Below are 144,179 nucleotides of genomic sequence, written 5' to 3'. Positions count from 1 at the left end.
GTTTTAATGCAGAGTCCACACCTCTATTTATACTGTTTTCTGGCTCTGACATTTTTTTTCTGAAGCATGCTGATTTATGCTCTTACTTCTTATAATTAAATCCGCATCTCTTTGTGTTTGCATTAACAAAACATTTAGTATCACTAAACTAAATAGCACAAATGACAGTCTACTTAGGTTACATCTGAAAACGTTCTTGCCCTACATAGTTATAGAAATTTACATATGAAAAAGAACAAAAAGATTCTTATAAATATATTCTATTTTGATAATGCCCTGACATAAGGAAGCTGACTCTATAGTTTACTGCAGAATGGTGTGCTAAAGCCAAGTGAGAGGCATAAAAGGTGTAAAAGTCAAGTCTAGGAGGATCAGACAGCTTTGCTGACATTACAGAAGAAAAAAACACAACACAAGGCACAGGACACCCCCAGTCTTGCTCATGGTGTCAAGTTAACAGCTTGATCTGGACTGGAAGGGGAAGACAAGGTGTGAAGGAAGGGGAAGAAGGCAAGCAAAGGGTGTGAGAGGAGGAAAGACAGTTGACTCAGGATCAGAGGATTTAGTCATAATACTACATGGGGGGTTTATAGATCTGCTGTGCAGGCTGTAAGAAGATGATGACTACAAGGGATGTAACAACAGTGTCACTTAACACACTTAGACCAGATCGCTCTTGAACCGCACTTCTGTTTGGTTAATTGAGAACACAAAGTTTGGCAGATGCATTTCAGGAGACCAAATGTGTCTTAGGAGTGAAAGAAATGCTTGTTTAAAAGTTAAAGAGCAATTAAAAGTCATCAGTACATGGAAGGCAATTAGCAAAGAATAATAATAAAAAAAAAAAGATAGCGAGAGGAAAAGAGGGAGGAATCAACTGGTTCTGCGTCAGAAGTGAAAACCGAGCTGCTCTGTGTTAATGGTGGAGGAATAATGCATGGGCACCTAATGCATCTCAAAGTTCAAACATCCACCTCATTCATAATGCAGCTCTCATGTTCAGCTGGTCTATAATAGACTTCAGACATGAAAAGAAAATGCAAGACTAAGCATCCTAATGTTTCATGATGTCGCAGCATTTAATCAATCACCAAGCACATTAAAAATTTCTTCAGATGTAGTCTGCTTTTTAATGGTTTCAGCTGTGTTGAATTTACTCAAGTGAGTTAATTTCACACGAGAAATCCTGCAATAGGAATGAACATTATGTTTATTATTGGCAGATCCCATAAATTGATTCTACTTGCAATTCTCATAAATACTGATTTTAACATGAGAACTGACAAAAAAAAAGGGTTTACAGATGATATCGCAACAGGTTTCCACAGTTTTCACAGTTTACCGTAAGGCAAAAACAACAGCAGAACTGAATAAGAATTCATTTCAGCTGGTTTGAATTGTAAACCTTATGTAAATTAATATTTTTTTGCAATTATAAGTTATTTGCATTTTGTTTTGATAAACACATTTAAAAGTTGGGATAAATATTACTAAATGGCACAGCATGCCTTGAGCATTTCAGATACCAACATCATCTTTAGAGATTATGTGAAGGCAAACACCAAAAACATAAATCTCTCGCAATGGGTGTCAAATAACAAATACAGTATGCAGCATATACCAAAATCACCATTATCAGAAAGCAATAATAATAATAATAATAATAATAATAATAATAATAATAATAATTATTATTATTATTATTATTATTTTTTTTTATTATATTACATAATTACATATTATTATTTTTATTATAACAACAATATAATTTGTGGATTCTTTTACGTACAGTATCAGAGGGTGAGAGAAGAAGAAGAGGAAGTAGTAAAGGGAAAAAGAAAAATGGACATGGATGGCGTTTTATACCACACCAACCCCCTCAGAAACTCATCTGTAGCTGAATTGCCTTTACATTGTATGTAACTGCACTGAAACCCAAACTACATGACCACTTCCAACAACTTCACTAATGAATGTGTAACTAATGAATGACAAAACATTAGTACTAAAATTATGCAAAATACCACTGAAAATTGTTACAAGAAAGATTTACAGGTCAGAAAACCGAGGCCTAACATTTTGTAAAAGATCAGGTTCATATAATAATACTCCCACATGCCATGTATAAAGATCAGTAGGAAGTATGATGGGCTGTAATTACAAAAATGCTACTAACAAAAATGGGATTAATGCGACCAGATGTCTCATACATGCTCGCAAACAGCTCATATTAACCAGCTAATATTAACATGTTTGAGAGCAATACAGCTGACAAAGAAATCCATACACTCAAATAGAAATAAACATGGTTTCAATGTATAATTAGTGCTCAGGGATGTATTTATGGGACAGGATGGTCAATTGTGAATGAAATGTTCTTTTACTGTGCAGAACAAAAATACCAAATGCACAAAAAAGGCAAGTAGCAAAGCAAACACATGCTCACCCAGAATATCTGCATTCTGTGGTACATCCTCCACAGATGTTTACAGATGGCCAGTGTAAGAATGGCGCAATGCCCAGTCTCTCTCTTTCTCTCTGTCTGTCTGTCTGTCTGTCTGTCTGTCTGACACACACACACACACACACACACACACACACACACACACACACACACACACACACACACACACAGATGATTAAAACATGTTTGTAAGTCGCTATTGATAAGGGTATCTGCCAAATGTCATAAATGAAAATGTAAACAAGACCACACATGTATGGCAGTGGATATGCCTTCAGTTTCACTTCAGCTCGGTCTGAATTAGTGGTTCATGGAACACCCACAGGTATGCTAAGATATATCATATATAAAAAATAAAGAGTCACCAATGTAATAATAGTTAATGTATTTGAAGACTTGTATTTCAAGACTTGACTTGACATATAGATAAAATAACTTGTGTCTTGTGTTGTCTTACACCAGGCTGCACACATGCACTTTATGTGGCAAAGATTGTTCTACTAGTTTTTGGCCCTGTGTTTTTCTGTTTCTGTGACTGTTGTTTTATGTTGTTTTATGTAGCACCTGGGTCCTGGAGGAACGTTGTTTCATTTCACTTTGTACTGCATCAGCTATATATGGTTAAAATGACAATAAAAGCTTCTTGTCTTGACTTGACTTGACTTGACTTGACTTGACTTGACTATATTGGAAATGGCAGATACACCAAGAAAGAGAGCACCATTTCAATTTTTAAAGTTTTAAAAATCATGTACTTTCAGGGCATGTATGAAAAGCTGCTCATTTCAATAATGTTATCATTAAGTGCAGCTACTTAGCCCCAACTTGCATTTGCAAAACCTGTTTTCCTAAATTCCCCCCACCACCCGACACCCAGCCCCCATTTTGTCAGTTAAACCTGTGCATGATTGAATCACATGTGCACCACCCAAACTGTAGAGACTACATCGACAATGGCATGTAGGCTTTGTCTTTAGGCTTTGGAGCGTTACTTAACAGTTTTTCAACAGCATGGACCATAGATAGCAAACTATTCTTTAAGTGAAACAGATGTATCGCATCATCAGATGGTCTAGTTTTGTAAGTTATAAGCACTTTGCCCTTGTTTTCTATACAAATAACCCATTAATCTTTTAAAGCTATTTGATGGATGAAATAGAGACACTATTTGCTGTTGTTTAATTCAATTAACATCTTTTACCTGGTTAGTATCCAACTGCACAATTGTTATGCACAATTCTAAAGTGTAGGATGCAGTGAAAATAAATGTAATTTCTCTGTGAAATTCTATTCTATTCTATTTTGTTAAGCTTATATTACAAGACTGATATTAAGTTGCCTGTGTAAACTTCGAACAGAGATGAAAGTAGTTTAGTGCACACAATGCACTTGTACCAGGTCAAAAAAAAAAAAAGAAATAAGAAATGCTAAATAAATGGCTTCTGTGACAGTGTATCTTGAAAGGAAATCCCTATTATTGTAAAACGTCTTTGAGCGAGACAGAGGGAGATTTGTATTATATTAAAACTGTATTTTAATCCAATGTCTAACTTAATCAAATGGTTTAGAATTCACCAATGGTTACATTTATTACATTGCTTTTTTGTTTCAAGTTATTAATTTCTCTCATTATACAGCACACCAGCATGCTTGGCAAAGTTAGAATGCCTTTTGACTAAATACATAAACGTTGAGTGTAATAGGGAAGAAACAATCAAGAAAAAGAAATGGACAAGACAAACATAAAAGTTTTGACAACAGGTCTGGCAGGTAATGTCTTAGCTAGTCTAACAAAAGCTACTGATTTGAGACTTTTATTTTTAGTCCTACATTTAGCTTGAATTAAAGGTTTATTCTGGTCATGGTTGCACTGGATCTATAGCTTTATACAGAGACATTGGACATTGGGCAGGAGGTGGGAAAACTCAAGCCATCATACACGCATTTACATACTCATTCACACAGATGTTTTTATGAAATACGAGTGCAGGTGTATGCAAATTAATATAATTTATTTGGAAAGGCAGTGTGAGTAAGACTATGCTGTAATGTTTGCACAAAGACCTTTTTGTGACAAAGTTCCACCACTGACTGTACATTCTTAGTGGACTTCACAATAAGATGAGTCACTCAGGTAGGCAGCACCCTGCTAGGTAAAGAAATGGCCATTCTGCTAGGATGATTTGGAAAATTACACCCACGGTCCTCTTCCTCTCACTCCAGGAACGCAAAGCTTGAAAAAAGGTTCATCTACAGAGCACAGCAAGAAAAACATTGTGAGTGGGGTCTGAAATACAGGTGTCCTTTTAATAATATGTGTCAGTAATGCAGTCTAACTAGAGAGAGAGAGAGAGAGAGAGAGAGAGAGAGAGAGAGAGAGAGAGAGAGAAAGAGAAGCTCTCCACTCTTCGCAGTGGAATGTATTTTGATAAAGCCTTTTCCTATGGATTGGAAAAGTTTATGCAACCCTTAAACCCTAAGCATGAGCTCTGTCTTTCTCCTGAACATAAACTCAAGGCATACAGCTCTCTGGCCTGTTAGGCAGTAATGATGTCAAAGTCTCCATGGCAACTATTCATACAGATGCTTCGCCTTGCTCATTTTTTCCTTTCATTGTATAGGTGACATTCAAGCACAGTTTCCTTTCATAGCAATGCACTGGGGCTGGCAGCTTCATGTGCTAATCATGCGTAAGGAGAGTAACCTGACCTCCACTGGCAAAACACTGAGCAGGGCAAGAGGTTATTATTAAGACAGGCAGATGCAAAATCCAGGGGAAGGCATGTCCACTAGTAGAAAGGCATAGAGGCAACATCATCGCATGCTCATATCATTCATCAATTATTAAATGGGCTTTTCTTCTGGTCATGTGAATTTGTCATTGCACTTGGAGCTGCTTATTGAAGGCTCAAGGTCATGCAGGTAATGGCCAGGAATACAGCAGACACTTACAAATTCAGCACTTTTTTCCTGCTAATTTAAAGCTTAGTGATGGATGAGCTCAATCTCCATGGCAATGAGTGGTCAAAACAATATGTAAAGCAACCAGTAATTTTTTCCTATGTACAATAGTATCATGACAGCCATTTGTTTGTGGCCTGAGCACTTGTGGTAGTGCGAGATGAGTTTTAGATGTGATCACTGTTATAAAGAGGTTCACTTAGTCTTCACTAATCAGTGCCATGTTATCTTGTTGTTAATGTTATGGTGGTGAGATTAGGGGTGCAATTTGATTTTTAAGCATTATAAAAAAATACAATAATTGTAATATATTTGCAATATGACTAAACTGTTTCACTTCCATAATATTCCTTTTCTACAACAATTCTTGGTACATAATTACATCATTTTGAAAAATGTCAACTTGCCTTTTTTCCTCACAAAAGCAAGACATTTACTGTTCTGCATTATTGGCCTGAACATAACATATTTTGCTCTTTCTGTGAAACTCCAAAGCTCAATTGCTTGGAGAATACACACTTATATGCCATGGACATGCATATTGAATAATATGACAGCTATTAATAGTACGTGGACTCCATTATGAAGTTAAACACTCCCACACCCTGATACTAAATCTGTTGTTGCTGAGGATAAAACCAATAGAGCAGGGCACTTTTACTTTTAATCCATGTTTTGTTGGTGCTGTTTACTCAGCAAAACACCAGGCAGAAGGTGAATGGTTGATTGGAGAAATGTTGTATAAAAGCTTTTACAAGCAATATATTTTTCTATATGGCAAAATCATTTGCAATTATACAAATCGCTTTCGCAAGACTTTATTGGCAGATGGTTACTTGTAAGACAAAATCATAAAAATAATTTTACAGTTTGGATGCATTGATTAGCAGATGCCTTACACTATGGGTTCTGAACTGCCCTTATCCATTTGCTGATATGATTACCATTACAAACTTTTTGTACAGTGTTACATTAAAAAAAATTATCATGCAAGAATAATTCAAACATTCCAAAATATTTTGACTTTCTTTTCTTACAGCAAGCTTCTGTTGTTTCCTGAAACACACTTAGCAAGAAATGTCATGTGTAGGTCAGCAATTTCTAAACAATCCTGAGTTCTAGATCATTTCTATTAATGTCAGACATTTTAAACATTCAGAAGATTTAGGAATTTCCTGTTTCGTGTGTGAGTAAACACTAAGCCATTTTTGGACAGCTAATGTAGACGGAAAACAACCCAAGCTTCAATTGCTCTCATATGCTTTTGAGCCATAAACAGTTTTATGAATGGGAGGACTGCTGGCAGAGGAACCACAAGTGAAGAATGAGGGATAAGGAGAATAAAAGGAAGGAAGGTGAAACTGAGAGTGTGGGGATATTGGAAAATGTAAGCATGTCAGCCAAGGGTCAGATTGAAAGAACTCCTCTGGGACACATCTGTACACTAAATGCAAAGTGCTGCTCATACAAGGCAAGGTATGGCTCTGGAATGTCCTGCGGAACAGATGATGTCATAAAGCCAGAGAATGAAAAAGTTTAGGAAAACCTTACAGTTGTACAATATGTCATTTCAGTACAGTTAATACCTTAATGAAATAATAGATTGTCAGAAACAAAAGATTGACTATTTCATTATCAAATGATCAGTGTAACACTTCAAATAAAGATTAAAATATATATTTGACTAAGTTTAAATTACCATAATGACTTTTGCTAGATCTTAGTGCTGCATTTGACACTATAGATCATGATCTTCTACTAGATCGCTTACAAAATTACATCGGCATTCAGGTACAGGCATTAGGCTGGTTAAAATCCTGCCTGTCCGATGGTTACCATTTTGTAGACTTAAATGGAGAGCTGTCTAGGTTAATGCAAGTAAATTATGGGGTGCCACAAGGTTTAGTTCTAGGACCTGCTTTTCACAATATACATGCTTCCCTTGGGAAATATTATTAGGACTGGTCCAGACTGGACTACTGTAATGCATTACTAGGTGGTTGTCCTGCATCATTAATAACAAGCTACAGTTAGTTCAGAATGCAGCAGCCAGAGTTTTCACAAGGTCGAGAAAATATGACTATAACCCCAATCTTATCGTCCCTACACTGGCTACTAAAGCTGCTTTGAGACAAATTCTGTTGTGAAAAATGCTATAGTAATAAACTTGACTTGACTTGACTTGACTTGACTTGACTCTCATACAAGGTTTTTTTGCCATGGCATTTGTGGTGGTATCAGTATAGCAATCGCAAATGTAAGAATTGTACAAAATTATGCATATTATTATGCAAAATATTTTTATGCTTTTAAGTTTGATTAACAAAAGTCAAATCACTGCCAATCAAGCTCAATAAATTATTACAAATTCAAGAACTTTGCAACTATGGATGATGGCTTTCAGGTTTTTAGTACAAAATCAGTCAGAAGAAGGGATTATAAAGAGCCATTACAGCAGCCATCAAACCTTTGAAAGCTTTTCAACTGCAATCTGGTCCATTAATTTGCCATAGCCTAGCCTTTTGGTGTTTGTAATTACACTATGAGGACAGTGTCAAACCTGGTTTTAGCTTTAACAGGAGCTTTAATGGGAGTCTTGTTCGAAGCCATGACCGTGGAAAAGAGCCAGAGTAGAAGTGAAGTCCCTCATGCTTTGTGTGTGTTTAATGAAAAGCTAGGGAAGTAGCGAATGCTAAGAGTTGAGACAAAAAAAAACTCTTAGAACCTTGACTGGAGTAAGAGCAAAGAGAACCACAAAAAAGGGCATGGTAATCAGAGAAAAAATAAGAAATAAAAATGATTTTAAGGAGTGGAAGTAGTGAGCGAAAATGTTAAGCAGGATAGGAAATGAATACATAATTAGGATGGGGATCAGGGGCATTGATAGTTAAGAGTTGGTATGGTCAGTTATGAAGTAATGAGGCCTGCACTAGAGACTTTGAAGAAGAAACACCCACATAAGCAATTTGTAGTCTATTTTATAGTCATATAAAACATCTACTTTAAAAAGGCCATTATTAAAAAAAGCCCAACTGATAAAGATCTGCTGGCATGAGTTTTGTATAATGGTCTAAGGTGCATGCATGCATGTATAAATGTGTGTAAATTTAAAGTATCAAACATATAAACTATGTAGTTTCAATTAAATTGAATTAAATTCATGTAATTAAATTAAATTAATAATTTATGCAAGTAATTGGGACTGAAGAATATGTCAGCCAAATGTGATGCTCTGGAGTTTGAATTTGCTGGTGATGTGTCATCTATTAATATACCAAAATCCTCAATATGAAGAGTAAACCCATTTACTTCAGCACAACTGAAGATACTGTTGTCTTGTAAATCTTCCTAATTGAGGAAAAGTCATAATTTTCTTTACATATTTTAACTCTCTATCTCTTTCTTTTGTTCATTTCACACACAGCTAATTCACACATCAAATTCACCAACCAATAATTCTTGCCTGAAATAAACAAGTTCAATAACCTTTTGTCTATATTATTAAATGATGTGATGTAAAACCTGGCAATCATCTCTCAAATGCAAATAACAGTTTTTGCTACACTCTCTGCCATTCTTCTTGGAATGTGGAACACACACCGTGGTAGCTTACTAGGATGAAAAACTGAAAAGTATTTTGCAGAATCAACATCACAAGAAAGAAAACTGGGGAGGCCAAGACTTTCATTTCTGCCTTGCTGCAGTCTTAACAAGAGGGAATTGTACACTGGCTCTGAGTAGAAGGGAGGGAGACAGTCTGAAGAAAGGAATGAAGCACTAAATAATACAACATCTCAAGGACAGTGAGCCAGGGACTGCTGCCAAGCTGTTTCCCTGATAAGAAAGCAGATGCAATCGATACATTAGCCGCACCTAAAAATATTATGGAAGCAAGCACCCAAGTGAAATATAAGGTTTAGCATGAAAAAGGAACAGGGAGATAAAAGGAGGAAAAAAGAAAACAGAAGGAGAAGAGAATCCATATATATGACCTGACAAGAAAATCTCATGTTACAGAGTTAATGTTTATTGGTATAGGGCAGACACCTTTATGTAAAAACTGGTGGAATCAATGTAAATTAGATGCTATACCCCACCCACCAGTGCTTCAATAATGTCTTAGAAATTTCACCATATTGCACCTACATTTCCATATGCACATTAAAACATGCCATTAACAGTCAGTTGATAGCACTTGTTTTGACAGTTACTTAATAAATCGTTGTCCTTTGGCTTTGGACAGTAAGAGATTAGAGCCCCTTCTGACAAAGCAAGTGTTATGTGCTTGTGCTTCTTACGTGCCTCACCTGCCCGGTCTTGCGCTCGCTCCCTGGCTTTGGAAGCATGAATGTTTTCGGCGGTTTCTTCACCCAGCAGGAGCAGCGCCACACTTCTTCTTTCCTCGTAGAAGGAGGTGGAAATTATGGAGATCATCAAGCCCACAGACTCCTCTCAGCCTGTGCTGTATAAGGAGTAGGTCAGGCTGCAAGTTGCCTTCACACTATGGCAGTGTTGCAGGCATACCAGGCTGACCTGCTGCGGGAGATGAATGAGGGATTTGGCTCTGTGGCTGACGATGTGAATGTGAAGGAGCTACGTCATATCAATTTCAAGATGCTTACCCTCAAGCAGATTGTGTCTCAGATCAGGTCCTTCCAGCTCACAGGAGGTTCCTGAGGTTTGCTTTTGGGGGTGAAGCTTACCAATATCGGGTCCTCCTGTTCGGAATCTCAGTGGGGTCAAAGCCGCATCCATGCAATTCATGAAGGTGTGGGGTGAAAGTGCATGGATGCGGCTTTGACCCCGTTGAGATTCCGGGGCATCCCCATTCTAAACTATATCAATGACTGGTTGATATTAGCTCGATCAGAGCTTCTGGCAGTCCAGCATCGGGATGTAGATCTCACCTGTATGAAGGAGCTGGGGTTAAGACTAAAGAAGAGTGTGCTTTCTCTAGTACAGAGAACCATCTTCTTAGGCGTAATGTGGGACTCGACTATCATGCCGGCGCAGCTGTCTCTCATTTAGATCGAGTCTATCCTAACGGCAGTCAAGAGAATGAGAAAAGGCCAGTTTCTCTCCCAGGCAGGAGGCACCTTCATTCTCCCCCACCTGAAGTTATAGAGGCTGTGGCTGTGGCCCCTGAGGGGCACAGTTACTAGCAGCTGGTCTCTTTGCCGAGGTAGTGGAGACCATCCTCCAATCCGGAGCTCCCTCAACGAGGAGGTTGTATGCCGTTAAATGGTGCCTGTTCTCTACGTGGTGCGAGCACCACTAATTGAAGCCAGTTAACTGCCTGGTCAGTTCAGTACTGGAGTTTCTCCAGGAGCAGTTTGCCTCAGGGAAGTCTCTATCTACCCTGAAAGGTTATGTGTCCGCTATCGTGGCTTATTGTGCTCCGCTTGCTGAGCAGTGGCTGGGTAAACACCCACTGGTGACACGTTTCCTGTGTGGCACCCAGAGGCTGAGGCTGGGACACAACCCAGAATGCCTGTGTGGGACTTGGCCGTCATGCTGGAGGCTCTCTTAAAGCCCCCCTTTGACCCATTGGCCAAGGAGGCCCTTAGGTATTTGGCAGTTAAGACTGCTTTTCTTCTGGCTATATCCTCCCTGAAGCGGTTCGAGGACCTACAGGCTCTCTCTGTGGCCATGGTCCTCTGGAGTCCCACTCCAGGACATTTGCAATGCTTCGGACTGGTCCACCTACTGACCTCCTTCAGGTTCTATAACTTTGACGATAGAGCCAATACCGGCTCCTCTGTCCCACACTCTGGGTGTGCTCATACACACTAGGCAGGGACTGGTCAGTATTGCATGATTAAACTCTCATTTCCAAAGCATTGCGACCCAGCTCAAGTTCCTGAAAGGGAACATCTCTTGGTTACGTATGTAATCCTAGTTCCCTGAGGGAACAAGATGCTGCGTCTTCAAGCCACACTACCTGCATCCTTGCCGTGCTTCCTTCTCTGCCGTGCTTCCTTCCCCTTCTCCTTCTTGGTTGTGATGTCACCCTGCTGGTGACGTCGCATCTCCTACACGAGATTACAAGCGTTCCCAAAGCGTTGTGATGCAGCATCTCGTACCGTCAGGGAACTAAGGTTTTATACGTAACCTAGAGAAAATCTTCATAGAAATTTGATGCCAAAGTTCCTGGAAAAATGGTGATGCTTTACTTTGTTGTTTCAAACAAAGTAATTTTGGTGAGTAATTCTATTAATCCCTTCTATTACATTTAATTTGAGCACCATCAATGATGACTAGCATTGATCAGCTGTCAGCAGCAACATACACAAACAATGGCTTGAACCATACAACTCCTTTTTCCAGAGGAAAATGCCACCGTTATGGAATGAAACAGGTGTGTTGGTGTTCAATGAAAAGCATACAGACAGATTGCTTGTTTTATACCTTCATAATGTACACAGAGAAGGAACGGGTTTTCAGGGTAAAACATGGAAACCTGCTGTGCAAACACAGTATAATCTGATGCCTAAGCCAAAAATAAAAGTGCTGTTTTGAAAGCACAGAAAGCCTGCTAGATAAGTGTGGAGTCCAGAGTTTCACGTACACATCTGCCCTTTTCCAAAGAAATGTTCCATGAGCAAGGTTAAGCTTTACTACAATCTGGCCAACAAAAATAATCAAGGATTGTATAATTTAGCTCTGTCATCAAGATAAACAGTGCACAAAACTGATCATTTTGTACACAGATCCATCCAATGTAATTTGGTAATTTGGTGAAATCTTGCCAAGACACGACTTCTAGCTCTGGTTTGTTTAACCACATCTAATCATACTCATATTCATGAGTAATTTATTATCTCTACTCTAGGCAGCATAGTGAATCAAAGAGTCATCTGACAGACAGGAGGCTACTATAGTCTGTCTGTAACTTATTTACAAAGTTCAGGACCTTAATGTATGGCTCAAAGGGTTAATGTTTCAGTCAGTAAGATCTATTATTTAATCAAAGCCCACATGCCCTGCCTGTAGTTTAGTCTCTGTGTGGCTCTCTCTCTCTCTCTCTCTCTCTCTCTCTCTCTCTCTCTCTCTCTCTTCTTTTTGTGCCTTTTACTGATTAAATGGAGAAGACTCTAGTGCCATATACACTAAACTGTATGTCTCTGTGTGTGTTTCAGTTTAGATGTGTAAATCAATTACCAGAATGGGGTGAAAATGCAATTTAAGTGACCTTGAACATGGTGCTATAGTTGGTGCAAGACTGGCTTAAGTATTTCAGTAACCAGTGATCTTCCTGGGTTTTTATACACAACATTGTCTAAAGTTTACACAGGATTGTGTGAAGAACAACAAAAAGACATCTGACGAGGCTATGGCTATGGTGGGCAGAAACATATTTTTTATGAGAGAGGTCAAAGGAGAATGGCCAGATTGATATGAGCTGATAGGAAGGCTATGGTATCCCAAACAACTTTATCGAAGGCAGATGCACCTCTTAGAAATGCATAATACCTTGAGGTGGATGGGCTACAACAGCAGAAAACAACATTGGGTTCCGCTCCCATAAACCATGAAAAGGAATGAGGATCCATTGGACACAAAATCAGCTAAACTACACAGCTGAAAACTTGAACATTTTCAACTTGACTGACAGTTTTACCTATGGGTATTTTCCTTCGATTTCAGGTGAACAGTTTAAGTTTGCCCTGCTATATGGTATGGTCAGATATACAAAACAAAATACAAAAGGTCAAGAAATGCATTTGATTCTTCCTAGTCAATTATAAACTATATATTCAGGCAATACTGTTTCCGCTTGGATTAACACATTTTTACGTCCGATTCAGGCTTCACTCAAAACAGATAGATAATTTTGCATTGTTTACAAAAGGCCATCTACCTGGTGAGTGGGAATAAGGAGTAAATGTATCCCAAAATTTTGCCAAAGTGGAACTTTTGAAAGAAAATGCTTAAGAAATCTTTACAAACAATGGAAAGAGATAATCGTGCTGTTTGAGCTTGAGGCAAAATTCAAATAACATTCTGATTTGAATAAGAAGCGAGCTGCCTCTGAAAAGCCTTTGATTTCCATTCTCAGTGACACACTGTATTGTTGGAGTCAAATCTAAACTGTTGTAAAAAAAAAAAAAAAAAAGAATTTTTGCAATTTGTTTATTTAAGTATTCGGTTTTAGGTTGCGGTATCTTTTTTATTTAGTGTCATTACTTGCTTTAGTGCCATGGTTTATACTGTTATGAATTTAATCTTAAACAAAATAAAATTGGCTTCTCTGGTCAAAATGGTGCTGGGTGGAGAGTAAAAGGGTCTGGCTGGCCTGAGAATCAATGTGCCTGAGAACCTGCCTTTCTTCAGGTGTGCCTTAGAACAGTGGTTCCCAACCCCTGGGCTGTGGAACAGAACCGGTCTGTGGATCGGTTGGTACCGGGCCGCACAGAAAGAATACATAACTTTTTTATATATTATCTGATTCTGAACGATGTTTTATTTTGGAAAATTACCGGATTCTTTCTGCCAAATCTGTCTATGACTCACATTTGTTGCATTTCATGAAAATATTGTCTGACATTAAGCCGGTCCGTGGCGCAAAAACGTTTGGGGACCGCTGCCTTAGAACATGTGCGTCCTCAAGTGTATGTGAGATTTCGTTGCATGGATTGCATGACCAATACGGCAACAAACCAATTCACACATTTAGTGTGAATATTAAACACATATGAGCAACAAATAGCACCCCGATATATGTCCCAAAATAAAAAAACAAAATGTGAAAGATGTCCTTCAGTACAAAATGGCAGTTTAAAAAAATCAGCCTTAGCTTTCAGACAGTGCACACATAGCCACTTCCTCTTAGGTGAAAGGCCAATGAATGGAGTACTGGTAGAGCCCATGTTTGCATAAGCAGTAGGGCCAGGCCCACATACCAAATATCAATAAGGGCTGTTTAGCACTCATTCATTCACTTGTGCTTAGACTGCATCCATATAAGGCTTCAATTGTGTGTTGTTTACAGTCTAAACATGACAGGCAAGCTAGGCAGCACGGTGAGGCCATAGTCATTGTAAAACTGTAAGAAGCTCTTTCTAGTGGTCAGATTATATACTGAATACAAATGTAGGACCAACATCAATAAAAAAGCATGCACTCAACTACTGGTCTTTTTAAATAACTATCACGAGTTAGTTTTTACCACAGAGGAAGAGCCGCAAACAGCCTGTAGAGACATTCTAAAAAACAGAAATATATGTTCTTAACACAAAACTACGCACTGACTTATTGCCCACCAACTTGCCATTTAACCGTTTGTAAAGTAGCAGTTTGACAATCTTAAATCAAATTCACATTCATATTTATGTTAATTAGCATATCTATCTGATGTATTTTTCTTTCCATCTTTTTTAGTCAGGTACAACTGCTTCATGTTATATATTGAGTTAGAATTTCATCTTTTCCTGATTGTCTATCATTAAACAACTATTTGTAACACTGCATTAAAGCAATATTTGTCCTTATTCAATAAACCTTAATTCCCATCCTTTAATGGTGGACATGGTTACGTTTGTGGTCCTAGTCAGCATTCTTCAAATCTTCTCGTTTAAAGGCATTAATCATTTAATCTTAATTTTTTGTAATTAAAAGTGACTCAAATAACTTTAATTAGCACTTTCACGAAAAAATTTTACTAGATATATTTGACTGTTTGAAGTCCAATTCCTAAGTGTAACTCAGTATTCATAATGGCTGACCCAACTCATGAAATTACGTGATGAGTCATTGAGTGAAGGCGCAACAGTGTGCAGAGGCTCTGAAGGGCCAAACACATAGCCACCTGCACACTATAAACCAATAGAAGAGTAGAGTTCGCTGTTGCTGGGTAAGGGTTCCTCCGCCCCTCTTTCTTATTGGTTGTCACTGGCCTAAAACCCCCACCCCACTTTCAAAGCTGCTGGATCACTGACAGACAGGGGACACTCTGAGAATTGCCTGAAGCAGGAATAAAAAGTTAATCTGTTTGTGCAATCTTCTGTCTCTCTGTCATTCTTGGTACTATGAAAGGGGAGATTACAACATGTGCTAGAAACTGCTGAAGCTGTTACATGAAAACAATAAACGAGTACAGTAATGCTGACGCCACAGAGTAAAGGGAATCTCTTCCATGGTTTTCCACCCATGCTCTCTCTATGTAATTATTTAGTTTGTTTGGTCATCAGAAACACTGTGGATTTAGACAAGTCAATGATCATAAAGGTAAACTCCTCCCACCAGCTCTGGATTCATTTCCAGTCAGTTCCAAATGCAGACCCTTGCTAATGTGCTCCTGTATGTGCATATTAAATGGATTCAGCTGTATAATCTCTCTCACGCGTAATGCGTAGGTGCAGTGATTCATCCCCATAATCATATGACATCACAAATTGAAGCACTCCCAATTATCCAGTGTGCAATCTAAACTCTTTAAAAAAAAAAAGCTATTAGGGTGAACCCTAATTGTGTTTGCACTCCTTCATTAATTGCCCTGTGATTAGACAAAAAGGATTATTTGTAACCAAAGTAGGCAATGAGTCAACTTAACCATTAATGCATTAAACCTAACTTTCTTTACGAACTCACTCTATACAAAGTTTTAAAATATTAAAATACTGTTCAGTTCTTGTGATGTCAAAAGGAGGTATATAAATAGTGAGTGTGTGTGTGTATGTGTGTGTGCTCGGAATAACAAGTGCTAAACAGTGTGCTTTTTCTGATGTAACCTTTTGAGTTATTTAATACCGGCTGCAGACTTTTAAAGCATTGCTCCTCACTATGGACCAAAAGCCTATCCCAGGAACACTGGGTACACACATATGCGCAAACACACACATACACACACCTATCTGACTATGCATTGTCGTCAATCCATTTTAATGTACATTTTTTGACATTAGGATAGAACCGGAGAACTTGGAGCAGACCATTTTTCACTTGGAGAACTTGTGTGACTCTGTATAATATAATCATCATTTTTCTAAACATCTAGAAAATTAGAAAAGAACAGTAGGCGGGCAATACTAGTTCAAACAGTTTGAAAGGAAGCTTGTGCTGATGATAGGGTCAACAAAGCCAGCAGTTAGGGTTGTTCACCCATGGTTACCTAAGCTGGGTAGACAAAACAAATCATTGTCACAGAGAGAGAGAGAGAGAGAGAGAGAGAGAGAGAGAGAGAGAGAGAGAGAGAGAGAAAGATGAATTGATGCTCATCTGTAAGGGCTGTAAAGGAAAACAATAACAGAGATTGGGCTTCATCCACTCACTAGTGTCTCTTGGCTTGGTGTCACTCATATGTTTTTATACATATATTTTTTGCATATGACATAAACAATGATCATGTACTATATGTAAAACAAGAACAAGTCATTTTTCATATGAAAAAAGTGTATTAAAAAAAGCCACTATTTTGTCTTCTCGAATAAAATACACATGACTGGAAATGGAAAAACAGGGTTAGAGTACATTCAGTGAGCCAGCTCTATAGCCTCCTCAGGGTCAGAAGTCCATTATCAAACTATGCTTCTATTGGCTGACCCTGTACACTTAAGCACACTCCCACCTAGAACATGATAAACTAACCATGAGCATGACCTTCTGTGAAGTTTGCACTGTAGAACGAACTCAAATACTCTGTAAATTAATGCATCTGATAAGAAAAGCATCCTTTTGTCGAAGAGTAAATGTTTTTTGTCAAACCAGGAATGTCAAATGAAGTGTCAAAAAAGGTTAGGACAAATGAGTGTTGCAATTCCTAAAACAGACTTTACACAGGAGGAATAAATAAAGTATAATAATTTCAAAGATAATCTTAAGAGGACAGAAGGCAGAAACCGGCGTAAAGTCATGGTTTTGCACTGTCAACAATCTAGGTAGCATTAGCCATTGCCAACAGAGGGAGAAAAAAAGACAGATGGCACTCAAATAAAGGTCAGGTGGATGGAAAATTTGCCCATTTCATTTTTCCTCACCTTAACAATTTTGAAAGGTCACTGCCACCTTATCTCTGAGAGGATAACAAAACCTGCAGGAGCAGAAGGGTCAATTCACACCAGCTTGTGGAAACCCCGCATGCTCCTCCCTCACCTGTCCATGCTACTCCACCTCTTCTCTCCTTCATTTGCCTTCTTCCATCTGGCCCAACAACAGGGTGGTATGTGATAATTATGGAAAATCACAGGAGGAAAAATCTACAGTGGCTTGATAAGGCCTATCAGTTATTTGCATTGCTAAGACGGCTGGCATGGAATAGTGTGTTCCTGGTCTTTCAGACATCACGTCCCTGGCAATGATTAACCACAGTGAAATCAAACAGGATTTCACCATGATCTGGGAAGTTATACTCACAGACATTTCAAACCATGATAGTAGACAATACATTATTTGGGCATTTAAAAAAGATTTTATACAAACGTCTTGATTACAGGTTTTTAGAAATGTAGGTATTTGTTTTAAACCATTGGATGTATTTTATTATCATGTTAGATTCAACAATTTGGCAACTAATGAATTATTGGTAACTAGAACTTCAATTTCGATGAGCTGCTTGGTGGTTATTCATTTGTCTTTTTGGTAATCTAATAATGCACTAATCATCCAGTATTAGTAAAGATATAAAGTACAGGATTCCTGAGTAGTTTAGTATTTGATTCCATTTGTGATTCCTAAAACACTACCATTGCTTTTATTTTTTTTTGGAACTGTATCTGTTTCTTAAACAGAGGAATAGCACCTGTAGTAATGTAAGTATTAACGAAAGACTGAAACACGGCAGCAGTGTGACCTCAAGGCCATCGCTCTAGAAGCCATGTGGTGAATACTTTGAGACTAGCTGGCATCCTCTGATGTCAGCACAGAGTACAGCTAATGCTGACATTAGTATGCATAGCAGCGGGGTGGTGATGTTGACGTGGGAACATTGCGGAGGATCATTTTTCTCTTAGCAGCGCCTTTCCAGAGCCATGGACTACCAGGACAGATCAGCATACAATCATCCATTAACGAATTTAGTGTGTTTGTGCCAGAGCTGCCTATTTATGAGTGACTCATATCTTTGCTCATAGAGAAAAAAGGCAGAAATTGAACTCTAGTTTATTTTTTTATTTTTATTTATCATTTTTTTTAACATGTTTACAGTAATTAGCTCTATCTAGGGATTTAATTCTGTGGCAATATTAACAACACCTAATAGTAATAGCTTAGTTTACTAAGAAGCAAGCTACTGCTTTGATTAAATCATTTAAGTTATCAAATTTATATTAAGACAACTAACACGACTATATGACATGACTATAGCCAACATCATTAGATTTCAAACTCGGTTTGTAGGTTTGTGTTTTGTACTCAGTATGCCAGCTGACATATATTTTATTTTCCACCAAGAAATGTGGTAAAAAACTAGATATTAGTGTTAATATTACTAGTTATTGCTAATTAAGTTATTGACTCCTGCTATATCAAACAGTAGCTAAGTTTGCTACTTAGCTAGTTAGCCACAAGGAATTCTATTATTGTTTAATTAAGTTCTCTATAAAGTCAAGTGACTTGGCTTTTAAGAAAAATACACTACAAATTAATAAATTGTTTGTAAGATATTAGTCAACTCCAGAACTAGTTGTATAAACAGCAGTATAAATTCTTGACTTGTAATCTATCTACATACTTAGGCTAGTGTCAGTCTCACGTAGTTCTGCCCAGAATAGCCTAAGCAGTGGAGTGACTTTCAGTACCAACACATTTTCCAACACCAATTGGACTGACAGTGCCAAAAAGTGAACCCAGTACCTGAACTCAGTAATACATGCTATAAACTGATGCCCATGCATGTAGCAACCACCACACGGGATATAGCTGATTGGTCATAGTGTTACGTAATTACAAGTCATATGGCTGCTTTGCTGATAGTCTTAAGATTTGCAATAGGGGATTATCATGCTCTGGATGGAACCATTGATTTGCTAGATGCCTTATTGACCTTATATTGGGCTGAATCTTTCCCTAGTGCAGACTGTTTAAATATCAAAGAAAACAAATGACTTCACACTCAAAGATTTTTTTGTGAGCTTGTGTGTGCTGGTGTGTTACTAGGTCTACTGCTAGTCCCTTGTGGGTTATGGTTTGTCTCTGTTCAATCACAGATTTATGAGTCAATCTGTACTATGCAATGTACCAGGGAGAGAGAGACAGACAGAGAAAAAGAGAACTCCTATATAATTACCCAAAGAGTAGATGCCATTAAAAATAGTCTTTATTAAATATTAGGTGCTATATGTACATAGAACCGAGGTCATGAACCCAGTTATTACTAGACCAGTAGCTTTAGAAGCACAAGCAACTGGTTTAACTATTAAGCTCTTACAGACCTGGGATTCTAATAAAGACTGCACCTGTCAGTGGATAGGACAGTGATTTATTTAAAAGGTCTGACTAATCATGTAGGGAAGAGGTTCACTTTGCAGATACTTAAAAGGTATTGACTACAGGGTAGTGTTATAATCTCTAGTTCACAGAAGACATGTTTTTTTGTTTTCTGTTGATGGCACAACTACAGTAGTCCTGATTCCCACAGACTTACCACATTAAGATTCTCTCTCATGCTAATATCCTGATAAACACTAACTCATTATCTCTCAGAAAGTGACAACAGTATAATTTCCCTTTGTTTAAGTTAGTCATCATACATACTGAATGTAATGTAATGTAATGTATATATGTGTGTATATATGTATGTATGTATGTATGTATGTATGTATGTATGTATATAAGATATTCAAACTAGGTCTCATAAATCTATTTTTAATTACAGGGGAATCAAGAGTTTGCCCTGGTATGGCATTCAGTGTGCCCCTCAGCTGTCATCATTTCCTTGTTTATGCTGAAATCACTCATTGAAATGCATTCGGTATAATCTTAAATAAAGCTAGTCTAGCTGTTTCAACATTACTTACTGTTTTTGTTGTTGTTTTTGACAGACAGACAGACAGACAGACAGACAGACAGACAGACAGACAGATAGATAGATAGATAGATAGATAGATAGATAGATAGATAGATAGATAGATAGATAGCAAGGGAGAGATTTTGAAAAAAAAATTTTGAAGATAGGTAAAAATACATTTATTAAAATACAAGTATTTATACACTTATAATTTAGGAATGCTTTTTCAATTGTAGAATACAAATTAAGCTCTTTAAAAGATACCGTGCCCATACCTGTTTATTAATTTAACATCATTGTGTCTTTTTATCGTGTCTTTTATTTAAGTTACACTAGAGACAACAACCTTGACAGATTTTGGTGCATTTGGTTAGGGGAAATTCTGTTGTTATGTAATTACTCACCTTTTTTGCTTACATCTGGCCCTCTTTTAAGTGAATAAAGTGCTGTTATGTTTTAAACCTACACAAAAACAAGAGCATCTTTAGGGTATATTATCTAATCATATTTATGTATGTAACATTGGTGGTCTATATTATTTACATGCATGCATCTATGTAACAGTACCTCTGATTGATTTGACATTTTATAAGCTACACTTTAATGCTAGTCTGTAATGGATTTGCGATTGATGAGTGGATTAGCTGGCCACTGTTGCTCAGTTAGATCAAAGCAGTGTTAGCAATCTTTTAGGATGTATCCATACTGCAATCTGAATAAATAACATTTTATGCATTTTAGCAAACTACTTGAATATATTTGGTAGGTTGTATTTGGTATTCCAATGGTGCATTCTTTTTTTTCCTTTTTTTTTTTGGTATATGTGTAATAAAATGAGAGACAGACAGAAAGCAAAAAAAAGAGTGAATATGGGGGTTTTGTAATTATTATTATTATTATTATTATTTTTACAATGCAACTACTTTCTCTCAGGCTGATTATCTCGCCGCCCTGGTCACTAATCAGAATGCGCTTGCAGTTTAGTCAGCAGTTGATAGCCGAGCTGGAGCCTCCTACAAGTCTCCTACGAATGCTGACCCAGCTCTTTGATGGGTCAAGCTGCTAGCAAGAGACAGCCAATTACAAATACAAGGCAATAGAAGCACTAGCTGCAGTCAGTCTGAAAGGTAGGCTCCAAAAAGTTTGATTGTGGGCTAGGTATTGTAGTTATCCTTCAGGTTTGAGGCTGGTCGGTATGATTAATTAATTTTATAGAAGTGTAGTGCGTGGAAATGGAGGACACAGAGCAGAATGACTAATACAGACCTTTTGGCCTGAGATGAATAATATCAGACATGGTGTTCTCACTACTTTTGCTTTCTAAGTGACAAGAGAAAATGAAAGGAGGGGGCTGATATATAGACATATAAAGGGTGCATATTAACACACTTTCATTCCATATTGCTTTTGCCAGTACAGAGCTATCAATTTCGTTCCAGATGGGTCAATGTTCTCATTCTTTTATAAAACCAAGAAGAAGCCCCATGCATTTTTAGTGCCTGATTTCATGCTCTGGGTTTTGCCCTAGTCAATACAAGCTGAAACTTTTATAGACAACACCATAACAGCAAGCATAGAGGAAGAAAGATTTTATCAAGCATCAGTGGCTTTTTTCTTTTCCTTTATTGCACACAATTCATATAGTGGCATGTCAAACTGGTGCCTTGTAGGGAAAAAAAAACATATTGTGTTTTCACAATTTTTATTTCATCTAAAAAAAAATATGAAGCTTAGAAAGAATCTTGTCTGGAGATTTAATTTTCAAGTTTGGAAAGGATAAATAGTGAAACTGCTTCAATTGGATTTTAATAAATATTGTCCACATACGTTTTGAACCATGAGTTTTAAATCTATAAAACAATGTATGCAATATTTATCAAAGATACTGAAGCAAAAACTCATTGTTTTTTTATGTCTTGAAAAATAAAACAAAAACATGTATTAGTGCTGGATGGCTATTATTTGCTGTATGTTAGCAGGTTTAAGATGGCAAATAGTAAAACTAACCTTATCTCATCCTATTTTACTTCAGGAAGTATCGAAATGCCAAATCTATCTTTGGCTTCATAGTGATACAGAGGTGTTAATCTGGCTCTCTGATAATAACCTTCTTATAATGAACATAGAGCTTGTATTATACTTTGCATCCTGCACTCCCAATTATTTTTATGCATATATATAGATATAATTCCAGATGATTTCTTTTTACTGTAGGTCAAAATGTCCAGTTTCTTTCTCCTGAAGAACGTATTTGCCTATTCTTAGCACTCAGCCCTCTTCTGATTAGCCCTGCTATTTTTACAACACCAAATCTGCACACAGGCTCTTTTACCAGCCCACAAATCCACATTATCCTGTCCTGCTAACTGGCTAACCCCTGTGCCCTGGCTAGACAATGACAATAAAGGGTTGATCATATGTGTCTGTGTATGTGTTTGTGTGCATACGTGTGTGTGTGTGTGTGTGTGTGTGTGTGTGTGTGTGTGTGTGTGTGTGCACGTGCGTGCGTGTGCAGGTGCATCTGTGTTGGTGTGTGTGCATGTGTTGTGTGCTTAGGAGATTGAACCAAGTGAAGACTCAAGTATGGGACTACAAAAACCTGCTCCACATACTTATTTTTCCCCTCTAATAATGTCTTATGTCCCTGGTCTGCATTTTTGTATGCAATTCACCCTGCAAACACACAGTTATTTGGAATTCAGGCCAGCACATCTGTGAGAGAGCATCTCGGTCCTCGTGTTGAGATACATGCCATGTTCCCTTACCTGCACCAAAGTTGTAATAGCTTGTCTTACCAGGGGAATTAATTAGCTGAGTGCTAAAGCTCAGGCATTATAATGAGCAAGTCCACCATGGCAGAGACCACAGGAAGCAAACATGCCACAGGGAGCCTGCAAGCCAATGTGGAGGAGATGAAGCAAAGGAGTGAGGACGGGAGGGATGCGAGAGGTGTTTATCTGCATACTGTTTAGAACCTTGTGGTATCAGTGTTACCAAATGAATGAAACACAGCAAAATCGTTGCTTTCATTGTAGTATTGTTTCAGCTCCCACCACCCCCCACCCATTATTTTAAATGCAAAGAAACACATAATATTTACATTTATGGCATTTGACCCTTATCCAGAGCGGGGAGAGTTAGGGGCCTTGCTCAAGGGCCCAGCAGTGGCAGCCCGGTGGTATTTGAACCTGTGACATTCCGATCCAAAGTCCAATGCCGTAACCACTGAGCTACCACCTCCCCTACTATAATATTGTAAGTTTGCACATGATGTAGCTTTACTGGCTATTTTTACGAACACATACACAAATATCTTATCAGTCAATTATGGTGCAGCAACATATTTTATAAGATGCAGATGCAGATTTATAGCTTCAGTTATTGTTTATGTCAAACAACAGTAAGTGGAAAAATGTGACCTCTGTGACTTTGGAATGGTTGTTTGTACTAGATGGCTTGAGCATTTCAGAATCTGCTGATCTCCTGGGATCTTCATGCAGAACACTTTTTACAGAGTTTACACAGAATAATGTGATTAACAAACAAACAAAAACACCCACTGTGTGAACGTTATGAGGGTGAAAGTACTTTGTTGATGTGCAAGGTCAGAGGAACATTTGCCGGACTGATTTGAGCTGACAGGAAGTCTAAAGAAACTTCAATAACCTTTTGCAACTGTGTTAAGCAGAACACATCTCAGATTTTTCACTACATCACACTTTCAGGCAAATAGGCCACAATAGCAAAATGCTACATTACAATCTACTAGCCGAGAACATGAATTCCAAGCTAAATTGGTCATTGGCTCACCAACACTGAGCAGGGAAAGATTTGAAAAAATCTAGATGGCATTTTTCCAAACTTCAACTGTCCATCTTAGAAGAGCCTGTGACCACTTTGTACTGTGTACAATTTGGATAAATAATAATTAACAGGTGTACCTATGTCTTTAAAAAAAGTGGACAATGAGTGTAGAATAACTACCAAGAAAATATAGTTAAAAGCATGTAGGACAAAATAAATTGGCACTTGTAAAATGTTTCGGTTTAATCTGTGTTTGCTTCCTGCTGTGCAATCTTATTACTTTTTCCTCACTTTATGCTATGCTAAGATTTAGTAACAGTCCTTGCCCTTAATTCCAAAGCTGCTAGTGTTTGCTCCTTTTTTAAACAGCTTCCAGGAAATGTTTCTTGATTTTTGTCTTCCTTTTTTTGCGCAACTAACCTGTATATCATTTGCTCCTAAGCAATGCCAAAGGGGAGTATTCTCCAATAAAGTTTAGCCTTGCAATACAGCCAAACCAACCAACTCAGTGTCTGTGGTTGAAACCTTATGCATTTCTGTGCTTCATAACTTGGATCTCCAATTGCCTACATCGCTCCATCTCTACTGACTGTTTTTGAGTCTCTGAGGAAGTATTCTTTCAGATATGCAGGACCAGGTTGGCACCTGATAAAAAATGAAAAATGTGCCTCTGCCTAATGGGAAGGAAGAGGAGACATGTTGGTGCATGTCAATCTCTCTTACTATGCATTAATATGCTGAGGGTTGGAGGGGGGGGTGGTGCTGGGGGGTGCAGTAATGTGCAACAGATAATGACTGCTGGGGAAGATGTGGACAGAGTCAGAGAAGTTCATGTAAACGTTGCTATGGTAATGTATCTAAATGGTACTGTAAAATCAAAGCTGAGGAAATGAATAAAGTCCACACCATTTTAATTTAAATGCAGTGGGAAAGAAAACAAAAGGGTGAAAAACAGAGGTGCATTCATGTTTCATGTTGTTAGACCTCGAACATTTCTATAATGCATTTATTTTCTGCAACTGTGCTTAGTGGCAATGTCTGCTGTTAAAAGCACTATACAAATAAAAGTGAATCATATAAATACTGTTTGTGCATCAGCTAGAAGAACCAGACTGGGAAAGAAATATGGCAATAAAAATAAAGAAAATGTAACTGTAGAGAGATTTGATGTACAGTATACAGCACTTTTTCATAGCTGTCTCTTCTAAAAGGATTGAGTTTCTATTTTTCTGTCAACTTCACACCATTAACATGAGTATGCAACATTAAACTGCATTAGGCTCTGACATTTTGGCAGCTAGAACACATGATCATTGACATTTCTGTGCCTCTCCATGCTATGGTGTGCATCATGAGTCTTGTTAGGTACATATCTACTGAGAAACAATTAATCTAGCAAACAATCATGGCTCATGCATTACTAAATATGCTTGTTTTTCCTACTGAGGAATTTACCCAATTATTACCATTAATATAATGTAAGTGTAACGCTTTACTGTCTATGCACATTGTATTAATAACCGTTTTCTTGCTTTGTTCCTGTTTTTTACATAGCTGAAAATATGTTAAGGCATCACACCCTACTGTTTAACAGGCTGTATTAGTGTGATATACCCAGCAGGCTTATTCTAGTAATAGGGTTTATATCCTACATAAGCCCTTCAGGGTCAAGCTACATATTTTCCTGGCTAATCATTGATCATTTTTCTTGTAATTGGTTTTTCATTAGTTAAACTGGTTACAGCTCATTACCAAAGATTCAATGATCCAGGTAAAGGAGGCAGTTACTGCTGGGAATCTTACATACCAGCGGTATCATGCCACGGCAGCAAAAATCTCCCTCATTAATTTGTTGCAGAGCTCTCGAGAGCAAGTCTGATTCAGGTCATGTAGGTCAGGTGTCAGGAAGATAGACAGGGAGAGCAAGAAAGAGCGAGAGAGGAGGTTTCCATGAGGCTTCATATGTCAAATGTGTCGACCTCTACCTTGGAGGTGGCACTCAAATCTTTCCCTATTTATGTGACATGAGTTCATAGCCCTGAGGGAGCTTCATAAATTAGATCCCACCAGTGACTTTATTTCAATATCTGCCATTCCCGTCTTATCTGGTGTTGCTAATGTAGAATCAGGCAGCTCGTTACCAAAATGGCAATTAGCTGTAAGGTGAGCTTGAAGGAGTGCTTTGACCAAATCTTCAGTTAATGAGCTCATTATTAACTCACCATTGAGGTCCCTGGATATAGCATAAATAGGACTGCATAACTGAGAGATGGAAAAGGTGATGAGGAACACATTTGAAGCATGTGTGAAAATAACTAAATTGGCAATTTGGTCCAAATCCAAACACTATGTTAAATTCAATTAAACCAAAATGATCTAGACATAATTCATACATATGACTCAAGTCTGTATTATTTGCATAAAAGTAATAAATCCATAAGAAATGTGATTTGTGGTAAGAGCTGGAGTGGCAAGGCATATTTTAAGATATGGCTTTATTCATACCAGGTGGAAAATAATCATAGACCAGAAAAAGAGACAGAAGAATATTAAACAGTAGTAAATATATACAAACAATATATACACTAAATATAAATGTTGTGCAAAATAGAACAAGTGCCACCCCACACAGTCCACTAGTTAATTTCCTTGACAGTTACATTTAATTGTGAGATGATTCTGGTGTCTTAAACATTTAATAAGTAGTAGGAAACTGGTCATTAAAAAAAATTCAAAAAGCTATAATAGAATAATTATGTTACAGCAAGACGTTTTTAGTTAAAATAGATTGCTATTTTGCTATCTGTTAAATAGCTTAATAGCTTATCATATATAGTTATTTATAATAATTATTGCACTTTAGTAGGCTGGGAATTTCTGGGTTGAACTTTTATCTATGTTCATTCTCTCAAAGGACAAGTTTCTCAATGACCATTACTTGTCAAGTCGAAATTCTAATTATAGAAGACATCTATCAAACACAAGTGCCTTAGGGTATGTTGTAAGTCAATGACTCAGAATAAAGCCTAATAAGAATAAGGATAAGTCCAAACATGTTGTTTTGCTGAATGTGCATAGGCAGGTTGGGACAAGTCTATGTCTTTGTGTGAGAAAAACTTGATCAGATTTCAATTAATTTGAAACCAAAATGTATTCCAATTATTTAATAGAAGATCTCATTTTGAGACCGAGCTGGCTGAACTTGCTTCTTTTACAGAAATTGTTTTGAAAGTTTAGTTAATGTTTGGCTGCTAAAAATACATTATACAGGGACCACTCTTATTGTTGAAGGCTTTTAAATAATATACTGATTTTCTCTGGACACTTGCTTTTATTGGGATACACACAAACACACACAAACACTAAAACACACAAACGTGTACAAGGGCTGAGGAATTTTTAGATGTGAAGATGTGAAGAAAAATTCCCCAAAGGTGTAGAGTATGTGACTTGACAGATAATATGCATGCAACGCAATGCAAACACTTGTGCACATTCAAACCCACACACAGACACACACACCCAAACACAATTTACCTATTTGTTCTCCCATTATCAAACCAAGCTCTGTATGAATTTATGATGAAAACATCCATTTACGCCCTAAGCTATAGATGTATTATTATTATTATTATTATTATTATTATTATTATTATTATTATTATTATTATTATAGTGTTAAAGTTTTTGTCATGATGTTCTTATAGTAGCAGTATAACAAACCCTGCAAAATTCTGACAGAAACCTCATGCAAATATACTATTATGCTAATTATAACCGATTATTAACCTTATTTCTCACCCAACCTAGTTATTGCCAGTTTGCACCCGGTTCTCCCTACTCAGATTCTTGGAGGAAGGTTAAATCCATTTGGAGCATCTTTTGGAAGTACAGGATATCTGAATACACTAATTTGCATTCCTTGAAGATTGATAGAATATTGATTGAATAGAATGTTAATCTTATTGACAAGGCAGACAGGAATAAAAATACTCTCATACAGCAGGTTCAGTTAATGCTCTCAGGGACTACTGATTATGGATTACTATAAAATGCTTGATATATTAGTATTATATGATATTAGAGTCCAGCAAAGAACTTCTTTATTCCAAATCATCCATACTTAAACATATCTAAAAAAGTGAAAATTAATTAAAATCATGAAAGCACATGAAATTATAAAGCACTCGAACATGACACCAAACCAAAACTATCATATATTTCATGTCTGTGCCATTCTTCAACTAATATTTATGAAACATCTTTACAATTGTCTAAGGATATACTGTCTTCTGAGCACTTATTGGCTGGCTATTTTTAAAAAGTCATATATTTTTTGTTGTCACATAGTCATTAACTTCACTATTTAATTTTGTCTACAAAGCAATTTTCAAGTGTCAGCCTTCAAATAAAAATGTCTTTTAGATCATACGAAATGTCATTTTAATGTCAATATTTTTGACAGGCACTGCACAAGCTTTTTACCCAGCACACATGGGATGCAACGGGATTCACATACACACACACACACACACACACACACACATTTCACATAGACAGCAGACTCAGTGTCCGTGTTACATACTTCAGGATTCTCGATGCTGATGTCTTGTACTTAGTAAGTGAGTAGACCCTCTTTCACTGTCTGAATGAATAACAGTGTCTACGTTGTGTTCATACTTTCTATAGATTATGGGGGTAAAATGAAGAAGAGAAATTTTTCAAAACAGCAAGAGAGATAGAGGCAGTTTTTCTGATTATAATCCATTAGTGTCAGTGGTATCACAGACAACATGAGTCTTATATATTTCTGTCTTTAAAGTAAAGATAGACTTCAATTTGGGTTTCTGATTTGCACTTATTCTATCTATTTATCTCTGTCTCATCTTATTTTTTACTGTTTCTTTTTCTGTTGACACTGCTGGGTTTTAGGCAAAATAACTGAGGGAAGAATGTTTAAAGTGCATTACAACACCCACAAGCACACACACCCACACACCCACACACCCACACAGGACACAAATTAGTCTGCATGTCTGTTCCCCTCCATAGTTCATAGTCCATTTATATTTAAAATTTTTATTTATTTCAATTTACTTCTCTGCATTTCTTTCCCTTTTCGACCTTAAGTGGTTAAGTCTCTCAGGCATTGATCAGAATTTCGTGAGGTGAAGACCCAGGATTGCTAAGAGAACTGCAGAAGGCCCTTTGAGCTGCTTTGAGTGTATCCGCTGTCAGCTGTAAATCACTTTGAATAAATGCAGCTGCCAAATGAATAAATGCAAAACCAAGACAGGGTTTGTGGAATCTGTTTGTGTGTATGTGTAGCAGTACACGTACACAGCCATGACAGGACATGGATATGGTATCAGATGTATAATAGATTTTGCAAAAAGTCTTGCCGCTAAATCATCATCCATATTTGTCTGAGAAAAAAGTTGCCTCAGCTCTTTTGGAAACATTAGCATTGTGGAATAGATTCGATTACATTTTGATGTGATTCAAGCCTGGTTCTTTAAAAATAGACAAAGTCAGCAATGTACTACATTCCTGGCTATATAATATGAATATAGTAACTAAATATGAGCCAACGGTAACTAAAGCGTCAGAAATCTGAAAGAGCTGCTTCATGTTCTACTGGAGTTTCATAAACTGGTTGCACAAAATAAATTCTGGCCTGCATACATATCCGAGATTACACACACACACACACACACAGACACACACACTCAAATTCCATTCAAGGATTCAGCACATGTGGCCTTCTGTATGTGTTCCAAATGCTGCCTAGAGGCGAGAAACACTGGACGTGATATGCATGCAAGAGAGTGAACAGCAAGCGGAAAAAGCAAGAGGAGAAGAAGAAGTAGATTTATTGATTGAGACACAACTTTGCAACAACTTCTAAAAGCAGAGCATACATATAATCCTGTTATCATGCTCTGGTAGAGCTGTAGCTGTTGACAGGTTCGGGGGAACGGTTTGACACAAGGCATGATTTAAACTGACATCCCTGTTGGAACTACAGATAAGCTTATCTACAGAATGTTTGCATAGCCACCTAGCTTGCATGTCATGCAGTTCCCAGACAATGCTCAGTGTCATAAATGGAGTTCACATGTAGATTATTTTTTTCATCTGTGTAGTTTTTTCTTCACCAGAAATTCAACAGCTTGTAATTATGACTACTAATGTCATGGCACACTTTGCTTAAGACAAAATACTTTTTTGAGACTCTCTATTTCTCACTCTCACACACACACACACACACACACACACACACACACACACACACACACACACACACACACACACACTCTTCTGTATTATATAAGATGTTAAGATTTTAGAGTCCAAAAGAATTTGAAATGTAAAACTTTAATTAATCACTGAGGCTGTTTGAACTTCAGACATATAAAATGCTGTTTGCTCACAGTTCACTTTTTTTATTTAATTGGGTGATGATTTATATGTGGATGTTTCATAGATGTTCTATATAGCAACATGTATCATATAAATGCTTTGTATTATGGGTGTAACAGTATACAAAATTAAACTTTTAAACAACATGGTAGTGTTTGAATGAGATACTGTACATTTTTGAAGGACATAAATAAAAATTGCTTAAATATCTACCTGAAGTTTCCGTAGTCTGCTGATTAAAACATTCAACATTATAAAAGGACGACCTCAATATTATTATCATTAGCACTGGTGTATGATTCTCTTACATGGCACACTGTATTGTTATGATTTGCTGTAGCTTACCAGGAAGCCAAATTGCTCTCATACACCAGAGCAAAAATCTTGGTGAATTTTTCAGTTCCTGTTTGCTGTAGGAGTTATTCCTACATTTCTTGAGCTAAAATGTCAGTATGTAACGTTATATCATTAAACATTGGCTATTCTGATTATTAAACTATTGTTATGCTATGCAAGCATGTTACTTTTTTAAAAAGTGTTTTTAAAACACGCAACCTTTTTACTGGTTAAAGATGTAAAAAATAATATTGCTACCTGTGAGTGTGACCCACCAAAAACAGCCAACAAAGCACCCAAATTACTCATTAATCAAAGTTGTTTGTGTAACTCTGGCTGAAAACGTTAAATGAAATTTTTATTGTGGTTAAGGTGCTGGTTACTGATTGGAAGGTTAGGGTTTCAAGCCCCGTTATCACCAAGCTGCCACTGTTGGGCCCTAGAGCAAGGCCCTTAACCCTCTGTGCTCCAGGGGCACTGTATCATGGTTGACCCTACACTCAGACCCTAGCAATTTGGGATAAGCGAAGATTAGAATAATAATACGAATAATTTCACTGTGCTGTAATGTATATGTGACAAATAAAGTCTATTCTATTCTATTCTATTCTATTCTATTCTATTCTAAATACTCCGATAAATGGTCAGGTGATCAGCAAACAGGTGTAAACCTTTTTGGTTTAAAAAGTCTTTTGAACAAAAAGACTAACTCAGTAATCATTAAAAAGGTTTTTGGTGAAACACTAATCAGTAACAATTAAATTATTTAAAGGGAAACTGCGATTGTAAGCATCTGATGACCTAAGTATCAGTATCTAACACAGTATCACAGCATTTCGTGATATAGTCACACTATATTCATGATATATTCACACTTTAATCTATTGATTCATGTTCATGGACACAAATTTCCCTCTTGTTTTATGTCACTCAGCATGACTGACTCTGTCTGCCTCTGGCTCCATAGCTATGGAGGCAGAGGATCATGAATAATGCTGACAGAAATGCTAAAGCTAATTTAATAATTTTTATCAGCGAATATGGCAGAAAATATACAGTTACGGTTAGGGTAAGGGTTAGGTTTTTGGTTAGGTTACGTACCAAAACCACCAGCGATAAACGAAAACCCACGATAAATGGAAGCCACCCCAAAAATGCTTTTTGTTTATTGTTTAAGCCGTAAATCATCCTCTCTCACACTTTAAACACACACAGAAAACATTTGCAAGAATATAGAAAGATGAATTTTGTGTAAATTCATAAAATTTAGTAAACTGTATCACATTTATAGTAGTATAGTATAGTATAGTACATTATTAACATTTTACTTCATTTTATAATTAATAATTATATTTTTGTTAATAAATTTCATTATTTAAACATAAAACTCCATAAAAACAATTTTCGATAAGTTTTTTGGTCTATTGTGCTATCCGCGAGCATTTTACCGTCCTCTGATTGGTTGGTCAGAGGGAAACTGTTACAGCCAAGTTCAACTGGCAAAACATCTCTGTAGCGCTGTGCACACATTAATACATCTGAGTTGGATTTTTTTACACCCACAATGGCTGACGGAGGAAGATAAATTTATTTGTTCTAAGACATATTTAAAAGTAAATTTTCAAGAAAAGCTAGACATCGTGAGGAGGCCGGCCAACCCCAAAGCTAGTTAGCTTGTCTCAGCCCAGGAAAGGGTCTCTTCGCCACTTACAGACCTGTGAATAAGAGCGGTACCACTGGATTACAGCCTCTGTGGAGCGGTGCAAATTATGAGTCTGTATCTCTGGTGAGTAGGTTGTATTTTATTTCGATTTTAATGTTTTTGTCATGTTATTAGACAAATAAAAATATAAATATATATATATATATATATATATATATATATATATATATATATATATATATATATATATATATATATATATATATATATTTAGCGTTTATGTCCAGTTTCAAGAATTTCTCTTAAAGGAGAAAATCCTGACAATTCTGCAATTCAAGAGAGTGAATGAATGAAGGATGGAAGAAATGATGACATTTGTTAAAATATGCTGAAACATGGAGAACAGTAAAGTAGATTATATCTAATGAAATATTAAATGTAAATGTTAACACACACACACACACACACACACACACACACACACACACACACATAGAGTATTATCCAAATAGGGTCTAACAAATGTAAACTGTTAAAACTTTCCATTCATTTATTTTTATTTAATCCATTTAATTTGTGCCAATTTAATTGATTACTCAATCTAGTCAACATAATACAAAAGTGTATTGCATTAATTTGATTTATTCTATTTTATTTAATATATTATTTAACATTTTTTAATTACAATTGTTTTAAAAATGTAAATTGTTGATGTTCACAAATGTTAATAATAATAAACTGCATTAATGAAAAAAAACATTAATGAAAAAATTATATATAAATACAATTTTGTTATTATATAACTCATTTACTATCTATTTTCTATCTATTGCACTTATTCTAAATATTATCACAGGAAAGAATAAAACCAAGAGTATAAGGCAAGGACACACCCCTGATTACCAAAACGTTACAAGACACAATCACACACACTACAAACAATTTTATACAGCAGTCAGCTTTCAGAACATGTCTTTGGGGTGGAAGAGGGAACAGGAGTATCTGGAACAAACCCCAAAGCATGAGGAGGATGTGCAAACTCTGCCCAAACAGGGTGGAGGCAAGATTCATACCCCAATCCCTGGAGGGCTAAACATTAATCCACCCACCCCCCTCCAAACTGACAACTCTTTGTTTACTATTTCTTCCCATAATTACTAAGTTGGTATTGTATTGGGTATTAGATATCCGTGTCTGCACCATTACTGAAACTGCCATTTCAGTGGATGCTTTACTATTGAGGAAGGATCAAAGGCTTGTTTTGAAGGTTGTTCCATTTCCAGCCTGCCACTGAGATATGAAGGCATTACTTTGCTGGCATGTGTATCATAAATACTGCCTTTTACTATGACTTCCAGCTCTCTGCAGGGAAGCCATCCTTTTAAATCTGTGTGAAAACAATATACACAGCAGTTAGACAGTAAAGACGATATATTGTGGGGTCTTAAATTCTTGATATTGTGTTCGTTCGACTTTTTCATTGGTTGAAGCATATAAATGGGATCCAATGAGACTGATACATAATTTCTATATATTTAAACACACTATACTTTAAACCCTGGGCGATGTATAACGTTATGAAGTTATAGAGTAGATCTTCAGTAAAACTATAGTGAACACATTTATACCATAGTATTGAACAAACGAATGTCCTCTTAGGCAGTATACAGTACATGGTGGTGTTCCTTGTAGTATACTGTACATGACCTTCAGTCTCCAAGAGTGCATTTATTAAAACAGGATGTATCAGACTGTGTTTTTCCCCTAGTGCACCGAAGAGCTTAAGAAATGTACTTATGTGCTAGTGAACACACTTTAAACCTCATGCATTTAGAAAAAAGTGAAAAAGCTCTATCAGGCTTTAGTAGAAAAACAAAAACAATAAAACTTAAAATTTGTGGGAAAATGTGCATGCCTCATATATGAAACTTTATTTCACAGAGCCATGTGCAAGAAAAACAATGAGCTCTTTAATCGGTGGTTTATATTATTATGCAGTCTTTTTAATATGTGATTGTTTCTATACTTTACAAATTGCTATGTTTTTTTTATATATATATTTATATCCATATAATCTATAGCTAATAAAAAATATTTTAACCATGTGCTGTTGTTTAACTGAGACAAACTATTAAAATGTGAAAGTTTTCAGTAAGAACAAATGTAATATCCTGTACGTTTTCCACCACAGGAAAGTTTTCCGGACAGAGAACTTCCAGTTTGTAATTTCCAGTTTGTTGTTAGTGTAAAGGTTGCTGCTCCATTTAAGAAAATAATAGGTAGGTGAAGGAACATGTTATATATCAATAGAGGAAATAACCTGCTTTATGGAAATTCCACAATAAAGAATTTGTTATGTGGACACCCGACCACAACAAACATATAGGGGTTTTCCCCAAACTGCATTTTTTGGCTTGTTTTTTGAATGCTGCATATTACAATTCCCATTTATTGAAACTAAGAGGCTAAAGCCTGTTCCAGCATAACAGTGCTCCTGTACACAAAGCAAGGGCAATGAAAATATGGTTTGCCAAGGTTGGTGAGGAAGAGCTTGAGCGTTCTGCACAGTGCCATGATTTCAATATCACTGAACATGTTTATTTGCACCACATTTCGCGCCAGATATCAGCACCTGACCCCAGTAATGCTCTTGTGGCTAAATGTGCATAAATTCCCACAGCCAAACTCCCAATATAACCAGAAGAGTGAAGCCTTATAAAGGCAGCCAACCAAGCATGGCCATGATTTTAGAATGTGATGTTCAGTGGTCAGGTGTCCACATACCTTTGCCTGGAAATGGACACAAAGTTTGACATGATGTGGTTTAAGTAATACAAAATGTAATCATTGGCAAACTGATGACGTATAAATCTAATAAAATGTTTCTGGTCATGCTGTTGTTGAAACATTTATTTATTTTACCTGTGACTCTCCATAAATCTACGTCAAAAACATTCCTAACAGCATGTACACAGTGTGTGTTTTCACAGAAAATCCTGCGTTCACACTTTAAAAAACAACGTTTCACATGAAAATGCAAACATTTTTAATTCTATTCTAGAAACTGGTGTTTTGTTCTTACAAAACATTATATTTTTGGTTTAATATTATTTGATAGGATTATAAACTAATTTCAAAAAACTATAAAGTGAAATCAAGTAGTTAGTAGTTTTGTTTCTATAATACATGGGAAGATTTGGAGCACATGATTTCACCTACAACTTAAAACAAGTACTTTTTTCCATTAAACTATTTGGTTTATATTGTTATTTATTTTATAAGTACGTACTGTAGTTGTGATTGTGTAAGCATATTTTTAACTTGGACTATTCCTGTTAGTGAAATCTTGTTAAAAAATGTATTGTCTTCAGACATTTTTTATAGTTATTTATAGTCAGTTCATATACATTTTCCATTATATATTTTAATAATGTATATACTTTTGGATTGTTTTTCCAGTAGTAGTAGTAGCAGTAGTAACAGTAGTCATATAATTTATTATTAAAATGTTATTGATAAGATATATGTTTTTACAATATCTAGTTGTCTTTGTAACATGTGTCTCCTCAAGTTTCCTTCAGATTAAATAGTTTTCTCTATCCTTGAAGAAAAATGCCAATATGCGGTCTGACATCCCAGTAAAGGTCCTGCCTTAATACCAGAGGTCCAGGGTAGGCCCCAGACAAATCTGACCAGCATGAAGAAGTTACTAAATATGAATGAATAATGAGGATGTTATTCATAAAATGGCACTGAATTATGTTAATACAGTGCCATCGACTGGATTTTGTCAGGCCGTGACAGCACTCAAGGTAGTAGTGGGAGGTTTTGCTGAGATATTTGATGAGTGTAAAATTACAGAAAATTTGGTTAAGGGAGAAAATAGAAAACAAAAACACCACCTCCATAAATTCCCATTCTATTAATAAGCATCAAAATGACAGCAACTCAGCATGCATTTCCACATCTATTAGTCACCTAGCAGATCAAATCATAGACAAATATAATCAACATAAAAAATCCAACCACATAAGTTTACTAAGAAGTGCACACTTACAAACTGTCCTAATATAATCATGCATCCACCTGTGACTAAACACACACACACACACACATACACACACAAAAACACACACATACACATACGGCCAGCCAGAGAACACAGCTGATTTAACGGAAATGGTCAGTTTGTGTGTGTGTGTGTGTACGTGTGTGTGTGTGTGTGTGTGTGTGTGTGTGTGTGTGTGTGTGTGTGTGTGTATATATGTCACATAGTGACACTTATCTGTGTTTTTACGGCCACACCTACTGTTTCCCTCCCAACATTACACAGAGGGATGACTTACGCGTCAGGACCATATTATCTTGGGTGAAACATGAGAACTTGTTAGTTGTATAGACATGCCACTTCATTAGAGACTGAGAAGGAGAAAGATTGACAGAGAGAGAAAGAGAGAGAGAGAGAGAGAGAGAGAGAGAGAGAGAGAGAGAGAGAGCAATGTCCAGCCAGTCTGAACATCTCTGATTGGGGATGTCAAGATAACTGAGTGACTGCCTCAAGGATAATCAGTGTTTACTTAGTGCTGTTCAATGTGTGTGTGTGTGTGTGTGTGTGTGTGTGTGTGTGTGTGTGTGTGTGTGTGTGTGTGTGTGTGTGAAAACACAAGTTTGTTAGACGAAAGACGTGACAGGCTGAGAAAGGCCATGTTGGCTTAGTGGCAACTGAAATCTGTTCAAATAGATCAAAGACTGCAGTAATACCCAGCATGGAGAAACAGAGGGAGAGGGATGTGTGTGCGCACATATGTGTGTGTGTGTGTGTGTGTGTGTGTGTGTGTGTGTGTGTGTGTGTGTGTGTGTGTGTGTGTGTGTGTGTGTGTGTAAAAATAAGTTTAGTATCAGATACAGTACCTGGACAAAACCACTGATTCTGAATTTACCCCTAGATATACATGTTTCATAACATTTATATACTAATCCTATACCACTTTTTCTTTACAGTCAGTATATGATCTAAAATGCTTTAGATGCTCAGTTGCATGCATTAATTTAATTAAAACAGCTTGACTCTACCTAACTTGGCTCTTGAAAATAGTTAAACAGATCAGTGGTTATGATGTTGGATTTTGATCCAAATGTTGTAAGGTCTAATCCCAGCACCAATAAGCTGCATTAGTAGGCCCCTGGGCAAGGCCCTTGTTGAATTAATCACATGGTGGTGCTAAGCAGTAACCTTCATGTACTCCTCTTCAGAAAATTGATTACATGTTTCCCTGTAAAGTGTATTTTTATATAATTAAGTCCTACTACCTTTACTGTTTTCTTATTATAAAATATTCACATTTAAAATAAAATGTAAATAATGTCCAATCTTTGCTACATGAAGTTTTAGATCACAGCCAATAAAAGTGTGTGCAACATTTTAATAATAAACGTTTATGAACCAATCCAAATAAAGACATTTCTTGTTCTCTGAACAGAAGCAATGCCCGGAATAGTGGACACAAATGAGAATCCCTGGCCAAGTTTTCCAAGCATCTTTACTTTTGAATGCTAAACAGCATGATAACAATCTGCAAATTATGCACACCAAAACCTGGCTAGATATTGGCGTTTTCCTAGCTGGGCATCCACTCTGCAAAAATATCTATGGGTAATTTATTAGCTTTTACCACATGATTGCTAATGCTAAATGTTTAGTAGTGACTGCCTGTTGTTATAAATATAATGGCAAGCTACCGAATAAAACAATAGCATTCAGCTTAGTTAGATAGCAAGCAGGCATTACAATTTGCTATATGCACTTGTAATAATGGAGGCTTTGTTCATTATAATATAGCTCACTTTGGTAGTTAAAGGGGGTATCTAATGCTATTTTATAAATATTGAGTTATTTACACTGTTAAAAAGTTGGATTTTCATGCTAAACATAGCCAAAGTGTCAAAAAGAATTTAAACATGTGCATGTATTTTTGTGCCAAAAACACTGCTTCTGGGTATAAGTTTTGGAAAGTTTGGCTCTTCATGACATCATGAGGGACAGAATTCCTTGTATGGGCACTTCTCCCGGAAGAGTGCACACACATCAACCAGAGCGAGAGCAAGCCCATCAACGTGCTTCATTTGGTTACGGAACTCATCAGCAATGCTGCACAGGACTTTCTCATGAAGAACATTTCGATAGAAGTCTGTTTTTGGATGTGAGGGAAGTATAAGTTTGTTGATATTATGACTATAATGTTTTTGTTCCTGTTTTATTTATAGTGATGTCACAACTTGCAGACGATTGCTATGCAAAATCTGTGTATGCTCGCAACTCTTTAGCTCCACCCATGACATGCCTGAAGGAGCTTGGAGAAGCAGAAAGCTGTATCTTCTTTTATAAATCTGATCAAACTAAAGAGTCTTAAGAAATATGAAGAATAAGATACTACTTTATAAGTACCTATGATTCATATGAGATTGACTGAAACCCCTATGTATTATGTCCCTTTTATTTCTCAGATCCAAAACATTTACATTACAAAACAGATATACAATTGTACTGAAAATGTACTTGGTTTTGTCTCTTGTTTTCTTAAGTAAGTTCTTGCTACAGTTGCAGACCTCAATATGCTTTGTAGTCTCAGAAACATAATTAGATGAGCAAGCACAGAGCCCAATGAGGAGATAAGAAATATAACCATGAAATAGGAGGAGGATAAATAAAGGTCAGAGTGTGTTTCACTGCCCTGACAAGACACAACACCTGCCATACACGTGCCATTTCAATCCAGTCTTATGACCTCTTCATTTCCAGCAAATACATGCCCATGTGCTGAATTCAAAACAGTTGGACCAATTGGTTTTCCCTATAAAATCCACTCGCTATTATAGTTTACTCATTGTTTACTGTTTCCCTTCTTCTCTTTCTACCTTTGCCCTTTAATCCCTTACACATTTCTCTAGTCAGCTTTTACAAAATATCTTGGCCCTGTCCCAAAGTCCACAGGAGAGACTGGCACAATAGATGCAATGAGTGTGTGTGTGTGTGTGTGTGTGTGTGTGTGTGTGTGTGTGTGTGTGTGTGTGCGTGTGCGTGTGCGTGTGCGTGCGTCAAGGTGTTTTATAATGCAGTAAGCAGTAATGAAGTCAGCTGTAGCAGCACTGTGTGCACTGCTGAGTGTTTTGCTCAAGGGTTTGCATTTAGGAAAGCACATTATGTGACACCTACACACACGTCAGCAAGCTGATACAGTCGTATATTAGGAGAAAAAAAATCCTAAAATACTATCATCAAAACTAAACCTATTGCAGTTAAAGCCTACATCATACAAAGTTTTCATTTTGCTTTCATGTATAATTTTGCCTGGATTCTGTTGACTTATTGTACTGCTGCTGCAATCATATACACTGTCCTAAGTTTATTCAAATTAGAATATGTTCATACTAAAAAGCTGTCAACACAGAATTTTTATACTACATTTTACTTTATAGTATACAATACTGCTATACAAGCAATTGGTTCTGGGATTTCCTCCTCATGTCATGATTTCCTTGCTCTTGTTGTCTCTGGCTTGCTCATTAGGGATTTAAATCTACATCCCAAATAATGTAAAGCTGCTTTGGGATGTCTTTGGTTGACAAATAAAATTTAATTGAATGGCATAGTACTTGAAATTGTTGATGATGGCAACCCAGATGTGCACCACATTCCACCTGTCAAACATCGTACGATAGCAACCCTTCATATGGGAAGAATACTTCATCTGGTCCAGGCTTTTTTTTTCCACGTCTCAGTGAATTAATGTTCTTTTGATCTGTTAGTTTTCTTGGATGCCAGAAGTCCACTACACTACTCTATTTTGGCTGACTTCACTTACTAGAGTTCTCATCTCTCCATCTGAAGTGCCTCTCGGCTTGATCCTGAACCCACTTTAGTAAGAAGGACGTGTGCTTTGAGCAGATTGAAAAGGCCTGAGTCAGTATAGCCAGTACAAGTTTTAAACACAGAAGAAAAAAAACAGGTATGAAGCTCTTCAAGCATTACAGATGTTTCTTATTATATATACTACATAAATGCATTAATTAAATGTAGCATTAAATGCTAAATGTTTAAAAGTCTAGGCTTAAAAGAGCAGTTTGACATTTTTAGAGCCCTCTGTTGCCTTTTTGAGGAAGTGCAATTACAAGGAGAATGTTGACAAGCCTCCACAGTTCCCTGTTCACTGTCTCTTCTTGAACTAATCATGCATCTTGAGCTACTTATTAAATATGGGGGGGATCCAAACAGTCACTTTTTAGTGTTTTTTTTATTTCAGGGCCTGAAAATCCTTTAATCCTCAATGATCATGAAAAAGAACTGTCAGCTTTACTGAATTGCACTAAGAATGACAACAGTAACTAGATGGTGACTACAATTACATTTTAATGCTTAACAATTAATGCTTATTTTACAATTTGTTTTGGTTTGATGTTAAAGTGTTGACTACTGCCATGTACTTGGTTTGGCATTTATTCTACACTGATGTTATAATGTCTGCTACAGGATGTTTTCTTCTGGTACTAAGCCAATTGAAATACTTTTAATTTATTTATTTATTTATTTATTTATTTATTTATTTTTATCTGAACTGTGGCCTACAGATTAATAACCTCAGCTCTATAACACGTTTAAAATATCTTTGAAATATGATGATGGATCTTAAAGCCATTATAAATTACACATCCTGCCTTTAAAATGAATCACTGGTCTGAAGCCTGCTTGTGCATTCATTTTTCTGTTCAAATGTTTTTTAAGTACATATACCTATGCTATGTCTGATATGAGTAAGGCTAAGCAAGTCTGTGGGGGAGGAACGAAACAGTGGCTAAACAGGTGCAGGGTGCTGCTGCCAGAACTTGCAACGCGAACACACAAGTCAATCAGACAAACTTCACTAAATAACACAGACTAATGACCATCTGTACACTTGATAGAGAAGTAGTGGGATGTGTGACTGGAATGTAAAGATGTGAAGGGGGAGGATGAAAAAGTCAAATGATGAGAGACAATGTGAAGCAGGAGACATATGGAGAGAAAAGCAGTGACAGAAAGAGGAAGTGGGGAGCATGTAAGGGCACTCATAACTGGAACACTCAACACACCACAGCAATGAGTACAGCTGGGTCATTTGAGGTTATATATAGACAGAGAGAACCGAGAATGCCTCTTACACACACACACACACACACACACACACACACACATACACTGCAAAAAAGCATCCAACCACCTCAACCTTAAAGAGCACCACATCAACTATTCACATTGCTCTGTGGATCTCCCCTTGTAGAGATGCTATTGGTTGAATGGTTCTTGTCACTTCCTGATGCTCCACCAATCACACGTTCATGAGTGTTGGCAGCTTATTTCAAGCTATGAACTTAATACACAGTGAGGACAAGGGCACGGACAAGATTGCTGTCTGTGAAATTGACTGCCTGCACGATGCTAATCCATTAGCACAGAGGAGGGGGAACATAATTTATAGCGAGAAGTAGGGGCAGGTTTAACAGCTCCAGGTATGGGGAACAAAAGGGGTCAAAAGCCAGCCTATCATAATTAAAGACTAATAGCTTTCTCTTTTTTCCTATTCACTAAGACCATTTATAGTTAAACATAGGGCAGTGGTAGCTCAGTGAATTAGGTGTTAAGGCATTAGGGCAATGGTAGCTTAGTGATTAAGGCACGTTTCATAGATGGCAGCTTGAGCAAGCCCCATCACTCTCAATGACCACAATGTCTCAAATAAAAGTAAAAACTTTTTTATAAAATTTTTTGATTAAATACATATACGAAACAAGCAGAAGATATCAATATTGAAATCCCCATTTAGGTCTAACAAATAATTCTCAAACAAACTGACTAAGATTTGTATCTTTTCTGCTTTATTTCCTTTACCATGTATGTCCATTAGTATTGTATTGTGTTATGACACCATTGGTAGAAGGTTTTAACTCAAGGTGCCAAGCAGTTTTAAACATTTAGAACTCCATTTAATATGCAGTTTGGGAAATCCAGTACCCTGATGAGGCTTTTAATCTTTCTACTCATCTTATGAGGTGTCATTAGATTAGACACTTAAGATCAGCAGCCTAAGTGAAACAAGTGCCGAGTCTAATTTTTTAAAGTGGTGGGAAGAAGGAATAATAAATGAAGACACTGCATATTTATTTTGAGTTTTTAATCTGACTGAAATAGATGTTTGGTATGGTTTTGCTTGTTGCACAGTGGAGCACTGGATAGTTTTTGTCCAGAGATTTTGTACCTTATTCAATCATAAGCTCAGGTTAATGTCCATGTGGAGTTTTACATGTTCTCTCAATTTCCATGTGGGTTTGCTTTGGGTTCTCCGGTTTCTTTCCTAAATACAAAAAAACAAACAAAAAACTTGGCAATGAAATTTGCTAGAATACATTTTCTCTAGATGTGAACGAGCACACTCAAAGTTTCTAGGAGAAGCCCTGGATCTATTTCCTGGTCAGAAAAAGGTTTCTGATGCTGAAGGAATTACTGTATATTTTTGGAATTATATAGAATTCTACTGAACATTTATCTATTTTTTGATTGTTTTTTTCAGATGGTATTAATAGCATAAATCATTTAGTTTATGAAGAATAGAAGTAGCATTCTGCAGATATTTTGCTAATGGATTGTGTATGAATAGAAATGGTTTAATTTTGATAGCACCTGTGTATAAAATCACCCACCATATATTATTATGCGTGCTGTATCGTTTAAGGGATGCCTTATGATTCTCAGCATTAGGATTGCATGCGGGGGCTTGCAGATGTGTGATGTGTGATAATGTTGGTGCTGGAGGATGGTAGAAAATTGTGTGGGTGTGAAGAGTGACGCCATGTACGCATCAGATGCACAAATACATTAACAGCAGGAGCTCTCCAGTCTTCAGATCTCAGACTACTTGGAAAGAGTTTGCATAGTAGCAACAAAGGGAGAGTGATGCACTACCAGGGTCAATATTGACAGTGTGCAACACATGTCTCGAAGCCTTACCTAAAGATCAAGGTCTGATATCCACACACAGACTCTGATCCACACACACACACACACACACACACACACACACACACACACACACACACCGACCTTAATGCAATGTGCACACATAAAAACAAACATCCTTGAGAGAGAGTGGGTGAGAAAGCAAAAGGCTATCAGAAAGAGCACTGACAGTATGATTGCAAGGTCCTAAATGCTTCACAAAACACACACACACACACACACACACACACACACACACACACACACACACACATAATGAGTGGTTGTAAATCATGATATGAACTTATGATTACAGCAATATACAGAAAGCAGACAGAGATGCCTCTGAATCACAGTGTTTAGGGGCTTAAGTGTGAACACAAACATGCACAAGCACACGAGCACACACACACATCGAATACACACACCCAAGGGTCTCACTGACAGAGCAGCTGGCTGGCTTACGTAAGTGCTGCCTCCTGAGCCATGTAGGGAAGGTTGAGTGAGCAAACAAGGAAGCCTCCCTCCCTCCCTCCTTTTCTGTGTGCGTAGGCGGCCTGGGCTTCGCTTGCGTCTGTCTTCATGCTTCAGAAATCCACCAGCTAATTTTGCTATCACTTGTCACCACATAGGCCATTAGAATACACCCAATTTTCCAAAACAACATTGAACACGTCAATTAACACTGGCGAGAACACAGGCATTATGGGCTGATACAGTGCTACAGCGGCAGCATTTAGGGAGATGAGCATCCGCTTCTTTGTGCAAATTCATACACACACAAACACATGCACACACCGGGGGTAATAGATGTAGCTCTACTAAATATATGCATGTGTGTCTGTGTGAGAGACATCCATAGTGGAGACCCATCTGTACGTTGAAGTTACCTCATCAGAATGTTTAGTTGCCATGAGTGGTAGATAAATGGAAAGGGGGAGTTACAGAAAAATGGGAGGAGTCGTTGTGACGTAATTTTACTTAAGTTGCCCAGACTCAGACTCAGAATAAAACACAACTGCCATCTTGTGACGCATGAGCAAACTACATCTGGCTTTTGTGCTTTTATTCCATGTCCTTTATTCACGTTTCTTGTTTGAATACAAAGCAGCATTACTTTAAAGGATCCATTGTGTGAAATCAATCCAGACCTTCAAAATGAATTATAGAGTGCCATCAATTTTATTAGGAACATCTGTACACCTGCAAATTTATCTAATCAGCCAATTATGTGAAAGCAGCACAATGCATAAACTAAAGCAGATACAGATCAAGAATGTCCACATGTAACAAATTATTCTTCTTTTTTCAGCTTCTCCCATTAGGGGTCGCCAGAGCAGATCATCCGTCTCCATACCACCCTGTCCTCTACATCTGCCTTTTTCAACCCAACCACCTGCATGTCTTCCCTCACCACATCCATAAACCTCCTTCTTGATCTTCCTCTTTTCCTCCCTCCTGGTGGCTCCATCCTCAGCATTCTCCTACTGATATACCTTATGTCCCTCCTCTGAAAATGTCCAAACCATCTCAATCTCACCTCCCTCACCTTGTCTCCAAAATGTCCTACATGCCCTGTCCCTCTAGTAAACTGATTTCTAATCCTGTCCATCGTTATCACTCCCAACCAGGGGCGCCGTTAGGGGGGGTGCAGAGTATGCCAGGCATATGGGCCCAGGAGAACGCTAGGGGGCCCCACAATCATCAATTAAACTTTTTCCAATTAGTTTTTTTTTTTTTAATCGTACATGCACACATATATTTTAAATAATAACACTGTGGTGAAATAAAATAAATTCCCTGTAAATAAAATTAAGCCATATTAACTGTATTATTAATAATATAACATTGTATATATATATATATATATATATATATATATATATATATATATATATATATATATATATATATATATATATATATATATACAGTGAGGAAAATAAGTATTTGAACACCCGCTATTTTGCAAGTTCTCCCACTTAGAAATCATGGAGGGGTCTGAAATTGTCATCGTAGGTGCATGTCCACTGTGAGAGACATAAAAAACATCTAAAAGACATCTAAAAAAAAATCCAGAAATCACAATGTATGATTTTTTAACTATTTATTTGTATGATACAGCTGCAAATAAGTATTTGAACACCTGTGTATCAGCTAGAATTTTGACCCTCAAAGACCTGTTAGTCTGCCTTTAAAATGTCCACCTCCACTACATTTATTATCCTAAATTAGATGCACCTGTTTGAGGTCGTTAGCTGCATAAAGACACCTGTCCACCCCATACAATCAGTAAGAATCCAACTACTAATATGGCCAAGACCAAAGAGCTGTCCGAAGACACTAGGGACAAAATTGTACACCTACACAAGGCTGGAAAGGGCTACGGGGAAATTGCCAAGCAGCTTGGTGAAAAAAGGTCCACTGTTGGAGTAATCATTAGAAAATGGAAGAAGCTAAACATGACTGTCAATCTCCCTCGGACTGGGGCTCCATGCAAGATCTCACCTCGTGGGGTCTCAATGATCCTAAGGAAGGTGAGAAATCAGCCCCGAACTACACAGGAGAAGCTGGTCAATGACCTGAAAAGAGCTGGGACCACCGTTTCCAAGGTTACTGTTGGTAATACACTAAGACATCATGGTTTGAAATCATGCATGGCACGGAAGGTTCCCCTGCTTAAACCAGCACATGTCCAGGCATGTCTTAAGTTTGCCAATGACCATTTGGATGATCCAGAGGAGTCATGGGAGAAAGTCATGTGGTCAGATGAGACCAAAATAGAACTTTTGGGTCATAATTCCACTAAACGTGTTTGGAGGAAGAAGAATAATGAGTACCATCCCAAGAACACTATCCCTACTGTGAAGCATGGGGGTGGTAGCATCATGCTTTAGGGGTGTTTTTCTGCACATGGGACAGGGCGACTGCACTGTATTAAGGAGAGGATGACCGGGGCCATGTATTGCGAGATTTTGGGGAAAAACCTCCTTCCCTCAGTTAGAGCATTGAAGATGGGTCGAGGCTGGGTCTTCCAACATGACAATGACCCGAAGCACACAGCCAGGATAACCAAGGAGTGACTCTATAAGAAGCATATCAAGGTTCTGCCGTGGCCTAGTCAGTCTCCAGACCTAAACCCAATAGAGAATCTTTGGAGGGAGCTCAAACTCCGTGTTTCTCAGCAACAGGCCAGAAACCTGACTGATCTAGAGAAGATCTGTGGAGGAGTGGGCCAAAATCCCTCCTGCAGTGTGTGTAAACCTGGTGAAAAACTACAGGAAACGTTTGACCTCTGTAACTGCAAACAAAGGCTACTGTACCAAATATTAACATTGACTTTCTCAGGTGTTCAAATACTTATTTGCAGCTGTATCATACAAATAAATAGTTTAAAAATCATACATTGTGGTTTCTGGATTATTTTTTTTTAGATTATGTCTCTCACAGTGGACATGCACCTACGATGACAATTTCAGACCCCATCATGATTTCTAAGTGGGAGAACTTGCAAAATAGCAGGGTGTTCAAATACTTATTTTCCTCACTGTATATGGGGGCCCACAATTCTGTCTTGCATACCCCCCTTAAAACTGTTAATTGCGCCCCTGCTCCCAACGAAAACCTCAACATCTTCAGCTCTGCTACCTCCAGCTCCACCTCCTGTCTTTTACTCCACTGTCTCTAAACCATACAACATCGCAGGACTCACCACAGCCCTATAAACATTCCCTTTCACCCTTGCAAATACCCTTGTATCACAGATCACTCCTGCTATCACTCTTCTCCACCCACTCCACCCTGCCTGCACTCTTTTCTTCACTTCTCTAACACACTCTCCATTACTTTGCACTGTTGACCCCAGGTACCAGAGGTGCCTTGTTGATAAAAGAGGTCTGAGGAAAATGTGAGCAGAAAAGCTACTCAAAACACACAAAATATTTAATCTGGTGAATGAGCAGACCACATCAAGATCCACTACTGTCAGCCAAGAACAAGAATCTCAAACTGAGCAGGTAAAGACTAGAAAAAAACCAGTTTTTAATGATATATACAGTGGGGCAAAAAAGTATTTAGTCAACCACCAATTGTGCACGTTCTCCCACTTAAAAAGATAAGAAAGGCCTATCATTTTCATCATAGGTACCCTTCCACTATGAGAGACAAAATTAGAAAAAAAAATCCAGAAAATCACATTGTCTGATTTTTTAAGAATTTATTTGCAAATTATGGTGGAAAATAAGTATTTAGTCAATAACAAAAGTTCATCTCAATACTTTGTTATATACCCTTTGTTGGCAATGACAGAGATCAAACGTTTTCTGTAAGTCTCCACAAGGTTTTTACACACTGTTGCTGATAGTTTGGCCCATTTCTCCATGCAGATTTGTTTTTCTCCCAGAGCAGTGATGTTTTGGGGCTGTCGCTGGGCAACACAGATTTTCAACTCCCTCCAAAGATTTTCTATGGGGTTGAGATCTGGAGACTGGCTAGGCCACTCCAGGACTTTGCAATGCTTTTTACGAAGCCACTCCTTCGTTGCCCGGGCGGTGTGTTTGGGATCAATGTCATGCTGTAAGACCCAGCCACGTTTAATCTTCAATGCCCTTGCTGATGGAAGGAGGTTTTCACTCAAAATCTCATGATACATGGCCCCATTCATTCTTTGCTTTACACGGATCAGTCATCCTGGTCCCTTTGCAAAAAAACAGCCCTAAAGCATGATGTTTCCACCCCCATGCTTCACAGTAGGTATGGTGTTCTTTGGATGCAACTCAGCATTCTTTCTCCTCCAAACACGACAAGTTGAGTTTTTACCAAAAAGTTCTATTTTGGTTTCATCTGACAATATGACATTCTCCCAATCCTCTTCTGGATCATCCAAATGCTCTCTAGCAAACTTCAGATGGGCCCGGACATTTACTGGCTTAAGCAGGGGGACACGTCTGGCACTGCAGGATTGGAGTCCCTGGCTTAATAAATATGGTTCCATGCCTTTTCTCAATGTTCTTTGGTTTCCTAGTGTGTTTCTGATGGTAGCCTTTGTTACTTTGGTCCCAGCTTTTTGCAGGTCATTTACTAGGTCCCCCCGTGTGGTTCTTGGATTTTTGCTCACCGTTCTTGTGATCATTTTGACCCCACGTGGTGAGATCTTGCGTGGCGCCCCAGATCGAGGGAGATTATCAGTGGTCTTGTATGTCTTCCATTTTCTAATAATTGCTCCCACAGTTGATTTCTTCACACCAAGCTGCTTACCTATTGCAGATTCAGTCTTTCCAGCCTGGTGCAGGTCTACAATTTTGTTTCTGGTGTCCTTTGACAGCTCTTTGGTCTTGGCCATTGTAAATATATTTACATATTTATTACTTAATTTATTACTTAATTTTTTTCCCTGATTGACAATATTTTGATCATTGTACTTTTATGACACTTGTATTCACACCCCTTTATTGCTGCGTATAATTCAACAAGGTCTGGTTATAATGCATTAAACGTATTTATATACACTATAATGTTTATAAACTTTTTATTAATAGCAAAGGTGTGTCACAGAAAGAGGGGGCTGGTTCCATGCCTTTTCTCAATGTTCTTTGGTTTCCTTCAACCTCCCAGGGGTCAGAATGACTAATCAAAACTGTCCTTAGGTGTAAATGAGTGTGTGATCGTTACCTTTTGAGTATGGTTCTTCTCAGTTCTTCTCTCATTTTCCAAATATCGTCTGGTTTGCTAATTAGGAATAAACCTTTAGGAATTGTTATAAAGTTATAGGATTAATAGTTATTAGAGGTGATTTATAAAGTTAAAGGATTTACAGAGTTGATACAAAGTTCTTTAATCTACTGTGAAGCTGCTTTGTGACAACTTTGTGAAATCCATTGTTAAAAGTGGGATATAAATGAAAGTGAATTAATGTGACATTCTGTTGTGATCCCCCACTAAACCTGACTGTAATATATAAAAGCACTATATAATATAATATAATATAATAATATAATAAAGCACTTACTGGAGATAAATATAAGAAAACAATAATAATAACAATTTAAAAAAAGCAGGAAAAAACTTGATTCAGTTTGTATTGAGTGGCTCTTACTCGCTGTGTACTACTACTTTACAAAAATACTAATTAGCATATGAGTTTAGTTACAAAGCAGGATATTTTTTTAATAAGTTTGACAGCTGTCATCTTCACACTACCATATTAGCAGCCAGAATCTTCAGAATCTGTGAATCAGTGCAGCAACTCACACAAAAGCAATCATGGTTGGATTTCTTTCTTCATGCATCTGTTAATACAATGAACACCTTCAAATTGTTAGTGTCCACTGGGAGGTTTTTTTTTTTTTTTTTTTATGAGTGTAAAAAATCTGTCGCTCACCTGACTTTACGTTTTACCAGAAACTGGTAGCATTTTTAACACCTTGGTTCTTTTTAAGAATGACTAAAAAAGAACAGCAAATAGACCAGCAGCTGCGGTTAATTCCCATGAAACTGACTTTATTAGATTGTTAAAAATAAAGCTATGATGCTGTTGTAGCAAACATTGAACAGGAAAAAAAACACAGTAATGACAAGCTGTGACAACCACAGCACATCCTGTGTCGTTTAAGGGACCAAGTAATCGTACACACCCACACACACACACACACACACAAGTGGTTCGACATCAGTCATACACACACATACTAGTCCACCCAAAAAGGTGGCAATAATCAGGGATATGAACAAACACATTGCAGTGTCCTTTTAAAAAAAACATGCATAGCTTAGTACAATGAATGCTGAATTCCTTAAGATCCACAGAGTGTATTCTGTATATCCCACACATTCTAATCCATGATGTTACACTTATCAACCAGTCATAATGCAATTCCTTCACAAAGTCTGCAATAACACAACACGTAAACCCATTTTGAGTGCCTGATATTACACAAACTGTTAGAATGTGCATGTATAAAGTTACATTCGGAACCATAAAATTCATTATGAAAAAAATAAAATAAATACTGGAATGGCAAAACACCAATATGAATATTCCCTTAGTGGAATAATCAAAGAAAAACAGACTGCCTGTTAATTATTTCCTTCAAATACAAAAAAGGTAAGTTAAACACTGGCCTGCTGTGCTTTAATATGAACAGACCGCACTAAAGACAAATGTTTTTTTTAAATGACACAGAGATAAGAATAAAAACAAACTGGTTTCAGCATCGAAGACCAGACGTGTAAACACTCGTTGTTTTTTTTGTTTTTTTTAAATGAGACAAACGATGTAAGGTGCGATGAAAAGTGGTTCTGATAAAATCCCTGTCAAGAAATGAGACCTTAAAAAAGTTTGTTCTTAAATATGAACATTTTGTAGTGAAAGTCCAAAAAATAAAAAGCTTAAATGGAATGCAAATAATTAGAGGCTGTTATGTCTACAGTTTTTCCTTTGGTAACAGGCTAGCCCCTTTTTGGGAGAAAAAAAAAGTGTATTTAGAATAAGGATAGATCCAAGTTTAGATCTAATAATGTTGGTCACTATTTTAAAGTGCCAGCAAGCTCTAGCGTACTGTGCTACCACATGAGGCAGAATGTAGTGCTAGGGCTTTTACAACACACTTGACTACTTCATTCTTACTAACACATACACACACACATACATCACACACGACAAGACAGACCATGCCTTTACAGTTCTGAGACTGTTCTGCGAACAGAACGCATGCCAAACGGATAGCAAAAATAGCTTTCTGTTGCTCAAACGATTTTACTGCGACACCAGTTGTAGTGTCACAGTTGTAGCCTTTGTCTCTGTCTTTTTCCTATTGAGACAAACAAATAACTTGAACAGGGGGACTTATATATGTGCAATTATATGATTAGTCATGGTGTAAACTCAAAGCATGTGTTTTCTTTAACTGTTCTCTGTGCTTCAGTACTAAAGTCACTAAAACTGTACAGTCCTGGATGGATGAATTTACTTCTTCTCTTATCCCTTATTTTCTAGATTCCCTTTGACTTTATGCCTTGGCATGGATGAAAATAGAAAGTAATAAAACATCAAGAAAAAAAAATCACAAAAACAAAAGCATCACCTATGAACTCGGTTGCTGTACGTCTTCTAATAATAATCATGGGAATCACAATTCTAGTAATTTTTGTGATAAAAAAAATGTAACAGCAGGCCACAGGGTGGCTTTGAGAGGGCGGAGTTCTCTGTTGAACCTGAGGCAGTGATTGGCCGCTCACTCGTCATTGATGGCAACCTGCCAGACTATGATGTGGCTGCGATCGCTGGTGGTGGGAGCAGACTGCAGCTGCAGGGTGGGTTCTAGTGGTTCCTCGGCTACTACTTCTCTATCTTCGTCACCTGCCAAATACGCAGCCATAATATCAGGATGGCAGAATGTAGTAGTGCTCCTAAGTGAAAAGCTCACAAGTGTGTAGTTTTCTTACCCATCCTGAAGTCGATGTATCCCTCCCCCCCACTCATGACCAGCATGAATTTCGGAAGCTGCTGTCGTGAAGGACTGTCTGAGGAAGGAGAGTGTGAGTCTTCAGGTATGCTGTTAGGTGCTGCTGCTGCTGCTGGAGGAACACATTGACCTGAGGGTAAAACACACACAAAAACATCTTAGAATTTTGGAAAAGCTATTTTAGAAAAGCTTAAGAGTCATACAGACATTGATACTTAAAAAAGCAAACACGTCCATTTCCCCAAAATAGCATGGAAATGTTTTTATTTAGTCTACTTTAATTTGGCTGTCTGCCTGAAGAGATCATGTTGATTAAGAAGTCTGTTCAACAAACACAGCTGTGAATGCAGTTAGTCTACCTAAAGATGTCTAAAACATTACCAGCTAAGTTGCTTTTCACAAGATTTGATCATGCTTTTAGATTTTTTTTTTTTTTTTTTTTAAGTGTAAAAACCCTACTGTACATGCCATAAAGATATAGACTGAACTGAAGTTTTATTCAGAATTTCGTGTTTATTATTTGTTTTTATAAGTTAATGCAGTGGTGAATACACGTTATAGGGATCATAGTTCAGCGCAATTAACCTTTAAATGCAAATTAAGTTATTTTTCCAAACCATTTACATTAAAGATTGCCAAGTAATTATTTAAGGGGTTTTCCCAGGCTGCTACATATATGCAAACACATGTACATAGGTACACCTAATATATAAATACTTTTACAGGACACTTGACACTTGTAGATATATGGTTTGTGCTTATCTGTTGCTCTATTTGTCAGCCCCTCTAACTCTTAAAGTAAATATAAAATTGTGCCCAATAAATCTAGATTGAATTTTTTTTTATGTTACCTGGCACCGCAGCAAAGAACTTGACTGCATCTTTGTGACCATGGAAGCAAAGTTGAGCATGAGCCATAGAGCAGTAAGGAACATACGAGCCCACCGTCCCACCGTCCGCACTCTCATCCCCAAAGACACGTACTGCACCACCGGGCCGGCTCGCTATCGCACCAACACTCCTGTTAGCTGCAATCCAAAGCAAAAAAAATGCAAGTAAGTGAACTGTAAGTGTTTTTGCAAAATCACAATGCAACTGTTTTTTTCTGCATTAAGTGGTATTTTTTTTGAAAACTGTGCTTTTGTGCAAAAAAAGCAAGATGCGCAGACTGTCTATGTGTAAACAAAGCACCTATTACTGAGATTAGCTTAATGTTAACTATTAAAGCAGATTTGCTTAAGCTATTAAACAGATCATTGTCAGGCAAGTAAGGGCAAAAGAGAGACTGACAATAAAGGAGAAACAACAGAAAGGACTCGTATTGGCTTCAAAAGACACACTTGTACAGTAAATTAATACTAAAACTGAGAACTTGTTAGAACTTACACATAACTACAGATCAGATGCCAGCTAGTTAGCGGTCACTAGAGGCATCAGGCATGCCCCACAGAGCACACAGGATATTTTTATAACTCTTGGCTTTTTAAATAAGTGGGAATCCATGAGAGGGAATTGAGAAGCATGACTGGGGTTAGAAAAGTCTAAATACTTCCATTATCTACCATTGGTAGGATAGGCACTACTGAAAAACCAACCTTCTAGACAAGCGGAATCTAACAAGCTTCAATGACAGAATGGCATTTCTTTTGTTTGTTTTTTTGTCCTTGTTTTTTTTATTTTCCTCACCAGATGTCACCAGTGTGTCCATGTTCCTTATTAGTCACCCACTTTCTCTACTTGTGTGTCCTTAGCCATGTCTTGAGTTAAAAGTTCTTGTAGCTGTTTTCTTTTTCTTGCTGAGATTTTGTTTTATTAATATTATTTATTTTCTTTTTTTGTACCTGTTCTACCTGTTGATATGTTTTTGTGTATTTGGACCATGGGCTGCTTTGTTCCTTTCTCATCATCTCCCTTCAAAACATGGAACATTGTTAGAGAACTCAATTCTTACCCAGCCAACCCTGGGTGAAGCCCAAACCCCAGCCCTAAAAGTAAAGTCTTTATACCGAGAGAACAGATAACTTCTTTTCATTTGACTATAAGGCACTGATTCTAAATATGGCCCAAACTGAATAAAGTAAACCAAAACAGTATTTTAATAAAGAAAGTGATAGAGACCCTTGTTCATCATAGATGCATGTTTGTGCATCAAATCAGACCAGAAGCTAAGCAAATTCAAATTCCACAAACAGATTTCTTATCAATTTCAGCTTTGCACTTCAATCTGCATTCTTCTCTACGCAATGCTGAAGCCAAAATATCCAGTGAGAGAAACCCAGAGACGATAGTCAGACAACCATATGCAGAAGTAAGTGCAAGCTATTGTGTGACAGCAGTTAGGGGTCTATTAGGGCTCTTATTGCAGCCAGTTTGCTAGGCATGTGGAACATTTCCCACTCACCCCTTAGCCTGAGAACTCCATGCTGCAGACCCACAGCTATTGACAGAAATACCCAGGGGAGAGTCACAGATAGGATGGTAAAAGGCAGAGGGAACGACAGGAAATGTAAAGCTAAACAAGATCTTTGTATCTGGCTTCACTCCTCTTGTACATTACTCTTTTTTTGAAATCCTGCACCAAAATATTTGTGAACTCACATTCTGATAAAGGGATAGAAATGATGACACCGTTTCCTGTCCCGACCCAGAGCCGCTTACAGGATACCATGAGCGCTGTGATTCTCACAAAAGAGAAGCCCAGTTTACCTGTGCCTGTTAAGCAAGAGAGGAACTTTGAAAGGAAAATAAAATGCAACACACAAAGCTCATGATTCAACATAAACATTTAAAAGTCATTACACTGACGAAACTGCAAATTATCTCCAATTCTGATTATGCGGCTGATACAAAAACAAAACAAAACAGTACTTTGTAACTGGGACAATATTGTGCAAATCCAGTGACTGAACAGGCCCTAAAACTTGCTCTAAATAATTCTGTTTAAGCAATACAGAAATAATCTGAGTTCTTTAATGTTTTAAAATAAACCTAATGTTAGTAGTTCCTCCTCACCCAGCATCTTGCTGACATATGGCTCAATGTCCACGTCTTGGAGATGCTGGAAGGTGTGCGCATGGAATAGACGCAGGGTGGAGTCCAACCGGATGGAGACCCAGATCCCATCACCCACCCAGGCCAACTGACGCACCTGACTCTCTTTACGAGGATGAGCGTCAAATGACTTCTGCTCTCACACACACACACACACACACACACACACACACACACACACACACACACATTTTCAAGAGTAGATTGCATTACTAATATCAGAGAACAAATGATATTTGACCACAACAAATATATTAGTGGAAGAGAAAATGTGGTTCCAAACACTTTTGAAACACTGTCATTAACTCTGTGGCATTCTGTTAACACACCCAGTAAGTAATGCACAGCACATAGACCAATCGAAAGCAGCTCTTACAGTTCACATATCAATAATTTCCTATAAATTATTACATGGTAAATTTTAAATATATATGTTCTATGAAATTTTCTGCCCTGCCAAAAAATACTATATATGTTACAGGAAACTATAAATATGCTCTTCTGGTTTAGAGCTGCAATAAAGCATGTAGAACAGGCAAATGGGTGCAAACCTCAATCTTCATTGCTTTGGGATGGACAATATAGATCTTGTTCCTGTAGCCACACCACACTTTATCATGTACTACTGACATACAGCGGATGGAGTGGTGCGGCCGGCCCAGGTCCAACAGATGATAGTTGGTTAAGTCCCACTGGCTATCTATATGATTAAAAAAAATTGACTTTCTGTACAACTGCAAAAATCAGAAAGACTTTTAATGGATGATAATACATGGTCTTACCTAGGCCTCTGTGGAAGATGGCAAGAGTACCATCAGCAAGAGCTACAAGCACTCTTCCTTTAACATGGCTGCAAATTAAAAAATGTCATATAAATATCAGTCAGATACACTGCATGCATGCCTTTCCTGTGTATTTTCATAGCATGAAGTTATGTGACGGTCTGATTCAGTTAGATCATCCAGCATTCTTCTTTACTCACACAATATTAAGAATGGAGTCTTTCAGCTTTACTGCATGGAGACACTTTCTCCACCGGGCCACAGATGAGTGCACATACAGGCTGGAGGAAAGAAAGAAAAGTGACATTGCATGTAATTAAATATAAACATGACTGCATATGTTTGTTTCAGATTGTGCATTATGAAAAGGATAATAAAGGTGTGTCTGTGTATGAGAAAGAAAAAGAGAGAGAGAAAGAGGGAGAGATAAACACTCACCAGCCATTCTGAGCTCCCAGCCACATGGTAGGCAGGGTGCTACTCATCCTCTGAGTGTCTTGCATGATTTTGTCCTGCTCGTTGCCTGGAGAAGCTGCTCCATCATTCTCTTGACCTGACTCCCTAGCACACACATAACAAACAAAATTAACTTACAACATACATTCATACAGGCGTATCTAGAACAGTACCTGATTTTCTCATAATAACTCATAATAACTGAGTCCCGTAAATATACAGAATATTGTCTGAAAAGGGTTTGGTTTGAGGAACCAATTATTTTCCAGACATTCTGTCTAATTTAACAGTCACTAAAGCAGTCTAGAAAGAAAAAATGTATCAACCCCCATGCCACAGACCATTAGTTTCACAGAGCTGAACATGTTATGAATGAAAATAGATGTACAGACTGTGTCAAGAATGTGAAAAAAAACCCTTTCATTCTCTCTGTACCCACCGCACACTGTCTGTGGCTGTTGAGCTCTCAGTGGGCTGCGCTCCCAGTGGATCTGTGAATACATGCTCAGTGTAAATGCCAGGCTGGCTGGTGTCTGTACCCGATGCCTCCTCCTCTTCCTCAGTAGCCTCAGTGGCTTCCTCTGCTGTGGGAACGCCGTCTTCACTGGGACTGGGTTCCCTAGACAACTCCACTGCACACACAGTAAAGTTACTGTACCACTGACCATTACCACAAAAATCACACCAAACACTAATTTACTAAACATAACTGAGTAGGCGGCTTTGACTTCAGATTATTGGTAGCTAAGAAACAGTTTTACACATGCTTTGTTTCAGGTGATTAAACACCAGCTTGAATGCCTGTTGTAAAGCAGGTACATATATCTGCACATATTCTTTTATCACCTTGATTAAAACTGTAAATAATATCTGTGCCATACCAAACTATTAATAAATGACTTACTCTGGACATCATGTAGACTTGAGTTAATGGTGTACTCTAGTATCTTTCACTGTACTGCCTACTGTAGATTATACAGACACCTTATTCCTGCATAGATTTTAGGTTTTTTGTTTGGTATTGGAACTGAATTAATATTTGATGAAGCTGCAAAGGAAATAAATAAACAATTGTTTATTCACATATTAGTGTTCTGCCATGATAAATACAAAATGTTTTTTATTTGTGTCTACTTATCACCTGAGTTTTTTTTTTTTAATTCAATATATTTATTTCTGTGTTGAGAAACTACAACTGTGTGGCTAGACCTTATGTTTACAGTTTGTTTGTCAATTTTGGTGATTATTACAATTATTCCACTTTAGGGGTGTAACGGTATATGTATTCATACCGAAATTGCTCAGTACAAGGCTTTCGATGCCTTTTTTGTGCCGAACCTGCACCTCGCACCTCCACCTCACACTTTTATTTATTATTATCAAACTTGAAAACATACACAACAATGCTGGGGTATTATAAAAAAATAGAGTTAATGCAGTGTCACTGTGGCTACTCACTCTTTTCCGGAAATAAGATTTGTTTTGCGCATGCATGAAAACACTAAAGAAGCCATAGCGCTAGCGTTAATCGCTAACAAGAAATTGCTAAGGATTCTTTTGCGTTTTCTGTCCAGCTTCAAAAAATTTCTCCTAAAATAAGAAAATCCTGACAACTGCATAATGAGTGAATGAATAAAGAATGAAAGGAATGAAGACATTGTTTTCTGAAAATTTATATATAAAATGTAAACACACACAAAAGGACACACACACACACACACACACACACACACACACACATATTTGTATTATTCAAATGGGGTCTAAAATATTTAAACTATTTATTTAAAATGTTGCATTTATTTAATTGTATTCAATCTATTTAATTTGTGGCAGTGTAATTGATTACTCAATTTAACCGATATCATGTGTATTGCATTAATTTGACTTATTCAATTTTGTTTTTATAAAATATTATTTTATATATCATTTAACCAAGCAGGCATTTCATTTTAAATTGTTTCAGAAATTGTAAATGATTAACATTTTTTTCACAAATGTTAATAATAATAAACTGCATTAATAAATTACGACAAGCTATTTTATATTTTGCATTTCTTCCCTCTAACCGTACCAAAATTTAACTGAATCGTGAATTCTGTGTACCGTTACACCCCTATTACACTTACATTTTCAGTTCTATGTGCTCAGCTCTATTGAAATCGTCCTCTGATTAAACCTTTATTTATCCCAATTATGCCTGAATATCTCTTACCTCTACCTCTTACAGGACTGAGGTCTGCCGAAAGCTCATTGGTTCCTGAGCCACCTGTCTGAGCTCCAGACCCTGCCCCTTCTGCTGTACAGCCAACAGCTGAGATGCCACTTAGAGCTCCCTCACTGCCATGTGAGCTGTTACTGGCCAAACTACCTGTCAGTGAAGCTTCAAGTCTTGCCTCTGAATCCTGAGGAACTTCTTCTCCAGCAGGAAAGTCTGTCTCAAGTACACCTAAAGCAAAAATAGTAATAATAATTGTCCATCCTATACAAATGACTAATAAAAAAAAAAAATAAAAAAAACAACAAGATACACCTCGAACAAAGATCCATTCAAATGGTCAGATAAGCAATGCTTAGGGCTGTGTGCTATCTGACCTGGCACGCTGGAAATGCACAGCACATGGGAGTTGCAGACGTAGAAGCTATCCAGCAGTGCAGAGGGCTGCGTGGTGTCCAGGATGATAACCTTAGTGGAGGATTGTGCACTGGTGCAAATCCAAACACGGCTGGACATGTCCATCTGCGACACCTCTCGTTCCTGCTCCTGACACACATATACACACAAGCACATGGTTAGAGAATCAAATTGTAATACAATTTTACTAAACAAAGAACAATAAGAGGACCGAAATGCTCTGTGTAAGACTTACACAGAAATCCAATTAAAATGTCTAAATTCAGCTTCAGTGTTTTAATCCTGTTTTAAAATATTGGAATAATTAGTTTAAAACATTTTTTTTTTCGCAGAGATTATCTACAATTTGCAAAGCATGCCCATATTATAAAGAAAATTTGTATTAGAAATAGTTTTTCAGGTTGTATTGATAAAGCCTATCACCTTGTGGTGCTGCTCCTGTTGATCCAGGCTGCTTTGAGAGCCATTCCTTGGTCTGGAGGTCTCTCCATCAGCTCCAGAGTCATTAACACATACACCTGAGCCTGTCTCATGTGGCTTCCCACCTGCAAGGTTCACACCAGCTGCACACCACAGCTAGGGAAAGAACAAAATACACTTTCATTACAGATATATGTACAGTATTAGAGGTTGTTTAAAGATAAACCATAATGAATGTTGCTACATTTGAACACAACAAGTGGTTTTGTGAGTATAGCCAGGTAATAAACCACAGCGGGTTTTATACCAGGCAGGTGCACACCTTCATTGAAGAATCTTTCTGATCCAGCGGTCTCAAGTACACAGGCACCGGCAAGTTCATCTTATTTTCTGTTTGCCTTCCATTTGCTTCCTGTTCAGAAAAAATAGAAAAACTTTATTACCTAAGTGGTGGACTAATTTTAAATACATTAGCTAGCTTACTAGCTTCAATGTACTTGCCCAGTGCTGTGCTTGGGACAAACCTGCAATAAAAACCAGCAACTAATGTAATTTAACTAAAAAGTAGATCAAGCTAATTATATGAATGAATACTCACAATGGAAAAATAAGTGAGCACTTGAATCTCTCATGTGTGTGACTGCTTTGGTATACCGTAACATAGCAACAAGCTAATGATGGTCATGCATTTGAACATGAACTAAATTATTCAAATGCAGTGCAATTGTTTGTGGACTATAGTTTTTTGCTGCACTGTATACATATATGTTACAATTTGTCCATGTATATGTCTGGAGATATTGTCTAGCCTCCCAGTAACTTTATATGTGCAATAAAAACATAGCCGGACCACATCCTTTGCTGCAAATGTGTAGTGCAGTGAGCTTTGCATTACCAAAGTATAGTTGAAGCAGCTGGTGCTTAATAATAAAAATAATTAGTATTTTTCGGTACTCACTGGTACACTAGCTTGCAGTTTGTCTCCAAGTTTGCAAGACTTTGCTAGTCATGACAGTAAACTATAATTAATGCAATGGTCTTGTAAACTGAAGCTAATTATCTTGCTTAGAATTGCAAGAACAAAATAAAAGATTTTGCTTGTATTTTACATTTTAAGAATGTTTGTACATTTTATATTTGATGACAATATGACAATTATCTAGCATGCTAAATGTAAAACCAAATGAATTAAAGCAGGGGAGATAAAAGCAACCTACTTATCTTCAGCTTTCTTCTGCCATCAAATAAACTCCCTGATCTAGCAAAATTGTAAACTTTACTAGAGTTTGAAATCTTGCCTTGTATTTACTAGGCAGACTCCAGCCGTCAGCTGCCATCCGCCCATCCTCCTTCTGTACGTGAGCTTTGACCTGCCTGTACTGAGCCTTTTTCTGCTCTCTACGTGATGGAGAACTGCATAAGTCCACTCTGTAAGAGAGGAGACATACAAAAAATTCAAATGGAACACTTTGACCTGAAAAGTCCACAAGGCTTTAAGGCAAATATAGTGTGAGCATAAGTGGTCTGAAGATTTGGTAAAGCTAAAGCAATACTAAACAGGCCCTTACTCATCTTTGAGAAAGTCAAAGGCTTTGGAACGCTCAGTGGGGAACTGGGAAAAGGTGCTGCTCTTCCTCATGGCACTGGGTGGGTTGTACTTGACATTAGAAGGAGGAGGCTTTACTGCACTGCTGCTGGTGCTGCTGCTGCTGCTGCTGCTGGCGGACGAGGGACTGAACAGCCGGCTAAAGCTGGGACAGACACACACACACACACACACACACACGGAAAACATGCACGGATGTTAATGGGAACAGGACATACACAACCTTGTCACATGGACAAAGCAAAAGATTGCCATCTGACAGTACAGAAAAAATCCTGCCATGAGAACCATGAGAAAACCCTGTGCACAATCCTACACAATACTGACATTCAGGAATTTAAGAAACATATATGTATATGTGTGAAATTCTGCATAAAATAATATTTGTAAATCAATTTCCAGAGATATTTATCCACAGTCTCAATTCATTGTGTATTAAAATGAACAACAGTAATGTATATTTTGTTAAAGAATAATATATGCGCATATATATGCATAATATAAAGCAAGTTGTCACAAGATACCAATAAGAATATAATATTTATTGAGCAATTCTTCTTTTTTTGAGTCTTTTTCTGCCAACGTTTTTTTTTTTTTTTTTATCAATTTTTAAACTAAAAACAAGAGGACCACCAGGGGGAGACAATATATAAAGCCTAATTTGAAAATAATTTTAATATTGTGTATGAAATGATCCTACAGAGTTTTAAAAAATGATATGAATTGAGATATTACAGCTATAATCTAACAAATACAATTCTATTCAGAATTTTGTGCACAAAAGGTATCATTGTAGCCTGCCTTTTAATTTCAAACTGCCATTACAAATTAATCATCATCTTGTCCAATATATACCGTCAGAAAATATAAGCGATGACATATCCAACTTAGCTAATTGGTAAAAGCAATACATTGTGAACTGAGGAAAACTGAAGACACCACAAGCAGGAGCAGCCCAAGGAATAATTCACAGAAAAAAAATTAATATTGTTTTTTTACATCTTTGTGCTGAGGGCAAAAAAGAGGCAGTTAGTATATGATTGTTTACCCACATGCTGAAGACCATGAGCACATCAAGAGATACAAGAAAATAAATACATGTATAATTTGAAATATGAAAAAAAAAAAAAAAAAAAAAAGTAATAAACAGCTTGGGGAATAATAATGTAGAGACTAACAATTTTGTGTGTGATGGTTTTCATTTAACAACACACACACACAAAATCTAACTATTATTGTTGATGTAGAGAATAATTATGGTGAAAATGCTTACAATTGCCAGATGCTGGACTTCTTCTTTTCTGCAAGAGTAGGGTTTTCCCTGGAAGCACTAGAGGGGAAAGGGATATTCCATTATATATGGAATAAAGCACACTTTTGTATGTGATGATTTTAATTTAACAGCACACACACACACACACACACACACACACACACACACACACACACACACACACACACACACACACACACACACATAATTAAACTATTATACTTCAGCTTCTAACACTTTAACTGTACTGTAACATCCACTCAGTCATGTCACAGGATACATGTTTACTAATATATGACTCAATCTGCAATGTTCCATTGTACTGTACTATTTTGGATTACATTCATCCATTTTTTAACTTAATTTCCTTTTGAGTCAAAAATACAAGCATTTATTCTGATTCATTTTAAACCTATATTTAAATCACTATTAAAAGAACATAGGCTGTATTAATAATAATAATAAAAATAATAATAATAATAATACAGGTTTTGGAGTGGTCATGATCAGAAGGTCAAAGGTCTACTTGAATCTTCATCTTCTGTACATGTTTGGAGATATAAAGGCTTTCACACCTCTGACATTATATCATGCTTTCTATAAGAAAAACAACAATTCTGTACTATAAACCTAAAGCTGAAATGTGTTGGGGAGAAGAAAGTCATAAACAGTCGAATGAGTGTTTACCGGATCATTTCTGTCCACCTGACAGCCTCCTGGAGTTCCATCAACCTTTCTTTATACTGGTTCCTTTCCATCAGCACACGTGCCATCTCTACCCTGGTGAACCGACGCCTTTGAGCTGTGGGTACATCACTCTGCCAAAAGAAGTCACGCAATATGCTTTAATCGCCATTAGAACTGTAAATGCACTACAATCATGCACAATAATGCTATTTAACAAAGCCATGCTCAATGATATAAGCCAATATTGCACAGTATTTAGGCAAATTATTCTCACATCATCTTCCTCTTTGTTATTCAATTTGGCACTCTCCATTTCAGCCCGAACTCTATAGGTAAAAAAAATAAAATGTCAGATAGTACATTTATTCATTCATTCATTTATTCATTCATTCATCCTTCTGTTTATCCTGGTGGGAGTTGCAGTAGATCCTAATCTTTAATTAAAGAAATTCTCAGATAAAGAAATGGTAACACAAACTTCTTGAGCTCTTCCTCAAACTCTTTGTTCTTCTCCTCCAATTTGGCCTTCGTCTGCAGAAGTGTGTTGAGCTCTCCTTGAAGAACTTCCTTCTCAGATGTAAGCTCATCCACTTGGACGATCAGGTCATTCTTTACCACATTCAGTGCATTTCTGTGCAAACACACACACACACACACACACACACACACACACACACGCAGGGGCGCTTTCAGCAATTTGAATTATATTTTTGTTGCAGTAGTATATATTTTTTAAGCAGTCCTACTTCGTTTCCAGCAGCTGTGTGTTTTCCAAAATGAGATTCTCCACTTCTCGACCCATTCCTGCAAATAAATCAGACCAGTTAGAACTTTAAATCTCAAGGTTAGTTTGTCTCTCTTTTGGAATAAGGACCTGGTGTGACCCCTGATCTCAAAGAAAAAAAAGCACACACTGCGACATGTAAATGCAAAGAAAGGAAAAGAAATAAAGTAAAGAGTTGAAGAAGCGAGACAGGCAATCAAACATGAATAGTCGAGCAGATGGTATGTCTTACCAAGCAAACTCAGGTCTGAAAAAGCATGCAGTCCATGTTAGGCAGAGAGAAAAGGAAGGATGAGGATAGCCTTTAAGTAAACAAATCCAACAAGTAAACCAGAACAAATCATACACTGTGTTCTACCCCTTAGGTGCTCTTATTTGGCAAAAATATGAAATGTTAGTTCAATTTCTGTAGTATTATGAAAAACATGAATGAAAAAAGAATAAATGACTGCAACCATTGTCCATTCACAGAGAAACAGACACACAGACAGGAAAAAAAGACAGCCAGAAGGGATATATACACACCAGAGTACTCCACTGGGATAAGGCACAAAAACCAGAGAGCAGGAAGACACAGAATGGAGAGAAAGAGTGGTGTTAGCATTACAATATCTAGCAAACAGCAGGGACTGACTACACGACTACACAGAACCAGGAAAGAACAAAATACTAAGCTAAAAGATTTAAGCCTTTTAAGGATTAAGCTACATTTAAGGAAGCTTTTATTTTATTGCTAAAATTTCCTTATGTTCTTTAAGCACACATACAATCTACGAATGATGCTAATTAGTGTCATAAATATATTGTGTCATCAAAAACTGGCAATACACAACAGTATGCATAAACTAGCATGCATAATATGTATTTTTAACTTTCATTTGAAAGCATGCTGCCAGATGTTCACGGTCTACTTCTGCTATTTTAGCTCTTGCAAAAGTACTGGGAATTCAGATTTTTCACCTGAGCTACAATGAAGGCTTTTTTCTCTTATTTCATTTAAAAATCCAAGCTTTTTCATATCATAGAAAGATTTTGCAGGATTTTTTTTCTTTCTTCCTAGTATTCAGAGGATAAGAGGTGGTGATTAACAAGCTTTTTCTTGGTAAGGAAGAAAGGCACATACCCAGGAGATCAGCACCTTCATCCACATCCCCAATGAGACCAGAGCCTGCACTCGACAGCTCCTCAAATAGAGAGTCTGTGTTCCTGTTAAACGCCTTGTTCTCTATACCTTTAGTCGGGGTGCTGGAACACATCAGCAAAACGTTATCAACTCGAAAACATGACAAACACAAATAATGATTACATTTAACATTCCCAATGTTATTTGTTCATGCTGGACCACAAACTTAGGTGGGATGCCTGGACTGATTGCATGAGTAAGAAGCTCCAACAAAGAATGTATTTCTTAAAGAAATTGCTTTCCTTTAAAGTCCAGAGTAAAATGCTTTTGATGTTTTATGTGGCTTTCATTGAATGCATTATGAATTATTGTGTGATTTGTTGGTATGGAAATGCTTCTGAAGCTCAGTAGAGGTCACTAGAGAAGGTAGTAATTATAGCAAGGAAACTGTTAGAAATAAAGTGACAGAGTATAGAAAGTAAATATGAAGAGAAAGTATTGAATAAGGCTAACATCATTGTGCATGATGAGAGGCATCCTTTGTCTTACACCTTTGAATTGCTTCCATCAGGCCGACGCTCTTAGATGTTTGAAAAATAGGGGAAAATGATCTTTTGTTCCCCAAGCAATTACATTTTTAACTCTTCTACCTCTAGTGGTAAGTAATGTGTTATGTGTTTTATTTGTATGTATGTGTGTATGTATGTATGTATGTATGAGTGTCTCTCTCTCTCTCTCTCTCTCTCTCTCTCTCTCTCTCTCTCTCTCTCTCTCTCTATATATATATATATATATATATATATATATATATATATATATATATATATATATATATATATAGACACTCATACATACATACATATATACATATACATATATATATATATATATATATATATATATATATATATATATATATATATCAAATCAATCAATCAATCAATCAATCAATTAATCAATCAATCAATGGCTTAATTTTTGTCTTCAATTGGAGAAAACTGATTCTCGCTAATTGAATACCTGTCCTTTGACCCAAAACACCGCCTCCATTACTACATGATTTTTCCAGGCAGAAACGATAAAAAATTAATCTATCTGCACCAATGCCACCCTGTATTTTGCATAAACATCTGCTCCAAACTACACAACATGCACAACACATTCTTTTGAAAATAAAACACGCAATCTGCAGTAGACCCTTATAAAAGCTTGCACATTATTTGCATGTCATCAATTTTGTGAAAAAACATTTTTGTGGTAAAAATGTTAGTATATTTTAGGAAAAAAAAATTTATATCTATGTCAGTGCACATGGAAAGGACATAATTGACCTGAAATACTGTATATGCCTTTTAACAGAGTTATAAATATATATTTTCTACCTGGAGCCTTTGTAGCCACTGAGGTCCAGATGGAGCTCTGGGGTTGACTCGATAATAGCTTGCACATCAGACTTGTCCTCATTCTCTGCCAAACCTACATAAACCAGATGGCACTTTATATACACTGATACACTGATATGAAGAAAAAAAACATTAATAAAGGAAATAAATGTTTTCATGCAGTTCTGTGATTTTAAGATACGGAGCCATAACCTTTTAACTTTAGCTTTTGATGTAATATTTTTGTGTAAAACATCACGTGCTATATGCAGTGACAATTAAATACCATTTATGACATTGATTCATTTTTGAAACAAAACATCAAGTAGGTCATCGTGGTTCATATTCAGAAAACATGTTGAACTTTATTTTGCTCAGGCTGTGCCCGGAAAGAAACTCCAAATTTCTGTCAGGCATCATGCAGATTTCCAAATCTTGGCTCACCTGTTGAGATGGAACGAGTCCCTGGAGCAGCCTGCACCTCAGCACACCTGCTGGAACCATCACCATCTTCCCTCTGACAGTCCAGCCCTGGCTCTGAGGCTGTGGTGGACATAGGTGTGGCTGAATTGGAGCCTAACAGCTCATCCTGAAATCAGCAAGTACACCCTCTTATTTAAGAAAACAACACAGGTTAAAGGTCACAGCTCTGCAATTACTTGGTGAGAGAGGGGACAAGAGGAACAACCAGGAAATACAGAAAAGAGTATTCAATTCAATTCGCTTTTTTTTGTAGTAACAGAGCTTTATATTAACAAAAACGCTTTTTATAAAAAAATAAAAATAAAATAAAGCAAGGTACTCCTTAGTCATTACAAGAGCCACATTCCAAGAGAAGCTACAAGACATCACACAAAGGCTAATACTAAATACAGCAGATAAGTTAATAATAAAAAAAACACAAGAACGTAACATAATTAACATTCAGAGCTCACTTGTGCACATAAAGACCACAACATAAAAAAAAAATCAACCGGAAAAAAAAAAAAAAAAAAGCAAAATAAATGCGTTTAGCAATTTATTTTTACACAAACCATAGCACTCCTCTTTAGAATTAATTTCAAAACAAGTTAAGCACATTGTTCTCTAAAAAGAAGTACAAATTTTTAGATTACACTAATTATAGCCACTTGGCAGGACTATGACAATAATACATTAGCATTGACATTTTTTGATTGATTAGTGATACTAGTCTAGTTTGATGAATGATTTTTAAGGTGAAAATGAAGCGGATTTCGTGCAATGGTACAACTAAAATGACATGCGGTCAAACGGTAAATTAGCTGTATGCAACCACATATATTTGTTTATTCATCTTGAGCAAAAACATTTATATACCCTAAATGGGACACCAATTACTCTAGTGATCTTGTGATCATTTGCTACTGCAGAGGACAAATTGTCTAATCCTTATCCAATAGTTTTTTCCCCAATATCCAATCCAATTTTTTGCACTATACATACTCTTCACTTCAGTGGTTGCATACAGCATGAGAAGTGGATGCTGAGAAGCTGCACATGAACCTCAACATCTGTGCATGATGGTGAAATAGACTGCACACACTCGGCTGTTACAGAGCCAACTACCTTACAGTCGTCTGCCAGCATATTCCCCCAAGCCTCCTGTGCACTATTACATTCGCTTTTCTTTGGAGGATCCTCCGCCTCCAGCTGCTTAGGGAAAAGAATTTAAGTGAAGCATGATTCATGGCATGATAACTGTACAATCCAGTATCATGAGTTTGGAAATAATCATAGCAAACTCATGCTTGTAATTATTTAACAAGGAAAAAAGTAACCTCTTTTAAACTTTAATTAGTTTGGCAAAACAAAGAAATTTTATTACAGTATATCTGGGTTTTTTTGGGACAAGTACACAGTATCATACAAAAGTCTTGGGTTTATAATATGAATATTACATTTGATGCCTATTGTATGTCTTGTGCACTAGTGTCATAAAAAATTGGAAGGGGGTCTGAAAGTCTTATTATACAGATCTCCTTTTGGAAACCTTCAGCATGTTAACTATTAGTTGGTTTGCTGAAAATACCAACATCTTTTACTCTGTTTATGATTGAATTATTGTATCCAATACTAAAGTCCTTGTGATGAAGATGTTACTAATATAATAAATATTTTAAAAAGTGCATTCATATAAATCTGTGATTACAGCTGGCACTGTTTTAAGAGCCACACTGTTACAAAAAATAAAGCAACAAAAAAATCATACTGTTGATTTTACTGCACTGTTCGATTATCTCAAATTATTTTTTTATGTAAAGTTAGATTTTAATGATTAATGTATATGCTTGTGTATTTGTTTAATATAGTTGAAATGTTATATTTAACTGGTTATTATGCAGTATAATAAATATTGATATTCAGAATATAAATCGTTTCTACATCAGCCTATAACTTTTGCATGGTATGCAATTGTTGTCTGTTGCTCAGGAAGCAGGCACCATGTTTTTTGCATCATGCATCATTTCTCTTTTTTATATATAATTAATGCTAGAACTTTTTCCAACTTGCTCCCACAGTATCCATCACACCCACATATCTCTTTAAATGTGTTTGTGGTTATTCACATGCATATGAAAGCATTTTAAGCATCAGTAACCACCAGACAGAAGAACCTAGACTGAATCTTGCAGCTTGCACTGTCTCAAGTTAATCATTACACTTTTTTAAATAATATTTTTTTTTTCATTTGCCTGGGTCTTCTGTATGGTATATTTTGTCAGGCATAAATACAAGTCAGACATAGATACAGCTCAAAAGCCAGTGAGAGGGAGTGTGTCACATGGTTTGAGATACTTACCTTTAAGATATTGGATTATGCTTCATTCTCCTGAATCCTAGCAACTAGACTTGATTTATAAGGGATTTATACCAATGCTTTTATACCTTAAATCTTCCTTCGTTAATAGTGTTGTTTGAGAACTTAGATCCTCCAATTACATACACTACCATTTGCAGTACACAAACTGCACACAGCTAAATGTTTGTGCATGTGTGTGTCTTTGACAATACAAAAATACGAAATTTTTACAGCCCTAACAGGCATGTAAGTGTGTGAATAGATGGAAATGTACCGTGATTGCACAGGCTCTTCTATACATCAGACAGCAACCTCTTTCTTGCTCCCGCCTTCAACTTCAAAGCCACATCATTACAAATGCCAAGTGCTCTACTCTGATACACAACACCAGCTGGCAGTTTATTAGCACCAGCATGCTAACACAAACATTTCCTGGAGCTTATGACCAAATCGCATGTCTGGGTTTTTGTATTCTGATGTTATGATTATCGTACTCTTACTAAAGTGAGGTTTGTTGTATTATAGTATTGATATGTAAGGTGTATGATCCCATAGCATTCTTTAGAGCATTAAGTACCTTGAGACTGGTATTCGATCGATGCTGGCTGAGATCAGTGAACCTCCATCCCTCTGTCCCTGGAGTCTCCGCTCGACCTAGAAAATCAGGTATCTGCGAGTTGTTCCCACCACCACCAGACATGGGAAAGATGCCCAGAGAAAGAGGTCGCTCTTTTCTAGAATACAGAGGTAAATCCAGGGATGTAGAGAAGACAGACAGAAAAACAGACGTTAAATTCTGAGCCTCTATATTGTGCATGTATATCACATAACCCAGGAAAGGAAAAAAAGAAAAAAATCACAAGAGGACAACACCATCATTTCACATTTGACATTACAACAAAAATCCAGTTATTACAGGCAACATATAATATTTATATAATATATCTTAGTAAAAAGTGTGATTGCAATATGTTAATACATTCAATGTATTTTAGGGCACTTATTTAAACATTAATACATTATATGAAAATGGTAAGATATAAAGTATCCCATTAGGAATAAATGACCAGTTGATAAAGATGCATTTTTTGTTCAGTGAAAAAACAACAGCTGTTCGGGCTGCAATTATACTGGCCACTTATAGACCAGACAAACAAGCTACTATATGTCACTTCATGTGTCTCTAATGCAGTAGTCTCCAACCCCCGGGCCACGGACCGGCACCGGCCGGTGGGTCAATTGGTACCGCACAGAAAGAATACATAACTTACATTATTTCTATTTTATTTATTATCTAATTCTGAACTATGTTTTATTTAGAAAAATTACCGGATTCTCTCTGCCACATCTGTCTATGACTCACTCTTGATGCATGTCAAGATGCCTCGGTCACATGTCTTCTCTCCATCCGCTACCTTCTTAAAGAGGCTGCTCCGGCCGTTAACACATAATACATTACCGCTAAATTAAAACCCTCAAACTAGCAAAATGAACAAAAAAAACAACACAGTGGATTCACGCTTATTATTATATTTAGAAAATACCAGTTTTTATGCCGATCGTATCATTTTATATAGTCTGACAATAAACCGGTCCGTGGCGCAAAAAAGTTTGAGGACCGCTGCTCTAATGTATATGTGGATTTTCCTAACAAACCTTATTTTTCTCTAAATAAATGTTTCTATTAGTCATGTTCTCTCCCCTCTAAGCTGAACAATGCTAAGTACGTATCAAAATGTAGAAAATTGTTGCAACTATATCAGTTTTTTTATCTTATATTTTTTATAATTTTCAAGAGCATCATATAATGTATATTCACATCTGCATGCTTTTGTATTTCCATTATGAATTAATAATTTCCCTAATATCTACAGTCCAGTCTTACCTGACCCTGCCCAGAGTCCCAGTATCTGAGGCCTCTCCTCCGGTTATCTGCAGGATTTTAATGCGCTCTACATGTTCCATGTAGTTATGAATCATCTGCAGGAAACAAACATTGATGATGACTTGAAGCAGATATTTAGTATTATAAGCTCCGATGAATAGGTAAAAGTGATAATCACCTAATACTTTAATTCTTATTAAATTTACACATATGTCATGGGCAAGTCTTTTTAACTGAGGCATAAACAGCATGGACAATGCTGGTGTGTTACCTCTGTGTGTCTCTGATGAAGAGAATTGTACTCTTTTTTGAGTTCAGCCTCCCGCTCCTCCAAACGGCTTACTACGAGTGATGAAGACAAAAAAGGCACAGAGACGGATAGTAGTAAGAAAGAGAATGGGTGAGAATAATTTTACCGGATGCTACTTGTTTTAAAACTCCCTTCATGTGACACATCAGATAAGCATTCACCCCCTTGCCTGGAAGAGGCAATGTTAAATTCTGACAATGCCACAGTCATAAGAGTCCTGAATTGGTCATTAGTCATGATTAGAAATTATGACATTACTTTCTCACCTCTCAAATAGAGATTTATGTTTTTTCATATTGTTTATGTTGTTACTCCACAATGTTGCATTAAGTGTTTCTGAGATTACATTCTTCACACAAATTTACAAGTGGCTTGACTGGATAGAGATCAATTATAATGCTCACATTTCTTTTAACCCTTTTAATCCATTATTCATTTTCATTTACAGGATCAGCAGTCAAAACCTTGTAAAGGAAACAGTCATTTAAAGGATTGTTTTACTACCATATTATGTGAAAGTGTTTAATCTGGAGCAGTTGCCATTAGAGAGGACATCTATTTGAATCATGTAGTGCTACCATTTAGCCACTTGGTGACTATGTAGTGAAATCATTTTTATGAGGCTGTTGGTGGAAATTTGTGAGCATTTCGAACACAATGTCTAAGACTGGAATCTTGACATGAGTACTTTGTCCTATCTTAGTGATGAAAGGTTTTAATCAATTTATTTTGTAAATTGCATTTAATTTGAGTCAGTGGCTCATAAAGCTTGACTCAGTGGATAACAAACAAACTTACTTTCGGCTTCTCCCATTATGGGTCGCCACAGCGGATCATCCGCATGTTTGATTTGGCACATGTTTTTATGCTGGATGCCCTTTCTAAGCAACCCTCCCCATTTATCCGGGCTTGGGATCGGCACTAAGAGTGGCTGGGGTTGGTTCCCTGACCGGGGATCGAACCCGGGCCACAACGGTGAGAGCACCGCATCCTAACGACTAGACCACCAGGGAACCGTGACTCAGTGGATACCAACTGTTTCATAAATTTGATGGAGAAAATATGTGTGGAAATTTTTAAATCTTGCACGTGAAGTTGGTCAGAAATGAAAGAAATTATATGTTCAACAATGTTTAGCACAAAATAAACATTGTCCGTATTGTTTTAGCATGTATTTGCAAATGACTGTTGTCATTAAAAATTGTATTACTTCAATGCATTTGGTGCATTTATTTAATTCTGGCAAATGTTCAAATGCTGGTATAATCCAATCTTACATAACTAGCTAAAATCTAATCATATATTCATGGTGGTTGTTGTGTCAGGTGCCAAAACGCTCACCCAAACGGTAGCACATTTCAAACAACAAAATAGACACAAATCATGTACACTGGGATGCAAATTGCTCATTCAATCAGTCATTTCTACTAAACTCTTTACTCTGGTCTGACTTACCAAATTTTATATTTACTTTTAATTAAGAAAATTGAACAAAGTAAATTCATTAGAGAATATCACAGTTATGTACAAAAGTTTGGTGAAAAAGTCTGTACACTTTTACCTTTAAAATTAAAATCTGTGTCTGAAGAAGTATTTCAGATTACAATTAAATACCAAATCCCAATAAAGAAAAATTCTATTTAAAACAATAAAATACAGGAATTTTGTATACTTTGTCTTCAGTGGAACTAATCTGCACTCATAAAAGATGCTATAAGCTTGTATAGATACATTAAAGTTATTAAGTAATATGAATTATTCAGTAACCAAAGCAAACTATTATCTGTATTTAAATAGTAAATCCTATAAGCAGTAAATATTTAAATGTAAATTTTGACTGCTTGGTCTTCTGTTTCTATACTGCTACCAGAAAGCAGTATGAATATGAATGTTTATGCTCCAGTTATGCACAAACTAGAAGAACTTTTTGTCACATCTCGAGTGGGAGAGGGGCGGTTGGGGGGCGACTCCATTTGGATGCAACACAAAAGTCTGGAGCAAAACTCTGTCAATTTGAATGGGTAATTAGCACATAAATATAACAATGACTAAATAAGAAATCCAGCATTTCACCCAGAAAGAGCCTGCTGTTCTTTGTAAATCCTTGTAATTCCTTACTTGTCGTGTCATTTCTTGCAAAGTTAAGTAGAATTAAGGTTTAGATTTCTGTACATACTCATAAAAATGAATACATGGCAAAAACTTGAACCAATTCAGACTTTCAGTTAGCTCAAAGTGACACAGTCCTGAAGCCATGGTGACGGAGTACTTTGATGTGTGGATGTGATGTATGGAGTGGCCTCGTGTAGTCTGCACATGAATGTAGATAAATAAATCAGCAGCTCCCATGACAACTCAAGCCCAATGAAGTCAAGATCCATGCTGTAACAGACAGCTGTGTAAATTTCCAATAAAATAAAAAACATAGGTATTATGTGTATAAAAATATGCTGCGAAGCAATAATACTATAGCAATAAAATAAAGCGCAATCAAAAATCACACAATTAATCATGATCATTGTAAAATCAATGATTAATAACAACCTATACATAGAAACTTTTGTACCTTTTAGAGCATGCTGTAAATGTCCTGGTCATGCTTTTACTGGACTATGAACTCAATGGGAACTATTCCACAGGCAGCATACATCTCTTGTGAATCATTCACTGCTCACCAGGGTTTGGCACTTTTCTTTACTGAGCACCAAATAAGACAGTTTAGGTCTACGCTTTGATACACATTAGAGCTTTATAATTCCCAAATAAACTACCATACAACAAAAGCACTTCCCATGGATTTGCAGCAGCAGTGACACAGTATACTCTGTAATCCTGCTAGAATGAAACTAAGCCTGAATATAAAGCTAAATAATACCTGTGACAATTACACTTGTCAGAAAGAGATAAAGGGCATGTGTGGTAGATGGTGTGACTAAAATTAGGTCATAGCCTAGATTAGCTGCACAATATCTGTGGAGGGGGTTGTAAAATCATAATGGAACCAAAGGCAAGGAAAAAGAGAGAAAAATGGAAACAGATTAACTGTTACAAATATTGCAGCTACATAATATAAACAAATTATTGGCATACCCCTACACTTACAATTAGTTTGTAATTAAAGTTTGGGAATAATATTAATTCCTGTTAATGTTTCCTAGTTAGGTTCCAAACTGAACTGAACTGAAAACATGACGGGTTGTGCTGTTCTTGAAAAAAAAAATAACTATGACAGGGTGCTGTAATGCGGCAGTTATTACATTAAATAAAATACAATTCACACATACAATATCAACACATACCAAAGTTTTTACATTTCTTCAATACCTCAGGAATTGGCATTTAAAATGTTTGTTTCTGTTATCGGTTATGTTATAGTAGCTATAAACAGTCAATCCCTAATCCACCTCTTAATGTTCTGTCTCTTGAAGTTAAGATAATAAGATAATAATATAATAAAATCACACACAGCCATGTGACAATGGCACCGAGAAGTCTTCTATCAATACAAAGCTCTGACTGCTACAATGCTCTGACACTGTAGTCTCATTCCTCAAATGCCTAATAAATTTGCTTCATACAGAACAATTCACCATACCAAATAATTTATTTGATTTACTTCTGTGATTAACATTTGAATCTGTTAATTGTTAGCTTTTCGTTATGTACATCATGCACTATAAAATGTCCTGTGTAAATTGCTATTACAAGAACTCATTAAAGCAAGTGCGTTAATATAGTTAACATATAAAAAGAGAAAAGTTTTTTACTTGTCGCAAATTTATTGACACAGTGAATTTATTTTTTCACATATCCCAGCTTTTTAGGAAGCTAGGATTAGAGTGCAGGGTCAGCCATGACCTTTTGATGAAGAAAGGGTTAAAAGCATTGCTTAAATGCCCAGTAGTGGACGTTTGGCTGTGCTCAGGTTTGAAACCATAAACTTTCGTTCAGTAACCCAGAGCCCTAACTGTTGAGGCTCCACTGGCAACTACCAGCACTATTGGAGCCATGCTTTTATAGAAAACAAATCAACATTGTGACTAATCAAACTGCTGTCATGTAAAGCAAGGTCATGTGGATGCAAGTGTGTAAAAAAGCCGATTTATATAAATGGCAAGGCAAACAATCCAAAGCAAAAAAATTAAACAGGCATAGGTTGGGCGATTAGCAAAGAACAAGAACCAGACTCATAAAGAATTCTGGAACTTGCCTGTTGTGCTTGGCGAGCTAGTGGATATTCTCTGACAATTATTATAATTGTATCATAATAATATTTTAACATGAAACAACATTTGTCTCCACCCCATATTACAAATAAATGTTTTTTTTATTATTACAATAATCAACTTAAAGTCTACATATGTAACATGGAATCGAAAGGGATATAAACAAATGATACAAAGTGCAATAATTAATTTATATTGAGACACATTCAGATTATAATAAACAGTGATATTAATATTGTATTGTCCTAAAACCTAACCAGCAACACTAAAACTGCTTGATAGAACCAATAAACACTGTGCAACATAATGCATAATGCCTGAGCTTAAATGAGGCATAGAGTGAGAACATGAAGCAGTACTTACTTTGATCAGCAAAGTTCTTGAGTTTTAGCTCCAGCTGGCGTGAATGTGAGTTCATCTTCTCCATGTGGTTTTGCAGGTCCTTTTTCTCCTGCTCTTGAGAGTCCTCAAACTCGATAAATTTCTGTTTATAGAGAACACAGTAATGAACATGAGATAATGTTAACTATTTAAATGTACATCCAATTAATTTCTGAATTTTTCTTCCAATATTCTGAATATCACAATATCACATTCAAATATTTCATGGCTTCAATAATATGTGTCGGTCTAGAAATCACATTTATAACATAAATATAATATGTATGCTACTCTGTTGCATTTGGATTGCATGTGAAAGCAACTGCATTTGCTTTTAATTTGCCAAACTAATCAATATAACTATGTAAGAATTACAGAACAAGCAGGAGCCACCAAAGATATGCACAGATTCTTACATTCTCATACAACTTTAGAAAGGACAAGCAGGTCAAAATCCACAGGATGTGTGACTTTTCAGTGGTTTCATTGTTTGACTTCTAATTCCAGTTTCCACCAATGACCAGTAAGTATCCGGAAAACAGCAGAGGAGACTGGACATCCTGCACTGCTGCTTTGTATGTTCCAGTATTTAATCTGTTTTCTAATGTGGAATGGCCATCAAAGTCTACTGTCTCCTGCCTTAATGAAGACCCAGCTTCCACCCTTACTAGACCCCATGCAGGTTGCGTTTCGTCCAAACCGCTCCACGGATGATGTCATCTCCACGACCCTTCATCTGGCCCTCACCCACCTAGACAACAGGACTCTTATGTACGAATGCTGTTCATAGACTTCAGCTCTGTATTCAACACAATCATCCCTCAGCACCTGATTGAGAAGCTGAGCCTACTGGTCCTGAACACCTTCCTCTGTAACTGGATCCTGGACTTCCTGACTGGGAGACCTCAGTCAGTCTAGATCGGAAACAGCATCTCCAGCACAACCACACTGGGCACTGGGGCCTTAGTGTTCATTTGGCGGATAACCTCACCTGGTCACTCAACACCAGCTCCATCACCAACAGCGTCTCTACTACCTGAGAAGGCTGAGAAAAGCTCATCTCCCTCCCCCCATCCTGACCACGTTCTACAGAGGGACCATTGAGAGCATCTTGAGCAGCTGCATCACTGCCTGGTTTGAGAACTGCACCGTCTCAGATCACAAGACCCTACAGAGGATAGTGAGGACAGCTGAGAAGATCATCAGAGTCTCTCTCCCCTCTTTTGAATCCCGCAATACCAACAGCATTGTGGACGACCCCATACACCCTTCACACACACTATTCACCCTCCTGGCATCAGGGAAGCGGTTCCGAAGCATTCGGGCCATCACACACACACACACACACACACACACACACACACACACACACACACAAAACTGTGTGTCTGATCTGTACAACCCAGACTCAACACACACTCATACTCACTTTACACATCCATGTCTTCAGTACCACTCACATTACATTACTTCATTACCATAAAGTGTTTACATACAGTCTTGCACTGTACTGTATTGTCTTGCACTGTCTTGTGTTGTCTTTTTCACTGTTTGCACCAGGTTGCACACGATGCACTTTATGTGGCGAAGACACTTACTAGGTCTTAGCCCTGTGTTTTCTGTTTTCTGTAATTGTTGTATGTAGCACCAGGGTTCAAGAGGAATGTTGTTTCATTTTACTATGTAATGCGTCAGCTATATATGGTTGAAATGGCAATAAAAGCTTATTAACTTGAAGTCCAAACCGAGCCTTTATTAAATATCACACCTATTAGTGCTCATTACTCTGAATAAAGGCCATACATAAAGAAATCCCCAAATCTGGACAAAAAATGTGGACTTCAATTGATAGTAACCTTTTATTATCTGTATTATCTGCTTTAGTATTAAAAAAACAGTAGCCCAAGCACTTGGTCACTGGGAGAAGCCTTTTGGACTAGCACCAAGTGGTACTCAGCTCTGCCCGTCACAACAAAGGATCATGTGATCCAGAAGTAATGGCATCCTGGAGTGTCTCACTGTTAGGAGGCTCTCCCTGATTTAGTGATTCCAAAGTTCTAGACTACCATAGGTGCTTCTGCTCTTTTTGTCATTTTTTTCTTCTCATCGCACTGCCAACACTACAAACTGCTTCATTGCCCTAAGAGCTAAACTAATGCAGAAGGTTCTTGTCACTTTATATCCATAAGCTACATTTATAAAAGAACATACAGGCCAGATGTTGCTATCAACTTATTAGTTTTAAACACTGTTCAAATAGCTGATTAAAAAAGCAACATGCAGAGCGTTAACAAAATATCTATTATAAAAATGTCACTTTATGGATGATAGAAAACTTGCAAATAGATTTTTAATAAAACTGCAAATATAAATGTAAATAAAAAAAACTCATACAATTATATTTTTTTCACAACAGAACATACAGAACATTGTTTTAACTGATGAAATGTAATGGTCCAAGGAAAATATACAGTTCACCAACCTGAGAAAAACTATGTCTACAAGTTGTGGAACAACTTCAGAATAATGTTCCTCAACATCAACTTTGAAGACTGAATATCTTATCAAAAGATTTGGAGAATCTGGGGAGATCACTGTGCCCAAGAGACAAGAGTAAAAATCAATACTAACAGCCTGTGATGTTTGGTCCCTCAGAAGTAAATATGGGTTTCGCTTTACAACACCATGATTCAGTAGTGGACATCACTTCATGGACTCAGTAACACCTCCACAAATCATTGTCTGTGAACACAATTCGCTATGTCATTCACAAATATATGTTAAAGGAGAGTGAACATCTGGCTTATCAGCAACTCTCAGGTTGAAAAGCAAAATATACTTTCATCCATCAGGAAAGGCCTTGCATATTTCAGCAAGACAATGCTAAACCGCATGATGTATCTATCAAAACAACATGGCTTCGTAGTAGGAGCGTCTGAGCGCTGGACTGAACTGCCTGCAGTCCAAAACATTCACCAACCGAAAATATTTGACATCATGCATAAAAAATATGATAAAGAACACCCAGGTCTATTGGGCAAGTAGAATCCTGTATCAACACAAATTGGACAACATTCTTCTCCCACAACTCCAGCCACTGGTCTCCTTAGTTCCCTGATGTAAAAAAAAACTGTTGTTAAAAGAAAAAGGGATGCCACGTGGTTAACATATCCTGTCTCAACTTTTTCTTGCATTTGGTTTAAACTTTTGTTGCCATTTTGAGTAAATTTTTCTATACTATGTTACCAACAATGCCATTTCTACCTAGAGAGTTTTGGGACAACATTCCGTTCCCAAAACTCCAGGAACTGGTGCTCCATGCTAGGGCTGATATCATATAAGGAAAATCTACTTCAAGGTTCAAGCATGACTGTTTATGCAGTCTTTAGGGAGTTATGCCCATGACCTGAATATTGATGCATGCAATTAAGGTTGGCTGTCCTAATTAATTTATGTTCATGCTCATTTTTTCAGGCAGAACTGTCACCAATCTTACACACATTTTTAATAATTTCATGCAGGAAACTCAAATTGTATTAAACAGAAGCCCCACTGCCGAGCTGGTTAACATGCGTTGGAGGTTTTTTAACCTCAAGAAAACTCAACCCCTTCATTTCCCCAAAAGATCACACTATTATTTTGTCCTAATTATAAGCAAGACAGGCTGTGAGGAAAATTATTGGCTTTTGCTGCAGTGATTGCCGAATGGTTTCCATGTGACAACAATATAATTATAAAGGCTTTGTAAAACCTTACTAGAAATTTGGTTTTAAGGAGTTTTCAAAGACCTTTTCAGACCACTACTAAGTGTGTCTATTAGCTGTCCTATCTTTTATACACTGCAAATGTGGGAAATTATCATTACATGTAAGATATGTGCCTTGTCATTTTCACACATACACATTTCTACCCTGATGAATGTGTATATGTACTGTTGCATACAACCAACGTCACATATAAGTCATTTAACAATTTTCTAGGGGGCTATTGTTCCATTTCAAAGTTTTGTTCTTGCTACTAACGGGCATTCGCTTACAGAATTTTATGCAATGCAAAATCTTGCATTGGAATGCAAGTGAGTTGAGGTCTGACTGTGACTGTAAAAGCAATAGTAGATATGATCATACTAATCAAACATTGTTGATGTGGGTGTGGTCATCCTTGAATGGATCACTCCCATCGGGATCACTAACAAACTACACTGAGCCTTTTATTTGGTCAGAGAACTATCTAAAGAAAGTGTATTATTTATTTTCCCCTCAGTTACATATCCATTATAGTTTCATTTTCTTCAACCCATGGATGCTGTTCTCATGCTAGCTAAATAAATAGTAATAAATAAATCTATTTTTATTTTTAAATGTGATGACTTTTTTTGATCTAACATATGTCACTTCTTCCAAATATGTCCATCTAGTAACAGTTAGAAAGATCCCAATCCGTAATAGTCATGCTGAGTTATGTTTGAAAAAGAATCCCGCCTTCTACTACTCTACTAAGATTTTCTGTATGACTCTGCTTGATTGGGAATGAATGAAGCTGGAAAGAGTGACACAATAAAGACATTCAGAGTGCTGACTCACTCAAGCTGCTCATGTACAGAGCAGTGTGGCCATGTCAGCTTGGACTGCCCAAACCGAAATCTCAACTATGTGGCTCTCTTTGGAAAAATCAGGCATAAAATAGTACAGAGTTTCAGTAAGTTACCTACATTACACAGCCAGCAAAATAAAAGTACAGATTGTAGAAAGCCTGAATATCCCACGACAGACTCACTACAGGAAGGAAGTTACATTGTGCTCTTATTTATACAAAAGTGATTGCATCATCCCTGCATAATGACAGAAGCTGTTCATTTTCTTATGAAACGTTTGAAAACTAGTACCTCGTTCATGTATAAAAATGTGAAAAGTTTTTTTTCTATTTATACCTAATGTTAAACAAATTATATATTAGGCAATTAATAAGAGCAAAAAAATTACTGACAGATTTTAGTCACTGTACAACAGTTATATGAATTTGTTGTATTGCCTAATGCTCACCCTACTAAAACCCAAAAATAAATTGTGCCTCAACAAAAACGTCTAGCTAAACCAGACAACATGATTTTCTTTCCACAATCTGCGTTTGATGTATAAGCAATATTTCCTCTCAGTAATCTTGTGCTGTAATAAGAAAACACTTGGAGAACTTATTATTCATATTATTCAGTTCATATTAATCATATTAAATTTGCTTCAGTCTGATATAAGAACTCTCATAGAAAAAACAGGAATGAATGAATTAATTAATTAATTAATGAATTAATTAATGGTACTTTAAAATCATACAATTCTATTCGGTACTATAATTTAAAAAAAAAAGAGTTTAGCCTGATTCATGTGATGTAATACTAAATCATGTCCCGTGTAGAACTGCTACTTTGCTAAGGCATGACTTCAAGTCGAGCAGACACATGGACACTAATTCTGCCAAAAAGCCAGCAGCTAAAAGAAGGAAGTGAAGACTGTAGCACATAGCACATACAACTGGAAGACAGTGGAAATTAGTTTCTTTGAAATGACACCATAAAGTGAACAAAGATTGGTTTGCTTTTTTGTTAAAACATTTCCAGACAATAGATTTTTGGTATACATTCTGCTAGCTTTCTGTATCTCAGGGCAGTGACACAGCAGATAGCATTTTTGCCTCATATCTCCAGGGTCACTGTTCAATTAATAACTGTCTATTTGCAGATTTACATGTTCTCCCCATGTTCATGTAGGTTTCCTTAAGGTTCTCTGGTTTCCTCTCTCTTTTATAAACATGTGGATTGGACATGCTAAATTGCTCGTAAGTGTGAGTGTGCCAATCCAGGATAACCTTTCCCACCTTGTGCCCAGTGTTACCAAAACCTTCTCCAGATCCACACTAACCCATTGCAAGATCAAGCAGCAACTTGACATGAATCAATCAATCAATAAAATATAATTTTGGGAGGTGATATACAATTTTAACTGAAAGTGCAGACTTTTTTTAAAGCTCTTAAAAAACTTCCCACTATTAAAATAGGCAAATATTACTGTTTCCCTTTAACAGTACATTCAGTAATTTAGTACATTCAGTAAAAGACATGATAAAAATCATATAGTACTATTGGGTTTTAGAATTAAGTTAACACAATTAGTCTCAGATGAACAACACATTAGATATTACATTGTCTTTTTTTATTATTATTACACCTTATGATTAAATAACTTGTAAAACCACATTCAGCAGCAATAATTAAGTAACCATGTAAGTAATTCTGTATGACTGTATGTATCATTCACTCGCATCGATGTGAAGGAATAGTGGGTCTCTCTCTTTTTTAACAGTTTTATTGATATACTTTTTTTAACAGTTTATTGCCCATAGAGTCTGAGATTTAACTCTTGGAACGTGTTGCAGTTTGTCTGAGCATTGCACAGTCTGGCTTTGGGGTGAATTTGCTGGGATATCCACTCCTCAGAAAATTGGCAACTTTCTTAAATGTTTTCCACTTGTGAATAATCTGCCTCACTGTAAAGTAATGGATTTGAAATTGTTTTGAAAATGGCTTTATAATCCTTCCCAGATAAATGGGAAGCAACAATTGCTCCTCAAAGATCATTGCTAAAGCCAACTTGGCGTTGTGTTTACCCACGCCTGAAAGCTCCAGACCAGCAAAGTACCATAACTTTGGCTTTTATAGTAGTGGTCACACTTGCTGATGAGCAGTTCAGTAGCAGTTCACTCAGCAGTACTATTGAAGCAGTACAGGTGTACTTAGCTTTTCACACATGGGTTTTCCATTTTAGCTTGATTTTTGTATAAAAAATATAAATAAATAATAATAATAAGATTGTGTAATGTCATGTGGTGGTGTTTATCTGGGATTGTATTTACCTCATCCTAAGACCAGACAAGAACTAGATAATTTTTTATTATGCTCTGATACACAAAACCAGAGAATTCATAGAGGGTGTACTTTATTTTCACATGACTGTATGTACACATTTCCCACCCAAGCTAGAAACTCTGAACCATGAAAGACAAAAGGATTGGCTGTATTATTTAAGATTATTATTTTTTCTCCGGTTTACTGATAATTGGGAGCCACGTAGACAAGATGGGACAGATTTATTGACAGCTACCCAAATCCAAATATTCCAAATCATGTTTGGACACCCCAACTTTAACCCGTGATGACATAAGAACTCTGTAGACCAGGTGTCATCACGGCTCAAATCAGCAGCTAAAAATTACTGAAGGTATTTAATGGTGTTCAGAGACTCCAGTTTTTAAACTTAAACCAACTTTTAGTAAAGGGGGGATTTTCAGACTACTGGCGATTGATCATTTTATTCACCCTTATGGTTCATTAGTGAAATGATGATTCTGACTTAATGTTTGAAGATGAATGGACAGTGGAGAGTGAGTTTATTTTATCAATGCTAAATTCACAACTATGTTCAGGATTGTGGCACTGGTCAAAAGATGTAATGTCTTTACCAGTAAGAACATTGGAATTCAAACTGGATGGGAAATGTAAGCGCAAATAAAGTGATGCATTTCAGAATGTTTAGTGGCCTAGCCAGACACTGCTCAGTCACAGAGACTCTGTCTGCCTGTCTGTCTGTCTGTCTGTCTTCCTCAAGCTGTGCCTTCTGACAGCATGAGGGAACAGAATGTATTTTTATCTCAAAGTAGTAACAGCTGCCTTGTGTCACCACGTTATTCCTGTTTACCAATCGATTCCTAGCCCATTATTAGACTCTGATCGCGCCTCTAGACCATGTGCAGCACAGGGATAAATAATAATAAGGGCTTGTAAACAAAGCATGTATTCTACAAGAAAAAAACGCGTCCAACTTCCGTTCTGTGAAAGGCCTGAGAACATTTCCATTAATGTGGATGTCAGGAATCACTGGAGTTTTGTTGATAAAAGCTCAACACACACAGACACACACATACACAAGCAGACACGCGCGCACGTGCACGGAGCAAGTGGCAGATGTGGCAAAGCAAAACAAAGGACGCTGATCTCTCGGAGAGCATCGCCGGACAAGGCTCACCTCCTCGGCGTGCTTCCTGAGCGCCTTCTCGCGCTCGTACTGCGTGATGAGCTGCTCGTTGTCCTCTTTAAGCAGTTCCAGTTCCACTTCGTGCTCCTGATTCTCAGCGAACACCGAGTCCAGGTTCTCGAGCACGGCCACGACGAGCGGCATCAGCTCCTTAACCACGTCCTCGTCGTATTTGCCGATGAGGCGCTCAAACTCGCGGTAGATGGAGCTGGCCAGGCCCGACACGCGCTCCGACATGATCGCCGACGTGCCCGGGTCGTCCTGGTACACCATTCCGTCCTCCAGCTCCATTTTCTTTCCCTTCCTGGCGCAAAACAAAGCCGATCTCTATTGCTTGTTTTTTTTTTCTCAGCGACCAGCTTCTTTGCTGTCTCCGTGGAGGTCAACGTGGCACAGTAAAAATCACGAAATCTCCACGGGCTTTGCCGGGAAGTCACCGCCGCTCGGGCCGTTACGTGGAATATCTGCTTTTCCTCCCCGTGGTCTCGGCTCACAACAGCTGACCACACCATCGCCGGTGACGTCACGCCCTCACAGTGCGCTCTTCGGGATTCAGTTCCCAGCGTTCACGAAGGACATATAGTACTAATAATAATTATAATAATAGCAATATTAATAATAATAGTACAAATAATAATAATAATAATAATAATAATAATTAACTATCATCATCATCATCATTATACGAACAACAGCCATGATTATCAACGACAATACTACTACTACTACTAATAATAATAATAATAAAAATAAAAATAATTATAATAATATGAACACTAATAATCATCATCAAACATACCAATAATAAGCCCATTAACCATCATCATAATCATCATCAAAGATACCAATCAATCAATCAATCAATCAACAATAATCATTATCCGAATCATTCAACAAGAATGAGAGTAAAAATAGCAAATTACAAAAATGCGGTAATTAATACGGTATTACCGTTGTATTATTATTATTATTATTATTATTATTATTATTATTATTATTATTATTAGCAGTAGTAGTAGTAGTAGTATCCTTATATATGTATACATGGGAGGGGAGAGGGTGTTCATGTATATGGTTAATGTGGTGGTATTTTTTATCCTAATTCTGCTTTAACAGTCTTAGTTAAGACCTACAAACACATTAAGGTTTTGTAACAGGAAGTAAAGCCAAATCTCCTGAAATGCATTGACTTTTACACAATCCTAATGTAGAAGAACCATTTTCGGATCATATCGAATAATTGCTGTGGTTAGAAAAGCATCAGTTTTGTTCAGCAAAAAAAAAAGTGAAATCACAAAAAAACGCAAGCTATGTTCTTCAATTATAGTTTATGTTCCACATTATTGCATCAGTAGAGTAATGTTTTGAAATAAATTCAGTGATTTTATTTTTAATTGGTATATAAGTTTAAATTATTGATCAAAATCAAGGCCACTTCCTACTTTAATGTAATCAAAGTTTTCCTGAACACATGAAATGTTCCGGATTGACCTCTAGGTGGTGTCTTTTCTTAAAATATATATATTTTATTCATACACTGAACCCGGCAGCGAATGTATTTTTTTCCCTACCCGTCGTTCCACCAAACCCGCCCTCTGCGATTCTGACACTTTGATTGGTCAGTATTTCCTAAAAGCTGCCCATTGATTGGATGTTTGAGTGGCCGTCAAGCAAAGACTATGAAACAAGTACTTTGAAACATAATAACCCGGGATGGGTCCGTACAAATTAAAAATGTATTTTAAAGCATCTTTATTTGCTTGTAGAAGTTATTATAAGTTAACACAATTTCTGTCCATTAATGAACGAGTCGCAGATTTGTACGATTTCTACGATGCCCGTGGTGTGTTTTCATATTAGGGAAGAATCGCACAACACACAGAATGGCGAATATGTTCTTCAGTTTAATGCAGATTACAGACAAGTATATATACACACTGAAAAAAGACCTGAGCTAAAACTGTTCTTGATTGGGTAAGAAGACATGGTAACCAGAGAAGTGTAAACCCAGACAAAGACATTCCGTGTACCTCACATTGTGAAGATCATGTAGATACTGAACAGAAAACATAGTGTGTTTAGAGAACTAGTATGAGTTAACACTAACACTAATACATGCATTAATTAAAGGATTGGTGAGAAATGTATTAGAGTTTTTCTTGGTTATTTTGTTCTCCAATTTCATTGTCTTTTTCTTTCTCTACGTCCAATCGATGGACGACTTCATGGTGGCGGAGGAGGAGGAGGCGTCGTTCTAAATACGGGTGGCTTGTTTTAGAAAACACGACTAAATTCTTACTTTTGAAAACCTGGCCATTTTATTTAAACCTTTTTTTAAAGTTAAAGAAATTGGGTTTTTCATATGAGCAGGTATCTGTATTACTTTCTTTTACATTCTGTTTACTGTGAGGGTGTTGGTGTGCTTGTCAGACTGACTGTGTTGTTGTTGTCGAGGGCGCAATGAAGAAAGTCAGGAAGGACTCGACATTATTACCACTGTTAAATATAACTGCTGTTGCTGCACAGTTTATCTATACAACATTTTTAGCATAATGAATAAATTTGAAGACTAAAACTATTAACCGTAGACCTTAAAACAGACTACAAGGAAAGTGTTTAATCCATATTTTCTTCAAGCGCTTCCTACTCATACTGAACTTTTTGGTCGCTAATGCTACTTCAGAAGGAGCTCAGGTTCGATACTGAAACATTAAATATATATATATATATATATATATATATATATATATATATATATATATATATATATATATATATAAAAGATATATATAATATGCATTTATTTTTTAACTGTAAATCCTTTACAAATCTTTCCAAAGGAAATGAAGTGCTGCTGCTGAAGGCGTTCCATTAAAATGTGAGGTTTAATGGAGGACTTCAAATGGGAATCCAAGGTATAAAGTTTTAATAAAATTATATATGCATTAAGGGGAATTTTGTCCCATTCAACAAGTCAGACATGCTGCCTTGTAGTGATACAGGTGTTCATTAGTTTTTTCATTCATTCATCTGAGACAAAACTGGGAATACCCCCTAGATGGGACACTGGTTTATCATAGGACACCGTTCTTAGATTTGTTCACATTTCGAGGCAAATTAGAGTAGAAACCCAGAAAAGACCCAAATGTCTAGAGTAGAAACACAGAAAAGACCCAGATGGAGCAGTTCTGAGGTATTAGTTCGAGTACAATTAAATCCATTTTTGTTGGCACTAAAGACAAAAAAGCAAGAGCTACATCTCATGTGCACAGTTATCAGTAGTCATTAAATAACCAACCGGCAATAATGAAAATAGACCAATATGACCATGCAAAAAAAAGTTTCTAAACTATATTTTTAAACATAAAATGTCTCCTTAACAGCTAATAAATATAAACTTAACAATTGGAACCCCTTTCTATTTAATATTTTGTGAAATGTATGTACAAAAGACGACCTTTGCAACCATTGTTATAATAAAGAATGATTTAAGTTTCTCATCCTTTTTCTAGATCGCTGTCTTCTTGAACAGCAATGCGGGAAAGTATCTGAGTGACCACCCCTTCATCACACTGGTGCTGCTGGTCTTTGCGGTAACAGCCTCAGTACCTGTTGGGCTTTTCCTTGCGTTTGCTGTTGTTACACTCATCACTATTACGGCGTATAGCATCTTTGTTGAAAGTAAGGGATGCGTCCAAGAGTGCAAATAAACCCTTAGACAGGATGTTGTTTTAGTGGACCAGTTCTCACTTACTGCTCACATTACTTTACTGTCCATATTTTCTCTACAGTATTCCTGCTGACTATTGGAGGAGTCATCTTGCTTTGCGTTCTCTGCTGTCTTGCGCTAGTGGCCTTCTGGATCTCTTGTGTGCTAAGCATCCTGTATATTATTGGCTCACATATCCAGAATTACTCTTTAATTCCCAGGTACCTTATCTCCCCAAAGTTACTTAACATTCTTACACCAATGTCTTATGCCTAATATTTTCCTTCTGCCCAATAGAGTACCTGAAAAGACAGTTTCCGCAGGAGACATGGAGACAAAAAAAGACCTAAATGACTGAGTGGTAATACAGTCAATGCATTAAGGTTGCACACCCTATCTTCTCTATTTATTACATCTTATATTTCAGTCAGTGTGCGATGGCATTCAAAAAACAAAAATATTTGTTACCTTTAAATCTTTTACATTTTTACTTTTTTATGAGTAGATTTGATATTTTATTGCCAGAAACAGCATACCCTATTGTGTTATACCCTTACATATACTGACCAGCCATAACATGCTTAATAGTGTGCCTTAAGCCTCATCAAGACAGTGACTCCAAGACCTAAAGGTGTGTTGTGGTATCTGGCACCAGGATGTTAGAAGGTCTTTTACATTCTTTAACTTGCAAGGTGGGGTCTCCGTGGACCAGACTTGTTTGTCCAGCGCGTTCCACAGATGCCTGATCGCCCAATCACCTAATGTTAAAAAATTCTTCATTCATCAGATCAGACCACCTTTTTCCAATAAGTCTATTGTCTAGTTCTGATGCTCGCACATATTTTAGCTACCCAGGGCTGTACACTATACACAGCACTATACAAGTGTTGTGATTTCTATTGTAGCCATCTGTAACCTTTTAATCAATTTGAGTTTCAGTCGATGTGCGTTTGAATCAGCCAAACTAGCCATCACTACACACAAGCATGATTGATTTTATTTTCCACAAGTGCTAATTTCGGGGATACTCTGGCATCATCTTTCCATCACAATTTGTCAATCACTTGTATGCTTGCCCGTCTGCCCACATCCACTTCAACAACCCGGGGAGGACCCCTTTTAACAAGATAATCGCTGTAATTTACTTCACCGGCCAGTGGTTTTGATGTTATGGCTGATCAGTGTATATGATACATAAAATAATATTGACCTGTCAACCCATTCCTGGACAATTTTTGTAATGTTGCAGAGTACATATCCTTTTAAAAGAAATGTAAGATTGCTGTTATTCCAGGTAATCAGTGAGGTCTGTGAGATTAATGCTTATATTTGTATAGGTCAACATTTACACGTGGGTATCTGATGCCTACTTTTTTTTTTTACTTTTTCTTTTTTTCCAGCAATATTTACTTCCTGCTTTTACTGTAGTTTATTATAAAGGATTTTTGCTTATGTTCTTGAATGCACTGTATGTGTAACTGTTGCACACATCTACACTTGAATTTGCTAAAAATTCTTCACATCCTACATCTATGTTGTAAGACACAATTTAGTTATTAAAAGAACGAGCTAAAAGCCTTTTCATTATAAATAAACCATGTTAAATTGAAATTTCCATGTTTTGATTAAATAGTGTGAAACCTCAACTGCATTAATATTTTGAAAAAAGGCAAAATGAGGGTTACACAACAAAAAAAAGAATTGGCCTGTAAAAAATTTTTTTATTGGAGGCGATAAAGTAAAAACTCAACAAAAATGAAAACCCTAGCAGAATGACTCATGAAGGGGGACATCAAGCATACTGAATATATGAATAAGTATCCAAAACAAAAACACATGTTCTATGAAATCTGTATATATACACAAACACACACATTCACTCTCTCCAGATCTTTTTGATAATATGCACACCATATTAAATTCCATGGGCTTTGTTGATAAATTATTGCATCTAAAGCACAAAATACTCAATTATACTACTATTAATATTATCTTGTCCTGTGTTGTGCATTACATCATGAGTACTGATGACTACAGCCTTAACAGAGATACAAAATCCAGAATAATTTGGAGCCAATATATTGAATAATCAGTGCTGAATGATTTGGCAGTACAAAACACTCATTTTAAAAGACATTTCTGCTTATATAGTGTCTATAATGCTGTTTAACTGAATAAAAGGCATTTGTGTATTTATGAACATGGAAAGGCCTTCGGAGTCTAAAGCAATTTCATGTTACAGTGAAAAATTAGATGGTTTCAAAAAATTCTGTGGATAAGAATGTCACTTATGTCAAATAACAAACTTTACCTGATCCGAGACTTCTAGAAACTGTAGGACCACAAATAAAAATTTCAAAAGTACTTGTAGTAGGAGTTAAAGGGTGTGTTTAATCTGGCCAATCTAACATTAAATGTTTAAACTTGTGGAACACCTCACATAGAAAAGTAGGTTTACTTTTTTTTTTTTTTTAAACAGCACTAAAAAGGTATTGCAAGATGCTGAAAACAAAAATTTCCATTGCCAAATCCACGAGAAGTCCTCATTGCAGTCATTGTGCTGTCGTTTTTTTCTATCCAGATGACATTTTCACAAATAGCTGCAGTTTCACATGCGCTTTCTGTCTTCGGCCTCTTGCTGTGGCATTGCTGGCCCGTGCCCCCCATATGAGTCTGAATGGTGACACAGGTCTTCTGTTCTTTGGCACTTATGCTGGCAAGCTTAACTTCTTTCCTTTCAGCACTGTATGGACCACAAAAATAATGGCAGAACAGGGTCTTAATCAAACAGCTTTGTTCCCCAATCAATTATCACCATAGCTCATCGGACTGTCATTTGTTTTTAAGTAACATGACCCTTTGAATAAAGGGTGTTCTCAACTCCAGTCCTGGGAAACTGTCCCATTCAAGCCAACTGATAAGATAATTACGACAATCATGACCTGGATCAGGTATGGTAGGAGAAGCAAAAACTCAATTCAATGCAGGACACTGGTTCCCCAGAAGTGGAGTTTTGAACCCGACAACAAATCACTAAGCGATTTACTCTCTCTGTTTTGTTTTGTTTTAACTTCTTGTCCTTACCTTTTGTGACATAAAGGTAGAAAAAGTCACAATACAAGATGGTCTGGACCACCCCAGCCACAATGGCAATCATGTCAAAGAAGCCCTCAAAGTAGAACCTCCAAATCCAGTTGAAGAGATAGAGGGCACGGTAGACACCCAGGCAGAACAGATAGTGGGTGGTGATTGTTTCAGCCTCTCCGGTCTTACTGATCAGGAAGAGCTGAGGCAGGATGGCCACTGACTCCAGGTAGATGGAGAAGGTCCACAGGATCTGATTTCATAACATAGGGACAGTTTGCCTCCTTTCTGGTATGCAAAATCAATTCATACAGAATGACCTTTACATGTAACCTACCTCCAAAGGGGAAAAGTCATGGTTGACCAAAAAGGCCAGGCCTCCCACTGGAACTACTAGAAACTCTACTCTAAAGGTGTCATGGTTTCCATCATAAGTTGCCTTGAATTTCATGTAGATTAGGTACACAGTGGCATAGGCGCATCCAACGTAGATGATCTAGTAAGAGAAAGTAAAGGGGGAATAAACGCTGGGGTGAATGCAAACTCTAAATTGTTTGCATCTACAAAAATTATACAAATAACTGCTTACCTTCATGCATGTGTTGTAGAGAGAAATGAAGGAGGTGAGCAGATCCAAATAACGTGTTGTGAAAACCAATGCAAAGAGGATCTGGCTTTTCCCAGAGATTCCTAGAAATGCAAAAAAAAAAAAAAATCCAGTCAACGCTTGCATGCATAGACGAGACAGCACATGGACAGCAAGCAAATGTTCATGCGATGACCCAAGCCTAAAAAACAACAACAGTAATGCTGATAACCAGGATATGTGCATAGAAGTGCAGTGTGATGAAGCCTATAAGGTCCTGCCACGTCACGGGAGATCCCGAAGTGATCGAGTTAATGCTGAAGGTATTTTACCAACTTTTCATTTACACACAATTCAAACAGGTTTTAGAAAGCAATGCAAAGCTGGAAACTCGAGTAGTTTGCACTTTGGCATGACTTGATCGACGTTATCTATTAGGCATTGTTGGTGTTTTAGTGTTATCAAAGAGTAACAAAGCGATCGTGGTCTTTTCTATTGCAAGAAAAATCAGCTATTCAGCAGAAATAACAATGCGAGAGACAGAAAATGTAAAAGACACTCAACATTGCAGCTTTAATACAACTAAATATTCAGATAATGTAATTTTTGTTAGCGTAAATCAGGGCATCATTCACTGCCATCTTTGTGACTGATAATATCGCAGCAATCGTTCGATTTTCACCATTAAATCTTGCATTTCTTATATGAGCTACTTTTGACGAGAATCCCTGAGCATTAGCTAGTGTTCGCTAACTAGCTCACTTATTAACCTCAGGTTTAAGCTCCCTAAATTACTTCTCTGTGCCAACAATATACCCCAACATTCACTGTATTTTACCTCCTAATTACATCAATCAGGACTTTCACAATTCAATCAAAATTCACTTGGGCTCATTCAAACGAAAAGCTGTTGACTGGTTAGCTTTAGTTAGCCTGCTAACAGTAAACTAGCCAAAACAGGAAAGAACTGCTTTTCTATTTAAATGAACTGAAAATGTTCTTGTCTGTAGCCCCACAGAAATAAAAACCCCAAAGCAGTGTATAAAATATAAAAAGCCCACCAATGTGCCCCTCTAGCTGCCCCGCTTACCTGCACAGGAGCGGCTTTTCCAGATTTTGAGCAGCAGAATGATGATTGCCGCTAAGTGAGACAGATCTCCGGTCAGCCTAAAGATATTCATTGTGGCTTTTTTTTTTTTGCAGTGTTCCTACAGGAGGCCAAATCGAGACGACGGTTTTCTCTCGGCTGTTACGAACGCGAGACGGCTGAAACGTGCTTGCACCGATTTCCAACACTTTTCCAGCGCATTCCTCCGAGAAATATGGCGAATGCGGGGCGACGTGGCCGGTGGACGTGGCCAAGAGTTAAATTACAATGCAAGCCGGGAAAAGTAGTTAAAGACGGAGCGTGGCTTGGTCACGCCCACAGGGGTGGTGGTGGGAGAGAGGAGGGGTCTGGGCGGCTTAGACCTGGTACCTAAAAAAAAATTAAATAAATAATAGATAGATAGATAGATAGATAGATAGATAGATAGATAGATAGATAGATAGATAGATAGATAGATAGATAGATATGATCTATTAATCCTACAATTAAGTGTGTATGTGCCAAATAAAATTATATATATAATATATGATTCTTTAGCATTTTCATGCATGCGCAAAAAAAAAAAAAAAATCTTATTTTCGATATGGAGTGAATAGACACAGTAACCTAGATATTAATGTTGCACAAGTCAGTGCACTCTTAGTGCCGGTCCCAATCCCAGATAATTGGGGAGGGTTGCATTAGAAAAAGGCATCCAACATAAAACATGTTCCAAATCAAATATGAGTATCATGAACTAAAATTTCATACTGGATCAGTCGGTCCCAGGTAACCAATGTCCGACACAGGTATTGTTAGCCAACAGGGTACTGGTGGAAATTGAATTACTGTTGGCCAAAGGAGTAAAAGTAGAGAAAAAAGACATCTACAGAGACACCAGGGAAAGGAGAAGTGTAGGAGAGTGGAGGTTAGGGTGGGCACTTTTAATGTTGGCACTATGACTGGTAAAGGGGGAGAGATAGCTGGGAAAAAGGGTATTAGGAAGGTTTACTCTCTAGCTTGAGGGACCAATTGTAAGGGAGTTTCACTATCTGGTGTGTGCTGATCAGGAGATTGTACTCGCCCCAGCTTGTCAGGAAACACTCAAACTTTTCTGGGTTTAGAATTGATTGTGTGTGATTCTTGCTGTCATCTACTATATGTTTTTGGTAGGTTGCGTGATGCTGAATGACCACTGCTGCTCAGTTTCTGGCCTTTTATACTCTCGATGGAGAACGGTTCACTGTGATGTCAGTGGTAAACTGTGTATCTGCCTCTAGTGGCGAAGCGTGGAAATACAACTGAATGGGAATCTTTCCGACAAAGGGAGTAAGGCCAGGAACATTGGAAGTGGGTTTAAACTGTTCTATCATGGTGTGGATGAAAAGATAAATTGTGTAGGGGTGACACAGAGGGAAGAGTACAGTAAGAGTGTAGTGGAGGTGAAGAGAGCTGCTGATAGAGTGAATGTCATCAGTGCCTATGCTCCACAAGTGGGCTGTCAGATGGAGGAGAAGAAAAAATTCAGGAGTGAGTTAGATAAAGTGGTAGAAGGGTTTCCTAGGAATGGAAGATTGGGCAGACTTCAATTACCGTGTTGGTGAAGAGAACAGAGGTGATGAGGAGGTGAAGGGTAGATATGGCCTTAAGGAGAGTAATGTGGAAGGGCAGATGGTGGTAGATTTTGCTAAAAGCATGGAAATGGTAGTGGTAAATACTTATTTTAAGAAGAAGGAGGAGCATAGGGTGATGTATTAGAGTGGAGGAAGGTGCACACAGGTGGACTATTCTATTCTATGCAGGAGATGCAACCTGAATAAGATTGAAGACAGTAAGGTGTTGGCAAGGGACAGTTTAGCAAAGGATTTGTACCGATTGGCCAAGCAGAGGGGCCAAGCTGGGAAGAATGTGCTGCAAATTTGTTTAATAAAATGATGCAGATGGAAAAGGGATGAATAGAGAGGAGAGTGTGTTAAGAAGGTGGAGTAAGTATTTTGAGCAGCTGATGATGGATATTGTGAAGCAGGAAGTGGACAGGATTAGTAAGGAGTAAGTGAGAGCAGCTATTAAGAGGATGAAGAGTGGAACGTCGGTTGGACCAGATGACATACCAGTAGAAGCATGAAAATGTTTAGGAGAGATGGCAGTGGAGTTTTTAACCAAATTGTTCAACAAAATTTTGGAAGATGAGAGGATGCCTGAGGAATGGAGAAGGAGTGTGCTGGTACAGGTTTTTAAGAATAAGGGAGATGTGCAGACCTGTAGTAACTACAGAGGAATAAAGTTGAACAGTCACACAATGTGGTTATGGGAAAGAGTAGTAGAAGCCAGGCTGAGAAAAGAGGTGACCATCTGTGAGCAACAGTATGGTTTCATGCTAAAAAAGAGCACCACAGATGCAATACTTGCTTTAAAAATGTTGATGGAGTATAGAGTACAGAAAGTATAGAGTACAGAGAAGGTCAGAAGGAGTTGCATTTTGTGTTTTTGTGGATCTAGAGCAACTGTACTACAGGGTGAGGAGTTGTGGTATTGTATGAAGAAGTCAGGTGTGGCAAAGAAATATGTAAGGGTTGACAGACAAGGTCAGACAGGAGTTTCCATGGACTATGATATTTGCGGATGATATTGTGATTTGTGGTGAGAGTAGGGAGCAGGTTGAGAAGAGCATGGAGAGGTGGAGGTACATGCTGGAGAGAAGGGGAATGAAAGTCAGTAGGAGTAAGACAGAGTACATGTGTGTGAATGAGAGGGAGGGCAGTGGAGTGGGGTGGTTGCAGGGAGAAGAGGTGCTGAAGGTGGAGGAGTTCAGGTACCTGGTGTCTACAGTGCAAAGTAATAGAGAGTGTGTAAGGGAAGTGAAAAGAAAAGTGCAGGCAGGGTGGAGGGGGTGGAGAAGAGTGGCAGGAGTGATTTGTGATAGAAGGGTATCTGCAAGAGTGAAAGGGAAAGTTTATGGGACTGTGGTGAGACCTGCGATGTTGTATGGTTTAGAAACAGTGGCATTGAGTAAAAGACAGGAGGTGGAGCTGGAGGTAGCAAAGCTGAAGATGCTGGGATTTTCAATGGGAGTGGAGAGGATGGACAGGATTAGAAATAATTTTATTAGAGAGGCTGTGCATGTATGAAGTTTTGGAGACAAGGCGAGGGAGTCTAGATTAAGATGGTTTGGACATGTGCAGAGGAGGGACATGGAGTATATCGGTAGGAGAATGCTAAGGATGGAGCCGCCAGGAAGAAGGAAAAGAGGAAGGCCAAGAAGGATGTTCATGGATGTGGTGAGGGAAGACATGCAGGTAGTTGGTTTGAAAGAAGCAGATGTAGAAGAAACCCCAACTTCAAGCAGTATCACATTCTAAAAAGAAACGGAATAAATTTTCTTCTAATTTATTGTACAATCATGTACAATCAGTTGTAAATCTGCAGTCACAGGGGTATGGAGACAGATGAACCGTTGTGGCGACCCATAACGGGAGCAGCTGAAAGAAGAAAAAGAAGAACAGTGACATTGCGTTAAATTCTAATTATAGTATAAGTTTATGATTATAGTGTGCATATACTTACAATGTGTTTGAAAGTATATTATCACTAAAACATACATTTTCAACATCAACATTAAATACATATATAACTCATTTTATGTAATTGCTTTATTAAAAGTTTTGTAAAACTGGGTTCATGCAATTAAAAATGTTAATTAAAATGCATCATTAAATAAAATATGTATTGTGGTTGGGTAAAACTGATATATCACACTTTAACATCTGAAACTATTGGGATAACAGATGGACAAAAATAAATCACCTTTAGGGACTAATAGTGTAATTAAAATGTGTTAAAATGGGAGAATTACTTTATTATACAAATCTACCATATAGCATCATTTACATAGCTGTGGATTTTTAAAACCACAACTTCAAGCAACATCACATTATAAAGAGAAACTGAATAAATGTTCTTCTAATTTATTATACAATCATGCATTAGTTGTAAATCTGCAGTCACGGATGCATGCATTAGATTGTGTATGGGTGGCAGGATGTGTGCATGAGTCAGATACACTCTGGGATGTGTTTGCTCCTGTGTGGTGAGTCTTCCTCTCCCCCCTGGTCTGAAGCAAACTGTAATTACCTGTTGGAATTCAAACACTATAATTAACTTCAAAACAAACATCAAATAAATACAAAATAAATCTAGAAGGATATAATGCTTTCAGAGTGCCTAAAAGAAACCTCGAATCTCCTTATGATTATATTTATTTGTCTTTTTTTTCGTATAGGAGTTGCTTGTGTACAGTGTTGATACAAAAAGTCAGAAAATATATCTAAATTCAGTAGCTTCCTGGTCATTTTGATCTAATAAGAATATAATATATATTTTTATTTTTGCATAATTTTTTTCTTCAAACAGAAGATTATGAACTGATAATGTCATTCCAGATGTTGCTGCCATCTTACCGCCACACTTATGCAGGTGTTTGTGTTATGGATAGAAGATGGTATCTTCTGCTCAGTTCATCTCCTCAGTGTTTAGTATAGAGAAATAATCTGTTGTTCCCCCAGGTAGCTGCACATTGCCGCCTTTATACATTAGATGTTGTCGGTGCAATATCTTGAAGATTTGGTTATGTCTATTAAATAAAACCAATAGTAAATGCGTAGCTAATAAACACTCATAGCCAAGAAACCATTTTGACTGTAAAATTATTTTCTCTGATCTGCCAGAACTCAATTCCACTATACATATATAATGCTCATCATCATATTGTATTAAGTGTACAATAATAATTTGCCTTTTTATTGAAGCCACAGAGCTTCTATTCCTCAACTTTACAATGAACATTAACAGCTTTATTTCTAAAACATTTATAGTGGTCAGTGAATAAGGTAGTCATTTTGAGAAGTCAATAAAAATTATATAATAACTATGATGATTAGTTATAATTTTCACTACAGACTCTTTAACTATGCCTCTTAATGATGAACCCCTGGGAGTCCCCACACTTTAGTGAACCGCATCAAAATTAATTTTGTGTCTGGATGTATATGTGATCTGAGTGCCTATGTTTTTTTTTTTTAAATACACTATCAGTGACTGTACACTGAGGGCCAGGCTAGCCTTAGAATCCGACTTTCTTTGACTAATCATTAACACTTTGCAACTAATTGACACAGAATTCCACAGACTGCAAACAATGCCAAACAATTCCAGAAATGGACATGGTAAAGAATAAGCATATGCTGGTCAGTTAAGGCAATAGCAAATTTATCAGCATTTGGAATCTGGGTGGTAAAAAAAAGGTAGGAGCATAATTAACTATATTTATAGCTGTTACAACGTTTTTAATAAATTAGCAAAAGTCAAAAGTATGGACACACCTTCTCCTTCAGTGTTTTTTCTTTATGTGTTATCTTTATTATTTTCAACATTCAACAATACAATTTTTCAAAGTAGCCACCTTTTGATTTGATTACAGCTTTGCCCACTCGCATTCTCTTGGTTAGCCTCATTAGGATGTCACCTGGAATGGTTTTCCACAAACTTGAGGAATTCTAAGAGGTGATGAGTGCTTGTTGGCTGCTTTCCCTTTACTCTTTGGTCCAATTCATCCCAAACCATCTCAACTGGATTTTGGAGGCTAGGTCATCTGACGATGAAGCAACCCCATTATTCTCCATAGCTCTTACATAACCTATAGGTGGTGTTCGTGGTCACTGTCACTGCAAAATAGTTTGGTAGCCATGCTGATTGTGTTCCCTCAATTTTGGACTAAACAGTGTCACCAACTAAAAAAATCTTGCACCATCACACCCCCTCCTCCATGCTTCAAACTGGGAACTACACATTCAGGAAACATCAATTCACTCTCTTTACGTCTAACATAGACACAGTGGTTAGAACCAAAAATCTTAAGTTTGGACTCATCACTGACCTAATGTTCATTCCTTGTGTTTCTTAGCCTTCTGTTTGTTGCTTTTCAGAAGTAATCATTTCTTTGCTGCAATTTGACCACGAAAGCCTGACTCACGCAGTCTTCTCTGAACAGTGGATGTTGAAATATGCCTGCTACTTGAACTCAGAGAATCATTTATGTAAATTGTTGGTTTCTTTGGCTGGTAATTGTAATAAACTTGCGGCAGAGGTAGCTTTTGGTCTTTTTGTCCTGGAGCTGTCCCCCTTATAGTGTTTGATTGATTTGGAGACTGCACTTGGGGATACATTTTAAGTTCTTGAGATTTTTCCAAATGACTTAGCATCATTTCTTAAAAATGATGTAATGATGTAATGATGGACTTTATTTTCACTTTAATTTACTACCTTACTATTGACTCTATGCTCACCCTTTCCTCTGCACAAAACAACTGATGGTTTAAAGCACATTGAGAAGACAAGAATTGTCACAGTGAACTTTTGACAAGCCACACCTGTGAACTGACTACCACATGAACCTGATAAAATGAAGCCATTCATTTGCTGTCATTAAAATGTACTTTGCTTAGTACCATGGGTATAAATCATGCCCCCCCCATCCGAGGGTTGCCCCCCCGCCTCAAAAAAGATTACTTTAAAAAAATTGCACTCTCTATTACATTTTAGTATATTTATTCTCTATTATCTGAAAAATATATGTATGTATACCTAAATAATTGTGCATTTAGAAACAGTTGAGTTCCCCCCTCCCCCTACACACACGAGTCAGGTATGTGGCTGCGGCTCAATTAATGTTCAACTTCATTAACTAGGGTATTTTATTCACTTTAAATAAAGCGATTCTCTTTAATGTAGTTGATGCAGACTCATTCATAAATTAGTTGCGGCAAAAATGCTGATTACTGATGTAATTTTCCATGAATCTGCTCTATTAGCGATTAAAATATTACTTATTTAGTGAACGTTAGCTTGTTTACAATAGCTTGTAGCATAGTGCACTGACACTAACACACCAGAGCCGTTTCCCATGCAGTGTTTTATTTGGGACGACTTGACATAATGTTAACTTACATTAACAGCCACAATTAGCATATTGTTTATCTGTGCATTTACTAAATGAGCACTGTGCTACGTCCGAACTGACCCCACTGTAGTTTTATAATCAATTTCTATTCTGTTCTTAAGTGTCTTAATTAATTTGTAAATAAAATGTTAAACCTTTTTTTAATTCCTTGTTTTTATTGTTGTGATTATTTTTTTATGATAGTTTTACTTAATTTATGTAAAGCAGTTTAAATTACCATTGTAATTGATGCAGTCTCCATGCTACAATAATAATGATAGAAACAAAGTTTTTCACTGTGGGGACACTGTGTCTTTATACTGTAAGTACAATTTGACTATTATTTGTGTCAACCTTCAAAAATTGCTCATGAGAAATTTTATATTTATTGTCCCCCCCTACTGTTAAATGAAATTTACGCCCATGCTTAGTACACATACTATTTTATCTACTTTGGACAATCTAAAATCTAAAACATATGCTGTATTGTTTAACACTCGTTTACTCAATAATTTCATATGTGTTCTTTCATAGTTTGGATGTCTTCAGTATTAATATATATTGTTGAAAACTATTTAAAAAAAAAGAAAAAACACAGGTATAAGCTTTGACTGGTACTCTAGGTTGCCTCATGTAGAATCTATAGTCCATATCATGTCTAAGTTATGGTTTCTTCAAGTTCTAGCAACCAGATTATATTAATGAATCTCATTTATTCAACACAAACATACAGCAATAAACAACCCATTCACCTTTTGCTTTAAAGAAAAGTGGTGACTTAATGTATGTGCTACAACCTGTAAAAAACAAAACAAATAAAAATGTTTTATAAAAATAGTAATGATGATGATTAAGTAGTAAATTTACCAAACTATGACAGTAGAGGGCATAATGATTGTAAGAAGGTGATAGAAACTGTCATGTACTACAAAGTAAAATGAACATTCTCAGCTTTCTGAATTTCTTTCTTTTTAATGATTACATGTGAAACTTATAAAAGACCTGGATATAACTCATTTAACTTATATATAGCCTTACTTCTTTTTTGAATATCTTTGGACATAAATTTTAAGACAATATCATTATTATTATTATTATTATTATTATTATTATTATTATTAATGAAATACATTTTGGGCAGGGAAATACATGACAAGCTTTTTCTTTTCTTTGTTGAAAGTTACTCAGCACACGCGTATGGTAAATTCACTGCACTGGTCATGCTCTAAGAGAGGAAGGAAGAGCCCTGGTGAAAGGCTTTGTCCACTTCTCTCTTTGATCAAACTTTTGATTTTGTCAGCAACTCTGAAGAAACTCTGTACATTACACAGTTTACACGGATAGAGTTCCAGCGATACTTTCAACCAAGCAAAGATGGTTCTTTACCTCTTCATTTACATTATATTCATTTTCACCTATACCCCAGGTAAGAAACTATTTTCTACATTGATGTTCAAGAAGCAAAGTGATATAACATTTAAGTATTTACGTTTACATTTGTGGCATTTAGCAAATGTTAATGTAAATACTGAAATACTTTTTTACTATTTAATACTATTTAAATTATTTACAGTGAAGCTTTCATTATTTGAAAATATAAATAAACTTTGTATAAAACTAACGTTCAATTGATAATAATTAGAAAATGTGAAAAATAATTAGATTAGAAAAGATAAAGCAGTGTTTTAAGACATTGTGATTTGTCAGCTGTGACTGGGTGATGAATATATAAACCTGAAAATGACTAATTAAAACAGATCATTTCTAACCAACATATAATTCTAGAATATATGTTGATTAAGTTAAAATAAAAATTTGATCAAGAACACTAAAGAAAATTCCAGCATAAAAACATTTAATATGTTCATATTGTAGTATTTGTTATATTGTTTGTTAGAAGTGCAATTGCTAGCAAAGTTATTATGGAGTTTAATTCTCCCAAAAGGAAAAGAGCAAGAACTTATTTTTTCCTATTTACCATTTCCAGCAATATGTAAGGCCATACTTATAATAAAGTGTTTGTGGGGACAAATACTAAATATCAGAAGGCAATGCCTGTACTGTACTGTACTGTGCTTTGCTGGCACAGTAAGCTAAAGCAGAGACGGGGACGATGACATGGACTATGGTGTTAGTGAAGGTATTAGCATGAAAATGTAAACTGTGGAACACAGTGTGCAGATGAGAGAGCTGGACAAATTACATTTATAAATCGCTGCTCCATCACTCTCTTCGGACAGTGAAAAAACAAGGGCTAAATCATACTGTCACTACAATCAGTAATACAAAACATTCTGAACTAAAAAAAAGTCAACTTAATTGTATATTTACAAAATTAATGTTTGTTGCTAACTAAAGTACAAAGATTAATATGAAATTCATTCACAGTGGATGTCTCCTTCAAGTAATCATTTTATAGTTTCATTTTACAATTTCATGAGCCTTATTTACTGGATGTGTGCACAGCAGTAGCGGGCCATCAGGGTCAGCAAGGCCTTCTCTGCTGGCCTAAACAGTATCAGAATCACTGACTTATATTTAAACATATATTTTTAAATGTATTACATGATTCCCAATAGCATATTCTCTTTATTTCCTAGCTTTTTTCTGGGGTCAGCAAAAAACGAGTGTTTTCAGCCCATTTTAGCCGTCATATCACATGTTGCTAGAGTCAAAGGGAACTGCCGTATTCACTTCACAATGAACACTATTGGTGCACTGTATCTAAAAATAGCTGCTCGAAGGATGTTGCTTTAAACAATCAGATTCCAAATTGCCGACTCCGAGGCCCTCGAGCAGGCATGGAATAACATCGTCAATTTCACGTCCTTTGATTAAATTGTCAAAGCTTGCACTTGTCAGAGCTGAAAAGAGACTGGTTTAATTGTGTTCATTGGGTTTCTTTCTTAAGTAAAGGCATTCATTCTCACCGTTTGAGGTACCTGTGTCTGATGCAGGACTCTGTTATACTACGTTTCTCTATAATATTGATGGTGTCAATAGTTATGGTGTGATTAAGAGGTGGATTGATTCAGGTAGAATACCATTGAAGGCCTAGTGTGAAATGCACGGCCCGACACTGATGCAGTTAATATTTGAATCTTTCTATTACAGAACTCTCAGAAAGCAAGTGCATCATAATGGTAACACAACCACAGGAGCATCTTCATGGGAGATTCAACCAGTCAATTACCATCTCCTGCCACTTTAACACCTCTTGCCAAAAGAAAAATCAGAATGAGGTGCAATGGTATGTGTTCAGGACAGACTCCTATTATCAGCTGGATATAAAGAATCAGGCAATGAAGTATGTATTGCAAGGAGCAGATCTACACATCAACAGTCTCTCACACACTGATGACGGCGTGTATCACTGTGCTGTATTTGACGCCCTTTCCACAGGCAGTGGTGCACAGGCTATTGGGAATGGCACAACACTGACAGTGAAAGGTAAGATGCCTTGCTGTGTAACAGAAAACGTGTTGATTCTGGAATCATTGTTAAATCTATTTGTGTTTTCTTTTTTGCATTTAGGGAATGAATATAATGCTGGGCAAATCATGCTGTTGACACTGGTGGTCTTACTCTCCCTCTACATTTTAATTGTCCTGGTTTTCTTTATCTGTATAAAGGTATAGTGTTTTTTTCTTAAATAATAAATTAATAATAATAAATAATACATAAAAATAAATATTTACAGAGAACACGTATGAACTCATATGCCATATAAAATTAAACCAATCTAACCTGACTAAATGCATCTATTCAGACTGGACGAGTCAAGCCATTTAAAAGAAGCCAAAGTCAAAGACAGGGCAAGGTATTGCTTCATTTATTTATTTGATTGTTTATTAATTAATTTATTATATTTTTTCTAGCGACTAATAGACATTACATGACATTAATTACATAACTATAAATGGTTTATAATGTTATTTCTTTTTTAACATTAGTGCTATGGTAGAAGAAAAATAACATATTATATGCCATGCTTTGTAAGAAAAAAAATACTTTAACTATTTACCTTATGCTGCAATGCACCACACAGCCATAGGTTATTTTAAACAGCATAGCACAGCCCATTGTGTTTTTATTTTTGGTTTTACTTAGACCACATTATAGTGTTGCACGCTTGTGACTTTAATCAGTTCCCAGTGGAAACTGCCACTGATTCCAGTACTCATATAATAGAGGACATATTTTATTTTGCCTTTCTGAAAATGGTTTATGTTTCCTTCAAAACGAGTCCTACATATGTTAGATATCGATCCTTGTTATATCTAATTCACTTCTCCGTCTACACTGTTGTTAAAACTGTGTATCACTGCTTGTAATGTTTGTAACTAAACATTCATTACATGGTTGTGGTGTAAAATATTAATTCTACGTATATATGAACTGTACTTTTTTCTCAAAATAATATTTGAAGTGGGTTTCCTGGACACCTGTGTGTGTTTAAAGTGTTATAGCTAATCGATCTGTGATGTGTTTTCTGTTACGCATCTCAGGGTGACTCAACCAAGAGAGTCCAATTTGGAGCTGTGGTGCAAGAACTTTACAGCAAGAGGAACTTGCGAAAAAACAAGAAAAAATGTCCACTGAAGTTTCACCGGAAAACAAGGTTTTCCTGTCATTCTGATCCACCCAGATAAAAGGCCAATGTGTGCAATGAATGTGTCTAATAAATATCATTGATTCTTTTACAGGCTCCACAGTCCCGCACTCAGAAAGAAGACATTTACCAAAACCTGAAAAGGACCCGATAAAACATCAACTCAGCACAAAAAGGGTTCTGCTGTGTAGAACATGAGGAACAGAAAATCTTTAATTGACCGAAAAAAAGGAACAGTGAACAGTTCTTGTTTCTTTGTTCTATAGCATTATAAGTCACATTGCCAAAATATCATAAAATAGTGTGAAACTGGAACTTCTACCATTGCCACAGACTGTATTGTGGTAATGAGGGACACTATTCTCTGCTTCATCACCTCCGTAATGATCCATTGCCTTTTTACATACATTTAACCATTTGCTTATTTTTGCTTCTACATGATACAATAATTCATAGTTTTTTATTTATTTGTTCACTGCTATTCATATAGTCAAATTTAAAGACAGAAGTTAACAAAGTAGCTGCTGAATTTAAAAGAATGGTTGCAATGTTATCATGTTTAATTAGGCAACAGATGATTTGGAGTTAATGTGGACCAAAATAAATAGCTAAAGCAGAAAAACATGTGTGTGGCTGCCTGGGAAAACCCATTCTATTGAGTAGATGATATTTTCATCTATTTATATTTTTGAAAACTACAGCCTTTCCTCAATGGGAGAACCTGGAATATAATTTACTGAGTATCTCAATCTTGAGTAATGTTTTACTTTTTCCAGATATTTTGACAGTATCTGTTTATAAACTGAATTGATTTTTAGCCTTTTTTTAGCACATGGCTGTCAGATACACTGAGCAGAGCCTGAAACTCTAAACCTGTAAATCTCACTTTTTAGATATGTTTATTGCATTTATTTTTATGCTTATTAAACTGGCTTTTCGAACCAGCTTTTTTGTTTTGATGAACAATATGTACGGTTTGATTAGTAAACAGGTGTGTTTAATAAGGGAACAGGCTTGTCTGATTAGTAAACAGGTATGTTTGATAAGTAGGGCTGCAACAACTAATTATTCAAATCGATAATAAAATTAATTGTCAACGAATGCCGTTATCGCTTAGTTGGGCTGCTCAAGTTACGGGTAAGCATGATGGTAAGTTAGCACAGACGCTTGTGAAAATAAAATAAAAAACACACTGGTGTCATGGATGAAGGTGAAACATCAGCACGGAAATTAACTACTGTGTAACCCTCATCATGTGAAAATGTTTTAGTTTAAAGAAGTGCTTTTGTGTACACTGTTTGTATCCTAACTTCGGGACAGTCACACTTGATTTGGTCTGTCATGACTTCTGAGCATCAGGTTGTGCAATCACCTGGCTCGCGACATAGTGATGGATTCAATTAAACCGGCGCGACAAACACTAAATCTACATTTAATATCTAAATTCTGACTAATTGGAAAAAATCATCGTCCGATTAATCGATTATCAAAATAGTCGTTAGTTGCAGCCCTATTGATTAGTAAACAGGCATTTTCTATTAGTACATACTGTAGATGTGTTTGATTAGGGAACAGGTATGTTTGATTAGTAAACAGGCATGCTTGATTAGTGAACAGGTGTGTTTGAATAGCAAACAGCTGTGTATGAGTAGTAAACACAAACATATAAGACATAGATGCTTCATTTACTGTTTTGGTCCATTGCTGCGGTACGTCAACAGAATTGCTGAAGCTCATATTTTTTACTTGTTTTATTCTTGGTTAAAAATGGTGGAGATGCCCCTAATGTAATAGAATTCAATTCACAATAAATGAAATAAAATCTTGTCACTACAAAGGCTTTTTCTTTGTTGAACCTCAACTTTGTAGCTTTCATTTATAGCTTCTATTTAGCTTCCTCCAGGACTCTGGTGCTACATAAAACAACAAAGAGCTACATACAGGAAACACAGCTAACAACTAAAGTAAGTGGTCCTCACCACATAAAGTGCAATGTGTGCAACCTAGTGCAAACAGTGCATATCAAAAAGTGCAAACAGACAACACAAGACGTAGGACAAATACACAAAACACAAAATAGCGCTGCCAGTAAATGTTACTTTATGGTCCACATCAATAAACCTCCTCATTGGTCTTCCTCTTTTCCTTCTTCCTGGTGGCTCCATTCTCAAGATTCTTCTACCGATGTACCCCATGTCCCTCCTCTACACATGTCCAAACCATCTTAATTGTGCTTCTATCACTTTGTCCCCAAAACGTCCCACATGCGCTGTCCCTCTAATAAACTAATTTCCATTTCTGTCCATCCTTGTCACTTCCAATGAAAATCTCAACATCTTCAGCTCTGCTGTCTCCAGCTAACACACTTTCCATTACTTTCCAATGTTGAGCACAGGTACCTGAACTCCTCCACCTTCACCACCTGTTCTCCCTGCAACCGCACCACTCCACTGCCCTCCCTTTTATTCACACACATGTACTTTGTCTTACTTCTACTGTCTTTCACTCCTCGTCTCTCTAGTGTGTACCTCCCCTCTTCTTAACCTGTTCCCTACTCTCACCACAAATCACAATATCATCCACAAACATCATAGTCCATGGAAACTCCTGTCTGACCTCATCTGTCAACATGTCCATCACCACTGCAAAAAGGAAAGTGCTCAGATCCAATCCTTGATCCAATCCTTAAACCAGTCTGTCATGCCTTCTGCAAACTTCACTGCTGTCACACTGTCCTCATACATGTCCTGGACCAACCACACATACTTCTCTGACACACCTGACTTTCTCATACAATACCACAACTCTCGGCACCCTGTCGCACGCTTTCTCTAAATCCACAAACACACAATACTCCTTCTGACCTTCTCTATACTTCTCCATCAACATCCTCATAGCAAATAATGCATATGTGGTGCTCTTCCTCGGCATGAAACCATAGTGTTGCTCACAGAAGGTCACCTCTTCTCCCAGCCTGGCTTCCATCACTCTTTCCCATAACTGCACGGTGTGACTGATCAACTTTATTTCACTGTAGTTACTACAAACAAAGACACAAAGACAACAACAAAAATAATGTGTGTAAATATTGCTATTTACAGCAATGTAATTAAACATATGGGCTTTTTACTATAAAATTTATCAGTAAATATATTTACAATAGCTCTAATTGGGTGCTTTATTTATTATTTTCCACCGTGTATTTCCGCGGTGTATTAAGTTTAAGTTTTCTGATTTCCCTATTTTCGATTTCATTTCATTTTCACTTTCACACACTTGTTTTTCCCGCCGTATGTTGTTTGTTGTTTACCGGACACATCGCTTGTTTTCTCTGTGTGATTTTGGATCTCAGTTTAGATTTATCAATTGTACATCCTGAGAGATTTTTTTCAAAAGCAGGAGAATTAGTCAATGTAAAAACAGAGTAAAAAGGAAAACGTCAACATGCACTTGTTTCCTTAAAAAAAACCTTCAGCGGGGAAAGAGTGTAGAAACATGACGTGACAGTGTGTGTACGGTTTGTCTGATAAATTATATTTTGTTAAATGTTTGTTTGATTACCTATTTGTAAAAATTTTAGAACAAAAAAGCCTAGTTTATTGTAGTCCGTTTAATATTAATGGTAGGTTAAAAAATGCTAAAGTGTGCTATCGATATCGGCAATACCGGTTTTTATAGTAATTGCTATCGGATCGAAGGGAAAATAAGTGCAATTCTCGGTAGAAAGAAGCCGAACGGAACTATCGCGAGAACTGGGTGAAATAAATTCTGCCGGAACTTTCGTCAAGCCTTCTTCTTCTTCCTGAATACAAATCACGTAAGTTAGCATGGCATTGTACTAGTCTGATATATCCATTCATATCTTTGCAATCCAATCCAATAGCGCACATATTTTACTATATTAAAAATATCTGGCTCATTTGCTTTCTTGCAACGTGAAAATCGAAGGAATTACTTAGAGAAAAGATATTTATTAGTTTATTTCGGGGGGGTGATTCAGAAAATGGTGTTCTGTATCTAGTTGAGTTTTAAGTATGGCGAACTCGAGTATTATTTCTGCGTTATTTAAAACATATTGTAAAACTATTTCCAAATTACAAGATTATTAATTTTGTTTTGCTCATTCTATCAGAATGAAATTGCTAGCTGATAGCTAGCATGCTAAGTCTTTTGGTGTGGATTATAAACCGTGATACCGTCTCCTACTGGTTGAGACGGGAAATAAAATGTTTTAATTATATTTTTATATCTTAGCAAATGGCGGACGACGCCGGTGGTAGAGGAGGTTTCCGTGGAGGTTTCGGCACTGGCGGCCGGGGTCGTGGTCGCGGCCGCGGCAGAGGCCGGGGGAGAGGGCGCGGAGCCCGCGGCGGCAAGGCCGAGGACAAGGAGGTAAGGGTTTCTCCAAGACTTCATCATTATTTTCTTATCTAAATCCCCGAATCATAAAAGCTATGACTTTCACTAAGATTTATTTTCCATTATTTTCTATATAGTGGGTGCCCGTGACCAAGCTTGGTCGTCTGGTGAAGGACATGAAGATCAAGTCCCTGGAGGAGATTTACTTGTATTCTCTGCCCATCAAGGTGAGAAATGAACCAGGTCCTTTTACATATATTTATCTGAGTTTCAAATAATAAAGCATGGGATGGATATAGGCGAAAAGGTGCTGAAGACCCTGAAGTTAATGTTTTTAGAGTTTTAAATCTTTACCACAGATATTTGCCTTTTACTTACTTATATCTGCTAATGGCTAAAGATTTAGATATAAGAACTGCACTGTGATGAAGTGCTGTACAGTTTCACACTTTGTATTCAGTCTACTTTGACAGCACTCTAAAGTGGGGTATTTATTTTTTTCCCCCTCTATTTTGTCAAAGCACAATACATTTAGTCATGCCACCTAACAGACCTGCAAATGTCAGTGTTCTGAATGTGACTCTTTTTTTTTTTTTTTTTTTGTTTGTTTGTTTTCAGGAGTCTGAGATTATAGATTTTTTCCTGGGTTCAGCCTTGAAGGATGAGGTGCTGAAGATCATGCCTGTCCAGAAGCAGACTAGGGCCGGTCAGCGCACCAGGTTCAAGGTGATTGTTTTTGTGTAAAACTGGTCTAATGACACTTTAAATTTTGTGTATATACTTTATTTTAATGACTTGTTTTTAAATCAGGCCTTTGTTGCCATCGGTGACTACAATGGACACGTTGGTCTGGGAGTGAAGTGCTCTAAAGAGGTGGCCACTGCCATCCGTGGAGCAATCATCCTGGCCAAGCTGTCGATTATCCCTGTCAGGAGAGGTTACTGGGGTAACAAGATTGGAAAGCCCCACACTGTTCCCTGCAAGGTGAACATTTTATTTATTTATTTATTTTTTCAAACCAAGAACACATTCAGAAGTGCCTAGTTATCCTATGTAGTCAGATGTTTGTGCTAATTGTTGATCTTGTGACTTTAGGTGACTGGACGCTGTGGGTCTGTGTTGGTGCGTCTGATCCCTGCTCCCCGTGGTACTGGCATCGTGTCTGCTCCTGTCCCCAAGAAGCTGCTCATGATGGCTGGTATTGACGACTGCTACACCTCAGCCAGAGGCTGCACGGCCACCCTCGGCAACTTTGGTAAGGAGGGTTTTAAGTAGAATTGTCTTAAATACTGATGTTCTCGCTGATTTTCTAAAGGCACAGCTGGAGTATGTGCTTGAAAAATGTATTGCTTATTCACAATAGCTCTTAATTTTTCATTCTCAAACGTTTCAGCACTTTCTGAATTATTTTTCTCCCCCAATCTTTAGCCAAGGCTACGTTTGATGCCATCTCAAAGACTTACAGCTATCTGACCCCTGATCTCTGGAAGGAAACTGTGTTCACAAAGTCTCCCTACCAGGTAAAAATCTGCCAATGTTTACATTTTACAAATTAAGAAAACTGCAAATTGGATTTCTAACCATTTCTTTTCTTTCAGGAATTTACCGATCATCTGGCCAAAACTCACACCAGGGTCTCGGTACAGAGGACCCAGGCAGCTGTTCCGGCCTCCTAAATTTTGTACAATGGATTGAAATAAAATCCTAAAAACAAATCTACTTGCCAGTGTCTTAATATGGGTAGTTTTATGTAATATACTGAAGTACACAAAGCCTTGTCAAAAATAAGCTTTTTGGGGTGGGTTATATTTTATAAACTTGCAAAGAATATGATCATTGGCTGTTGAGCCTCATTTGTTGTAACTTTTAAGGTGCACAATTTTTAAGCTGGTTTTGTAATATTACCAAGCAAATAAAATATTGCCAAGATGACAAATGATAAACGGGTACCACCTTTATGTTCAGTAATTTCTGGAGCCTGTCTAGCATACTGAAATACATAATGTGGAGGAGTCAACTTGGTGATTCTTTAGTTTAAAAAGTCTGTGCAGTAGCAGTGTAATCACTAACTTATTTCCAGGAACAAAAAAAAGGATATGACTAGCCAGCTATTACAGTAGTGACTGTTCCAAGTGTAGGCAATCCTACATGCTAAGGATGGTCATGTTGAGTTAAGGGTTTTTGTGCTTGTTTATTCTGGCCAAGCATTTTGAGAAATAGAATCAAGTTTACCAGTATAAGTCTATGCAAATAGGGGGCGGTTTATTCAAGAATATCTGGGAGAATGGATTTTTGTTTTAAACCTTCACAACCTTGGGTATAACAGGCCTCCCAGATTCAGGAGTAAAAAAAAGGTTATACTTCAATTCTGTGCTTTAGGAAAATCATTTCCTAGTAAAATAAGGTTTTGTGGTGATCTAGTGTTGGTTTAAACATTCAAGGAAAATTTTCAATGACCACAAAACTTTCAATAAATGTATTTATTTTACACATCTATACATACATTGGAGGAGCACAGCAGAAATAAGAGCAAAGTTTATGCTTTCTGTGCCTGTTCCATCATCCTCTCTTTTTGTTTCATCAAGCATTTTCTTGCACTGGCATATGCACCCAGATCACCATCTGAAACAAAAGGGAACTTTTAAGCAACCCATTTTTACCTTCAAAACCCTAATGTGTAATCAAATTGCAAGGCTTTTAATCTATGAATCTCTAAAATCCTCACTGATCTTAATTCATATAGCAGAATAAACCATTACAGTGATGTCTGTGCCTTTGATGACAACAAAGCACTGGAACCTCCTGTCGAATAGTCAAATACCTTCTGTGTGTAAACATATTTGGTAATAAAAGCTACTTCTGATGACTGACATCAAGAGATGTTACAAAGTGTCACATTTTTAATGGGCTGCAAATTTACTATCCTTTCATGTCTTTTTGTCAAACATAAAATCTGAATCCATAAATGAGAGCTAGATGTGTATATGTGCACTCACAGCGTGACTGGTAAGCCCTGGAGACTTCATTAAAGTTCTGTAGCTCCTTGGCACAGTTCTGCTCGTAGCTGCGACCCTCGCGCTGCTGACAGGCACGGGCACGCTGCTCCAAGATTTTCACAATCTCCTGGTCCACCTTGCTACAAATAAAAGAATCATAACTTTCAGAGTGAAGTCAGAAAATAATAAATATCTCAACAGGACAAGGCAAAGTCTATTGGTGCTCTAGTATGGTCCTAAAGAACCATTATCCAGCACAGTCTGATGATTCTGATTGCATTCTGAATCTTGTGTGATTAAAGATAGATCACCAACTCATCAAGCTAGGCTGGACAATACTCATGCCTACTAAAATTCTCCACATTTTGTAATATTACAACCTGGTAGTAAAATGAACTTAACTTTAGCTTTTAATACTTTTTTTTTTTTTTTCCACAATATGCCCACTGTTGGTGGAGACTGCTGGTGAAATAAAATGTACCACAAATTCTCTCTCAAATCCAGGTTTGAACATTGACCACTTAGGCCTAGCACATTAAGGTTCTTGATTTTGAATCAATTCAGTGGAAATCTGACTTGAAGCAATTTTGATGGAAGGTGACCATCATTGCAGGTATTCTTCTAGGCCTGTCTTATTTGGCTCCATTCATTTTGCCTGCAACCCTGACCAATGTCTCCAGTCCAGTGGGGACAGTAAAATCAGGGTGGTAAGCAACAATGTGTTCCTGCCAAACACAGCACTTTGGGCCAAGTTCAGTTTCGGTCTCATCAGACCAGAGTACCTTAAACATCTCAGATATGTCAATCAAGAAAGTCCAATCAGGATTTAATTAATGCAAAGCTTTGTCGAACTGCGGCTGTCTTGGCTTCTCCGACACGAGCCACTAATCTCTCCAGATCTCGTTTGCTTGTCTGTCTTATTTCTTTGCATTTTACACAACAGGTTTACGATCTGCGAATAATGACACAAACTGTATAGCTTATTCGCTCTACTTCAAAATGATGTTCCCTTCTTGACATGTATCAATAATCATGTCCATTTCAGATCAGGTTTGTACCACTACAAAGTGGAAGGTAGGTAGGTGTGTGTGTGTGTGTGTGTGTGTGTGTATACTTATCCAAAGCATTTTATATTCCAGTCCTTCTGGCTGGAGAGACTTACTGATCTCTTCTCCACTGCATTTCTGCTTCATAATAGCAGACATAATCGCCTTCTTGGCACTCAGTTAGCTCGGGTACACGTCGAAACTTCTGATGGTAATAGTGGAGTTTGTTTTTGGGCTGTAGGCTTTCTAAAGCATCTAAAATAAATAGTAAACATAAATAGTGAGCTACCAAAGTGAGTTATCAAATCTTCCAGCTGTAGGAGATACTAAAGTCATGCTAGGTTTTTTGCTAGCAATAGGATATAACTGAGGCCGGTGTTGTTATTATTCACGTTTAGCTATAAAAACAGAAGTTAGGTGGCTACATTACATTTAAAACCATGCCCGAGACATACACAGCTCTAGAGAGTGATTAACAGGGACAGGAGCTGGTTATAATAACGTGCTGGAGGAGAAAGAGATGAGGGTAAACTCACTCCTGAATGCGGTCACAGGAAGGTCCACAGAGTAATAGAAAATCTTCGATGCAATTAAAACGGGGTTTGGAAGAGCAGTCTGTTTATCAACCACCGGAGTCCGCCGCGGTGGCTCGGGGTACGCGTCTTTATTATAATCATCAGGCATTTTCAGATGATTTTTTATTTAGAAAAAAGACCTCGTATATTCGACCTCAAACACTCGGTCTTTTTCTACACTGCGCATGCGCGCTTGATCCAACATGGAGGAAAGGGCAAACCGGATTCGCTGCTGGAAATCAAAATGTAATTGGCGTATTAAATATATAAGTCTGAAGTACTCAAATGTATCATTCATAAAATAAAAAAATATATATAAATAAAACAAACAAGCAACATCAATAAGCGATTTCATTACGCAATTGAGAGGTCAAATGTAAAAGGTCGTGAGTGACGCCGTGTGTTGTCACTCTTTTGCCACTAGAGGTCGTTGTTTATTAAATGTTTAATTTACAGTTCATCTGTCTGTGGCACTGCTGACATGGTATGGAAGCCCAGGCTTCTTTGACAGTGACCTTGATAGCTCATTTGCATTTTTTTGGTCTCTTGTTTCTTATTTTCCCCTTTACAATACCCCATAGATTTTCTAATAACATGACTCCCGAAACCACCACGGACTGTGCAAGCTTTACACTGGACCAACTAGGATTCTGTTTCAAGAAAAAAATGCAGCCCAAAATTTAGCCCATGGATACGTCTGTGTGTGGTGGCTCTTGAAGCACTGACTCCAGCTGCATTCCACTCTTTGTGAATCCCCCCAAATTCTTGAATGGGCTTTGTTCACGTTTTTCTACCACATTAGTTTCTTCCATTCAACTTTCCATTAATGTGCTTGGATACAACACTCTTTGAACAGCAGCTTCTTTAGCGATGACCTTTGTGTCTTACCCTCCATGTGCAGGGTGTCAATGATCATCTTCTGGACAACTGTCAAGTCAGCAGTCTTCCCCCATGATTGTGTAGCCTGAACCAGGCTAAGACACCATTTAAAGGCTCAGGAAACTCAGAAAACTTTAATGAGCTAATTAGAGTGTGACACCACAAGTCTGCAATATTAAACTTTTTCACAATATAAATTTTTTTAAGTAGACCTTATATTTTAAAGGTCAGCAGCACTGAGATGAGTACTGAGGTTTATAAAATATATTTTAAAAGTAAAATGTCCCTTGCTGAAAAAAGATTAAGACCCCTCCTATGCAAGTCAACTCACATAAAGTCACTGTTCATTATGAGACAGTTTCTTTTGTCTATTTAAGTTCATGTCTTTGGCCAATGCCACACTTTACTTTCTTAGGTCATAAACAAATTTATCACATGGACTAATGCTGGTCTGAACATTATATTTCAAATGGCCAAAATAAATAGATTTTCTTGTTCCAGACTGCACAAGCCACACTCTAGTCAGTGTATTTATTAAATGCAGTGGATAAATAATCTTTTACCCTCCCTGTAATAAATGTTTCTGCCATGTCAGTTTAAGCATGCGGCAGCAGTTTCAAATGGCAGTTTAAAAATAAACAAAGGCTTTAAACAGAAGTGGGTATCACTTTTGCACTGACATTTGCTGTGTTTTATGTTTAATTATGTCAGTAACCACTTTACTGAAATGGTGATAAATTGAACTGACACATATGATGTGCAGTAATTGCAATTGAAAATGCTCTTTGGATGAGTGTCATATTATCTTTTCTATATCACTTTTTACTTTCCAAACAGAGGGAATGACAAATACATAATGAACATATAACAATAGAAAATGTTAAGTAAAGCATTCAGATGTTTTTGCACACTTAAATGGTTAAATTGCCTGGTGCTTATATAGTGGTGCTTGATCCTGAACTCAGGTTACTGTCAGTGTCATGATCTGAATAAGTGTGTATGATCCATGTTCTGGGGACCATGGAAAATACTTGAGTAGTTGCACTTTTTTTTTTACTGTACATAAATTATTCTGCTGCATTTATAAAATATTAGTGTTGTTGAAATTTAATGATTGCACACTTACTTAACTATGTATTGCAACTATGAAATGTTTTACTGCTTTACGTTCCTTTGTTTTTAAATGTAATTTTATTAAATACACAGCATATTCATTACAAATCCCAAAGGTCTCTTCCTCTCTTTTCAATCCAATAACTGCATATTATACACCAATGAAATGGGTGGAATTTAATTTGAACATCCATTCAGAAAAAAAGATTTAAGACTAATGCTACACAATATTATTATCAATATACATTATATCTATACATGTGTTTCTGAATATATAAGTCAACCACAAGACAACAGTGTGAAACTTCAGGATGAGCTCCCTTGTCCTAACTCCTAAAATATGGTCCTAAAATGTTGAGGGAAAAGACAAAAAATATGGTGTGAAAAAGCATGCTGAAGTAAATTTTACTAATTTGCTAATGTTAGCTGGCAAAATTAAAAAAAAAATAAAAAACCTGTTATTTATCGTTATCAAGTTAGTTAGTGTTGGTCATGTGTATTTGAGTCAGAGATTTACATATTACAGAGATTGAATAATGTTTTTAGGGATGACATAACTGCTTGAAAACAAATATAAATAAGTTATAAATAAGTTTTCATAAGCAAATTTTAAAATATTTAATATAAATTATTATTATTGTTTTATCATTTATTTAATATATATTTCTCTTTTTTTTAATTACTCTTTTTTTCTTTTTTTTTCTTGACCTTTTTTTACCTAATACCTGAAATTTTAACTGCATAGATTTCACAGGTCCTATATAGTAATTTTAATACAATATAAATTCTCAATAAATTAGAATACCAATATTTTGTGTCTTACCCTCTATGTCCAGGGTGTCAATGATCAAAGTCAGCAGTCAGTCCCCCATGATTGTGTAGCCTGAACCAGACTAAGACACCATTTAAAGGCTCAGGGAACCCCTTGTGTTTGAATTTAATGAGCTGATTATGGTGTGACACCATATATGATATATATTGACATTTTATTATTGAATAAAGGACATATAGAATGCTTTTGTATAAAATGTTTTTTAAAGTGTGTTACCTTTTAATATCATCTTTATATTATATTACTTTTATATCTTACTGTTATGAAAATAAGTAGCAGTCTTTCTGTCTGTTTTACAGATGTGCCTGCCTCCACTGAGGCAGAAGAAAGCCCACATCATGAAGGTGCAGGTGAATGGAGGATAGCTGAGAAGGTGGACTGGGTGAGGGAAAAGCTGGAGCAGCCTGTGCTTGTGTCTTCTGTCTTCTCCCAGAATGAAATGATCGATGTGATCGGGGTAACCAAGGGCCATGGTGTAAAGGGTTAAATGTATGATGGGACAGTTCTCCTTGCTATGCAGCAGATGAAATGCTGATTATTTATATACCATATATAATATACCATATTTATTTTTTTGCTATTAAATCCATACTACATGATTCAAAAGGGACAAATTAGAATTAAGCTTTTACAGTGTAATAAATATTATATTTTAATATCTGTTTAAACCTCTACATTTTTGCATGTTTTATACATAACCTTATATTATTTATGTATTTGTATGTATTTAATGTTGGTTCTTAAACAGTAATTTCTTTAGTTCATTTACTATTAGTTAGATAAATTGGTCTTGTTTTTACTGTTAGTAACAAAGCAAGAGTAAAATTAATGTTTTAACATATACTAAATATTAATGACCACAGTAAAAGTATGCAAGTACCCTGGTTAAAAATACTTACAATGCAGAACCATAAAAATATAATGCTTTAGAAAGATATAGCTATAGCAAGAACATATACAAATATAACATACTCAAAAGGAGCATTTTAAAGTCCTCACAGAACTGCTGTTGGGCTCACTAGGTTTATATTAGAAATGTTTTGCTTCTGTTACCTGCAGGTGTGATGAGTCGCTGGCACACCAAAAAGCTACCCAGAAAAACCCATAAAGGTCTCAGGAAAGTGGCCTGTATTGGAGCTTGGCATCCAGCCCGTGTGGCCTTCACTATTGCTCGTGCGGGTCAGGAAGGCTACCACCATCGCACAGAATTCAACAAAAAGGTCTGCTATTTTTATTGTCTCTGAATGAAAAAATATTTCCCAGTATTATGTATCAACTCAAACTGCTTTTATTTTTTTTGATTTACCGTATTGGAAAAGGGGTTCATATCCAAGAAGGAAAAGTGGTGTTCAACAATGCCTCCACTAGTTATGATACAACTCAGAAGAGCATCACTCCACTGGTAATAAAATCTACAAATAAACAAATATATATATATATATATTTTTTTTATGTATTGTATTCCATTATATACATCTTCTGAACATGTGTTGTACATGCCAGTCACTATTTCAAAATGTCTCATGCAAATTATACTTTTCAACAGGGAGGCTTTCTCCGTTATGGAGAGGTGAACAATGACTTTCTGATGGTGAAAGGTTGCATGGTTGGCACAAAGAAGCGAGTGCTTACTCTCAGAAAGGTATGATTTTTAGGTATAATGTAAAATTAATTCATTAAATTATAAAAAGTGCCCCCTTTTAAGGTCCCCTGGTGGACTAGTGGTTAGGATGCGGCGCTCTCAACGCTGCAGCCGGGGGTCGATCCCCGTTCAGGGAACCAACCCCAGCCATTAGGGTTGCACAAGCCTTAGTTCCGGTCCCAAGCCCGGATAAATGGGGAGGGTTGCGTTAGGAAGGGCATCCAGCGTAAAAACGTGCCAAATCAAACATGCGGATGGTCCGCTGTGGCGACCCCTAACGGGAGAAGCCGAAAGAAAGAAAGTTATAAAAAGTGCCCCCTTTTCAAGGGATAGCATATTTACATTATATGCACTGCACATATTAGATCAGTATGGACTTTGAAATACAGTTCTCTCAGACAGTAATAGAATGGCATTACTAGACAACTATTATTTTTATGTACAGACAACTGAAAACATTTGGGGTTAATATAAGATGAATATATTCTTGAAATTTTGTGCACTTTTGTGAACTTTTATCTTCTTGCTGATGAGCGGTTTGCATCGTGTTAGGTTAGAACTCTTTATTTCTTGTATTAAAGTCTTCAAACCTTGATAAGTAGGGGGCTCAAAAACATGTTGTAGATATCAGGAAATTAAAGGTGAAATTCAATTATATTATCTCATTTTGATCGTCTAATTTCAAACCCAAATGTCTTGTCCTTGCTGTTCCAGTACTTTTGGAGGAAACTGTATATGTGTGTTGATGTTTATACCTTGTGTTTTATGCTGATCTATGCTGATTGGTCAGAATATGTATTTTTTTACAACACAAAGGCTCAGACAGTAGTTTAGGCAGCAAGGTTAACACATTGTTTCCAATAGATTATTATTTCTGTAGTAAAAAAACAATATAGAGATATGGTGGACACTTCGAAGAAACATGTAACATGTTAAACTTAAAAAAACATTTTTGTCAGGAGATGTTTATTTAGCATTTTTGGAAAAAGTTACCAGTGTCAGTGCTTTGTAACAGAAATAAAGCTGAAATTACTAAGGGTTGTGTGGTTTCTCTGTAACATTGCACATTTACATTTATAGCATTTGGCAGATGCCCTTATCCAGAGTCAATTAAAGTTATCTAATTTATAGAACAGTTGAAAGTTAAGGGTCTTGCCTAATGGCCCAGCAGTGGCAGATTGGTGGTGCTAAGATTTGAATTAATGACCTATGTATGATGTGTATTTCATTAATAAATAAGGGATTTTAGCATCAACAAATTGCTGTGAGGAAGAAAACACTTTGATACATGCTGCTACTGGAAAGTAATCAGCTGCCACCACACCATCTTGGACTTTTTGTAATTGTATACTTATGTAACAGTACATCATGTCATGCTTTGTTCTTTATGCCATACTACATTCACCTTTGTGTGTTTTAGTCCCTTCTCGTGCAATCCACACGCAAGGCAAAGGAATCAATTGACCTCAAATTTATAGACACCACCTCCAAGTTTGGTCATGGCCGCTTTTAGACCGCCCAGGAGAAGTTTGCTTTCATGGTAAATAAGAACATTAAACCAGGCAAAAAGCATAAAGTGAACAATTGTTTTATGACATGAATTATAATGAACAACCTCGACTTAAACTTTATGAATTCTACTATTCAATTTAAAATAAATTTGAGTGTACTACAAGCCTTTTAGTTCTTTTAGAGCTTCATGTTCTGTGTAGTGATTCAAATTTTCAAATTTCACATTTTGATTCTCTGCTCTTGTGTCTAAATTGTCAATTTATGGCCAGATACCATTTTCAAAATTTAATTCAGCAGTTTCTATGTCATAATAGTTTAAGTTCACCAAGAAATATTCTTTTGCAACAAGGGTAATATTTTTTTCACTCACAATCTGCCATTTTCCATCAGAACTGTGCGTAGCTCAAGTACATTTGCCTCAATTTCCTCTCCAATGTATGAGGACTATTGCAAATATGGCACACATCACAATTTTCACTCTTTCCATCATGTCCTTTGTATCCAGGCATTAGTCTGAACTGTGCTCCTGTTGATCCTGGCTTTCTCCAGAGAAATTCTGAGACATGTCAGTATTGTCCATCCCAGAAGACATAAGAGGCAGGTACAAGTCATCCATGTTGGGCATTACAAAGATTTCCTGTGTACAACCGAAATATAATGCTGGTTAGAGACCTGTATAATGGCTAGCACAGATATCTATATACTTAATATAATATACTTTAAATATGTGTTCAATATTGCATATATAAAAATATTGTTTGCACTTCAAAGTAAATGAATGTCACATGATCTGACCTGAAATTCACACTGCAGTTTCCTCTCTATCCACTCAGTTACATGAGTGAATGTGACCTCTCTCTCACCCAGCATAGGCTTCACTCTCAGGTCTAGTCTTGGTGGAACACGGAAACTGTACCTACACATGCATATTAACACACATACACACATGATTACTAAAGTCTAGCGATTTTTGGTTTATTAAAATAAATAATTTGAAGTGGAAGAATAGCAGTACCATATTCGGTCAGTGGGGGGTGGTGGAATGTTAACAGCTAAAGGTCCTGAAAGCTCCTGCACTTCAACCCTAAGTAGCAGGGGAGTGTTGGAGACTTCAGTGATTTTCTTTTTGATGTACTCATTTTCTGTGGCTTTCTGGAAATATTTGGATTTGGCAATCTTGTCCACAAATCGCAGAATTTTCCTGCTGGTGCTGCTTCCACCATGCCTAGAGATGTAGAGATTAAAATGTACTTACCTTTTCAGTTAGAATAGTTCCCTAAAGAAAGAATCATTTAAAGTTCTAAGGTAATAAGAGAATTATTACCCCTCAGTCCCAGTGTATATACTCTTATCTCCCAGTGGGCCTTGGGGCTCGGATGGCATTAGCTCCTCTTCATCAGATGAGTCTGCACTGGATGACTCTTCATCACTGTCTGCAATGATACTCACCCTGGGCCTTGTGATAACAAACAAACATACATGTGCAGATTTCTGTTAAGAGAGTTGCAGTCTCTATACATATAACTATTCAGGTAAATATGATCCCAACCCTTAATATTTAGCAGAGTTTTGAATAACACAGTGTAGAAGGTCGCACAACATTGTTAATGTAACCTCCAAAGACTTTAAAACTTCCGAACTAGGCCAGTGTTAGTACAATTTTGAAACACAGGGAACAGCTTTTAATACACACAAATGCGCACGCACGCACGCACGCACGCACGCACGCACGCACGCACGCACACAGGCACACATTTATCCTCCTACCCAACACTTGTGCTTGGCTCAGTGATGCAGTAAGCCCCAGAGCAGCTATCTTGGCCGAGCTTGCACAGGTTCATCTTAGTCTCCAGGGTCATGTGCAAAGATCCAGTATACATCACCTCCAGGTCCAGCCACAGGCCTGCACATACAAACACACACACAACACACACACACACACACACACACACACATGCGTTTCACATGACATTGTCATTGGGATTCAAATCATCATTATGTCAGCTGTATCTTATGTGTTCTATCTTGCTTAACCTACTCAAATAATCACAACAGTGTTAAAGGTACAGGGTCAATGTTTGCCAAATTATTTGTGTGTGTGTGTGTGTGTGTGTGTGTGTGTGTGTGTGTGTGTGTGTGTGTGTGTGTGTGTGTGTGTGTGTGTGTTTAGCTCACCTTTGTGATTCACTGAAGGTCTGGAGGTACTTAACACTTGCGGCATGCATGTGCCCAAGTCCAGTTCAGTTAGAGTCAGCTCATTCATGAAGTATGGCAACTAGCAAAAAAAAAATTATATTATGATTCTTGATGACAAAATTTCACAAATAATGGATTTGCATGTGGCTACATTACTTTTCAGTGTGAACCCTACAAAATGACAATGATAAGATTTACATAATTCAGCCTGAAATATAGATGTCACAGTGCAAACTTTAAAATAAGTAAGTATCAGGGCAAACGGCTTGGTGTCCGTGGCACAGTTCCAGAGTTCATGAACTTTAAGCTTGACTTTGGGTTACTGTCCTTGTGAAATTACAGTGTTCTCACCATGTACTGTATATATCAATGTTGTTTCTACCACCTGCCAAATTGGATACTTTAAATTTATGTAAAATGTGTGTTTGTAAATGAATGGTACGTCCTCATGGCTCAGTAGCTGTGGGCTGCTGTTGAGTTCAAATCTTGGCACCAAAAAGGTACCACAATTGGATCCTTGTGCAAGATTATTAAACCTCAACTACATTACTAGTCGTATCATTTCTCAATTGTAAGATAACAGTGTCAGCTAAATGAGAGATTATAAATTGTGTCCCAGTGGATACCTGGTCCAGAATAAAGTGCTTTCCTAAAATGAATTAAAAGTATTTAGACAATACATGCCTAATATTTTAAGTATCTCATTCTCAAGCTTAATGTTTTACTATATGGTTCCAGCTAAATCAGCACTACGCTACAAAATGATTTGTGCCTCAGCTCTAGATTGCACTGTCATGTGCAGTTTTATAGAGAGAGAGAGAGAGAGAGAGAGAGAGAGAGAGAGAGAGAGAGAGAGAGAGAGAGAGAGAGAGAGAGAGACGTTGTTCAGCAGCCATTCTCAAACATTAGAAATCTGCACTTTAACTGCACAACATCCACCAATCTAAGAGGGGGGAATTTGTTAATCTTAGACAGGCTTACTACAGTTCAACTGCAAACAGAAAACTGTTATTAGCCTCCATCTGAACAGGGCAACTTAAATAGTTTGTTCTTACAATTGTTTTGTACAGGAGAAGATTCTATACTAGTGAATGATGTTGATAGGTTCTTTTAATCCTGCATTCTTACCCTAATCTTGCTCAGCTTCTTCTGGATTTTGTGGGCCACCAGGTCAGCCCAGTACTTCTCCTGCAAGAAATCCCAAAAGATCCTCCCAATAAGGGCATTGATCCAGGCCAGATCTCCACACCCTGTTATTGGATCCCTGGAAAACTGCAGCAAAGAGAAAAGAAGAACATAAGCATGCAACCACAAGGAATAATCTATAGCGACATACACTGCTCAAAGTTTAGATTTAAGGGTCTGGTACAGATAAGACTGAGGGAAATTTAAATGCTTAAAAGGTTAGAGAAACTGCTTAAAAATTCTTAAACACATAATAAAAAAATCTAATGAGTGAACTATGTTTAAAAGAAAAAAAAAAAAACATGTAACTGATGTTTATGACTAAAGATTGAGCCTTTATTCAGAATTGCTGGAGAGACGGTTGTCATATACTAAAAATCATATCATATCATATCATATATCATATATCATATCATATATCATATCATATATCATATCATATCATATATCATATCATATCTCATATCACTGTCATATCACTGTCATATACTATACATTCCACTGGTCAGAATTATCCACAGCATGAAACTTTTTAATCAAGAACTACAAGCAGTGAAGTGACAACTGTTCTCAAACACACATACACATTATACTATATAAACACAAAAAATAACTATTATTCTTCGAGAATTCTTGCTCCTGGTGCTACAACTACAAACCGGTTTCCTATTCTTTGTGGAAGACTTGTCTTGTCTTCAGAAATCTCCTGGTCTTATTCTTACCTTTAACTTTCCAGTTTTGGTGAGTCTGTACCCACTGTAGCTTCAGATAATTGTTTGTGACAGATAGGAGTAAAACCTGACATAGACATGTGTATTGTAGCCCAATGACTTTTGTATTCTGAGTTGCTTTTCTGTTCACCAAGGTTGTAAACAGTGGTTATGTGAGTAACTTTAGATTGCTTACCCTCTTTGTGTCAACAGGGCTCCCTGGCTCACTGTGACAGGGCCTGGGAGTGAGGCTACAGCTCTCTGGTGTGATGAATTGAGTCATGTAAGAGTTGTAGTCCAGCAGAATCTTCTCTCTCACTGAGCCAGCCAATTCCTTTAGACACAGCATCGGGGCCTGGTCTTCATTGCTGCCTGGACTGGAGCCTCCACCACTGCATACTAGTGGAGAAAAAGTTATAACTAAAAGTGAATTTGGACAAAACAATCTTAATACGTTAAAAAGAATTGGTCAAAGATACTGTTTACCCTTTTTAAACCCCTTTTTATTTAATGCATTTTTGGAAGCAAGTTCATGTCTGTGTTAATTCTGCACCTGGCTTTAACTCTTCTTGACAGATCTTGTTTTTTGAAGCTAACAGGAAGTACTGATACCACTCCTCTTTCTCTCTTCCTGTACGCCCAAAAAGGTACAGTGTGGAGGTCCGGTCTGCCTCCTTCTCCACCTGTTTGAGTTTTTCTGCTGTTTCAGTCTTTGCCTCTGCTGCCTCACTGACCTGCTCCTCTTCTACACTCTGCTCTTCTTCAGAAAGTGCAATGCAGATGGGATATTTCCTATTCCAGACTCTCTTTTTTGCTAAGATATCTGGCAGCAAAAATACCTGTCAAAGGGAGAACAAGGGCAAGTTAAGTTTACTGAGTATATACATTATTAAGGGTGTGAGGTGTGAAAAAGCCTGCACAACATGCAGTTTTTAAATGAAGGTTTTTATTATTGAGGGAAAACTAAATCCAAAACTACATGGCCCTGTGTGACAAACTGTGTTACAACTGTTGTTTATCACACCTGAGTTCAATTTCTTTAGCCACACCCAGGCCTGATTACTGCCACACCTGTTCGCAATCAAGAAATCTTTTAAATAGGACCTGCCTGACAAAGTGAAGTAGACTAGAAGACCTTAATAAGCTAGACATTATGCTGAGATCCAAAAAAATTCAGAAACAAATAAGAAAGAAAGTAATTGAGATCTATCAGTCTGGATAAGGTTTTAAAGCCATTTCTAAAGCTTTGGGACTCAGGCGAACCACACTGAAAGCCATTATTCACAAATGGCAAAAACATGGAACAGTGGAAAACCTTCCCAGGAGTGGCCGGCCAAACAAAATTACCCCAAGAGCACAGCAACGACTCATCCAAGAGGTCACAAAAGACCCCACAACAACATCCAAAGAACTGCAGGCCTCACTTGCCTCAGTTAAGGTCAGTGTTCATGACTCCACCATGAGAAAGAGATGGCAAAAATGGTCTGCATGACAGAGTTTCAAGACGAAAACCGCTGCTGAGCAAAAAGAACATAAAGGCTCGTCTCAGTTTTGGCAGAAAACATCTTGATGATCCCCATGACTTTTGGGAAAATACTATGTGGACTGACGAGACCGAAGTTGAACTTTTTGGACGGCGTGTGTGCCATTATGTCTAGCGTAAAGTAACACCGCATTTCAGAAAAAGAATGTCATACCAACAGTAAAATATGGTGGTGGTAGTGTGATGGTCTGGGGCTGTTTTGCTGCTTCAGGACCTGGAAGACTTGCTATGATAAATAGAACCATGAATTCTGCTGTTTACCAAAAACTCCTGAAGGAGAATGTCCGGCTATCTGTTCGTAACCTCAAGCTCAAGCAAACTTGGGTTTTGATTCAAAACACACCAGCAAGTCCACCTTTAAATGGCTGAAGAAAAACAATATGAAGACTTTGGAGTGGCCTAGTCAAAGTCCTGACCTGAATCCTATTGAGATGCTGTGACATGACCTTAAAAAGGCGGTTCATGCTTGAAAACCCTCCAATGTGGCTGAATTACAACAATTCTGCATAGATGAGTGGACTTTTTCACACAGGGATTTTGGATTTTGTTTTCCCTAAATAATTAAAACTGCATGTTTTGTTTACTTTAGTTTGATGATCTAAAACATTTAAAGTGTGACAAACATGCAAAATAATAAGAAAGCAAACACTTTTCCCCTCCACTGTATATATATATATATATATATATATATATATATATATATATATATATATATATACATATATATAAAATGTATGTGTGTGAGAACAGTAAGAAGGTTCCAAGAAAAACCCCAAAAACTATGCAACAAGGTAAAAACACATGGTTGGGCTTCACCTGACCTTGCTATTGAAAAGCTGGAAACAGCATGAGCGCACAAATGTAGTGTCATTGGTGGGCTCATTGAAGAAGGCTTGCCGTGGAACGTTGGCACGTGGGTAGGCCAGGTGTAGGGTACATCCATCCAAAGTGACATAAACAGAGTGGCACAGAGAGGGATGATATGACTCTGGGTCATAGCTGTACATCTCATTCATCCAACCCTGCAGCACATCCCAGAGAACATGGATTTATTACCAAAGCTGCTTTTGTCTGTACATATTCATGTCGGCATGCTGAATTGTGTTAGTACTGAAACAACAGAACTTTGTGAATACAAACCCTATCATTTTATTCCTAGGATAAAAACCAGTATTGTAATGTCTATATTTTTCCTATGCAGTAAAGGGGATTTAATTAATTCCTGGAATCTTAACTGTCTGCTTAATTTATTCAATGTTCTACCATATAACTTTCAGAAAACATTTCCTAAAAACAAAGGCAAACAATACCTCTCTGTGCACACGCGATCTATCCTGAAATACATCTTCTATATTTTGCTGTTTTACTAGCACTGCAAATCTAAATACAGCATAATTAAATCAAGAGCATCCTGAGGGAGTCTGATACTGGTGAAGTGTGCTCATTGCTAATTTCTAATTCAAGGAATCCCTTGCAGATTGGTGTATTAATCCAGTTTAACTGCTAACATCAGTCTCAGTAGTTTGTGTGTGTTTCTGTGTGGATGCCTAAGTAAAAAATGAAAAACTTAAATATAAAAATAAAAAAAAGTTAAAACGTAGATATTGCTAGCATCAGCATTACTGAGACTATGCTGGCAATATGTGAGCGAACGAATATCTAGCTGAGTATTGAGTAGTTTTCCAGAGTCACTAAACCCTACTGCAAACTTTTAATTTTGGGTTGACCTGCATGTAGACCTGACCTGAATTTCTCTCTTTGCTGTTTCTCTCAGTGTTGTGCCTATTGACTTCAACAGCAGGCTGTCCATTGGGGAAGAAATAGGCATCTCAGTAGCAGCAGGTCGCTGTGATGCTAACATCATTACCACTGTCAAGCCCAGCATGAATCCACATGCTAGTCCTAGAGACAGTCCTGTCACATAGGAAGATAGTGGTAGCACAAAGAAGCTGTAAGCCAGCATGCCAACACATATCAGCCATCTGCTTGGGTTTGAGGAGGTGGTACACATTGCAGGTGGTGTTTTGACACCCTTCTGCTCTGGGTGATTGACCTCCTTTCTGTCAGAATGCTCCTGAATTTCCAGCACTTGCATAACATCACCATAAGTGCAGATCTCATAACGGCTGCTCTCAATGCCCAGCTTGCAGCAGATCTCAGAATTAAAACCTGGTGTCAGCCTTCTCTGAGGTTTTCGTAGTGGGGTTTCACACACTCCAAGTGGACTCCCAAAATCTTTGTGCCTCCCTGCAGCTCCATTCTCACTCCGATTTGGTAAACCTCCTGCAACACCACCTTGTGAGGCAGGTGAGTCACCTTTCTGTGACTTTGGGCTACCACTGTCCTCTCCAATAATCTTGCTGAGCTTACTAAGTGGCTCCTGCATGGCCTCAGACAATTTGCGGCGCCTGTCCCCAAATCCAGCCAACAGCAAGCTGCTTGAGCTAATCGGTTTCGGACGGGACTCTGTGGGAGAAGATGGAACCGTTTTGGGCAAGGGTTCTGCATCCTGGACCTTGGGCAGTTGACCCAGTTGTTTCCATGGTTCCAGGTGGAGCTTGGAGTCAGAGTTGGAATGACAAAATTCAGAGTCTCTTCTCGAGATCTCCATGGAGAGAGAGTCAACAAGGCTGATCCTGGGATTGGGCCTTAGCAAGGCAGACTCTTTACACTCTTTATCAGTGAAAGCTGAAGAGGATTTTATGTTGCAGCTCATAGAAAGTGGTGCAGCAGTGGTGTCGGGGATTGAGGTTGAAGGCTCACTAAGGGCATTTGGGGTAGAAGAGGAGAGTGGAAACTTGAAAGCAGAAGATTGGAGAATTGGTCGATTGCTCCCTCGGCCACAGGGTTTCTCATTGGAGAAGGAGTAGTGGGACCCTTCTCATCAGCATCCAGGAAGAGCTCACTGTTTTCCATGATTTAGTATGGGTGCATTTAGTGGGCTAATGTTGATCTTGTGGCCATAGGACTGGAACTGTAGTCTTTACATAAGGTTATCCTCTGCACCAATGGCAATAGCATGACTAAAAAAACAATTGAAAACACATATTGCAGTCACTCAATACATGTAATGTCATGTTATGTTTTGAAATCACTTCATCAATTCTCTGTACCAGTACCCTTTTCTTTAAACTACTAATGGGCAATTATCATAGGGAAAAAATATTTGAATATGTTAGGACCTCATAGGATGAGACATAGTACCTCATTTGGATAAAAGAAAGATCATTGTGTTTAGTCTGACATCAGTACAGTAAAAAATAAAAGCAAAACATATTCCCTAAAACCCCAAGCCCAACAGTGTGCATTAACTTTACTGACTGTGCAACATTTTTTTAGGCTGTAAATTAAATAAATTAATTTATATGGCAACATAATCTGCTGATTAAACCCAATCAGTGTATAAGATCTGCTGACTACACTTACGCTGCTTGACTTCTAAGCTTTCTTAAGGCAAAATTGATAGAATGTAATAACACTCAACAGCACTGTTGAATTATAAACAGTGAATCAGTGCTGTCTGAAAGGTTTATTTAAAAATGTGCATCATTTACTCATTCTAATAGGCAATTGCTTTACAATAAGAGCTAATTCAAATAATTCAAAGCCAATTCATAACTGGCATATAATTAACATTAAAGGAGTCTCCAGTGTTAGTGCAGTGTCAGGTTTTAAAAAATGCTGAAATAAAGTGAATATCTTTTCGACAGCAAATAAATAAAATAAAATACTAAATGTGTTTCAGACAGGAAATTTAATCTGGTGAAATAATAAACATTTAAACAGAGTATTGACCCCTAACACATTGTCAAATTAACTCAAGGTTAGTGTCTAAAAGAATTATGCTTGAATGGCCAAGCCAATCTCTTGATGACAAGGAATGGCCCAAAATTGAAAGACTATGCCACCTACACACAATTGCTCCTTAGTGTAGACAGTTGTAACTGTCAAAATTTTCCCTGCAACAAAGTAGAAATGTTGTTAATATGAACATTTTCAAGCCTGATATTTAATAATAGGTTAACAAAAAAAATATTTTCATTTAAACTATGTTTATTGTCTGTCATTTTAATTAAAATGAACTCTGATTGCAAGTTTTTGTCTACCTACTTTAAGACATGACTGTCACTGATAGGCTGTATGAATCTACAGCCCGGGCTTGTATAATAATAATCAGCCCTACACCCATATCATTCTGTGGATTATTATTACAAATTGGTGCTGCTTCCTTATATAAAGCATATAAAGCTTCCCACACAGCATAGTGTTTATATGATTAATTAAAAAACAAATGAACTAAACATAGTATTTATAGATTAGTAATTCCTGTCTTGTTCATTTTTTTTGTAAAAAGTGGGTTTTTATAAACTAGCAAATAAGTTGTTTGTGTTTGAATCTTTTCTCCCTTCTGTTACATTTTAACATAACTTTGATATGCTTACGAATAGATACTTTTTTTGTTCATTTCAATAATGTTAATAATGTACAATGTTAAATGATGTCATGACAAATTTGTTATATATATATATATATATATATATATATATATATATATATATATATATATATATAAACACAACACTTCATTACAACATTTCGTTATTGAATAAAAACAGATTCTAAGTGAAGCGTTGTTAAAAAAAGAAAAAAACAAAGCTGTATCATTATTAAAGAAAAATCAATGTCTGGCTGGCACAAATAACTCCACATCAAAGCACCCCATCATTGATTATTTCTTACGTATCCTATTCCCCCCTGGGGACTGACTGGCACAAAAGAAGGGCAGCATTGGGTTACATTGAGTGCTTAGCATCTTAAGTGTGTAAATAAAGTGCATCTGTATGTTGTCATGTTACTAACTACAACTACACCATACTGCATCCCTGCTAGATGAATTGCACCTGTGCTATAAAAGCAAACAAGCATGTCTTTTTACTAGGTTTTACGTGCATATAAATTTCCCTATGTGGCTTTGTTTCTTTGATATACCTCCACATCCACTGGGTAGTCAGAACTGATTGTTTTGCTATATTAGTACTTTCTGATTTACCCAGTCAGTACATATTTATGTTTGAACCTATGTTTGAATGTCCTTCACAAAATGCTGGCACATAAATAAAATAAAAGCATGTGCATACTGCTCTACTTGGTTGTTCTGATTCAGCATATCAATAGCAGCAGCTTCTTTACCACCATAAGATTCTTAATACTATAGCATGATAATAGGAAATTGGGTAATGTTATACAGAGAGATACTGTTTGAGGGCAGAGTGATGAGATGAACCTGTATTTCTGTCAGTAGATGAGCAGGATCTGTGTAGGTTAAATCACTGGATTGCAGAAATAGGGTCACTAGAGAACAGTATTAAGTCAGTGTAAAGCTTCTGGGAGCAGTGATAGCAGCCTATGGGAGAGCTGAAATCAATTTATCAATAGTTTGATGATGAAACTATATGGGCTGAACAATGTTATATATTACTGATGGAATAATAAAAATGACAGAAGGCATAAATTATTAATAATATATAAAAGAAATGTTTCAAGTCTTTCGGTTCCCTGGCTTTTTCAACTCTGATTTGTGCTAAGTAACCTATTTAGATACAACTGTCACTGACAAGCTCATGAATCAGTCTGTGTAAAAAAAAAGAAAAGAAAGAAAAATCAGTCTATGCCCCGTATCTTAATACATTTCTGTGTAAATTAAATTGCTGCTGAATTTTCTGGTATATATGCTTAAAAATAAATTTACTGACATAATGTTGTCTAGAAGTAGGCTTTTGAATTACATCATTTTCCTAATGATTGAAAAAAAATCACAACTTTTCTGATTAACTCACCTGAATCTCGACATCCAGCGGACAAAATTCAGGAGTGGAGAAACACCTCATTACGTTTAAATCATTTATTTTTTTTTAAATCATTTTCACAGGTGTCAGCAGAAGCAGAAGACAGGATTCAGTGTATTTCTGGATTACAGTCATCTAGAGCACTGGTCCTTTCCTGCAGCATCTCTGTGCAGACGCAAGATCCAGATAAAAGAATAAAATAACACTCACACACTTCTTTCAGTGTTCAGTCTAGTTAGACTGATAAAACTGCTGCAGGATAATGCACATCACTCCTTTTTCAGTGGGATCGTTTTTCAGATCGCACGTTTTCCTCGACAAGACCTCGTCTGCCCAACATGCCTTTACTTATTAACTATTCGGATCAACGTAAGCTGTTTATTTACCTTCTGTTTTGGTCAGCATGCAAACACAAGTGTAAGGTGTCCCATGTCGCACTCATCAGCATCATTCGCATCACCAGCAGCAGTAGCGTTTTCTAATCCGGAGTGATGTTAATGAGCAGCGCCCTCCGGTTAGTCCACGCGCTCCAGCTGCTGCAGTGTACACTACACGAGTCCGGTATCGTCTGGCAAAGGACCGCAATGCTATATAATCTCTTATATAATCCCCGAACAGGTGAATCCCGACACAGGAAAGTCAGCCTGTACTGCTGAAGAGCTGCACGTGTTACATCCACATCCACATTTTACCCATGTCCAAATACATCTGGATTTGCATGTTTGCAGCTGTCTGAGTTTGAATGGTGAAAATGGATTATGGATACTTGAATTTGAATCGGGCTTTCTATTATTCCAGTATTATACACTACAACATTTTTGGACACTTGACTTTAAGATTTGTATCTGCTTTAGCCTTTTGCTTTTGCTTTTATAATAACTTCCACTCTTCTGGGTGTATGTTCCACTAGATTTCGAAGTGTGCTTGTGTAGATGTGTGCTCATTCAGCCATGAAGGAATTAGTGCAGATGTAGGTGATATGAGGAGGCCTGGAAGCAGTCCCATTTCATCCCAGTAAGGCTGAAGTCATAGCTCTATAGCAGGCAACTCAAGATCTTCTACTCCAGACCTATGTAAACCATATTTTCATGGAGCCTGCTTTGTGCACATGTTTGGGTCTCCTAGTTCATATGAAGGTAAAACTTTGTGCTATTGTATCTAAAGACGTCATGTACAGTACACCTCCAACTTTGTGGTAACAGTGGTGGGGAAGAAACAGATAAGACTGAAAAAGTCAAGTGTCTCAATACTTTATTCCATATAATAAAGTTTTTAAAAGTGTTTCTCTATAAATTGTTTTTCTTCTTGAGAGTATCTTCACGGTAAAATAAACAATTGAGTCTAACATCAAAATACTAGATTTTTGTTTTCTTTTTATTAATTGTGCATAATTTAAAAACGTTTTAGTACAATCCAAAATGCTTCTAAAAATATAAGAATTTAACTAGCTATACCAGGGATGGGATATATATATCTCAAAGTCTGGAGTAAGTTTTGTTGTGGCAATTCTCAGGATAGATACGAGGTGTTTGTCAGAAACTGTCGCAGTTTTTAAAGAGTATCAGATTAAGCTCTCTTAATAGAAGAAGAGAGTATTGCACGCGAACAACGTCAATGGAGCTGAAGTGCGACATCTTTAGGGGAAACGTGGGCATTACAGTGGAAAGTTAAATTGAACAATGTTTACCCGTACCTATTTTAATAGAATTTGGTCACGTTCGGCGTGCCGGATCAATAAACCCGCGGGCCGTAGTTTGCCCATCTCTGAGCTATACTCATCGTGCTATTTATTTATTTATTTATTTATTTATTTATTTATTTATTTATTTATTTATTTATTTATTTAAAAATAAGAAATGCTGTCATCGTGTGGTTGAGTTGAGAATAGCCTCTGCTGCAAAAGTGGTCACGTGGTACAGACCACTCCGTCAAAAGCGCGACGATCTCGTCACGTGTCTGTTTCGGAAGAGAGAAGTTTCTTCTTAAACGCGCCGCGCAACACTGTTTTGCGACCATGTCATTTTGTTCATTTTCCAGAGGAGAGATCTTTAAAGATCACTTCGACGCGGGTAAGTTTTCGTCGTGGCTCTGCTGACTCTCTCCATACAGCAGCAGTTATGCTGAAAGAAAGAACCAGCATTAAAAACTTGAATGAAGAATGTTGCATAACTTAGTCTCATTAATGTGAAAAACTGTTTACAGCTTTCAAACTGCAGTTATGTAATAACTTGTGTATAACTTAAGTTGTGTATATTATTCCAATTATATCAGCATGCAAACTGTATAGTATGGTGTTAATCTGTTTAAAAAAAGAGTGAAAAGTAAGCACCAAAGAATTCCTAAATTATGTTGTGTGTAATAATGTGAAATGGGGAAAAGTATTAAACACACTTACTGAAATGTATTTAATACTTCGTACAAAAGCCTTTCTCATTCTCTGGTTCTATCCTTGCCCTGTACTTGTTCTTTAGATATGCCAGTGTGGAAAAAACGCTCTCACAAAGGTATGTAGTTGGAAAGGGTAAAAGACACCTCAATGCTTTTACTGTGAGCTCTGGGATGTAGATGCAAAGTGCCATGGTTTAAAAAAAAAATTGTATTGTTCACTAAAACATACTGCCAAACAGTGTCAGTTTAAATATTTTCATTAAATTCAGTTTTCCCACTAATGTGCAAATATTCTGGAAATGTTTGGAAAAATAAATTATGAAAAAAAAAAAAAGATTTTAATAGTGAAATTATGTAGGCTGTCACGGACCACATGCAGTGCCGCCGCGGACCACCAGGGGGCCGCGGACCACCGGTTGAAAACCCCTGATCTGGACCATTCTATCAGCTTTATTTTCGCTCTCTGAAACCAATTGAGAGTTTCCTTGGCTGTGTGTTCGGGATCATTGTCTTGCTGGAATGTTCACCCTCATTTCATCTTCATCATCCTGAAAGATGGCATCAGATTTTTTTATCAAGAATGTCTGGGTAAATTTTTTCATTCGTCAAATGAAGTTAAATGAAGTCTGCCAGTACCGTATGCTGAAAAACAGCCCCACACCATGATGTTCCCACCTTCAAACTTCACTGTTGGTATGGTATTTTTGGGCTGATGTGCAGTGCTATTTGTTCTCCAAACATGGTGTCTTATGGCATCCAAAGAAAGTTACATTTTGAGTGTGTTACTTATTGTTTTCTTTGAAACAATTGTACCTGATTATTCCAGGTCTTTCAGAAGCTCTCCACAAGTGGTCATTGGCTCTTGGACAACTCTTCTGATATTCTTTTCACTCCTCTGTCAGAAATCTTGTAAAGAGCACCTGGTCAAGGCCAGTTTATGGTGAAATTGTTCTTTCCACTTCCGGATTATAACCCCAACAGTGCTCACTGGAACATTCAGAAGTTTTGAAATCCTTCTGTAACCAATCCTATCAGTATATTTTGCAACAATAAGATTGCAAAGGTCTTGAGGGAGCTCATTGCTTTTACTTATCATGAGATGTTTCTCACCTTGGTAATAGGACACCTTTATACAAGCCATTAGTTGGGACTGAACCAGCTGATATTAATTTGCACTGACCAGGGCAGGATTGCTTTCTAATTACTGATTGATTTCAGCTGGTGTCTTGGCTTTTCGTGCCTTTTTTCACATCTCTTTCTTCATGTGTTCTATAGTTTTTCTTTATTTCACATTACACACAACTTTAATTTATGGACATGTATGGTTTGACTTCTTTGCATGTGGATTGCATGGGTTGTTACCAACATCTGGTAAAAATCTAATGTCAATAGCACCTTAATAAACATATTTACTGAGCAAAATGTAGATATTATTTTGCCCGCTGTAATTTGCCAGGTGATCACTAGGACATCTTAAACGCTACAAGAAAAAATAACCTAGAATTTGAGTAAATGGGACATTTCACTCTTAAACATCCACATGACATTGTTTGTGAAGTACATAGTGTGTTTGGGATTAACTAATGCTTTCTTTTTGAAAAACCCTTTCATGCCCACTGTACTGGTGCTCCACAAACCGTTTTTTCCTGAAAACTATTATTTATAGATAAACGTGATTTTAAGATCAGAGTAATGTGACATTGCTATTTTCTCTCTTGTGTAGGTACCTATGTTTGTGTTAAGTGTGGATATGAGCTGTTTTCTAGCAAAAAGAAATATGAGCACTCGTCTCCCTGGCCTGCCTTCACTGAAACTATTCACAAGGACAGTGTCTCCAAAATGGAGGAGAGACCTGGTGCGCTGAAGGTAAACGTGTTTATTTAGTGCTACTTATAATGATCCAGTATTGTTAAAGCAAAGGTTTCACTAGAGGTATTGCTTAGGCCCCCTATTGTTATTGCTGCTTCTTCTTTTTCTTCTTCCTGTCTTTCTCTTTTTTACTGCTGTTTACACTGTCTGCGGGAGCCCTCAGAAATAGTAAAGTAGAAAGTTGTTAACTTAGAGTGATTAGGGAGGATCTTGGGAACATTCAAACCACATTTGGGCCAGGTGCTGCCAATGGTCTAGCTCTACATCAGGGGTCACCAACCTTTTGAAACTGAGAGCTACTTCTTGGGTACCGATTAATGTGAAGGGCTTCCAGTTTGATACACACAAGTCGAAATAACAAATTTGCTCAATTTACCTTTAATTATGTTATTATTATTAATTAATGATATTCATATATATATATATATATATATATATATATATATATATATATATATATATATATATATATATATATATCTAGTCATCTATATTTTAATATTGTCATTTTCAAATTCACACCAATGCAAGTGTGATTTTAAAAAAAGAGCTATTTTTAGAAAAGGCCTGCGGGCGACACATGTGGTCCTTGCGGGCGACCTGGTGCCTGCGGCCACCATGTTGGTGACCCCTGATCTACATACTTCCATTGCTAGGTAGTGACAGTGATCTTATAGCTCTAGTTACAAAAACATTTTAACTACAAAATAATTTAATGTAGCTCTGTGTGAACTTATATATTTGAACTGTACTGTTTGTTGTAGATTTGCTGTGGGAAGTGTGGTAATGGCCTGGGTCATGAGTTTCTGAATGACGGACCCAAGCGTGGACTCTCACGATTCTGAATATTCAGCAGCTCACTTAAGTTTATCCCTAAAGGTATTCACTCTTATGCTTAAACTCTTATACAAAAGATTGAACTTGTATGTTTAGTGCTGTCTGTGCTACATGTCCTCTATAATAATCATAATAATCAAGATAATAATTTCTGTGTGAATGGAATGGTGTGCTCACATATTTGACCAGTATGATCAAGGCAAAGCAATTCATTAGCTAACGTATGGGCCTTAACAAATTATGTTTAGAAAGTTAGCAAGAATGAAACAAATGCGGCTTTTGCAAATGTAGACAGTGTTAAAGCTTTTTCAGTGTTCTGTAATTTCCTAAAATCAGATTTCGAAAAAGTTTTTAAAGATCTGTGCTAAAAGCAAGACGTGTTTGACTTTCATTGTGTATGAGGCTGCAGTATGACAGCTGCACACCAAGTTTTATGTTTTTAAGCTTATTAAGGAAGACGATCAGTTAAAATTAATTTAATAATAATAATAATAATAATAATAATAATGCAGAATATGTTGTTTAGTCAGTTATAAGTTATAAGCTTTCACTCATCAAAATATTCATAAACTTATTCAGTTAAGAAAAAAAGAAAACTCTGAACTGAGCTTCATTGCTCTGCCTGACTTCTTACGGATTGTGGTGGAGGTGTGCATTTGGGCTGGGATCCCATGGGAGTTTTTTTTTGCTCTTATGCAGGCTAATTCTTGATGTCGTGCTCTCAGTGTGTTGCTTGTTCTGGCCACTACAAAAGAAAAACAAATTGTTTGGACATGTCCCAGGCATCTCAGCTACTGATTTGTATAGCACTGCTTATGCAAACATAATGAAACACACCCATTCATATGCTGCCGATTGTGTCCTTTTTGCAGAGGGTGAACAGTAGAGTGAGCTGATGGAGTGAGGTGAAGAAGACATAATGTTCAGAGGTACAGAGGTTCTGTGGAAGGTGTGGACAGTTTATGACGTGTTGTGCTACAAATCCCTGAGTGGAAGTCAGAACACTGATATTTAAGGTCACACTGGTACAAAAGGACAAGTCTGCTTCTAGTCAGTGTCTCTTCAAGTCTGTTGATAGTCTGTATCCATGCATACCAAAAATGAATCGTGATTGCTATATGGCATTTCTTAAATGATTTTAATTAGGCTGTTTAATGTAAGCAATTGTACGATTGTTAAAAATCCTTGCAATAAGCTTTATGAAAATGTAGCACCAAAGCAGAAAATATTGTTTTGTACAATGGGAGAAAATGTCTGATTATAAGTTATGCTATTGTTTGACAGTGTTGCACAAAGAAATCAAATGTTCTTCTTACCAAACGGTCTAAGAATAAAGTTTTCATTTAAGAATAAGAAATATTTAGTTGCAATTGTTGGTTCAATATTTTCTTTCTGGAAAGAGCTCAGATGTTGGCATTTTATAAAGAACTTTGTAAAGATGTCTGTAAATAATTGGTCTGATTCAGGGTTGGTTTATACATTGATTCAAGATTCAGTTCAAGCTTGATGAATCATGTGCTGGATGTTACACTATACTGTGAAATTCTTAAATGGTGTTCATCCCATCCATTCTCCCACATGTTGTGTGTAATAATGTTGTGTGTAATAATGTGAAATGACAGGGGAAAAGTATTAAACACACTTACTGAAATGTATTTAATACTTCGTACAAAAGCCTTTGATGGTAAGAACAGCTTCAAGATGCCTGGTCTGATTTTAGCCCATTCTTCTACACAAACAGTCTTCCAATCTTGAAGGTTCTTTGGGCCTCTTTCATGAACTCTGATCTTTAGTTCTTTTCATATATTTTAATTTTGATTTGAATCAGGTGATCGTCTGGACCAGGGGGTTTCAACTGGTTCTGTGGTACTCCTTACCTGTTAGTGGGATTTCGGGGTGTGGTGACTTCCACACAGTCTGTCTATTCGTGGTAATATAGTGGTACATAGTGACAGCCTCATATCATTCTCTGGTTCTATCCTTGCCCTGTACTTGTTCTTTAGATATGCCAGTGTGGAAAAAACGCTCTCACAAAGGTATGTAGTTGGAAAGGGTAAAAGACACCTCACTGCTTTTACTGTGAGCTCTGGGATGTAGATGCAAAGTGCCATGGTTTAAAAAAAAAATTGTATTGTTCACTAAAACATACTGCCAAACAGTGTCAGTTTATCCTGTGTCAGTTTGAATATTTTAAATATTTTCATTAAATTCAGTTTTCCCACTAATGTGCAAATATTCTGGAAATGTTTGGAAAAATAAATTATGAAAAAAAAAAAAAAGATTTTAATAGTGAAATTATGTAGGCTGTCACGGACCACATGCAGTGCCCCCGCGGACCACCAGGGGGCCGCGGACCACCGGTTGAAAACCCCTGATCTGGACCATTCTATCAGCTTTATTTTCGCTCTCTGAAACCAATTGAGAGTTTCCTTGGCTGTGTGTTCGGGATCATTGTCTTGCTGGAATGTTCACGCTCATTTCATCTTCATCATCCTGAAAGATGGCATCAGATTTTTTTATCAAGAATGTCTGGGTAAATTTTTTCATTCGTCAAATGAAGTTAAATGAAGTCTGCCAGTACCATATGCTGAAAAACAGCCCCACACCATGATGTTCCCACCTTCAAACTTCACTGTTGGTATGGTATTTTGGGCTGATGTGCAGTGCTATTTGTTCTCCAAACATGGTGTCTTATGGCATCCAAAGAAAGTTACATTTTGAGTGTGTTACTTATTGTTTTCTTTGAAACAATTGTACCTGATTATTCCAGGTCTTTCAGAAGCTCTCCACAAGTGGTCATTGGCTCTTGGACAACTCTTCTGATATTCTTTTCACTCCTCTGTCAGAAATCTTGTAAAGAGCACCTGGTCAAGGCCAGTTTATGGTGAAATTGTTCTTTCCACTTCCGGATTATAACCCCAACAGTGCTCACTGGAACATTCAGAAGTTTTGAAATCCTTCTGTAACCAATCCTATCAGTATATTTTGCAACAATAAGATTGCAAAGGTCTTGAGGGAGCTCATTGCTTTTACTTATCATGAGATGTTTCTCACCTTGGTAATAGGCCACCTTTATATAAGCCATTAGTTGGGACTGAACCAGCTGATATTAATTTGCACTGACCAGGGCAGGATTGCTTTCTAATTACTGATTGATTTCAGCTGGTGTCTTGGCTTTTCATGCCTTTTTTCACATCTCTTTCATGTGTTCTATAGTTTTTCTTTGTTTTACATTACACACAACTTTAATTTATGGACATGTACATGTTGATTTCTTTGCATGTGTGGATTGCATGGGTTGTTACCAACATCTGGTAAAAATCTAATGTTAATAGAACCTTAAACATTTACTGAGCAAAATGTAGATATTATTTTGCCCGCTGTAATTTGCCAGGTGATCACTAGGACATCTTAAACGCTACAAGAAAAAATAACCTAGAATTTGAGTAAATGGGACATTTGATTAAAGTAGGAATGAGTCCTTTTCACTCTTAAACATCCTCATGACATGGTTTGTGAAGTAGATAGTGTGTTTGGGATTAACTAAGGTAAATTAATAATTTTTATAATTAAAATAATTTTTTGAAAAACCATTTAATGCCCGCTGTACTGGTGCTCCACAAACCGTTTTTTCTTAAACTATTATTTATAGATAAATGTGATTTCAGATCGGAGTAATGTGACATTGCTATTTTCTCTCTTGTGTAGGTACCTATGTTTGTGTTAAGTGTGGATATGAGCTGTTTTCTAGCAAAAAGAAATATGAGCACTCGTCTCCCTGGCCTGCCTTCACTGAAACTATCCACAAGGACAGTGTCTCCAAATTGGAGGAGAGACCTGGTGCGCTGAAGGTAAACGTGTTTATTTAGTGCTACTTATAATGATCCAGTATTGTTAAAGCAAAGGTTTCACTAGAGGTATTGCTTAGGCCCCCTATTGTTATTGCTGCTTCTTCTTCTTCTTCTTCTTTTTCTTCTTCCTGTCTTTCTCTTTTTTTACTGCTGTTTACACTGTCTGCGGGAGCCCTCAGAAATAGTAAAGTAGAAAGTTGTTAACTTAGAGTGATTAGGGAGGATCTTGGGAACATTCAAACCACATTTGGGCCAGGTGCTGCCAATGGTCTAGCTCTACATCAGGGTCACCAACCTTTTGAAACTGAGAGCTACTTCTTGGGTACCGATTAATGTGAAGGGCTTCCAGTTTGATACACACAAGTCGAAATAACAAATTTGCTCAATTTACCTTTAATTATGTTATTATTAATAATTAATGATATTCATATATATATATATATATATATATATATATATATATATATATATATATATATATATATATATATATATATATATATATATATATATAATATATAGTCATCTATATTTTAATATTGTCATTTTCAAATTCACACCAATGCAAGTGTGATTTTAAAAAAAGAGCTATTTTTAGAAAAGGCCTGCGGGCGACACATGTGGTCCTTGCGGGCGACCTGGTGCCTGCGGCCACCATGTTGGTGACCCCTGATCTACATACTTCCATTGCTAGGTAGTGACAGTGATCTTATAGCTCTAGTTACAAAAACATTTTTACTACAAAATAATTTAATGTAGCTCTGTGTGAACTTATATATTTGAACTGTACTGTTTGTTGTAGATTTGCTGTGGGAAGTGTGGTAATGGCCTGGGTCATGAGTTTCTGAATAGCGGACCCAAGCGTGGACTCTCACGATTCTGAATATTCAGCAGCTCACTTAAGTTTATCCCTAAAGGTATTCACTCTTATGCTTAAACTCTTATACAAAAGATTGAACTTGTATGTTTAGTGCTGTCTGTGCTACATGTCCTCTATAATAATCATAATAATCAAGATAATAATTTCTGTGTGAATGGAATGGTGTGCTCACATATTTGACCAGTATGATCAAGGCAAAGCAATTCATTAGCTAACGTATGGGCCTTAACAAATTATGTTTAGAAAGTTAGCAAGAATGAAACAAATGCGGCTTTTGCAAATGTAGACAGTGTTAAAGCTTTTCAGTGTTCTGTAATTTCCTAAAATCAGATTTGAAAAAGTTTTTAAAGATCTGTGCTAAAAGCAAGACGTGTTTGACTTTCATTGTGTATGAGGCTGCAGTATGACAGCTGCACACCAAGTTTTATGTTTTTAAGCTTATTAAGGAAGACGATCAGTTAAAATTAATTTAATAATAATAATAATAATAATAATAATAATGCAGAATATGTTGTTTAGTCAGTTATAAGTTATAAGCTTTCACTCATCAAAATATTCATAAACTTATTCAGTTAAGAAAAAAAGAAAACTCTGAACTGAGCTTCATTGCTCTGCCTGACTTCTTACGGATTGTGGTGGAGGTGTGCATTTGGGCTGGGATCCCATGGGACCCCATGGGAGTTTTTTTTTTGCTCTTATGCAGGCTAATTTTTGATGTCGTGCTCTCAGTGTGTTGCTTGTTCTGGCCACTACAAAAGAAAAACAAATTGTTTGGACATGTCCCAGGCATCTCAGCTACTGATTTGTATAGCACTGCTTATGCAAACATAATGAAACACACCCATTCATATGCTGCCAAATGTGTCCTTTTTGCAGAGGGTGAACAGTAGAGTGAGCTGATGGAGTGAGGTGAAGAAGACATAATGTTCAGAGGTACAGAGGTTCTGTGGAAGGTGTGGACAGTTTATGACGTGTTGTGCCACAAATCCCTGAGTGGAAGTCAGAACACTGATATTTAAGGTCACACTGGTACAAAAGGACAAGTCTGCTTCTAGTCAGTGTCTCTTCAAGTCTGTTGATAGTCTGTATCCATGCATACCAAAAATGAATCGTGATTGCTATATGGCATTTCTTAAATGATTTTATTTAGGCTGTTTAATGTAAGCAATTGTACGATTGTTAAAAAATCCTTGCAATAAGCTTTATGAAAATGTAGCACCAAAGCAGAAAATATTGTTTTGTACAATGGGAGAAAATTTCTGATTATAAGTTATGCTATTGTTTGACAGTGTTGCACAAAGAAATCAAATGTTCTTCTTACCAAACGGTCTAAGAATAAAGTTTTCATTTAAGAATAAGAAATATTTAGTTGCAATTGTTGGTTCAATATTTTCTTTCTGGAAAGAGCTCAGATGTTGGCATTTTATAAAGAACTTTGTAAAGATGTCTGTAAATAATTGGTCTGATTCAGGGTTGGTTTATACATTGATTCAAGATTCAGTTCAAGCTTGATGAATCATGTGCTGGATGTTACACTATACTGTGAAATTCTTAAATGGTGTTCATCCCATCCATTCTCCCACAAAACCCATACACAAATCATAATAGACTTACTGTAATACTGTAATGTGAGAACATTTAAAATAGTGTACATTATTAAGTACTAAGATGTAAATCTAAATCTCATGTCATAATAATTCTGTCAGACACAAAAAGTGCTGGTGAGTTGAAACACTTTTGAATTCCATGTTTTTTGCCTGTATGGCCCTGACATAGTGTATCCAAATACATAAAATGTCTCTATGATGTATTTCTGCAGAGTGCAATCTCTGACGTCACCAATGGAGGGTGCTGTTGTAACAAAGTTGTGTGAAATTCATACGCCCAAAAAATGAGCTACAAGGAGCGGGGAATCCTCAGTGCACAGTAGGGGTGTTCTACAAACCAAAGACAGCCAAAAGTTACACAGGTTTACACCTCGTGCTGCTGTACAAAAACATCAAGAACAACTGCTTGAACTATAATAGGGTATATTAGACAGGACAGCAATGTGCTTTTGTAGAAGTTATATCTAAACCGAGGCACTGGGCTGGTAAACCTTATGAACCAGGCTAATATTATACAAGCAGTAGCATAATTTAAATCGTCCTTGCTGATGAGTTTAATATTAAACTTCACAGATCTTGCGTGGAACACAAGAGATAGAGAAGACTGCAAATAGATCGGTTATTTATTAATTCGAAATGGTAAATGTAACAGTAAGCCTGAATTGCTTAATGTAATAAAATATACAATAAGGTGTAGAAGAAAGTGTAATGTGTAATCTAATCTAGTGGTGTTTTCCTTTCTAATTAGCAATAGTCTTAGGGCAGTGGTCCCAAAACCTTTTTGCACCCCAAACCAGTTTCATGCATCTTAAATTATGTAATTATTAATTTAATTATAACAAATGCAATGAAAATGTAACTCAAGTAACTATAATGGCGAATCATTATGTGGGCTCTTTATTTATTGATGCATAGCAAAAAGTTTGCATTATCTCTGTGCGGCCCTTTGTTAGTCCACAGCCAGGTGGATGAAGACCCCTGTCTTAGAGGATCGCTATCAAGACACAAGTTACCTTTTTAATGCTGGGCCTTGGGTCTAAGGTCGGTTTGTACTGCACAAACTCAAACCATAACTGCTAGGAGTAAAACCACAAAACCATGCTTAGGAAATTGACCAGTCACAACCACTTAAGATCTAAATGGTTCTTGTTTGCTTTCCCATCTCCTTCCTGTGGTTAAACGTCCAGTATATGGGGTATAGAAAGTACTATAAGATGGTGTTCTTTATTGCAGAGGTTCATTTAACTAAGAGTGTGATTGCATAGTGCTTAAAACAAATGCATAAATATGATCTATTACTGAAACTATGGGAACACTTGTATTTGTCATTACAAGTTGATGGAAACATTGATTGTACACATGTGCACACAACAATTTCAAACTGAACCATTCATTGTTTCTCTAGGAACATTCATTGGAAAAATGGCAACATATGAAGCTTTTAATTGTATGAGGAGCAAATCTTTAGTCAGGAAATTAGCAAGAATTGAACAAATGGATAAAGAAACATAATATAATATAATATTAGTGTTTCACTTTGATTAAAATAGTTTAGAAGTTTACTTCAGACATTTTAATCTTTATCATGAATTTTTCTTGCCTACGAGAAGACTGATTAAATTTACCTGCTTCTGTTTCCCCCCCCAAACACTTTGTAATGGTGATACAGGAGAAATCAAAAATGCATTTGTTTTATTCTTGTTCTGATAATTTTCTGATAAATTAATTAAAATCAATACCATTTAAAGCTAATATGTTTTGCTCTTTTGGGCTTGGCCTGTATTATTTCTTAAATTTTGTACTTACTGTCTCAATAACTATTTACAGCAAACACATTCAACAAATTCAGATTTTCTATGTTGTTAACCCAGTTAGCCTCAACAGCACAAAGAGCACAAAGCGACACCTCACCAGATCAAGGTTGCTCTACCAGCACAGCTTCTCTTTTGTGTACACAATGATGAGTGGTTTTGAGTGTTTACTTCCTACATCAAATAAATGACAAATCTGCCCATACTTTCAGGCATTTAGGATATGTTACATATCATATGTATTTCTCAACATGTTCTATACTTATTTAGGACTCTTTCATGTTACTGAGCTTTCTGATGGATGAATATATAAGCAGCCTATTGTAACAGTATTAAAGTATGGGTTCCTTCACCAATCAAAGAGGCAGATGACTGATGGTCAAAGTTACCACTCTTTGTGGTTGGTGCTTATGGTGCTTCTCTTTTACTTTTAAATGAATAACT

The 144,179-nt window shown here is 37.0% G+C and overlaps 8 protein-coding genes and 2 pseudogenes across 20 annotated transcripts; 6 read left to right on the top strand and 4 right to left on the bottom strand.

The window, feature by feature from the left end:
* Positions 1 to 50,090: 50,090 nt before the first annotated feature.
* spag9a (sperm associated antigen 9a) lies at positions 50,091 to 84,494 on the bottom strand. 12 transcript variants are annotated; one of them, XM_046865860.1, is made up of 33 exons: positions 83,978 to 84,494; positions 75,885 to 76,005; positions 71,257 to 71,327; positions 70,986 to 71,080; positions 69,678 to 69,834; positions 67,867 to 67,950; positions 66,724 to 66,868; positions 66,280 to 66,373; positions 64,898 to 65,019; positions 64,300 to 64,311; positions 64,007 to 64,021; positions 63,737 to 63,794; positions 63,469 to 63,621; positions 63,265 to 63,316; positions 62,991 to 63,121; positions 62,304 to 62,360; positions 60,993 to 61,175; positions 60,723 to 60,852; positions 59,747 to 59,836; positions 59,428 to 59,580; positions 58,965 to 59,127; positions 58,585 to 58,818; positions 56,809 to 57,001; positions 56,352 to 56,474; positions 56,114 to 56,194; positions 55,914 to 55,981; positions 55,683 to 55,831; positions 55,093 to 55,264; positions 54,679 to 54,792; positions 54,482 to 54,517; positions 52,932 to 53,108; positions 52,061 to 52,210; positions 50,091 to 51,974 (listed from the first exon to the last, which is right to left on the bottom strand). In XM_046865860.1, the coding sequence occupies exons 1-33, from the start codon at positions 84,275 to 84,277 to the stop codon at positions 51,850 to 51,852; spliced, it is 4,008 nt and encodes a 1,335-aa protein (XP_046721816.1). In that variant the 5' UTR covers positions 84,278 to 84,494; the 3' UTR covers positions 50,091 to 51,849. The 12 variants fall into 12 exon arrangements, with proteins under 12 accessions (XP_046721816.1, XP_046721809.1, XP_046721807.1 ...); XM_046865853.1 differs by having other exon boundaries at positions 67,867 to 67,953; positions 83,978 to 84,493; XM_046865851.1 differs by having other exon boundaries at positions 58,965 to 59,133; positions 67,867 to 67,953; positions 83,978 to 84,492.
* Positions 84,495 to 85,792: 1,298 nt separating this feature from the next.
* On the top strand, positions 85,793 to 89,306 carry LOC124397123 (lipid droplet assembly factor 1-A-like). Of its 2 annotated transcripts, XM_046866624.1 has the most exons (6): positions 85,793 to 86,356; positions 86,670 to 86,680; positions 86,827 to 86,901; positions 87,499 to 87,667; positions 87,778 to 87,916; positions 87,993 to 89,306. In XM_046866624.1, the coding sequence occupies exons 3-6, from the start codon at positions 86,875 to 86,877 to the stop codon at positions 88,051 to 88,053; spliced, it is 396 nt and encodes a 131-aa protein (XP_046722580.1). In that variant the 5' UTR covers positions 85,793 to 86,356; positions 86,670 to 86,680; positions 86,827 to 86,874; the 3' UTR covers positions 88,054 to 89,306. The 2 variants fall into 2 exon arrangements, with proteins under 2 accessions (XP_046722580.1, XP_046722579.1); XM_046866623.1 differs by lacking the exon at positions 86,670 to 86,680 and having other exon boundaries at positions 85,800 to 86,356.
* Positions 89,307 to 90,169: 863 nt separating this feature from the next.
* kdelr2a (KDEL endoplasmic reticulum protein retention receptor 2a) lies at positions 90,170 to 93,518 on the bottom strand. The gene is made up of 6 exons (XM_046866621.1): positions 93,465 to 93,518; positions 92,456 to 92,842; positions 91,369 to 91,469; positions 91,117 to 91,275; positions 90,780 to 91,032; positions 90,170 to 90,438 (listed from the first exon to the last, which is right to left on the bottom strand). The coding sequence occupies exons 2-6, from the start codon at positions 92,544 to 92,546 to the stop codon at positions 90,404 to 90,406; spliced, it is 639 nt and encodes a 212-aa protein (XP_046722577.1). The 5' UTR covers positions 92,547 to 92,842; positions 93,465 to 93,518; the 3' UTR covers positions 90,170 to 90,403.
* Positions 93,519 to 100,722: 7,204 nt separating this feature from the next.
* si:ch211-139g16.8 lies at positions 100,723 to 105,884 on the top strand. Its single transcript, XM_046866256.1, has 6 exons — positions 100,723 to 100,872; positions 102,561 to 102,896; positions 102,981 to 103,078; positions 103,216 to 103,266; positions 103,955 to 104,067; positions 104,153 to 105,884. The coding sequence occupies exons 1-6, from the start codon at positions 100,821 to 100,823 to the stop codon at positions 104,196 to 104,198; spliced, it is 696 nt and encodes a 231-aa protein (XP_046722212.1). The 5' UTR covers positions 100,723 to 100,820; the 3' UTR covers positions 104,199 to 105,884.
* Positions 105,885 to 107,789: 1,905 nt separating this feature from the next.
* Positions 107,790 to 110,132, top strand: rps2 (ribosomal protein S2). Its single transcript, XM_046866305.1, has 8 exons — positions 107,790 to 107,875; positions 108,313 to 108,450; positions 108,555 to 108,644; positions 109,036 to 109,143; positions 109,228 to 109,401; positions 109,513 to 109,672; positions 109,846 to 109,937; positions 110,016 to 110,132. The coding sequence occupies exons 2-8, from the start codon at positions 108,316 to 108,318 to the stop codon at positions 110,091 to 110,093; spliced, it is 837 nt and encodes a 278-aa protein (XP_046722261.1). The 5' UTR covers positions 107,790 to 107,875; positions 108,313 to 108,315; the 3' UTR covers positions 110,094 to 110,132.
* Positions 110,133 to 110,882: 750 nt separating this feature from the next.
* On the bottom strand, positions 110,883 to 113,238 carry ndufb10 (NADH:ubiquinone oxidoreductase subunit B10). Its single transcript, XM_046866306.1, has 4 exons — positions 112,996 to 113,238; positions 112,576 to 112,714; positions 111,414 to 111,553; positions 110,883 to 111,039 (listed from the first exon to the last, which is right to left on the bottom strand). The coding sequence occupies exons 1-4, from the start codon at positions 113,141 to 113,143 to the stop codon at positions 110,954 to 110,956; spliced, it is 513 nt and encodes a 170-aa protein (XP_046722262.1). The 5' UTR covers positions 113,144 to 113,238; the 3' UTR covers positions 110,883 to 110,953.
* Positions 113,239 to 116,157: 2,919 nt separating this feature from the next.
* Positions 116,158 to 119,414, top strand: LOC124397170 (annotated as a pseudogene).
* On the bottom strand, positions 119,073 to 131,005 carry LOC124396917 (testis-expressed protein 2-like). Its single transcript, XM_046866304.1, is given in 14 exon segments — positions 119,073 to 119,649; positions 119,808 to 119,928; positions 120,028 to 120,237; positions 120,337 to 120,468; positions 120,780 to 120,915; positions 121,188 to 121,287; positions 122,337 to 122,480; positions 123,300 to 123,502; positions 123,657 to 123,942; positions 125,468 to 125,668; positions 126,391 to 127,514; positions 127,517 to 127,669; positions 130,484 to 130,657; positions 130,879 to 131,005. Coding segments are annotated over 12 exon segments (2,832 nt in total). The 5' UTR covers positions 127,563 to 127,669; positions 130,484 to 130,657; positions 130,879 to 131,005; the 3' UTR covers positions 119,073 to 119,520.
* A 1,405-nt stretch (positions 131,006 to 132,410) lies between these two features.
* Positions 132,411 to 136,943, top strand: LOC124397262 (methionine-R-sulfoxide reductase B1-A-like). The gene is made up of 4 exons (XM_046866790.1): positions 132,411 to 132,561; positions 134,604 to 134,746; positions 135,514 to 135,628; positions 136,459 to 136,943. Exons 1-4 carry the CDS (start codon positions 132,507 to 132,509, stop codon positions 136,470 to 136,472), a joined length of 327 nt encoding a protein of 108 aa, XP_046722746.1. The 5' UTR covers positions 132,411 to 132,506; the 3' UTR covers positions 136,473 to 136,943.
* A 626-nt stretch (positions 136,944 to 137,569) lies between these two features.
* On the top strand, positions 137,570 to 141,679 carry LOC124397263 (annotated as a pseudogene).
* Positions 141,680 to 144,179: the final 2,500 nt, after the last annotated feature.

This window comes from Silurus meridionalis, chromosome 14 (genome assembly GCF_014805685.1).
Source record: "Silurus meridionalis isolate SWU-2019-XX chromosome 14, ASM1480568v1, whole genome shotgun sequence".
Taxonomy (NCBI): Eukaryota; Metazoa; Chordata; class Actinopteri; order Siluriformes; family Siluridae; genus Silurus; species Silurus meridionalis.
The sequence above is the reverse complement of the archived record's forward strand: the minus strand, read 5'-3'. Positions and strand labels throughout refer to the sequence as shown.

What these genes read in the sequence shown, in the direction of transcription:
- spag9a (XM_046865851.1), bottom strand. Translation starts at nt 84,277, where the DNA reads ATGGAGCTGGAGGACGGAATGGTGTACCAGGACGACCCGGGCACGTCG. An exon ending in ATAACAAAGAGGAAGATGAT is followed by an intron (nt 63,122 to 63,264) that starts GTGAGAATAATT and finishes TTCTTTTGGCAG; the next exon opens with AGTGATGTACCCACAGCTCA. An exon ending in CAGTCCTGTAAGAGGTAGAG is followed by an intron (nt 57,002 to 58,584) that starts GTAAGAGATATT and finishes CTGTGTGTGCAG; the next exon opens with TGGAGTTGTCTAGGGAACCC.
- LOC124397123 (XM_046866624.1), top strand. Translation starts at nt 86,875, where the DNA reads ATGGAGGACTTCAAATGGGAATCCAAG. An exon ending in GTATAGCATCTTTGTTGAAA is followed by an intron (nt 87,668 to 87,777) that starts GTAAGGGATGCG and finishes TTTTCTCTACAG; the next exon opens with TATTCCTGCTGACTATTGGA. An exon ending in AATTACTCTTTAATTCCCAG is followed by an intron (nt 87,917 to 87,992) that starts GTACCTTATCTC and finishes TCTGCCCAATAG; the next exon opens with AGTACCTGAAAAGACAGTTT.
- kdelr2a (XM_046866621.1), bottom strand. Translation starts at nt 92,546, where the DNA reads ATGAATATCTTTAGGCTGACCGGAGATCTGTCTCACTTAGCGGCAATC. An exon ending in GAAAAGCCGCTCCTGTGCAG is followed by an intron (nt 91,470 to 92,455) that starts GTAAGCGGGGCA and finishes TTGCATTTCTAG; the next exon opens with GAATCTCTGGGAAAAGCCAG. An exon ending in CTACCTTTATGTCACAAAAG is followed by an intron (nt 90,439 to 90,779) that starts GTAAGGACAAGA and finishes TGGTCCATACAG; the next exon opens with TGCTGAAAGGAAAGAAGTTA.
- si:ch211-139g16.8 (XM_046866256.1), top strand. Translation starts at nt 100,821, where the DNA reads ATGGTTCTTTACCTCTTCATTTACATTATATTCATTTTCACCTATACC. An exon ending in CATTTTCACCTATACCCCAG is followed by an intron (nt 100,873 to 102,560) that starts GTAAGAAACTAT and finishes TTTCTATTACAG; the next exon opens with AACTCTCAGAAAGCAAGTGC. An exon ending in AAGTTTCACCGGAAAACAAG is followed by an intron (nt 104,068 to 104,152) that starts GTTTTCCTGTCA and finishes ATTCTTTTACAG; the next exon opens with GCTCCACAGTCCCGCACTCA.
- rps2 (XM_046866305.1), top strand. Translation starts at nt 108,316, where the DNA reads ATGGCGGACGACGCCGGTGGTAGAGGAGGTTTCCGTGGAGGTTTCGGC. An exon ending in TGTATTCTCTGCCCATCAAG is followed by an intron (nt 108,645 to 109,035) that starts GTGAGAAATGAA and finishes GTTTGTTTTCAG; the next exon opens with GAGTCTGAGATTATAGATTT. An exon ending in TCACAAAGTCTCCCTACCAG is followed by an intron (nt 109,938 to 110,015) that starts GTAAAAATCTGC and finishes CTTTTCTTTCAG; the next exon opens with GAATTTACCGATCATCTGGC.
- ndufb10 (XM_046866306.1), bottom strand. Translation starts at nt 113,143, where the DNA reads ATGCCTGATGATTATAATAAAGACGCGTACCCCGAGCCACCGCGGCGG. An exon ending in TCCTGTGACCGCATTCAGGA is followed by an intron (nt 112,715 to 112,995) that starts GTGAGTTTACCC and finishes TATTTATTTTAG; the next exon opens with ATGCTTTAGAAAGCCTACAG. An exon ending in CAGGGCTTACCAGTCACGCT is followed by an intron (nt 111,040 to 111,413) that starts GTGAGTGCACAT and finishes CTTTTGTTTCAG; the next exon opens with ATGGTGATCTGGGTGCATAT.